The sequence below is a fragment of the Neomonachus schauinslandi genome, chromosome 11, assembly GCF_002201575.2.
Source record: "Neomonachus schauinslandi chromosome 11, ASM220157v2, whole genome shotgun sequence".
Classification (NCBI taxonomy): domain Eukaryota; kingdom Metazoa; phylum Chordata; class Mammalia; order Carnivora; family Phocidae; genus Neomonachus; species Neomonachus schauinslandi.
This window is the reverse complement of record NC_058413.1, coordinates 81,346,248-81,489,403: the sequence shown is the minus strand read 5'-3', so window position 1 is coordinate 81,489,403 and position 143,156 is coordinate 81,346,248. Positions and strand designations below refer to the sequence as shown.

Genomic DNA, 143,156 nt, shown 5'->3' with positions numbered 1-143,156 from the left:
GGGGGGATGTCTCAGGCCAGGGAACAACTGCAGTCTTGCCTGGTTGCCTTTCTGATGGGTCAGGATCCTTCCCGTCCCTGATTTCCCACAGTGAAGAAGCTGATGAGTTTCGAGTGTAAACTGGACCTCCTCCCCAGGTTGCTAAGCAAAATGTGGGGTCGCATGTTAGCTGTGTCCACACAGAGACCCCTGGGAGGGACGACCCAGAAGGCAGTGGGGAAGAGCTGCCTCCTGGGCAAGGAAGAGTCAGCAGGTGACAAGAGGGGGAGGAGGGCAGTGCTGGGCTCCCCGGACATCCTGGCTCCTCCCACAGAGCTCTGGCCTCCGGGGCTGGACAGGCTCTGTGAGGGACTCCCCCCCTCTAACTTTTCTCAGGGGCATCACGTTAGACCCCCTCAAATCAGTCTCATTCAGCTAGCATTGTTTTTTCTTGACTTTCAAAATTTACTACTTGACTACCCCGCCAGGCCTGGACATGGCTTAGTGAATATGTAAGACACATAGCTGGGGTCCTCTTGCCCTCTGGTCATCTGTCTGCTCCTCAGCCCTTAGTAAATGCAGTTTGCAAATTAGATTCCACCCCCCTTCCCTGAAGCCATGACAGGCTTTCTTGCTTCCTTTGAGTGTCCAGGTAGGACCCAAGTTTTATGAAGTTTATCTGTGATCCCCACAGCCTTGGCCTCTTTCCTTCAAGCACCAAGTGCTTCAAAACCTTCTCTCTTTCTCTTGGATTTAGAGCCTCCCTCAAGTGCTTCCTCATAAAAGTCAGCCTTGGGGTTTTCCCCTTGAGACTGTGACCATAGATGTCAGAGCTCCTAACTCAGCTGCTGTTGTGGTCATCCCTGGGAACAAAACAGGCTGGGACAGAGAACAAGGTTCCCCTAATGTACTGAATTGCAGATGGTCAGACTCTAAATTCAAACCTTTCTCTCTAGCTCACACATTGCCCAAGTGAGCCCAAGCTATATTTTTCCCTAATTTCCTTATGCTTCCTTCTTCTCATGGGAGCAAGGGAAGTAGGTTCATTTTGCCCAGTTTTCTCAACAGGCCCTGCTGGAAAGAGGGATTGTGGAACTGCTCGTGACCTCGGATGATACAGAAAATGTGCTAAAAGGCCACATAAAAGGAGGTACAAATTTAGACTTATTTTAAGGAAGAACTGAGGCCCTTCACCAGCCAGTTTGAATCTTGAACCAAGTATATCTCAGATGTCTACATTGGAATGGGCTCCAGAAACTTGATACTGATAAGGACTCAAGGTCCAAGTGAAGAGCTCACACACCAACCCCAACTCTTTCCCTCAGTCATGTTGTCTTTAAACAGAGCTATAATTGAGATCTTCTGGTCTCAGTACACTTTTCCATCTTTCATAATTTTTCCGTGGGCTAAGAATCTGGATTGGTGCTGGGCATGGCTTAGAATCCCGGTCTTCTCCACCAATGTGGAGAGCCACATGGAGAAACAGAAGATAGACGTGTGTCAGGAAGATGGCCTAGGCCAAGTTCTAGTCCTGGGATCTTATAGCTGGAAACTCACTGTGGACTCTGAGTTCATCCTAGAGGGTGAAGTAACACAACAGTTCAGACCAGAATCATAAGGTGATGATAGTAAGGGAAATGACCATGGTATTATCAGCAGCCATTTGAGTCCGAGGGAGTATTTGTCAGGTAGTCCTCAGTTCAAGACCAGTTACTTCCATATATTGCTGTTTTCCCCTCCTTTTTGGTGGCTCTTCCCCTCACTATTATGGTACAATGGGAAGTGTGCTGAACTTGGGTCAGGAGACTTGTATTCAGTTCCTAGGTCTAATCAAATTGTATGGTCTTGGCCTGTCTACTTCTCTACACAAAATGTGGTTAATTTTAACTGCCCTTCTTATCTTGCATTGTCCTTGCAAGTGTCCAGTGATGTGAGGACTTATATGGCAGCCCTTTGTACTTTGCAAAGTGGAATATAAGTAGTGTCTCATTATCCTTACTAATTAGCACACCTTCCTTCTGTGTGCCAGGGCCTCCAGCTATCCCCTGGTGGCACTGGCACAGTACCTCATGCAGCACCTGTCTCTTCTCTCTATAGTTCTGGCCACCATCAATGTGAACACATTTGAGAAGAGTGCTTTCGAGCAGCTTTCCCTCCTGCAGGTAAGGATGTCTTAGAGATGAAGAGTCTTTGCTCCTTTGCCTGCCCAATCCTCCCTAGCCTGTGCAGCTGGTGTTCAATGAGAACAGGCCTGGCAAGGTAACTCCTGCTTCCCTCCACCCCCCAGGGCCTCAGCTAGGTTCCAAAGCAATTTGGGGAGTTTATGCCTTTTGTCATGGGGAATGAAGAGGAAGTCCTGCTTCCATCACCGCTGTTAGTGAAGCACCTCATGGAGATGACTAGAGGGAAAGTGAGGGGATTATGTGGGGTAAATCAAAGGGAGATGATGTTCCTTTTTCTCTGCAAGGACAGAGCTCAGAAATTGGCTATATACATTGCTGAGAGAGGACTCATAACTAGCTTTGCTGGAGTCAGCCTATTTTAGCCAGACTGCAAATTATGGAAGTGAATAACTGTTGTACATGAATTCATTAACAACCATGGATGGAGTAGTTCCTATTTCCTCTCAGTGGGTTGTCCCTTGTGATAGTTTCAAAGATGGACAAATCATGGTCCATGCCTTTGGGAATTATATCCTTTCTTCACAGAACAGCTAGATTGAGCTCTTAAAGACCAAACTGATTATGGTTTCCTCTGCTTAACACACTTTCCTGGGTCTCCTTTGTGCCCAGGATAATATCCAAAGCTGGTGCCATGGCTGGCGAGGCCTGGTATGACTGATGCAGTCTTCCTTTCCAGGCTCAGCCCGCACTGCTCTTCTCCCTTAGGCAGGAAAGCCTTCTTCAGTACTGCAAAGTAAGGGGTGCACTGCTCACGTGGCCAGAGCCTCCCGAGGTGCTTCCTCTGCCTTACACCCTCCTACGCAAGTTTTAATTAAAGAACAAATTAATCTTATTTCCTCTTCTCACTAATTTCTACACATCTTCTGACCTAGTACATGGAAGGGACTCTGCCAGGGCTGGCTCCATGGCTATCTATTTTTTAATGGCTGTAGTAAGTCTCTTTTTTTTTGTTGTTGGTTCTTTTTCTCTTGTCACTTTAAAAAATTTTTTTAAATTTTAAATTATTATTATTTTTAAATATTTATTTATTTTTATTTTTATTTTTTTAAATTTTATTATGTTATGTTAGTCACCATACAATACATCATTGGTTTTTGATGTGGTGATCCACAATCCATTGTTTTCATATAACACCCAGTGTTCCATGCAGTGCGTGCCCTCCTTAATACCTATCACCAGGCTAACCAATCTGCCCTCCCCTCCCCTCTAAAATCCTGTTCGTTTCTCAGAGTCCATAGTCTCTCATGGCTCATTTCTCCCTCCAATTCCACCCCCCATTTTTCCCTTCCTTCTCCTAATGTCCTCCATGCTATTCCTTATGTTCCACAAATAAGTGAAACCATATGATAATTGACTTTCTCTGCTTGACTTAATTCACTTAGCATAATCTCCTCCAGGCCCATCCATGTTGATGTAAAAGTTGGGTATTCATCTTCTCTGATGGCTGAGTAATATTCCATTGTATATATGGACCACATCTTTATCCATTCATCTGTTGAAGGGCATCTCGGCTCTTTCCACAGTTTGGCTATTGCGGACATTGTTGCTATGAACATTGGGGTGCATATGACCCTTCTTTTCACTACATCTGTGTCTTTGGGGTAAATACCCAGTAGTGCAATTGCTGGGTCATAGGGTAGCTCTATTTTTAAATTTTTGAGGCACCTCCACACTGTTTTCCAAAGTGCTGTACCAACTTGCATTCCCACCAACAGTGTAAGAGGGTTCCCCTTTCTCCACAACCTCTCCAACATTTGTTGTTTCTTGCCTTGTCAATTTTTGCCATTCTAACTGATGTAAGGTGGTATTCCAGTGTGGTTTTGATTTGAATTTCCCTGATGGCTAATGGTGATGAACATTTTTTCATGTGTCTGTTAGCCATTTGTATGTCTTCTTCAGAGAAGTGTCTTTTCATATCTTCTGCCCACTTTTTGACTTATTTGTTTTTTGGGTGTTGGGTTTGAGAAGTTCTTTATAGATCTTGGATACCAGCCCTTTATCTGTAGTTTCATTTGCAAATATCTTCTCCCATTCTGTGGGTTGCCTCTTTGTTTTGTTGACTGTTTCCTTTGCTGTGCAGAAGCTTTTTATCTTGATGAAGTCCCAAAAGTTCATTTTTGCTTTTGTTTCACTAGCTTTTGGAGATGTATCTTGAAAGAAGTTGCTGTGGGTGATGTCAAAGAGGTTACTGCCTATGTTCTCCTCTAGGATTTGGATGGATTCCTGTCTCACATTGAGGTCTTTCATCCACTTTGAGTTTATCTTTGTGAATGGAGTTAGACAATGGTCGAGTTTCATTCTTCTGCATGTGGCTGTCCAATTTTCCCAGCACCATTTACTGAAGAGACTGTCTTTTTTCCATTGCATGTTTTTTCCTGCTTTGTCAAAGATTATTTGACCATAGAGCTGAGGGTCCATATCTGGGCTCTCTATTCTGTTCCATTGGTCTATATGTCTGTTTTTGTGCCAGTACCATGCTGTCTTGGTGATCACAGCTTTGTAATATAGCTTGAAATCAGGCAACGTGATGCCCCCAGCTTTGTTTTTCTTTTTCAACATTTCCTTTGCGATTCAGGGTCTTTTCTGATTCCATACAAATTTTAGGATTGTTTGTTCCAGCACTTTGAAAAATGTCATTGGAATTTTGATCAGGATGGCATTAAAGGTATAGATTGCTCTGGGTGGCATAAGCATTTTAACAATGTTTATTCTTCCGATCCATGAGCATGGAATATTTTTCCATCTTTTTGTGTCCTCTTCAATTTCTTTCATGAGTGTTTTGTAGTTCCTAGAGGATAGATCCTTTACCTCTTTGGTTAGGTTTATTCCGAGGTATCTTATGGTTTTGGGTGCTATTGTAAATGAAATCGTTTCTCTAATTTCTCTTTCTACAGTTGTGTTGTTAGTGTATAAGAAAGCAACTGATTTCTGTGCATTGATTTTGTATCCTGCCACATTACTGAATTGCTGGATGAGTTCTAGTAATTTGGGAGTGGAGTCTTTTGGGTTTTCCACATAAAGTATCGTGTTGTCTGAGAAAAGAGAGAGCTTGACTTCTTCTTTGCCAATTTGAATACCTTTTATTTCTTTTTGTTGTCTGATTGCTGTTGCTAGGACCTCTAGTACTATGTTGAAAAATATTGGCAAGAGTGGGCATCCTTGACGTGTTCCTGATCTTAAGGGAAAGGCTCTCAGCTTTTCCCCATTGAGGATGATATTCACCGGGGGTTTTTCATAGATGGATTTTATGAACTTGAGGAATGTTCCCTCTATCCCTATACTCTGAAGCGTTTTAATCAGGAAAGGATGTTGTATTTTGTCAAATGCTTTTTCTGCATCAATTGAGAGGACCATATGGTTCTTCTCCCTCCTCTTATTAATGTGTTCTATCACACTGATTGATTTGCGAATGTTGAACCACACTTGCATCCCAGGGATAAATCCCACCTGGTCGTGGTGGATAATCCTTTTAATGTATTGTTGGATCCTATTAGCTAGGATTTTGTTGAGGATTTTGGAATCCATATTCATCAGGGATATCAGTCTGAAATTCTCCTTTTTGATGGGGTCTTTGCCTGGTTTGGGGATTAAGGTAATGCTGGCCTCATAGAATGAGTTTGGAAGTTTTCCTTCTGTTTCTATTTTTTGAAACAGCTTCAGTAGAATAGGTATTATTTCTTCTTTGAATGTTTGGTAGAACTCCCCAGGGAATCCATCAGGCCCCCAGACTCTTGTATTTTGGGAGGTTTTTGATCACTGCTTCAACCTTGTTACTGGTTATTGGCCTATTCAGGTTGTCAATTTCTTCCTGTTTCAGTCTTGGCAGCTTATAGGTTTCCAGGAAGGCCTCCATTTCATCCAGATTGCTCAGTTTATTGGCATATAGTTGTTGATAATAATTTCTAATAATTGTTTCTATTTCCTTGGTGTTAGTCGTGATCTATCCTCTTTCATTCATAATTTTATTAACTTGGGTCTTTTCTCTTTTCTTCTGGGTAAGTCTGGCCAGTGGCTTATTGATCTTATTAATTCTTTCAAAGAACCAACTTCTAGTTTTGTTGATCTGATCTACTGTGTTTCTGGTTTCTAATTCATTGATTTCTGCTCTAATTTTAATTATTTCTCTTCTAATGCGTGACTTAGGCATTGTTTGTTGCTTTTTCTCTAGTTCTTTAAGGTGTAGAGTTAGTTGGTGAATTTGGGATTTTTCTATTTTTTTGAGTGAGGCTTGGCTGGCTGTGTATTTCCCCCTTAGGACCGCCTTTGCAGTATCCCATAGGTTTTGGACCGATGTGTTTTTGTTCTCATTGATTTCCATGAATTATTTAAGTTCTTCTTTGATTTCCTCATTGACCCAAACATTCTTGAGCAGAGTGGTCTTTAGCTTCCAAGTGTTTGAATTTCTGCCAAATTTTTTCTTGTGACTGAGTTCCAGTTTTAAAGCATTATGGTCTGAGAATGTGCAGGGAATAATCTCAGTCTTTTGGTATCGGTTGAGACCTGATTTGTCGCCCAGTATGTGGTCTATTCTGGAGAAAGTTCCCCATGTGTGCTCGAGAAGAATGAGTATTCTGTTGTTTTCGGGTGGAATGTTCTGTAAATATCTATGAGGTCTATCTGGTCCAGTGTATCATTCAAAGCTCTTGTTTCCTTGTTGATTTTCTGCTTAGATGATCTGTCCATTGCTGAGAGTGGAGTATTGAGGTCTCCTACAATTAACATATTGTTATCAATATGACTCTTTATTTTGGTTAACAGTTGGCTTATGTAGATGCCTGCTCCCATGTTGGGGGCATAGATATTTACAATTGTTAGATCTTCTTGTTGGACAGACCCTTTAAGAATGATATAGTGTCCTTCTGTGTCTCTAACTACAGTCTTTAGTTTAAAATCTAATTTGTCTGATATAAGAATTGCTACCCCAGCTTTCTTTTGAGGTCCGCTGGCATGGAAGATAGATCTCCATCCCTTCACTTTCAGTCTGGATGTATCTTTAGGTTCAAAATGAGTCTCTTGTAGGCAGCATATGGATGGGTCCTGTCTTTTTATCCAGTCTGCAACCCTGTGCCATTTTATGGGAGCATTTAGGCCATTCACATTGAGAGTGATTATTGAGAGATGTGAATTAATTGTCATGTTGCCTGTGAAGATGTTGTTTTTATAGATTGTCCCTGTAAATTTCTGTTGTATATCACTCTTGGGGTCTTTCTCCTTTTATAGAACCCCCCCCTTAATATTTCTTGCAGGGCCGGTTTAGTGGTCACATATTCTTTCAGTTTCTGCTGGTCGTGGAAGCTCTGCATCTCTCCATCCATTCTAAATGACAGCCTTGCTGGATACGGTATTCTTGGCTGCATCTTCTTCTCATTTAGCACCTTGAATATGTCTTGCCAGGCCTTTCTGGCTTGCCAGGTCTTTGTGGATAGGTCTGACATTATTCTGATGTTCCTCCCTTTGTACGTAAGGAATCTCTTCCCCCTAACTGCCCTTAACATGATTCCATTGGTTCTAAGATTTGCAAGTTTTACTATTACATGCCAGGGTGTTGGCCTGTTTTCCTTGATTTTCCTTGATCTTGGGAGGGGTCCTCTCTGCCTCTAGGACTCGAATGTTTGTTTCATTCCCCAGATTAGGGAAGTTCTCAGCTACGATTTGCTCAAATACATCTTCTAGCCCTCTCTCTCTCTCCACTCCCTCCGGGATTCCAATTATTCTGACATTGGAACGCTTCATGGTGTCACTTATTTCTCTGATTCTATTTTCATGGATTCTGAGATGTTTTTCCTTGGCCTCCTCTTTTCCTTTTTTATCTATTAAATGGTCTTCCAGGTCACTAATTCTTTCTTCTACCTCACTTACGCTAGCTGTTAGATTATCTAGATTAGATTGGATCTCATTGATAGCATTTTTAAGTTCTGCCAGTTCAGCTTTCATGTCTGCCCTTAGAGACTCTATGTTGCCATTAATTGATTTCTCCATTCTAGCCATTGTCTTCACAATTGCTAGCCGAATTCCATCTCCGACATCTTGGTTATATCTGCATCCATTTGTAAATCTGCAGCATAAGTCATGGTCTCTGAGTCTTCTCTATTTTGGGGGTTCCTCCTCCTAGTCATTCTGTTGATGGGTGTTTGAGGTAATGTATAGAGTCCAAATTATTGACCAGAACCCAAGCAAGATACACCTGTTTTCTTGGGACCTTAGGGTTGCTGGCCTCTTTTTTCCCAGCCTGTCTTCTGGGGGACGGGCCTGCCATGCTGTTACTCAGGTAACCCTGTTTGGGGGAGTTGCCCTGCCCCGCTGTGGTGGGGGATGGGCTCAGCAGGAATCAGTTTTTGGGGCTCTTGTTCTCTGGCAGCTTTCCCTGGCTGCTTTCCGCATCTCTTCTGTGAGTCAGAGCAGAAGAGACCGTTTCCAACCCTCTGCCTCAGAGCAGAGAGACCGCAGTCTGTTCTTCAGTGAGCCCTCCAGGTCACATTGTCTCCGTTTCTGTCTGTGCTGCTATAAACTGCAGCATCCTGGGTTGTGTGCCCCTCTGCAGCGCCCCCAGTCCTGCCTCCAGGTCGGGGCACGTCTCTGCCCTTTGTACTTCTAAAACTGCCAGCTGCTCCCAGTTCACATGACCCTGCCACTCCGGGTTTCCGCCCTGGGGGCTGCAGTTCGTAGGCGCGACCCCGCCGCTCCGGGTTTTTGCCCCAGGGGCTGCCCTAGAGTCCTTTCCCCACCGCTACCGGTCTGCGAGTCTGTGCCCCGTCCCCAGCGCACGAGGCTGTCGCTCACCTGCAGTGTAGCATCCCCATGGCCAGGCACCTGCCTGCTGCTGTTTATCCTCCAATATCTGCCCATGGAATCACAGCTCCCCACTTCGTACCTCAAAACCAACCGCCTGGAATATTCTGTTTGTAGAGATCCAGATCTTCTTACATCTCAGGTTGGTTTCGTGGGTACTCAGAGTGATCTGGTAGAGATCCAGCTCAATTCCAGGGACCAGTTGAAATAGGGTCCCCTACTCCTCCACCATCTTTCCTCCTAATCTGGTTTTCTTTTCTTATAATGTCTTTATTTTAGAATCGGTAATGCTGGCCTCATAAAATGAGCTTGGAAGTATTCCCTCCTTTTCTATTTTCTGGAAGAGGTTGTATAGAATCCATAGCATTTCTTACTTAATGTTTGGTAAAATTCACCAGTGAAACCATCTGGACCTGAAATTTTCTTTTTAAAAAGACTTTTATGTAGAATTTAATGTCTCTAATAGATGTAGCATAGTTTAGATTATTTCTTCTTGAGCAAGTTTTGGTAGTTTGTGTCTTTTAAGGATTTATTCTATTCTATTTCATCTAAGTTTATGAATTCATGGGCACAGAGTTGTTTGTAATATATTCTGTTGATATCCTTGTAATGTCTTTGTTGTCAGTGGTGGTGGCCCTTCTTTCATTCCTGATATTGGTAAGTTTGTGTCTTCTCTCTTTTTATCTCAGTCATTGTGACTAGAAGTTTAACAGTTTTATTGATCTTTTCAGAGAATTAGCTTTTTTTTTTTTTTTTGCTTTATTTTCTTCCTGTTCTCTATTTCATTGATTTCTTCTCTGATCTTTAGCATTTTCTATTTTGCTTCCTTTGGACTGAATCGGCTCTACTTTTTCTAGGTTGTTTGTTTGTTTGTTTGGTGGAAGCTTAGATTACTGACTTGAGAATTTTTTCTTTTCTAATATGAGCACTTATGGCTACAAATTTCCCTGAATGCACTGTTTGATATGCTGTATTTTCATTTTCAAAAATGTTTCAAAAAATGTTCAAAATATTTTAAAATTTCCCTTGAGACTTCATCTTATTCTATGTATCAGAAGTATGTTGCTTAATTTTTGAATCCTTGGGGATTTTCCAGGTATTATTCTGTTGTTGATTTCTAGTTTAATACTGTTAAAATCCAAGAATATACTTGGCATGGTTTCTGTTCTTTTACATTTGTTAAGTTTTGTTTTATGACTCATAATATGGTCAGTTTGGTGAATGTTCCATGTATACTTGAGAAGATGTGTATTTTGCATTTGTTTTAAAATTTCCATTAGCTTAAGTTGATTGATGGTACTGTTCAGGTAATCTCTATTCTTACTGATTTTCTACTTACTTATTCTATCAATTATTAAGAGAAGAGTATTGATATCTCTAAATATAATTGTGGATTTATTTATTTGTCCTTTCAGATCTATCCACTTTTGTCTTTGTGTATTTTGAACCACTGTTTTTAGGTATGTACACATTTAGAATTGTTGTATTTTCTTGGAGAATTCACCCCTTTATCATTATGTAATGACCATCTTCCTTGTTTTGAAGTCTACTTTGACTGATATAAATATAGCTATTCAGGCTTTCTTTTGGTTAGTGGTTTGCATGATGTATTTTTCTTTATCCTTTTACTTTTTACCTTTCTTTTCTTTTAAGATTTTATTTATTTATTTGAGAGGGAGAGCACAAGCAGGGCGGAGGGGCACAGGAAGAGGGAGAAGCAGGTTTCCCACTGAGCAGGGAGCCAGACTCGGGGCTTGATCCCAGGACTCTGGGATCCTGACCTGAGCTGTTAACTGACTGAGCCACCGAGGTGCCCCAATTTTTACCTTTCTTTAAGTATTCATATTTAAAGTGGATTTCTTGTAGACCGCATATAATTATGTATTACTTTTTAAAATATTTAATCTGACAGTTTCTGTCTCTTAACTGATGTAGTTAGATAATTCACATTTAAAGTGATTATTGATATAGTTGGATTAAAATCTAGCATCTTGCTAATTCTTTTCTATTTTTCCACTTGTTATGTTTCTTTTTTCTTCTTTTTTTCCCTTCTCTTGAATTAATTGAGCATTTTTTATGATGATATTTTATCTCCTCTATGGACTAAAACCTTTTCTCAGGGTTTAAAGTTTTAGCTGTTGCCCAAGGATTTAAAATATACATGTTAAATTAATCTGAAAGTACTTTCAAATACTGAACTGCTTCACATGTAGTATCTTATGCATATCTTATATGCACTATCTTATATAATAGTATATTCCTAAATCCTCATTTTAAAGATGCTATTCTATTGTGTTGTGTTATTTTGTTGTTGTTGTTTTGTTTTGTTTTGTTTTTTTGGCCTTCATGGTTTCTGTTGATAAGTCTATATTAATTCTTATCTGTGGCTTTTGTAGGTGATTTGTCTTTTTTTCTCTGACTGCCTTTAGAATTTTCTCATTGTCTTTGGTTTTCAGAAGCTTGAGTATAATATACTTAGGTGTGGTTTGTTTCTTAGAGTTTATCCTGCTTGATGTTCTCACAGATTGGATCTATGGTTTGGTGTCTGTAATTAATTTTAGAAAATTCTCAGCCATTACTTATTCAAATATTTCCTCTCTTCTCTCTCTCTTCTTCTGCAGGTCCAATTACATGTACATAAGAACATTTGAAATTGTCTCACACTGCTTGGATGGTGGTTTTTGTTTTGTTTTGTTTTGTTTCCCTACTCTTTTTCTCTTTATTTTTTAGTTTGGTTAACTTCTATTGACTTCTCTTTAAGTACACTGATTTATTTCTCTCCTCCGTTGAGGCTACTGGTGAGCTCAGTGAAAGACTTCTTTATTTCTGTTACTGTGTTCTTGATTTGTAGTTTTTCATTCACTTCCTATAGCTTCCATCTGTCAACTAAAGTTATCCATCTGATTTTGCATGGTGTCCACCTTTTCTATTGCAACCTTTATCATATTAATCATAGTTATTTTAAATTCCGTATTTAATTACAAGATCTGTCTTATCTGAGACTGTTCTTGATTATTGCTTTATCTCTTCAAAATGTGTTTTTTTCCTTCCCATTTTGTAAGCCTCATAGTTTTGTTTTTTTAAATGAAAACTGAACATCTTGTGTGGGACATAGACACTATGTTGGAGGTAAGCATGCCTTTCTTTCTGCTAGCCTTTTAATGTGGGGGGTTTGTGTTAATCTAGTTAGGAGTTGGGCTGAATTTGAGGTTTCTTGTTGCTAAGGTTATCCTCCTTGAACCACAGCCTTCAAATTCCTCTAGAATATCTCATGTCTAGTGTGAGGGCCAGTTTTTCAGAGGTATTTTCTCTATGTCTGGACTCCTCTTGGCTTTGGTTCTTCCCCCCTTTGCATTGCACCCCAAGAGAGTCTGTCTCTCCCAGCTCTCCCAGCTATACTATATGTCATTTATACTCTATACTGGTTAGCATGATGGTGAGGGAGGAAATGCATTCCCTGATGTTATAATTAAGCCTCAGTCTTAGGCAAGCACTGTGTGCCTGGGTCTGAGGGGTAGGCCTTTCAAGTACTCCTGTTTCTTCCCTCGCTGTATTTCCAGGCCCAGCACAGGTTCTTGTTCCTCTCCCAATGGTAGTGTTTTGTTTTGTTGTTTTTTCCCTGCTCTGTTTCTCAGAAGCAGTAGGTTTCTACCAGTGTCCTAAGGTGACAGCTTTTGTTGTTCCTGTCTCTGCAGATTAAGTCTTTTGTTCCCTAGAAGAGAGGAGTATGGGAGATTTGGCAGAGGCTGCCGCTTCCCTTCCCCAGCCAGTATGGGGAAGAAAGCCAAAGTACCTCATGCTTGTTGGCTTAAACAGTATTTATCTTCTCACAGTTCTGGAGGCTAGAATCTGAGATCAAGGTGTCAAAAGGGTTTGTTTCTTCTGAGGCTTCTCTCCTCAACTGACTTCTCTGGACATCTTCACAAGGTTCTCCCTCTGTGTGTGTCTGTATCCTAATCTCTTCTTATAAAGGTACTAGTGATATTGGATTAGGGTCCACCCTAATAATCTCATTTAACCTTAATTAACTGTTTAAATACCCTTTTCCCAAATACAGTCATATTCTGAGATACTGGGGATTAGGACTTCCAGTATAAATGTGGGGGGGGCACAATTCAGCCCATAACTTTCCACCCTCACCCAAATTTAAGTCCTTCTTGAATGCAAAATATATTAACCCCATGCCTGCAACCTCAAAGTCCAACTTTTTTTTTTTTATTCCAGCATCAACTCTGAGTCCAAAGTCTCATCTAATACAGGTAGAGATGAGACTCCAGGTATGATTCATCCTAGGCAAAATGCTTCTTCAGGTATGAACCTGTGAAACCAGGCAACAAGTTATCTGCTTCCAAAATACAATGTAGGATAGACAATCTCATTCAAAAAGGGAGAAATTGGAAAGCAGAAAGGGGTCATGAGTGAAAGGCAAGTCCAAAACCTTATAGGGCAAATTCCCTTAGATTTAAGGCCTCAGAATAATAATTAGACTTTAAGGCTTAATAATAATTCCCTGTTCTCTATGTTTACCAGGGTGGGCTTCCCTTTCAGGCCCACCAGGTGACAGCTCTATAACCTCAGCTCTGGGCATTGGCTGTGACTCCTCTGGAACCTAGAAAAAGACTACACAGCCCCATCTGCTGGGCTTTTGTGCCCACAGTAGTAGTGGTAGCCTGCTGACTTCTCAATCACCTTCAGCGTCATTCCCCTTTTTTCTTGAAGGATAATATATATTTGTAGCCTGATAGCTCTATTGGCCCATCCTGTAGAATCCCAGAAGTCCGACAGCTTTCCTTCATTGTGCCTCAGCTCTGTCCCCTTCTGTCCAAGTCGGTAGCATTTCTGCTAGTATAAAATTTTAAAAAATCTATTGGCCTCCCGTACAATTCATGGGAGCCCAAGCCATTAGACAAGAGGTTCCTCCTTGGAACTTTCCTAGATAGCCCCACCTCTATTCCTGGCCTCTGTTGAGTTGGCTGAATGGATCCATAAGTCACTGACCAACAACCTCTGTAGCAAATGATTGTCCACCCACATCTTTGATGTTCTCTAATTGTGCCTTTTCAATTTTTACAATATAGGTAGGCTGAGAATTTTACAAATCTTCCAGTTCGTGGTCCTTTTTGCTTAACAATTCCTTCTTCAATTTATCTCTTTCCTCTTATATTTCACTATAAGGAACAAGGAGAAACCAGACCATGCCATCAACATTTTCTTAGGAATCTCCTTATCTAAATATTGAGGTTCATCAATTGCAAGTTCTGCTTTCCAAAAACACTAGAACTCAATTCATCCAAGTTCTTTGCCATTTTATAACAAGGATCAACTTCCCCTTCCAGTTTCCAATAACATTTACTGATTTCCACCTGAGATCTCAGCAGAAGCATCTTTAACATTCATATTTCTAACAGCAATCTGTTTATGATGACATCTGTATTCTCTAAGATGATACAAGTTCTCTTTCCAGCTTCCTATTCTTTTTCTGAGCTCTCACTAGAATTGCCTCTAATCCCATATTTCTTTTCTTTTCTTTTTTTTTAAAAGATTTTATTTATTTATTCATGAGAGACAGAGAGAGAGACAGAGGCAGAGCGAGAAGCAGGCTCCCCGCGGAGCAGGGAGCCCGATGCGGGACTCGATCCCAGGACCCTGGGATCATGACCTGAGCCGAAGGCAGACACTTAACCGACTGAGCCACCCAGGCGTCCCTCCCATATTTCTATTAACAGTCCCTTCAAGGAACTCTAGGCTTATTTTTAGCAAGCACTTCAAGGTTCATCCAGCCTTTCCCCATTACCTAGTTCCAAACCCACTTCCTCATCTTTAGGTATTTGTTAATTAATAAAAAATCACTCCAGTACCCCACCAAAATCTGTATTAGTTTCCTTGGGCTGCCGTAACAGAACACCATGGACTGGGTACTTAAACAACAGGCATTTATCTTCTCACAATTTTAGAGGCTTAGACATCCAAGATTCAGGTGCCATCAGGGTTGTTTTTATCTGAGATTCTTTTCTTGGCCTGTAGATGGCCTTCTTCTCCTCCTTATGTCTTCACATGGTCTATGCTTGTCTATGTTCAAATTTCCTCTTTTTATAAGGACACCACTCATTTTGGAGGCCCTGTCGCCACATACAGTCATATTCTGAGGTTCTGGAAATTAGGACCTCAACATATGAATTTTTTTGGTTTGGGGGCGGGGGACCCAATTCACCTGTAATAGAAAGTTACTCAGGATTCTCCCCAGTCTTCCCACAGAACATGTGGTAGGATTTGTGGAGATAAAATCTGCATAAAGGTGTAAGACCCACCACATCCAGCCCCCTGGGGGATTCACATTTTCATGCTAGCCCAATATGTTTTCCTATGTGTTCTTTTTTTTTTTTTTTTAAGATTTTATGTATTTATTTCACAGAGACAGAGATAGCTAGAGCAGGAACACAAGCAGCGGGAGTGGGAGAGGGAGAAACAGGCTTCCCCCCCGAGGAGGGAGCCCGATGTGGGACTTGATCCCAGGACCCTGGGGTCATGACCTGAGCCGAAGGCAGACGCCCAACGACTGAGCCACCCAGGCGCCCTTCCTATGTGTTCTTTCCCACATAATTAAAAAGGCAGTGAGAAATAAATGAAGATACGAGAATAACCCACTCTCAGTATAAAACTATCATTTGCATCTGTTTAGGATTCACTCATTTGGGGTGTTCAGTAGGTTCTTCTCCCCTTCTTCTTTTTCTAAGGTTTTTTTTTTTCCTTTGTGTGGTTTTTTTTAATTGAGGTACAATTGACATATAGCATTATATTAGTTTTAGGTATATAACAGAATGATTTGGTATTTGTATATATTGTGAAGTAATCACCACAATAAGTCTAATAAACATCCATCACCATACTTAAAAACAATATTTTTTCTTGTGATGAGAACTTTTAAGATCTACTCTCAGCAATGCTCAAATATGAATACAGTACTATTAACTATAGTCACCATGCTGTGCATTACATCCCCATAACTTATTTGTTTTATAACTAGAAGTTTGTGCCTTTTGACTCCCTTCACCCATTTCACCCAACCCCCCATCTTCCCTTCTTCCCTCCATCCAGCAACCAGCAGTCTGTTCTGTTTCTCCAAGCTTTGGTTTTTGTTGTTGGTTTTTAAATTTTTTTTTTATGATTCCACATATAAGTGATAACACATGATATTTGTCTTTCTCTGTCTGATTTATTTCACTTCTCATAATGTCCTCAGGTCCACCCATGTTGTCACAAATGGCAAGATTTCATTCTTCTTTATGGCTGAAATATTTAATTTCTCATATATATCACATCTTCTTTATCCATTTATCTATCAATGGACACTTGGTTTGTTTTTATACATTGGCTCTTGTATAATGCTCTAATGAACACGGGGGTGTGTATATCTTTTTGAGTTAGTGCTTCTAATTTTTTTCAGTTAAATACCCAGATGTGGAATTGCTGGATCATATTGTATTTCTATTATTAATGTTTTGAGGAACCTCTACTGTTTTCCATAATGGTTCCACAAATTTACATTCCCACCAACAGTGGGTTCCTTTTTCTCTACATCCTCACCAACACTTGTTATTTCTTGTCTTTTTGATAAGAGTCATTCTTACGGGTGTGAGATGATATATCACTGTAGTTTTGATTCACATTTCCTTGAATTATTGGTGATGTTGAGCATCTTTTCATGTACTTGTTGGCCATCTATATTTCTTCTTTGAAAAATGTCTATTCAGATCTTCTGCCCATTTTTACATCAGGCTATTTGTATTTGTTTTTGTTTTTGTTTTTGTTATTGAGCTGTATGAATTCTTTATGTATTTTGGATATTAACTGGTTATCAGATATATGATTTGCAAATATTTTCTCACATTCAGTAGGTTGCCATTTCATTTTGTTGATGGTTTCCTTTGCTGAACAGGAGCTTTTTAGTTTGATGTAGTCTCAGTTGTTTATTTTTGTGTTTGTTGCCTTTGCTTTTGATGTCAGATCCAAAAATCATTGCCAAGACCAACATCAAGGAGCTTACTGCCTATGTTTTCTTTTAGGGATTCTATGGTTTCAGGTCTTACATTCAAGTATTTAATTTATTTTGAATTAATCTTTATGTAAGGTATAAGATAAGGGTTCAGTTTCATTGTTTCACATGTGGCTGTCCCTGTTCCTAACACCATTTATTGAAGAGACTAAAGTTTCCCCATTTTATATTCTTGGCTCCTTTGTTGTAAATTAATTGACCATATATGTGTGGGTATATTTCTGGGCTCTCAGTTCTGTTCTACATTGTTTGATTTGTGGTTATTAAACCATTCTTGCATTGCAGGGATAAATCCCACTTGTTGATGGTGAATGATTCCTTTAATGTATTGTTGAACTCAGTTTGCTAATATTTTATTGAAGATTTTTGCATATATGTCCATCAAGTATACTGGCTTGATATTTTCTATCTTTGCAGTATGCTTGGTCTGGTTTTGGTATCAGGGTAATTCTGGGTTTGGAAAATGAGGTTAGAAATACTCCCTCCTTCTATTTTTTGGAAGAGTTTGGAAAGGATTAGCATTAGTTCTTCTTTAAATGTTTGGTAGAATCCACCCGTTAATCCATCTGATCCTGGACCTTCACTTATTGGGATGTTTTTGATTCTCTAAAGTTTCATGATTCAGTCTTGGCAGGTTGTATGTTTCTAGAAATTTTTTTTTTATTCTTATGTTAATCCCCATACATTACATCATTAGTTTTAGATGAAGTGTTCCATGATTCATTGTTTGTGCATAACACCCAGTGCTCCATGCAGAATGTGCCCTCCTCAATACCCACCACCAGGCTAACCCATCCTCCCACCTCCCTCCCCTCTAGAACCCTCAGTTTGTTTTTGAGTCCATCGTCTCTCATGGTTCGTCTACCCCTCTGATTTCCCCCCCTTCATTCTTCCCCTCCTGCTATCTTCTTTTTTTTTTCTTAACATATATTGCATTATTTGTTTCAGAGGTACAGATCTGAGATTCAACAGTCTTGCACAATTCACAGCGCTTACCAGAGCACATACCCTCCCGAGTGTCTATCACCGAGTCACCCAATCCTTCCCACCCCACACCCCACTCCAGCAAACCTCAGTTTGTTTCCTGAGATTAAGAATTCCTCATATCAGTGAGATCATATGATACATGTCTTTCTCTGTTTGACTTATTTCACTCAACATAATACCCTCCAGTTCCATCCACGTCGTTGCAAATGGCAAGATCTCATTCCTTTTGATGGCTACATAATATTCCATTGTATATATATACCACCTCTTCTTTATCCATTCATCTGTTGATGGACATCTTGGCTCTTTCCACAGTTTGGCTATTGTGGACATTGCTGCTATAAACATCGGGGTGCACGTACCCCTTCGGATCCCTACTTTTGTATCTTTGGGGTAAATACCCAGTAGTGCAATTGCTGGATCATATGGTAGCTCTATTTTCAACTTTTTGAGGAACCTCCATACAGTTTTCCAGAGTGGCTGCACCAGCTTGCATTCCCACCAACAGTGTAGGAGGGTTCCCCTTTCTCCGCATCCCTGCCAACATCTGTCATTTCCTGACTTGTTAATTTTAGCCATTCTGACTGGTGTGAGGTGGTATCTCATTGAGGTTTTGATTTGGATTTCCCTAATGCTGAGTGATATTGAGCACTTTTTCATGTGTCTGTTGGCCATTTGGATGTCTTCTTTGGAAAAATGTCTGTTCGTGTCTTCTGCCCATTTCTTGATTGGATTCTTTGTTCTTTGGGTGTTGAGTTTGATGAGTTCTTTATAGATTTTGGATACTAGCCCTTTATCTGATATGTCATTTGCAAATATCTTCTCCCATTCTGTCGGTTGTCTTTTGGTTTTGTTGACTGTTTCCTTCGCTTTGCAAAAGCTTTTTATCTTGATGAAGTCCCAATAGTTCATTTTTGCCCTTGCCTCCCTTGCCTTTGGCGATGTTTCTAGGAAGAAGTTGCTGCGGCTGAGGTCAAAGAGGTTGCTGCCTGTGTTCTTCTTTAGGATTTTGATGGACTCCTGTCTCACATTGAGGTCCTTCAACCATTTGGAGTCTATTTTTGTGTGTGGTGTAAGGAAATGGTCCAGTTTCATTCTTCTGCATGTGGCTGTCCAATTTTCCCAGCACCATTTGTTGAAGAGACTGTTTTTTTTCCATTGGACATTCTTTCCTGCTTTGTCAAAGATTAGTTGACCATAGAGTTGAGGGTCCATTTCTGGGCTCTCTATTCTGTTCCATTGATCTATGTGCCTGTTTTTGTGCCAGTACCATGCTGTCTTAACGATGACAGCTTTGTAATAGAGCTGGAAGTCCGGAATTGTGATGCCGCCAGCTTTGCTTTTCTTTTTCAACATGCCTCTGGCTATGCGGGGTCTTTTCTGGTTCCATACAAATTTTAGGATTATTTGTTCCATTTCTTTGAAAAAAGTGGATGGTATTTTGATGGGGATTGCATTGAATGTGTAGATTGCTCTAGGTAGCATTGACATCTTCACAATATTTGTTCTTCCAATCCATGAGCATGGAACGTTTTTCCATTTCTTTGTGTCTTCCTCAATTTCTTTCATGAGTATTTTATAGTTTTCTGAGTACAGATCCTTTGTCTCTTTGGTTAGATTTATTCCTAGGTATCTTATGGTTTTGGGTGCAATTGTAAATGTGATCGACTCCTTAATTTCTCTTTCTTCTGTCTTGTTGTTGGTGTATAGGAATGCCACTGACTTCTGTGCATTGATTTTATATCCTGCCACTTGACTGAATTCCTGTATGAGTTCTAGCAGTTTTGGGGTGGAGTCTTTTGGGTTTTCCACATAAAGTATCATATCATCTGCAAAGAGTGAGAGTTTGACTTCTTCTTTGCTGATTCGGATGCCTTTTATTTCTTTTTGTTGTCTGATTGCTGTGGCTAGGGCTTCTAGTACTGTGTTGAATAGCAGTGGTGATAGTGGACATCCCTGCCATGTTCCTGACTTAGAGGGAAAGCTCTCAGTTTTTCCCCATTGAGAATGATATTCACTGTACGTTTTTCATAGATGGCTTTTATGATACTGAGGTATGTACCCTCTATGCCTATACTCTGAAGAGTTTTGATCAAGAAAGGATGCTGTACTAGGTCAAATGCTTTTTCTGCATCTATTGAGAGGATCATATGATTCTTGTTCTTTCTTTTGTTAATGTATTGTATCACATTGATTGATTTGCAGGTGTTGAACCAACCTTGCAGCCCAGGGATAAATCCCACTTGGTCGTGGTGAATAATCCTTTTAATGTACTGTTGGATCCTATTGGCTAGTATTTTGGTGAGAATTTTTGCATCCATGTTCATCAGGGATATTGGTCTGTAATTCTCCTTTTTGATGGGGTCTTTGGTTTTGGGATCAAGGTAATGCTGGCCTCATAAAATGAGTTTGGAAGTTTTCCTTCCATTTCTATTTTTTGGAACAGTTTCAGAAGAATAGGTATTAATTCTTCTAGAAATGTTTGGTAGAATTCCCCTGGGAAGCCATCTGGCCCTGGGCTTTTGTTTTTTGGGAGATTTTTGATGACTGCTTCAATTTCCTTAGTGGTTATAGGTCTGTTCAGGTTTTCTATTTCATCCTGGTTCAGTTTTGGTAGTTGGTACATCTCTAGGAATGCATCCATTTCTTCCAGGTTATTTAATTTGCTGGCATAGAGTTGCTCATAATATGTTCTTAGAATTGTTTGTATTTCTTTGGTGTTGGTTGTGATCTCTCCTCTTTCATTCATGATTTTGTTGATTTGGGTCATTTCTCTTCTCTTTTTGATAAGTCTGGCCAGGGGTTTATCAATCTTGTTAATTCTTTCAAAGAACCAGCTCCTAGTTTCGTTGATCTGTTCTACTGTTCTTTTAGTTTCTATTTCATTGATTTCTGCTCTGATCTTTATTATTTCTCTTCTCCTGCTGGGTTTAGGCTTTATTTGCTGTTCTTTCTCCAGCTCCTTTAGGTGTAGGGTTAGGTTGTGTACTTGAGACCTTTCTTGCTTCTTGAGAAAGGCTTGTATTGCTATATACTTTCCTCTTAGGACTGCCTTTGCTGCATCCCAAAGATTTTGAATAGTTTTGTTTTCATTTTCATTGGTTTCCATGTATTTTTTTAATTCTTCTTTAATTTCCTGGTTGACCCATTCGTTCTTCAGTAGGATGCTCTTTAGCCTCCATGTATTTGAGTTCTTTCTGACTTTTGTCTTGTGATTGAGCTCTAGTTTCAAAGCATTGTGGTCTGAAAATAGGCAGGGAATGATTCCAATCTTTTGGTACCGGTTGAGACCTGATTTATGACCTAGGATGTGATCTATTCTGGAGAATGTTCCATGGGCACAAGAGAAGAATGTGTATTCTGTTGCTTTGGGGTGGAATGTTCTGAATATGTCTGTAAAGTCCATGTGGTCCAGTGTGTCATTTAAAGTCTTTATTTCCTTGTTGATCTTTTGCTTAGACGATCTGTCCATTTCAGTGAGGGGGGTGTTAAAGTCCCCCACTATTATTGTCTTGTTGTCGATGTGTTTCTTTGCTTTTGTTATTAATTGGCTTATATAATTGGCTGCTCCCATGTTAGGGGCATAGATATTTACAATTGTTAGATCTTCTTGTTGGATAGATCCTTTAAGTAGGATATAGTGTCCTTCCTCATCTCTTATTACAGTCTTTGGTTTAAAATCTAATTTGTCTGATATAAGGATTGCCACCCCAGCTTTCTTTTGGTGTCCATTAGCATGGTCAATGGTTTTCCACCCCCTCATTTTCAATCTGGGGCTGTCTTTGGGTCGAAAATGAGTCTCTTGTAGACAGCATATCGATGGGTCTTGTTTTTTAATCCAGTCTGATAGCCTGTGTCTTTTGATTGGGGCATTGAGCCCATTTACATTCAGGGTAACTATTGAAAGATATGAATTTAGTGCCATTGTATTGCCTGTAAGGTGACTGTTACCGTATATTGTCTGTATTCCTTCCTGTCTATGTTGCTTAGGCTCTCTCTTTGCTTAGAGGACCCCTTTCAAGATTTCCTGTAGGGCTGGTTTTGTGTTTGCAAATTCCTTTAGTTTCTGTTTGTCCTGGAAGCTTTTTATCTCTCCTTCAATTTTTAATGACAGCCTAGCTGGATAGAGTATTCTTGGCTGCATATTTTTCTCATTCAGTGCTCTGAATATATCCTGCCAGTCCTTTCTGGCCTGCCAGGTCTCTGTGGATAGGTCTGTTGCCAATCTAATGTTTCTACCATTGTAGGTTACATATCTCTTCTCCCGAGCTGCTTTCAGGATTTTCTCTTTGTCTATGAGACTCGTAAGTTTTACTATTAGATGTCGGGGCGTTGACCTATTTTTATTGATTTTGAGAGGGGTTCTCTGTGCTTCCTGGATTTTCATGCCTGTTTCCTTCCCCAAATTAGGGAAGTTCTCTGCTATAATTTGCTCCATTATACCTTCTGTCCCTCTCTCTCTTTCTTCTGCTTCTGGGATCCCAATTATTCTAATGTTGTTTTGTCTTATGGTATCGCTTATCTCTCGAATTCTGCCCTCGTGATCCAGTAGTTGTTTATCTCTCTTTTTCTCAGCTTCTTTATTTTCCATCATTTCATCTTCTATATTACTGATTCTCTCTTCTGCCTCATTTATTCTAGCAGTTAGCACCCCCATTTTTGATTGCACCTCATTAATAGCCTTTTTGATTTCTACTTGGTTGGATTTTAGTTCTTTTACTTCTCCAGAAAGGGTTTCTCTAATAACTTCCATATTTTTTTCAAGCCCAGCTAGTATCTTTATAGTGATGATTCTGAACTCTAGATCTGACATCGTACTAATGTCCGTATTGAGTAGGTCCCTGGCAGTCGGTACTACCTCTTGTTCTTTTTGTTGAGGTGATTTTTTCCGTCTTGTCATTTTGTGCAGAGGAGAATAGATTAATGAGAGAACAAAATGCTAGCAGAGTAACAACGTCCCCAGAAAATATACTCTAAACAAATCAGAAAAAACCTGAAGCAGTGGGAAAAGAAAGGGAAAGAGAGAAAAAAGAAAAAGAAAAAAAAGAAAAAGATAAAGATAAAAACAAAAACAAACAAAAGAAAACAACAACAACAAAAAAACCAGAATGTGATCAAATATGATCAGGCTGGTATATAGATCAGTGCCACACACTAGATTTGGGGTGTATTTTGGTCTTTTAGAAGAAAGTGCCTCCCAAAATTTTAAAGAAAGAAAAACTTATATATGTACAAAAATAAGGGTTGATATGATGAAGGGATGGAATATGACTGTAAAGATGGAAAGTATAAAAAACTTTATAAAAGGAATTGATAAGAAGTTGTTTGAAAAAAGAAAGAAGAGGATTTAAAAAAAGAAAAAAAAGGGAGAGGATGTGATCAGGCAGGGGAATAGAAAACACCATATACTAGAGATTTAGGGTACATTTTGATCTGTTAGAAGAAACTATCTCAAAATTTTAAAGAGAGAACAACTTCTATATATAAGCCAAAAATACGGGTAACTACTATGAAGGGATAGAATATGACTCTAAAAATGAAAAATAAAAATGCTTTTTTTTTAAAAAAAAGGGATTGATAAGATGTTGGTTGAAAAAGGGAAAAAGAAAAATTCAAAAAGAAAAAAAGACAGTTAAAAAAAAATTAACTTTGAAAGACTACAGAATCATGGTAAAAAAGCCATGAATTCTATGTGCAGTATTCCCTTAGCGCTGGAGTTCTGCCGTTCTCATTGATCAGTAAACTTGATCTTGGCTGGCTGTTCTTGCTGATCTTCTGGGGAGGGGCCTGTTGCCATGGTTTCCAAATGTCTTTGCCGGAGGCAGAATTGCCCCGCCCTTGCCCCCTCCGGGCTAAGTAATCTGCTCAGGTTTGCTCTCCGGGACTTTTGTTCCCTGCGAGCTTTCCGTACAGCTTTGGAGGCGGAGAGTGAAAATGGCGGCCTCCCAATCTCTGCCGCGGAGGAGCCGAGAACTCGGGGCCCCGCTCCTCAGTGAGCCCCCAGAGAAAAGCCGTCAGTCACTCCCGTCTCCCCGGTCTCCAGCCGCACTCCGTGCTCACCCGGCCTGTGACCGCGCGTTTCCATCTCCAGCACCCGACCCCGGTTGGAGTCTCCAAACCCAGCAGATCCCTGTGGCGCACTCCCGTGCAGCTCCTCCCAGGGGAGGAAGGTGAGTCTCCCCGGATCTGCCGCTTGTTGGGTCCCTGCTGGAGGAGCAGTGGCCCGACTCTGCCGCAGATCACGGTTTATGGCAATCCCGAGCTGAGAGCCCGCGCCTGGGCTCCGCCTCTGCAGCCGGCTTCCCTGCTCTGATACCTGGGAGCTCTGCCACACTCAGGCACCCCCGGTCTTTCTGTGACCCCGAGGGTTGAGACCACACTGTCCCGGAGGGTTCCACCCCCCGCTTAGCCACCAGAGTGACGTCCCACAGCGGCGCAGACTTTTAAAAGTTCCGATTTTGTGCTCCGCGGCTCTATCACTTGCCAGAAGCGGCCGCCGGAGGCCCCTCCCCCGCCGTCTATCCTCCCGAATATCGCCTCGGATTCACTTCTCCGCATGTCCTACCTTCCAGAAAGTGGTCGCTTTTCTGATGAGAGAGTTGTTGCTCTTCTTTTCTTCGATCTCCTGTTGAATTTGTAGGTGTTCAGAATGGTTTGATCCCTATCCAGCTGAATTCCTGAGACCAGAGGAAATCCAGGTCTCCTACTCCTCCGCCATCTTGCTCCGCCCCCCCATGTAAAATCTGTTTGTAGAAATTTAAGTATTTCATCTTGGTTGTCCAATTTTTTAGCATATTCATTGCATGTTCATGGCAGTCTCTTATTTTCCTTATATTAATGTGGTATCAATTGTAACATGTCTTCTTTCATTTCTGATTTTATTTATGTGAATCCTCTATCTTTTTCTTGGTAAGTTTAGCCAACCGTTTGTTTATTTTGTTTATCTTTTCAAAAAACCAGCTCTTGGTTTCATTGATGTTTTCTACTGCGTTTTTAGTCCCTCATTTTTTTCTACTCTGATCTTTATTATTTCCTTTCTTCTATAAACTTTGGGCTTAATTTGTTCTTTTTTTAGTTCCTTGAGATATCAAGGTAGGTTGTTTATTTGAGATCTTTCTTGCTTTTTAATGTAGGCATTTATCACACAAACTTACCTTTTAGAACAGCTTTTGCTGCATCCTTTAGGTTTGGGTATGTAGTTCTATTTTCATTTGCCTCAACATTTCTTGATTTCTCTTTTGATTTCTTTTTTGACCTATTGATTGTTCAGTAGCATGTTTAATCTTTTATATACTTCTGAATTTTCCAGTTTTCTTCTTGTAAATTATTTCTAGTTTTATACTATTAAGGTTGGAAAAGAGCTTGATATGATTTCAATCTTCTTATATTTATTAAGAACTTATTAAATAAATATTTAAAATGTTATATCCTCTTGTTGGATTGACCTCTTTATATTGCTCCCCTATATAATGACCTTCTTTGTCTCTTATTACAGTGTTTGTCTTAAAGTCTATTTTGTGTGATATGAGTATAGCTATCCCAGTTTTCTTTTGGTTTCCATTTACATGGAATATCTTTTCCATCTCTTACTTTCAATCTATGTATGTCCTTACATGTGCAGTAAGTCTTTTGTAGGCAGCTTATAGATGGGTCTTATTTTTTTTTTACCCCTTCCACTATTCTGTGTCTTTTGATTGGACAATTTAGTTCACTTACTTTTATTTATTTTATTTATTTAATTTTGTTTTAATTTATTTATTTGAGAGAGAGAGAGAGAAAGGGAGGGAAAGAGAGAGCACAAGCAGGGGGAGCGGCAGGCAGAGAGAGAAGCAGGCTCCCCACTGAGCAAGGAGCCTGATGCGGGACTTGATCCCAGGACCCTGGTATCATGACCTAAGCCAAAGGCAGATGCTTAACTGACTGAGCCACCCAGGCATCCCTATTTTATTTTATTTTTTTAAAGATTTTATGTATTTATTTGAGAGATTGAGAGAGAGCAAGAGCAGGGGGGAGAGGAGAGGGAGAGGGAGAAGCAGACTTCCCACTGAGCAGGGACCCTGATGGGGCACTCCGTCCCAGGACCCTGGTTATCATGACCTGAGCTGAAGGCACATGCTTAACCGACTGAGCCACCCAGGTGCTCTTCCATTTACTTTTAAAGTAATTATTGATAGTTATGCACTTATTGCTATTTTGTTCATTGTTTTCTGACTGTTTTATAATTCCTTTGTTTCTTTCTTCTTTTCTTGCTCCCTTCTTTTGTGATTTGATGATTTTCTCTAAAGGTATGCTCAGATTCCCTTCCTTTTATCCTTCATATATCTGCCATACGTTTTGCTTTTTGATTACCATGAGGCGTGCATAGAACAACTTAAATTTATAACAGTCTATTTTATGTTGATAACAACTTAGTTCAAACACATTCTAAAATTACATTTTTACTACCCTCCCCCATGTTTTGTGTTTTTGATGTCAGAATTTATTCCTTTTTATCTTGTGTAGCATTACTTTTTATATTAAGGCAAGTTTCAACTGTTGTTGATATTGCCATACCCGATTTCTTTGTTTAATATATAAATAGTATATCATTTTTGTGTCATCATTTTACTTTTAATTTTACTGTAACTTTTAAAAATTTAATTTATTTAAATTTAATTAGCTAGCATGTAGTACATCATTAGTTTCAGATGTAGTGTTCAATAATTCATCAGTTGCATATAAATATAACACCCAGTGCTTATCATATCACGTGCCCTCCTGGATGACCATCACCCAATTCCCCCATACCCCCACCCACCATCCCTCTAGCAACCCTCAATTTTTTTCCTATAGTTAAGAGTCTCCCATGTTTTTTCTCCCTCTCTGATGACTTCCCATTCAGTTTTCCCTCCCTTTCCCTATGATCCTCCCTGCTGTTTCTTATATTCTACATATGAGTGAAACCATATGATAATTGTCTTTCTCTGACTGACTTATTTCACTTAATATAATACCCTCCAGTTCCATCCATGTTGATGTAAATTTTAAGTATTCATCCCTTCTGATGGCTCAGTAATATTCCATTGTATATATATATAAACCACATCTTCTTTATCCATTCATCTGTCGATGGACAATATTTATCATATTTTGCTATTTATTTCTTATATCCCAGATATTCTATTTAGGATTATTTTTCTTCAGATTGAAGTATATCCTTTAGAAATTTCTTTAGGAGCACCTGGGTGGCTCAGTTGGTTAAGCATCTCACTTTGGCTCAGGTCATGATCTCAGGGTCCTGGGATCAAGTCCTGCATTGGGTCCCCACTCAGTGGGAAGTCTGCTTCTCCCTCTCCCTCTGCCTCTCCCTGGCTCGTGCTCTTTCTCTCTCTCAAATAAATAAATAAAATCTTTTAAAAAAAGGGAAATTTCCTTTGTGATATCTGCCTATGGCATAGTCTATTTTTTTCAATTTCTTTTTTTTTATTAGCATATAATGTATTATTTGTTTCAGGGGTATAGGTCTGTGATTCATCAGTCTTACACAATTTACAGAGCTTCACCATAGCACATACCCTCCCCAATGTCCATCACCCAGACACCCCATCCCTCCTAACCCCCTCCACTCCAGCAACCCTCAGTTTGTTTCCTGAGATTAAGAGTTTCTTATGGTTTTTCTCCTTCTCTGGTTTTGTCTTGTTTCATTTTTCCCTCCCTTCCCCTATGATCCTCTGCCTTGTTTCTCAAATTCCACATATCAGTGAGATCATATGATAATTGTCTTTCTATGATTGACTTATTTCACTTAGCATAATACCCTCTAGTTCCATCCACATCGTTGCAAATGGCAAGATTTCATTTTTTCTGATGGCTGCATAATATTCCATTGTATACATATACCACATCTTTATCTATTCATCTGTTGATGGACATCTAGGTTCTTTTCATAGTTTGCCTATTGTGAACATTGCTGCTATAAACATCGGGGTGCACGTGCCCCTTCAGATCACTACATTTATATCTTTGTGGTAAATGCCCAGCAGTGCAATTGCTGGGTCATAGGGTAGCTCTATTTTCAACTTTCTGAGGAACCTCCATACTGTTTTCCAGAATGGCTGCACTAGTTTGCATTCCCACCAACAGTGTAGGAGGCTCATCCTTGCCAACATCTGTCATTTCCTGACTTGTTAATTTTAGCCATTCTGACTGGTGTGAGGTGGTATGTCATTGAGGTTTTGATTTGGATTTCCCTGATGCCAAGTGATGTTGAACACTTTTTCATGTGTCTGTTGGCCATTTGGATGTCTTCTTTGGAAAAATGTCTGTTCATGTCTTCTGCCCATTTCTTGATTGGATTATTTGTTCTTTGTGGGTTGAGTTACATAAGTTCTTTATAGATTTTGGATACTAGCCCTTTATCTGATATGTCATTTGCAAATATCTTCTCCCATTCTGTCGGTTGTCTTTTGGTTTTGTTGACTGTTTGCTTTGCTGTGCAAAAGCTTTTTATCTTGATGAAGTCCCAAGAATTCATTTTTGCCCTTGCTTCCCTTGCCTTTCACAATGTTTCTAGGAAAAAATTGCTGCGGCTGAGGTCGAAGAAGTTGCTGCCTATGCTCTCCTCTAGGATTTTGATGAATTCCTGTCTCACATTTAGGTCTTTTATCCATTTTGAGTCTATTTTTGTGTGTGGTATAAGGAAATGGTCTATTTTTTTTGTAATACCTCAGTCTCTCTCTTTTTTAAAAAAATATTTTTATTTATTTATTTGACAGAGAGAGAGACCGCAAGAGAGGGAACACAAGCAGGGGGAGTGGGAGAGGGAGAAGCAGGCTTCCCGCTGAACAGGGAGCCTGACATGGGGCTTGATCCCAGGACCCTGGGACCATGACCTGAGCTGAAGGCAGATGCTTAATGACTGAGCCAAGCCACCCAGGCGCCCCAATACCTCAGTCTTTCATTGGCTCTGGAATTCTCACTTGGTAGTTGCTTTCTTTCAGCACATAATCTGTTGAATTTATTGTTGCATTTAAAAAGTCCCTGTCAGGCTAACTCCTCTGAAGGTAATTTTTACTCTGTTGTCTTCTATAAAGAATTTTGTCTTTTGGGCACCTGGGTGGCTCAGTTGGTTGAGCCTCCAACTCTTGATTTTGGGTCAGGTCATAATCTCAGGGTTCTGGGATCAAGCCCCATGAGGTTGGGCTCTGTGTTCAGCAGGGAATCTGCTTGCCGATTTCTCTCCCTCGCCCTTGGCCCCTCCCCCCATTTGCACATGCATGCTCTTTCTCTCTAAAATAAATAAATAAATGTTAAAAAGAATTCTGTCCTTGTCTTTGGTGTTTTTTCACTTAGACCGTAACTTAAGTGTGAATGTATTTATTTATTATTTTTTCCAGTTTGTTGAAATTTTTGGACGTGTGTATTCTCAGATAGTATCTCTTCAAATATTGCTCCTGCCCTATTGTCTCACTCCTTTCATTCTGAAATTCCAACTACAGTTATGGTAGACCTCATGTGTGCTTTATATCTGTTTTAGTTTGTGTATTTTTTCTTCTTATGTTTCCTTTTGGATACTTTCTTCTGATCTATCACATTCTAATGTGTACTAATTCTCTTTTGAGCTATATTTAAGATCATCTGTTTTATCCAACATCTTTTTTTGTCCTGAATGAAAAGGTGGGTTCAAGTAATATAGATCATCATTACTGAGATTGAAAGTTTTCTATTATATCTTTTAGTATGTTTCTTGATTTGCTATTTGGTTTATTCTGTTCAGGGACACAAGTTTTGTATAGTGCAAAATTTTTCATCTGTCTTACACGTGTCCTTTGTCCATTTTTCTCTAATCCTTTCTACTTAAGTTCATTTCTATTTAATTTTGTTTACTTTTCACTACTTTTTTGTCCCTCACGGTGTTTATTTACCTTTTAGCTTCTTCCAATTTTGACTTAATATTTTCTATTTTATCTCCTTTTTTGTTTTGTTTTGTTTTGTTTTACTCTACCAGGTTATATTTTAGCTCCTTATGTTTTCTTATCGTGTCCTTTTTGAGTACTTTTAGTTTCGTCCAATGCCTCAATTTATAGAGGTAATTGTTTCATTGAGATTTTTAACTTCACACCAATATTTTTGGGCCACAATTTTGACTTGTTCCATTGCAAGTTTTTGGTGTTTCTCCTCTCTAATTTTGTTTTTTCATTTCTCTCTCTTTTTTTTTTAATGGTAAATTTAAAAAGTAGATTCTGTTCTTATTCCTTTTTTTATTAATACTCTTCTTTGATTAGATGAGTTCTTATTGGCTCAAGTACTTAAGAGAAGTTCCTGTAAGTGTTTGAGTACAGGACTGCATTTCAGGGTAACAATATATCTTAATGGCACATTGTTGTATTCAGGGATGAATTCTTTTCTTTACCTACCTCCTTTTTCCCATTCCTGGCTCTCCCAGGGAGGCAGTTGAAACGGTAAGACTGACGTCAGATACCTCACAAGCAGACTTCTTTCTACTAAATTTTTTATCTGTGATTCTACAATAGTTATTTTCTTTCAAGCTTCTGATACATTGTATTATGCAAATGTATCCTTTTACCAGCTTGTGAACCTCATTCTGTAATTACAAATAAGACATTGTTGATATACTATAGGGTATGCTTTCTACTTGGAAGAAATTTGTGCTGGTACTCTTTCCTAAAATCTTCAACAAAAAGCATTTTCTTTCTACATTTGTCCAACACTTGATAGAACTTCAGGGCTTTGGCACTCTTTCATTTTAACTTATGTTTTGAAGTTTCAGATATCAGTTAGATTCATGGAAGATGTCTGTGTTTCCATTTCTCATTCTTCATTATGATCTTGAGGATTTCCAAGAGAATGTCAAGTGCACCAATGGCACAGTGCTACTTAATACCAGAAATCAGTCTTCCCTCTTTAATACAAATGGTATTTATTTAATAAAAGTTTCCAATGAAAAATAATAACTACCAAAAAAGAAGAAAATGGAAGCCAGGGAATGTACACTTAATTCAGGAAAAAATATATCAAAAACGCTTATTAATATGCATAAAGATATGAATAAAATTTTTTATGCATGAGATAAAAGTAAGATATTAAGAAAAATGGGTACTCAGAGAACCAAAAGAAATCTTTGACATTAAAATCTAATATTTACATTAAAAGTTAAATATGAGTTAGAGGTAAAGTTGAGGAAATTTCCTAGAAACATGGCAAGTCAACAGGATATAAAATATGAGACAACATAAATGTCTCATAAGATCAATTCAGAAGGCCCAACACCTTACTAATAGTTATGAAAAGAGGACAAAGAACACAGAGAAAAGGAAATTACAAAAAACTAACATAAGAAAACTTCCTTTAACTGAAGGATATGTATCTCTAAATTGAAAATGCCCCTCAAATGGTCAACACAATAAATGATTTAAAAAGGGCAGAGGCACCTGGGTAGCTCAGTTGTTAAGTGTCTGACTTTGGCTCAGGTCATGATCCCAGGGTCCTGGGATTGAGTCCCACATCGGGGGGAGCCTGCTAAGTGGGGAGCCTGCTTCTCCCTCTCCCACTCCCCCTGCTCGTGTTCCCTCTCTCGTTATATCTCTCTCTGTCAAATAAATAAATAAAATCTTAAAAAAAAAAAAGACTCACATTGTAAAACTAATGTGGAATGAGGAAAACCATAGGCTTACTATATACCAAGCAATGAGAATCAGGATTTTAAAGAATTGACATTGGCTGATATAAAGCAATGAAATATATGTTTAAAATTCTGAGGATAAATGAATTTCAACTTAGAATTTTATACTCAGTCTAAATATGAAGAAACTATATTGCAGAATAAAAATTTTTAAGGGCTTAGGTTACTTATTTTCTATTCACCCTTTTTATGGAAATGTTTGGAGGATGCAGAAATAAGGGATTAATTAAGATAGAAGAACACATAGGATCTAGAAAACATAGTACTCAACTCCAGGGATCAGCTAAGAATAGGCCTTAGAGGACAGGTCTTCAGCCTTACAGTATGACCATTTTTGATCATGGCAGGATGCTGGAGGACTCCAGGAGTAAAACTGAGAATGCACAATATGAATGCCTGACATATTCCCCAAGAGAAGCCCACCATAATTTTCTATTGTAATATACATGGGACAGTAATTGCCCCTCCTGCTGTGGAGATGTCAACTTTTTAAAAAAGAACCTGCATTTTTCAGTAGCATTGAAAATGTTAGGCTAGAAGTGGAATGCAGGTATCAGACTGAAAGCCTATGGCCTCTGACACCAATAATACGAATTTTAAAAGAGATGCCTATGTTTTTAGGCAAGAGTTAGTTCAGAAGTTTTGAGCAATGGAATTGCTTTGATATGTTCTCCTCTGGTTTTAGGTAATATTCCAGATGCAATATGGTGTAATGGTTAAGAGTGTGGAGTCTGGAGGGATGCCTGGGTGGCTCTGTTGGTTAAGCGGCTGCCTTCGGCTCGGGTCATGATCCCAGGGTCCTGGGATCGAGTCCCGCATCTAGGTCCTTGCTCAGCAGGGAGCCTGCTTCTCCCTCTGCCTGCAGCTCCCCCTGCTTGTACTCTTGCTCACTCTCTCTTACCCTTGCTCTCTCTCTCTCTAGCAACTAAATAAATAAAATCTTAAAAAAAAAAAAAGAGTGTGAAGTCTGGAGCTAGCCTGGCTGAGTTCAAATCCCAGTTCTAGCACTTCCTAGCTGAATGGACTTGGATGGGTTATCTGACCTCATTTTCTTCATTTGTAGAATAAAGACTCGTAATATCTATCTTACAGTTTGTTACACAGAACAAAGTAAGTGAAAAACTTCAAACAGTACTCAGCACATAGTAAAAGTTTGATAATCATTAGTCATTTTAATATGATAATAATTGCTTTATATAAATAAAAGGTACAATCCATAAAGACATAATAACATTTATGAATTGTTATATATAAAATTGTTTATTAACAAATACAAAGTAAGAATTGTTAGAAATAAAAATAAATAAATAAAAATAATTACAATGGATCAACACAGATGAGGTAGAATAAAATTTAAATAAAGATATGGAGAAAATGAATGAAATACTTAATAGGTAGTATAACTTAGTAGCTGATAGTTTGGCTTAGACCTGGATTTGAGTTGTAGCTCTGCCCTTACCAGAAATGGGACCTCTGAGCCTCAGGTTTTTCTTTTTTCAAATTTTTATTTAAATTCTAGTTAGTTAACATATAATGTAATATTGGTTTCAGGAGTAGAATTTAATGATTCATCACTTACATATAATACCCAATGCGCATCATAACAGGTGCCCTCCTTAATACCCATCACCTGTTTAGCCCATCCCCTACCCACCTTCCTTCCATCAACCCTCAGTTTGTTCTCTAACATTAAGAGTCTCTTATGATTTGCTTCCCTCTCTCTCTCTTTTCCCCCCTCCCATATGTTCATCTGTTTTGTTTCTTAAATTCCATATATGACTGAAATCATATGGTTTTTGTCTTTCTCTGACTTACTTATTTCGCTTAGCATAATACACTCTAGCTCCATCCACATTGTTGCAAATGGCAAGATTTCATTCTTTTCGATGGCTGAGTAGTATTCCATTGTATATATATACCACACTTTCTTTATCCATTCATCAGTTGATGGACATTTGGGCTCTTTCCATAATTTGGCTATTGTTGATCATTCTGCTAGGAATATCAGGGTGCATGTACCTCTTCGAATCTGTATTTTTTATCCTTTGGGTAAATACCTAGTAAAGCAATTGCTGGATCATAGGGTAATTCTATTTTTAACTTTTTGTGGAACCTCCTCCATACTGTTTTCCAGAGTGGCTGCACCAGTTTGCATTCCCACCAATAGTGTAAGAGGGTTCCCCTTTCTCCACATCCTCACCAACATTTGTTGTTTCCTGACTTGTTAATTTTAGCCATTCTGACAGGTGTGAGGTGATATCTCATTGTGCTTTTGATTTGTATTTCCCTGATGACAAGTGATGTGGGGCATTTTTTCATGTGTCTATTGGCCATCTGGATGTCTTCTTTGGCAAAATGCCTGTTCATGTCTGCTGCCCATTTCTTAACTGGATTATTTGTTTTTTGGGTGTTGAGTTTGATAAGTTCTTTATAGATTCTGGATACTAACCCTTTATCAGATATTTGAAAATATCTTCTCCCATCCCATAGGCTGCCTTTTAGTTTTGTTGGTTGTTTCCTTTTCTATGCAGAAGCTTTTTATCTTGATGAAGTCCCAATAGTTCATTTTTGCTTTTGTTTCCCTTGCCTCTGGCAACATGTCAGAAGTTGCTACAGCCAAGGTCAAAGAGGTTGCTGCCTGTGTTCTCTAGGATTTTGATGAATTCCTGTCTCACATTTAGGTCTTTCATCTATTTTGAATTTATTTTTTTATATGGTGTAAGACAGTGGTCCACTTTCATTCTTCTGCATGTTGCTGTCCAGTTTTCCCAACACCATCTGTTGAAGGGACTGTCTTTTTTCCATTGGATATCCTTTCCTACTTTGTTGAAGATTAGTTGACCATACAGTTGTGGGTCCATTTCTGGGTTTTCGCTTCTGTTCCCTTGATCTATGTGTCTGTTTTTATGCCAGCACCATACTGTCTTGATGACTACAGCTTTGTAATATAACTTGAAGTCTGGAATGGTGATGTCTCCTGCTTTACTTTTCTTTTTCAGGATTGCTTTGGCTATTCAGGGTCATTTGTTGTTCTATAAAATCTTAGGATTGTTTGTTCTAGCTCTGTGAAAATTGCTGATGGTATTTTGATAGGGATTGCATTGAATATATAGATTGTTTTGGGTAGTATAGATATTTTAACAATGTTTGTTCTTCCACTCCATGAGCATGGAATGTTTTTCCATTTCTTTGTGTCTTTTTCATTTTCTTTCATATGTGTTCTGTAGTTTTTAGAGTACAGATCTTTTACCTCTTTGGTTAGGTTTATTCCTAGTTATCTTGTTGTTTTTGGTGCAATTATAAATGGGATTGGTTCTTTATATTTCTTTCTGCTGCTTCATTATTAGCAAATAGAAATGCAACAGATTTCTGTATGTTGATTACACCTTGTGATTTTGCTGAATTCATGTATTAGTTCTAACAACTTTTTGGTGGAATCTTTTGGGTTTTCTAGGTAGATATCATGTCATCTGCAAATAGTGAAAGTTTGACTTCTTCCTTGCCGATTTGGATGCCTTTTATTTCTTTTTGTTGTCTGATTGCTGAGGCTAGGACTTCCAGTACTATGTTAAATAGTAATAGTGAGAGTGGACATCCCTGTCTTATTCCTGATCATAGAGGAAAAGCTCTCAGTTTTTGAGGATGATATTAGCTGTGGGCCTTTGGTATACGTGAACCTCAGTATCTGTGTCAAGAATTATAGTCAGGTCCTTGTTTATCCAGAACCAGCCTCACATATGACAAGGTTGGAATCATAGATGGTGATATCCAGGTACAGCAGTGAGGCACATAAAGTATAAGGAGTATGGACAGCATGAATGTTTAGGAGAGGTGGAGGAACCAAAACTATGGGTGATGGTAAATGTATGATGGGTGATGGGAGAGGAGGGAGAACGAAGCACTGAATTTTGAAAAAGTGAACAGCATGAGTTCCTTAAATTCTCATCTGTTGTGTTTAGCTTTTCTGGTTTTCTTTTTACATTTTCTCAGACTTGGTATTTGATTTGGTTTGTTTCTAGAGCAATAAGCCCATTATGATCATGGAATTCTGGGTCGGCTGGTTTGACACATGGGGAGGTGAACATATGGTTGGTAATCCTGAGGGTAAGTGTTTTGCAGTGTTGAGCCCCAAGTAGAGGTGGTCCTGAGTCAAGGATCATTCATACATTTCTTTTCTAATTAATTAGCTCATTCAGCCATAACTATTCATTCAATACCTATATGTACTTGGCTAGGTTTGAGTGTATACTGATGACTAAAAATGACCTGGTTCCTACCCCCAGGGAGCTTGTTATTTAGTAGAGTTGACAGATAATTAAGAAGTAAATCAAGGGTTCCACATCTAACAAGTGCTTTGAAGCAAACAAACAGATGCAGTGACAGAAAAGACAGGCACAGGCCTGCAGAGGTGAGGCAAGGTGGTCATGGAAAGGGTCTTGGAAAGGCAACATCTCTGAAGAAGGGGATGCATTTGCTAAAAGTCTTAATAATCTCTGGTAAATGCACAGGCCACTGCTCTGGTGTTGTCAACTAAGTGGTAGTCATTGTCAGTAAACAACATGCAATGATGGTTGAAAGCATGGATCCTGCAGCCAAAGAGATCAGGATTTCAATCTCAGCTCTACTAGTCTGCATGACTAGCTGCATGATCCAAGACAGCTTTCCTTGTCTGCTAAGTCTCAGTGTCCTCATCGAAAACAGGAATTATCATGTAACCTACCTCATAGGGTTGTTGTGAGGATTAAATGTGGTAAACGATTCAGAACAGTGCCTGGCAGATGTTGACTTAATAAAAGTATTTTGCTACTAAATATATTCTGCTGTCGATACTATGAAAATAAGCTCACTTCTACCAGAAGTAAAGCAAACCAATGAAAAATACCAGGTAACTTAGGAAAGCCTGCTTGGGCTGAAACAAAACAAAACCCAACACCAACAAACAAGTTTTTTTATTGCTTTTGTGTCAGGCACTATGGTATGTTTCTTACTTATATTCTTTCATCAGTCCTATGAGGTAGTAGGAATTAGGACTTTCATTTAACAGATAAAGAAGCAGAGGCTCTGAGAGAAAAATAGGCCGTCCAGGTTAATGCAAGTAGTAAAGAGCACAGCCAGAATTGAATCCCATATATGACTACCTTTTAACAAACTCCCTATGATGGCAAGTGGAAAGTTGATCATACCTGTTAAAATCATGGTGAAAAAATAAGAGTTTCTCTGGCTAAAGATTGGGAACAGCTACTTGTGGACTATTGCAGTGGTTTTATATTACCCTAGAAGGGAGTAATGAGATTATACTAATTATTTGTATAATTTCAAAAAATTTAATGAACATTAGATATTTAAGTGACATAAGGGTTTTAGGCTATTATTTAATAGATATAACATGGAGCCAAATTATGTCCATACTCTGGGGAAAATAATTTTAAAAAGGCTCTTGATATTGATAAGACTTGGTTTCCTGGAATAGTTTGGCCAGTTCCACCTATTTTCTGGTTAGAATCTCAGTGGAGGTTGAAACACAAAACAGTTAAGTTGATCATGGGGTGGGGTTGAGAATAAGATTTCATCAGAGACTTCTGTCTTAATTTTTAATTTTCCCTGTGTTCTTGTCTTCCTCCTTTACAGATGTTGAGGAAACTGTGTCCAAATTTATCACATCTGAGATCTCCTTCAATGTATATATGTTCCACGGTGGAACCAACTTTGGTTTCATGAATGGGGCCACATATTTTGGGAGGCACAGAGCTGTTGTCACTAGCTATGGCAAGTGCTTGCTAGTATGGTCACCTCCCAGCATAAGTCGTACTGGAGCTTTACAGAGGAGGCTCCAAAAGCACGTTCTGAACATCACGGAATTCTTGACTTATAACCTATGCTGAGCATTCAGGATATTCCTATCTATTTTCCTTTCTTCTGTGATGTTCATAATGCCCCCAACAGGCTGTCATTGCAGTAGATGGGGTGCCTCAGACCCAGAGCCCTGCTTCACTCATCATATATACTGACCCCTTGACTTGAACCTTCTAAGACACACAGAATACAAATGGTGGTTGCTGGCACTGATAGACATACCTAGGCAATCCAGATTGAGGGAAGAGAAGGGTGTACATTAGAAAGTAAAACAGAAGGATGAGTCCAGTGCTTGGCAGCCTCAGATCCCCAGGAAGGGCTGTGGGGAGTGTCCCCAGAGTGGCATAACACCCCCCCCCCCCAACACACACACATAGCTGGGATGCACTGGTCCAGGGGGTGGGGAAGATGTATCTTCTATCTCCCTCTGGTAGCCTTGGCCCATCTCATGCCAGCAGTGCTGAAACAGGGTCTGTTGTGGATGATTGCCTGGTCAGTGACAACACTCTGGTGTCTTGCAGACTATGATGCTGTGCTGACAGAGGCTGGGGATTACACAGAAAAATATTTCAAGCTTCGAAGACTCTTTAGATCTGTCTTAGGTACTCAGCAATCATTTTAATTTGAGGGATGGCTCTCCTCATGAAGTGGAAGGGTGAGGGAAGGGAAAGTTCCCCCATGGGCAAAAGCTTGGAGCCTTAAGGCCAAGGGCAACCTTAAGTTCAAATCCCAGTTTTCCCACTTAAAAGATGAGTGGCTTTGCTTGAGTGTTTCAAGCCCCTGAAGCCTATTTCTTCACTGAAATATGAAGACAATGATATTCATCTCCTATAGTGACTGTGAAGATTAAGTATGTTACTATTTGTAGAGCTCTTAGTATGATGGCATGGTACCCTCACATACAATAGCAAAAGCCATCCTATTTAGTTTTATTTATTTAAATAAAGTTAATAATCTACTATGTGCTAGAAAGTGAGCATTGTCAGAAGGCACAAGGCAGAGTTCTTGCTCCCTGAGAGCCCTCAGTCCATATGACAAACATTACTTTATAGCTATCCATGCATACAAAACTCGTTCCAATTTAGTTATTTCCAATTTCTTACCACTCTTGGAGAAGTATACACATATGCTAGGATAGAACCCATATCTCTTGTTGGCTCTGGGATATGAGAATTCATGGGTAGGGATGGGGAAATTTGGAGAAGGCAGTAGTTATTTCAGGCACTTTTTGCCCCATGGCTTGTTTTCATTTCAGCAATGCCTCTGCCCGCTTTACCCAAGCTCATTCCCAAGGCTAAGTATCCTTCTGTCAAACCATCCCTTTACTTGCCACTGTGGGATGTCCTACAGTACTTAAATGAGGTGAGTATTATCTGGCACTGGAATGGGGGGTTGGCTATTGGGGGCATGGGGGAGAAGGCTTTAGGCCACAGAGTAGAGATTCCTTCAAGGACTTTTTATTGGGAAGGGTGAAAATAAATCTTTTAGATTTTGTCCAAATTTAGAACTATGGGGTAAGAACCACAAACTTTTTCCCTGGGTAGACTGTAAAGGGGTTTGAACTTGAAGAATGCGTGGGGTGGGGGAAAGCAGGATATTAGAGGATCCTCTTTCCCTGCTCAGATGAACCATCTGGTAGATGATCTTAGGTGGGACTGCATGATCCATATGGGAAAGACTGAGAGCCAGGAACCCATAAAACTGAGCTTCTGACTCTTCTTCACCATCAAATAGGCCAAATCACTGAACTTTTATATGTCCATATTCTCCCTTTAAAATTAGACTACCTGTTCTATTTTGAAGAAAAGGTGAAAATTGTTTGAAAAATGTTGACTCTTGAATTCATATTAGCTTCACCTCTGCTATCACTGTTTTAGATAAATATAGTTATTGGCACATTGTAGATGCTAACTAAATGTTTGCTTTAGTGCATAATTCTTATTTGACTTCAGTTATGTTAAAATACAATTTATTCACTTCATTAATTCTCATGATTACAACAATTGTTCCCTCTACGATGCTCCTGTTATCCCCTGAGTTTCCTGGTCAGTGGAGATGATGCAAATTATCATATAGCACTTGTTTTAGTATTTCTTTTTCTTTCTTTTTTTTTTAAAGATTCCACCCATTTATTTGAGAGAGAGAGAATGAGAGAGAGCACATGAGAGGGGGGGAGGGTCAGAGGGAGAAGCAGACTCCCTGCCGAGCAGGGAGCCCGATGCGGGACTCGATCCCGGGACTCCAGGATCACGACCTGAGCCAAAGGCAGTCACCTAACCAACTGAGCCACCCAGGCGCCCCTGTTTTAGTATTTCTTATCCAAAGAACCGTTGGGGACCATTAGGAGGTACAACAAAAAAATGACAAGGGCCTAAGGAAGAAGGATCCCAATTTCTCATCACTCTGGCTCATGTCTCTCTCATAGCCAGTTATATCTAATACACCAGTCAACATGGAGAACCTCCCTATAAACAGTGGAAATGGCCAGTCCTATGGATTCGTGCTTTATGAGACTTCCATCTGCTCTGGAGGTTCTCTCCACGCTAATGTTCAAGATACAGCACAGGTAGGTGTCAACAGGCTATCTATGAAGGTAAGCAGAACCTGACTCTGTTATTGGGGAGAGTAGTCATTGGTCAACTTTACTATAGGTGGTATTTTCAAGCACCTACTATTTGTGAGGCTTTGGGAATATAAAGTCAAACCAAAGAGACTTGTTTTTGGCTTTATCACAACTTAAGCCTATGAGGTCCTCCCGTTCAGCTTCTAGCCATCTGTGATCACCAAGGCTAGTCTCTTCCTTCAAAATGACCTGCTTCCTAAACCAGAGCCTCTCTTCTTTCTTCAGGTGGGCCTGTAAGTCTGATGCTGGCTCTTCTTTTGCAGGTGTTTTTGAATGAGATAAGTTTAGGACTTCTGGATGATCATACTAAGGAGTTGAATATTCCTAAAATCAAGGTATGTGATTCAAGAGTCTGGGTGCTTCCCTAGACCTCTGACTCAAATGCAAGCATAGCCTGGTCCTGAGATAGACTACCTCCTTCCTCTCTTACTGCCCTTTGGTATTACTTCTCACTTGGGGTTCCATCAACAAGTACTTAGGGCTATAAACGTAACTGCATCTCCCAGGGCCAGGCGTAGCAGAGTTGCAACATACATGCTTCAGTGTAAATGGAACTTTAGGACCCATTAGGCCCTGAGTCAAACATCAGCCCCTGGTTGGGTCTCTGATCAAAGGTGCACAGCTGAGTCTCTCTGCCTTTCCTAAGGCAGACCAGCAAATGAAAGGGAAGATTGCATTTGGAACAGGAACGCAAAGGGTCCTTATGAGAGAGGAGGACTGCTGCACTCTGGAGCCCCCTTTTCTCCCATTTGCTTGTCTTTCCATCTGGGACTCAGAGAAAAGAATGGGTTCTAGCATAAAAACTCTGCGAGGCCATGTAGTCTCTGTGAACTGGTCTATCCCAAGCAGGAATGCCAACTTCCTTCTTTTTTCTTCTTCTTCTTTTTTTTTTTTTTAGGAATGTCGACTTCTCAGGATCCTGGTAGAGAATCAAGGACGAGTCAATTTTTCATGGAAAATTCAAGATCAGCGGAAAGGTAGGAAATAGGCTGTAATCTCTTTTTGTGGTTACTTGGATCCTAAGACTGGGGCAATGTGCAGTTGGGAGGAGAAAATGAGCCCCTTGAGCAGTGGGATACCTAGGTCCCAGGACCAAAGACTCCCTCTCCTTTGTCCTGCCTTCTTCAGGTCTCCTGGGTAGAAAAGCAGAACAGTTAGATTGGGCCCTGGCCTATTGTAGAGCAGGGCCCAGTCTCCCACTGGGAATTTCAGAGAAAGTTCTGAGACTAAGTGGGAAGCTTTCTTAGTAATATGGAACCATACAACAGGAAACTTTTGGTCATAGCAGGTCAGACAACTGTTTGCCCTCCTGGCTGATTCCTTGTCACAGGCATATACAGTCAGCATTTCTTTATCCCAGACACTGGAGAATGTCCAGTCCCTGTCCATATTTTTTCCTACCCTCACCTGCAGGATTAACTGGATCAGTTACCATCAATAACGTTCCCCTAAATGGTTTTGTTATCTATTCTCTGGAAATGACAATGAGCTTCTTTGAAAGGTATGTTCCTCCTTACACCCAATAAGCACTTGGAAGGATCAGGGGGCTTACAGATGTCAAACTCTTTACTTTGCAGATTAAAAGCTAAGATTTGGAGAACTGAAATGATTTACCCAAGATTATAGATGCTTTGGGGTCAGGACTAGAACCCCAGAACAAGTCTTCTGACTCCTGATTTTAATGCTTCTAGTCTAATATATCTCCCTGGATCAGAATCCTAGTCCCTGGGTGGGGAAATCTAGGTGTCGGCACTAGAGTGGAGAAGGGGTCTTTTCTCTTCTTCAAGGCTCTGTTCTTCCTCCAGGCTCCGCTTTGCCACTTGGAGTCCTATCCCAAAGAGCTATTTGGGCCCTGCCTTCTACCTTGGTACCTTGAAGGTTGACTCTTCACCCAAGGACACCTTCCTGAGTCTACTGGTAGGTGAGCTGCCCTCATCTGTTCTGGTGTCCCAACCACTTCTTCTTTTCAAAAGAGTTTTAAAGCAAAGCCATAGCGTTCCTGGCAGGAATGTTTCCCCATTTTCCTTCTTTTTCTCTTCCTCATTTCTAATAAGACTTCCAACATTTCTCAGTCTTCCTAATGTATCATTATTTAAAAAATAATAAATCAAAACACAATGGAAAACCTGAAATAATAAGATAGAGAGAGCAAATGATGGAGTTTCTCCTTCCAACACACCCTCCATTCCAATTCCTTTCTACTTTTCAGAACTAAACACTACCACACTACCCATGTCACTGGACCAAAGTGGCTGCTCCTTGCTGAGTTATAGACAGACTACACCAAATGGAGTTGCCTCACAAGTCATTTATTTATACAAACAAGGAGATTGTGGGGAATAATTTTCAAAGTTCTGTCTCCCTGAAGATGGGAAAGCAGACCCTTTTATTAGGGCTTGGGATGAATATTTAGAAGGGGATTTTAACATCATCATGAGGCTGAGGTCACTTCTGGCACTTTCTGGTTCATCTGCACAGGTGTGGCCCTCAAATGTTTCTTTTTCTATTCTGGCAGTCCATTGGTTCCTTTTTTTTTTTTATTCTTATGTTAATCCCCATACATTACATCATTAGTTTTTTTTTTTTTAAAGATTTATTTATTTATTTATTTATTTGAGAGAGAGAGAGAGCACAAGAGGGGGGAGTGGGAGAAGGAGAAGCAGACTCCCCGCCGAGCAGGGAGCCCGATGCGGGACTCGATTCCGGGACTCCAGGATCATGACCTGAGCCGAAGGCAGTCGCTTAACCGACTGAGCCACCCAGGCGCCCTACATCATTAGTTTTTGATGTAGCATTCCATGATTCGTTGTTTGTGCATAACACCCAGTGCTCCATGCAGAACGTGCCCTCCTCAGTACCCACCACCAGGCTAACCCATCCTCCCACCCCCCTCCCCTCTAGAACCCTGTTTGTTTTTCAGAGTCCATCGTCTCTCATTGTTCGTCTACCCCTCCGATTTCCCCCGCTTCATTCTTCCCCTCCTGCTACCTTCTTCTTCTTCTTCTTTTTTTTCTTAACATATATTGCATTATTTGTTTCAGAGGTACAGATCTGAGATTCAAAAGTCTTGCACAATTCACAGCGCTTACCATTGGTTCCTTTCTAAAAGGTAAAATCAACAGCTAGGCAGAAGCCTCTAGGAGTTTAGTTCCTAAAAGATAACATTGACAGGCAGAAGCTTCTACTAGAAATTTCCTGAATTCAGGGGGTTAGGCTGGTGACACCAACAGTTTGTGGGATTTCATATATAACTTTGCCTAAACATATACACAATTACTTTTTACACTAATGGGTTCACTCCCTAAATTATATTCTGCAACTTGCTTTTTAAAAATACTATACCTCGTATAGCTTTTTATATATAAACACACATAGTGACATACATGCACATAATAAATGCACAATTCAATAAACTATCACAAAGTGAACACCATGTACTTCTTTTGAGATGAAAAAAATAAAATGTTGTCAGCACCCCTCCCAATCACTGTCTCTCCTTGTCCCTAAAAGTGAAACATTATCTTGACTTCTAACACTCCAATTCAGTGCTTCCCCTTTTACTTCATGTAAATTGAATTGTATAGCATCTTTTTTCATGTGGCTTCTTTTTTGCTAAGATTCAACCATTAAGTGATGTTGTGGTGATTTATTCATTTTCACTATTGTATGGGGTTCCATTTCATAAAATACCATACTTTATTCAACCATCCTACTGTTGATAGACATTTGTATTATTTCCAGTGTTTGGCTATTATAAATATTAAGACTTCTTTTGTGTTTGTGTTTGTGACTGAGACATCTTTGTCATGTTTTGGTACCACGTTTTAAGACCCCCATAAATGATTTGGGAAGTAGAGTCTGTGTAAGCCTGGTATTACTTATGTGTTTGGTAGATTTCACTAGTGAAGCCATTTAGGGTTGGCTTTTTCTTTGTGGGAAAGTTTGTAAGTGTGGATTAAATTCCTTCAAAATTAAAGTACTAGTCAGATTTTGTTTCTTTAAAAGTTAATTTTAGGGGGGCGCCTGGGTAGCTCAGTCTGTAAAGCGTCAGCCTTTAGCTCGGGTCATGATCCCAGGGTCCTGGGATTGAGCCCCATGTCTGGCCCCTGCTCAGCGGGGAGCCTGCTTCTCTCTCTCCCTCTGTCCCTCCCCCTTCCCCTCTGCTCGTTCTCTCTCAAATAAATAAATAAAATCTTCAAAAAAAAAAGTTAATTTTAGGGGCGCCTGGGTGGCTCAGTCGGTTAAGTGTCTGCCTTCGGCTCAGGTCATGTTCCCAAGGTCCTGGGATCGAGCGCTGCATCCGGCTCCCTGCTCAGCGGGGAGTCTGCTTCTCTCTCTCCCTCTGCCCCTCTCTCTCCCTCTGCCCCTCCCCCTGATTCGTGCTCTCTCTCTCAAATAAATAAATAAAATCTTTTAAAAAAAGGTTAGTTTTAATAAAATTTATTTTTCTGGGAATTTTTCCATTTCCTTTGAATTTTCAATGTGTTATGTTTATTTGTTTATTTTGTTTTAAAGATTTATTTATTTGAGACAGAGAGAATGAGATACAGAGAGCATGAGAGGGAGGAGGGTCAGAGGGAGAAGCAGACTCCCTGCGGAGCAGGGAGCCCGATGCGGGACTCGATCCCAGGACTCCAGGATCATGACCTGAGCCAAAGGCAGTCGCTTAACCAACTGAGCCACCCAGGCGCCCTGTGTTATGTTTAAATTGTTCATTTTTAATGTTTAGGTCATCTGTAGTAATGTCTCTTTTTGTTTTGATAAGTTTCATCAGAACATTACGAAATTATTAATCTTTCAAAGAATCAATGGTTGGCTGTGACTTTTACCATATTATATAGTTTTTTTCTGTTTCATTTCTGCCACTTCTTTATTATTATTATTCATATTATTTTGGTTTTTTGTGAAATCCTACACTATCTTTGCAAATTTTTTATAGATCTGAAACTATTTTAAAATAAAAATATATTAAACATTTTAGTATGTTTCTAATACATATTATTTTAATTGTTCAACTTTTTTTTAAAGATTTTGTTTATTTGAGAGAGAGAGATAGAGCACAAGTCGGGAGGAGGGTCAGAGGAGAGCGAGAGGGAGAAGCAGAGTCTGCTGATCAGGGAGCCTGACATAGGGCTCAATCCCAGGACCCCAAGATCATGACCTGAGCCGAAGGCAGATGCTTAACTGAATGAGCCACCCAGGTGCCCCACAACTTTTAAATACTAATAATTTCCCCTATCATGTAGTCCTATTATTTTGCATTTTAAAGTTTTTTATTGAAGTATAATTAACATCATGTTATATTAGTTTCAGGTGTACAATATAGTGATTCAGCAATTGTATACATTGGTGCTCATCAATATAAGAGTACTCAGAATCTCTTTTATCTATTTCACCCATCCCTCTACCCACTTCCCTTCTGTCAACCACTAGTTTGTTCTCTGTATGTAAGAGTCTGTTTTATCACTTGTCTCTTTTTTCATTTGTTCATTTGTTTTGTTTCTTAAATTCCACATATGAGTGAAATCATATGGTATTTGTCTTTCTCTGTCTGACTTATTTCACGTGGCACTTAGGTCCTCTAGGTCCATCCGTATTGTTGCAAATGGCAAGGTTTCATTCTTTTTTGTGGTTGAGTAATATTCTATTGTGTGTGTATATATATATATACACACAAACACACACACACACACACCACATCTTCTTTATCCATTCATCTCTCCATGGACACTTGGGTTGCTTCCCTATTTGCTAATATAAATAATGCTGTAATAAACAGAGGTACATATATCTTTTTATTTATTTATTTATTTTTTACATTTTTAAAATTTTATTATGTTAATCACCATACATTACATCATTAGTTTTTGATGTAGTGTTCCATGATTCATTGTTTGCATATAACACCCAGTGCTCCATTCAGTATGTGCCCTCTTTAATACCCATCACCAGGCTAACCCATCCCCCCACCCCCCTCCCCTCTAGAACCCTCAGTTTGTTTCTCAGAGTCCATAGTCTCTCATGGTTCGTCTCCCCCTCTGATTCCCCCCCTTCATTTTTCCCTTCCTGCTATCTTTTTCTTTCTTTTTTTTTTAACATATAATGTATTATTTGTTTCAGAGGTACATATATCTTTTTGAATTAATGTTTTTGTTTTCTTTGGGTATATACACAGTAGTGGAATTATTGGATCATATGGTAATCCTATTTTAAATTTTTGAGGAACCTCCATACTGTTTTCCACAGTAGCTGTGCCAGTTTGCATTCCCACCAACAGCGCATGAGGGTTCCATTTTCTCCACATCCTTGCCAACACTTGCTATATCTTGTTTGTTTGTTTATTTGATACTAGCCACTCTGAAGGTGTATTTTGTTTATTCTACTTTTTATCTTAGGAGTTATCTTCTTTCTTTTTGTAATTTCTTGAGATGGGTGCTTAGATAACTGACTTTTAGTCTTTATTCTTTTTAACATATGAATTTAGGTGATTTTTCATTTAAGTATGAATTTGGTTGTATCCCATAAGTTTAAAACATTTATTGAGGTGAAATTTACATTAACATAAAATTCATCATTTTAAAGTGAACAATCCAGAGGTATTTGGTACATTTACAATGAATGCAACTCTTCCTTATATCTAGTTCCAAAACAGTTTTATAACTCTAACAGGAAACCCTGTACCCATTAAGCACTTACTTCCCATCTTCCCTTCCCCTCAGCCCCTGACAAACAATAATTTTCTTCCTGTGTCTATAGAATTGCCTATTCTGGATATATACTCCATGTTTTTATATGTTTTATTTTCATCACCAATCAATTCAAATATGTTTCAAATTTCCTCATGATTTTTGCTTTGGCCTCTGTGTTATTTAGAAGTGTACATGTTTCTTATTTTCCAAATATTTGGATACTTTATAGTAATTTTTTTTGTTATCAACTTCTTGTTTGACTGCACTGTGGTCTGAGAGCTTTAAAATATAACGCTTGTTTAGTCCAATATAGGATCAAAGTTATAAAGATTATTATGTATACTTGAAAGAATAGGTATATTCTGCATGTATTAGATCAATGTTCTATATATGTCAATGAGTTCAACTTTGTTAATTACCTTATTTTAAATGTTTTATGTCTTTAGTGAATCCTGTTTGCTTTATCTATTAGCTATTGAAACATTGTTTGAAAATTTTCCATTATGGTTTTAAATTTTATTTCTCCTGTTATTTCATCAATTTTGCTTATATATTCTGAATCTATATTTTAGCTTTTTTATATATCATTATCACTCAGAGTAGATTAAGAATTTTATTATCAGGAGATGGTTCCTCTTTATCTCTAATAGTGCTTCTTGCCTTAATGTCAAATTTTTCTGATATTAATAGAGCTATAGTAACTTCCTTTCGCTTAAGGTTTATCTATTTTATCTTTTTCTGTTATTCTTTTATTTTTACAATTCCTTTATATTTCAGAAAGTTTTCTTATAAATATCATATAACTGCTTTATTTACTGTCCAGCAATCTTTGTTTTTTAACTGGAGCATTTCAGAGGCTCCAATTTTATGTTAGAACCATTTTGTTATATCTCCTTTTGTCTCTTCCTGTCTTGTCTGTTTCTCATTCTTCTTTTCTCTGAGCTTAATTTTGAAAACTTTCTTTCCTATTATTCACTTTATTAATTCTATATTTAGCTATATTCTCTATTTAGTTGTATCTAGTCTGCTATTCAAAACATCTGTTAAATTATTAATTTTAATTATTACATTTTTTAATTTTAGAATTTTCATTCTCTAACTTTAGACTTTTTTATAGTTTCCATTTCTCTGTCAAAATTTTAGCTCTTGTCTTTGATCCCTATGAGCATACTAATTTAATAGGCAATTCTTTTAAAGCCTGAGACTTATAAATCCATTATCTGCATCACCTGTGCATCTATTTTTATTGTCTGTTGTTCCTTGTATTTTTTTTATTATATTGTATTCCCCACCCCCATCTGCTTGATTTTTTTGAGTTCCAAAAATTATATATGCAAAATGCTAGAAATAACTTAAAGCCTAAGATGATGTCAGAGAATTTACATCCATCTCTGGAGTTGATTAAGCGCACTAGTAATCACCTTACTACAATTATGAGGATGGAAATGATTTGAATCAAGGCTTCTATACAATGGCCAGACTATTTCTAGTTGACTCTTCTCCTTGGATATAGGCCCTCAGGATCACAACCCACAATGTAAATTATTTAATAAGGTTCCTTGGTATTCAGTTTTTGTTCCCTAAGCTTGTGAGGCTATAAAATGTTCTGCTCAGCTTCTCAGCCATCTCTTCCTAAATAAGCAGATGCCTCTATTGGAAAAACTTTCTCAATGTCTTCTTGTCTCTCAGTTTTCTAGATCTTGGTCCTGTCACTCATCATTGTATTGCAAGCAGATTTTTAAAAATGTATAGCTTTTATAATGGTTCTTAGAATTAGCATTCATCTCTATTACCTAATACTTATCTCTGGAAACAGAACAACTGTTTTTAAAAATCCATAGCATTATATATCATGGGTCAGGAACAACAGTAGCATTAGCATTGAAGGTTTGGTTCATGTTTTTCTGTCATCCCTACACCAGCTACAGCTTAGTAGAGTTTCTAGAATATCCCATTCTAAACTCACTGCCACTTTCAGTGCCACAAAGCATTGAGTCTTGCTCTCACTCCCAAAAGTGCCTTAGGTTTTACCTTGCCAGTGTGAATCTGTTCCTATGTCTTAAGACTCCATTCCTTCCAGACCTGGAATTCTGGATTTGCGTTCATCAATGGACGTAACCTTGGGCGATATTCAATTATTGGACCTCAGGAAACACTTTACCTTCCTGGTGCTTGGCTCCATCCAGAAGACAATGAGGTGAGTCATCCCTACCCCTGCTTTTATGTTTCATAAATGTTGAGATCTGCCTGCATCCCCAGAATTCAATTCAGTGTCGTTCTCATCCTATACTGAATAGGCTTATACTTTCTTACTGTCAACCTTTCTTTTCTCCCTAGATCATCCTGTTTGAGAAAAGGAAGAGTGGTTCATACATACAAACTACAAATGAACCCATGCTGTAAGACTGTGTTATAATACATTTCTAGGATTGTTAGAGTTCATCTACAAGCATTTTTTTTAGTAGGAAGATTTATGTTGAGAATATCAGTGTTGCCTACAATAGCAAAAATGTAAAAATAACCTAAAAAATAAAAAAGGAAATTGTTATGAATATTATAGTATATCCACATGATGCCTATTTTTAGGCTTTAAAAAATCTTCAAAATATTTAATGACTGATTTACCTAAATGCCTAATCCTTAGCATATTCTCATTCTCTAATCAAATGTGCCTTTAGGCAGATATGAATAAAATAATAACAAATTTTATTTCTGACTCTTCATATTCAGTTGGAAGGGAGAAAAGAGTCTCTGGCTTAAGAGAGAGTAAGGATTACTGCTCTCTCTATGCCAGAGAAAGTACCGTATATGCTGATTGGCAAATTCCTAATGTGTGTGTATGTGTGTGTGTGTGTGTGTGTGTGTGTAAAAGGGAGGGAATACAAGGTGCCATGAACAATGTCTTCAGACATTTACCTACAGTCTGCGTGTCTCCCAGGTACCTTTATGGGTCATATGAATCAGAGAAGGTATAGCAATTTGGTTGCTTGTTTCTGACAGGTATGACAGCAAAGCCTGGCATGGAGCACTCTGTGTCTTACTATTCCTCAACTATCTGGATATAGTCAAGGCTCTTACTGATAGTGGACAAATATTAGTCAAATGAACTTCCTCAAATGACACAATTGGAAATGAATCACATTTTTATAATCAAATTATATCACATGACCTAAATTTGAACCATTACACTATAACAAGATCTTATCACCTAGTTAGATATGGTGCCTAGGAGCTTCAACAAATTTAGCAAATAATCTGATGTCGAAAGGGAAGAAGGAAACTTCCTGCTTGGGATGAGGACTAAGGAGTCAGATGATCTTCTCTCCCATAGTCTGAATGTTTGGCTCACTGAAGGAGAATTTTATCATGCACCCACACAATTTCTACATAAAACTTTATTCTCTGGGCCTATAACTCAAACCCATAAAATCTAGGGATAAACTATAGATCAAGGGAGAAAAACAGAAATAATAATCCTGAAGATCATATGTATGTATTATATTTCAGGTAATATATATGTTATTTTTAATCTTAGCAACAATGCAGCTTTTCCACTTTGTAGATGGAGAAACCAAGGTTCAAAGAGATGTTTGAATACATGTCTCTCTGATTTATATCTCTTCTTGTTATTATACCTCAGCTCCATACATGTGTCATTTTTTTATGAATGCAACAATACTATCCAGAAGATGTAATGTTGTTTTCAGTGTGCTTAGAGAAAAGGGCTCACAGCTTAGAACTCTTTACCCAGCAACACTGTCCTTCATGAAAAACAAAGCAAAAGAACACAAAATATAGACCTTACAGATAAACAAGGGCCAAAAGATTTTATATCATCAAAAGATCCATGTGCTAAAGGGAATTCTGAGGCAGCCTTTCTTTTTTTTTTTTTTTTAAAAGATTATTTATTTATTTATTTATTTGAGAGAGAGAGAATGAGAGAGAGCACATGAGAGGGGGGAGGGTCAGAGGGAGAAGCAGACTCCCTGCCGAGCAGGGAGCCCGATGCGGGACTCGATCCAGGGACTCCAGGATCATGACCTGAGCCGAAGGCAGTCGCTTAACCAACTGAGCCACCCAGGCGCCCTGAGGCAGCCTTTCTTAACTGAGATTCTGTAAGATAACACCTTACAGAAAATATTTACAGTGATTAGTTTCTTACTGTAATATTATAGATACATACTAGGAAAGTTATTTCATTACAGACCATGGATGCCTTAGGGCATTACAGCTTAAGTCTCTCAGTAAACTTCAGTGGAGAAAAGATATCCTAAAGAACATATGTCAGCAGAAAAAAAATGACCCCATTAGTAAGGTCTGAGATTCAAGAAAAAATGCGAAACAAAGGAAGGATGTCGACGAATATGCAAATTCATGTGAACAAACATTAATTCAATAAAAAATATATTAATGTCTAATTTGAGGGCAAAATCTGTATAAAATTCTAAGACTGGGAGAAAATATCTATAGAAAGGGCTGTGATAGCAAAAAAAAGGGGGGATCTAAGCTTTCTGTAATTCTCAGATATTAACTTTAGACTTTGTTGAATATGTTAATAAATTTAGCTTAACTGTTTAATGTATATAATGCTTCTAACTTTTTTTTTTTCTTTTTTTTTTTTTTTTTTTTTTTTAAAAGATTTATTTATTTATTTATTTGAGAGAGAGAGAATGAGAGAGAGCAAGCACATGAGAGGGAGGAGGGTCAGAGGGAGAAGCAGACTCCCTGCCGAGCAGGGAGCCCGATGCGGGACTTGATCCAGGGACTCCAGGATCATGACCTGAGCCGAAGGCAGTCGCTTAACCAACTGAGCCACCCAGGCGCCCTAATGCTTCTAACTTTTTGAAAGTTAGAAGAACCCCAAAAAAACCTGAAGGGGACAAATAGAATGAGGAAAAAAAAAAAGCAACTAAAAAACGTAACCAGTAAAAGGTAAAAAGGAGTAGACAATAAAGTAAAAAATAAGTACAAGTAGAAAACACATATTAAGATAATAGAAATAAATAAAAATAGGGGCACCTGGGTGGCTCAGTTGGTTAAGCGACTGCCTTCGGCTCGGGTCATGATCCTGGAGTCCCCGGATGGAGCCCCGCATGGGGCTCCCTGCTCGGCGGGGAGTCTGCTTCTCCCTCTGACCCTCCCCCCTCTCATGTGCTCTCTCTCATTAAAAAAAAAAAAAAAAAAAAAAAAATATATATATATATATATATATATATATATATATATTAGAAACCACAGTAAATTTTGTAAATGTACTAAACCCTCAGATTAAAAGTTAGAAGTTGTCAGACACAATAAAAAATGAAATACATAAGTTTTACAAAAGATACACCTTCAACATAGTACCCAACATGATAGAAAGTTAAGATAAAAAACATACCATGCAAGACACCTGGGTGGCTCAGTCAGTTAAGCGTCTGCCTTCAGCTCAGGTCATGATCCCAGGATTTTGGGATCGAGTCCCCCATCAGGCTCCCTGCTCAGCAGGGAGTCTGCTTCTCCCTCTGCCTGTCCAACCCCCTGCTTGTGCACTCTCTGTCTCTCTTACTTGCTCTTACTCTCGCTCTCTCTCTCTCTCTGGCAAATAAATAATAAAATCTTTTTTAAAAAAATACCATGCATGAATTAGCAGAAAGAAAAATTAAAATGATCCCATTTTCAACTACATCAAAAAGAATAAAATACCAAGAATAAATTTAACTAAGGAAGTGAAAACCCTATACTTTGAAAACTATAAGACATTGATGAAAGAAATTAAAGACAACACAAATAAATGGAAAAATATACCATACTCATGAATTGGAAGAATTAATATTGTCAGATATCCATATTACCCAAAGCAACCTACAAATTCAATGTAATCCTTATCAAAATACCAACAGTGTTTTTCACAGAACTAGAACAAAGAATCCTAAAATTTGTGTTGAACCACAAAAGACCCCAACTAGCCGAAGCAATCTTGAGAAAGAAGAACAAAGAGATATCACAATCCAAGATTTCAAACTATATTACAAAGCTATAGTAATCCAGTATGGAACTGGTACAAAAATAGACATATCGATCAATAGTACAAAATAGAGGGCCCAGAGGTAAACTCATGCCTATATGGTCAATTAGTTTACAACAAAGGTAACAAGAATATACAATGGGGAAAAAACAGTCTCTCTAATAAATGGTGTTGGAAACATTGGACAACTACAAGCAAAAGAATGAAACTGGACCACTTTCTTATATATATATAAGTAAACTTGAAATGGATTAACAACCTAAATGTCACACCTGAAATCATAAAACTCCTAAAAGAAAACATAGGTTGTAAACTCTTGGAAATCAGCCTTAGCAATATTTTTCTAGATATGTCTCCCTAGGTGGGGGAAATAAAAGCAAACATAAACAACTGGGACTATACCAAACTAAAAACTTTTGCACAACGGAGGAAACCACCAAAAAATGGAAAGGCAACCTACTGAATGGGAGAAAGTATTTGCAAATGATACAGCTGATAAAGGAGTTAATTTCCAAGATATATAAATAACTCATACAACTTAACACCAAAAAACCAAATGATCTGATTTAAAAATGGGCAGAGGACCATGAATAAACGTTTTTCCAAAGAAGACATACAGATATGGTCAACAGACACACGAAAAGATGCTCAATGTCACTAATCACAAGGGAAATGCAAATCAAAACCACAATGAGATATCACTTTACACCAGTCAGAATGGTTAGTATCAAAAAAAAAAAGAAATAACAAGTGTCAGCGAGGATGTGGATAAAAGGAACATTTATGCATTGTTGGTGGGAAGGTAAATTTCTTGCAGCCACTATGGGAATCAGTATGGAGGTTTCTTAAAAAATGTAAAATAGAAATACCATATGATCCAGTAATTTCACTACTTGGTATTTACCTGAAAAAAAACAAAAACACTAATTCAAAAAAATATGTGCACGTTTGTGTTTATTGCAGCATTACTTACGATAGCCAGGATATAGAAGCAGTTCAAATATCCATGGATAAATGAATGGATAAAGAAGTTCTGATATATATATATATCACACATAGAAAAAGTATCTCTATATTCAAGTATTACTCAGCCATAAAAAGATTGAAATCTTGCCATTCATGACAACATGGATAGACCTAGAGGGTATTATGCTAAGTGAAATAAGTCAAAGAAAGACTAATACTGTGATTTTTCACTTATATGTGGAATCTAAAAAAACAAATGCACAAACAGAAACAGACTCATAAATACAGAGAACAAACTGATGGTTGCCAGAGGGGATGAGGGTATGGGGTGAGATAGATAAAGGGGATTAAGAGGTACAAACTTGGGGCTCCTAGGTGGCTCAGATGGTTAAGCATCTGCCTTCGGCTCAGGTCACCATCAGATCGAGCCCCACATCGGGCTCCTGGCTCAGCGGAGAGCCTGCTTCTCCCTCTCCCTCTGCCTCTCCCCCTGCTCATTCTCTCTCTCTCTCTATCTCTGTGTCTCAAATGCATAAATAAAATCTTAAAAAAAAAAAGAGGTACAAACTTCCAGTTACAAAATAAATCATATGGATGAAATTACAGCATAGGGAATATAGTCAATAATATTGCAGTAACTTTGTATGGTGATGGATGGTAGCTACACTTATTGTAGTGAGCATTTTGTAATGTATATAATTGTTGAATCACTGTGTTGTCCACCTGAAACTAATATAAAATATGTCAATTATACCTCAATTAAAAATATAAATATATACATACCATGCAAATTCTTATAAAAGAAGCTGGAGTGACCATATTAATATCAGGCAAGTAGACTGAATGATAATAGGTGTTACTAGATATAGAGAATTACTGATAGTGATAAAAGATTCAACTCATGAAAAGATATAATTCTAGAGTTGTATGTTCCTAAACATTTAGCCTCAATATATAAAGCAAATATTTCTTGTTCTATATATAGAAAAAGACAAATAGAAGTACTTTACATTTGAGAAAAGTTTTTGAAATTGAGATATGGTTCATATATGAGAAAATCTACCCTTTTAAAATTTACAATTCAGTAGTTTTTAGTGTAGTATATTCATAAAGTTGTTGTAACCATCTTCTAAATCCAGAACATTTTCATCACTCTGAAAAGAAATCCTGTACCCATTAACAGTCACTCCCCTGCACCCCTCCCCAGCTCCTGGCAACATTAATCTCCTTTTCATCTCTATGTATTCACCTATTCTGGACATTTCATGTAGATGGAATCATACAATATGTGGCCCTTTGTGACTGGCTTCTTTCACTTTGCATAATGTCTTTAAGATTCATTCATGAAGCATACATCAGTACTTCATTCCTTTTTAGGGATGAATTAAAATCTGTTATCTGGATACCACATTTGGTATGGATATTGTGAATATCCATTCATCAATGAGTGGACATTTGAGTTCTTTCTACTTTTTGGCTATTGTGAATAATGCTACTATGAACATTCACACTCAAGTTTATGTGTGAACGTATCTTTTCAGTTCTCTTGGGTATACACTTAGGAGTGAAATTGGTGGGACATATGGTAACTCTATGCTTAATTTTTTGGGGAAACACCAAACTGTTTTCCTAAGTTGCTGCACCACTTTATGTTCCCACCAACAATGAATGAGGGTTCTAATTTGTCCACATCCTCACTAACACTTGCTTTAATCTTTTTTTTTTTTTTTTTACTACTATAGCCATCCTAGTGGGTGTGAAATGCTATCTCATTGTCGCTTTGATTTGCATTCCCCTAAACATGTATCCTTTTAAATACTGAATGTAAAAATGTAGCAATGGAGTAATGTAACTATACTTTGAGATAACAAAAATAATCTCTGAAATTTCATCTGCATTTCAGCTTTCATTTTCTCAGGGTATTAGTATTCCTCAGCAAGTGTTAGGTTAGGATAAATTTTCCTCTCAAAGCATATCAATGTGTTTCTTCTTCAGCAGGTTCAAGAAAATAAATCATTTGCTGTTTGTATGGCCTCCTATGTTGCTATTATTTTCTGTAAAGTATAGTATTAAGGCTTTCTTTTGCTAAAGCTTAATTTTTTTTTTAAACATGCATTAGCTGCTACTCAATCTTTCTGAACATCTTGCATAAAGTAAAAGGACAAGAGAGTTTCAAAATATCTTGGGTGTCAAAGAATTTGTTTTTGGTTGACAAATGCTTACTTTATACTATGCTGAAATTACTTTCTAAATATGGAGCTGAAGGTCATAAATGAAGCTACACATTTGTAATTCCTAAATCATTTATGGCTTTAGCCATGTTTGTCCTTTGCCAATGACAAATACATAGCACCTGTATTTCCTAATTTTTCATTTTATAAATATTTCTTAGTTTGCTGTGCTAGACTTATTTCTTAATCATGGTAACAAAGTAAAGGAGAAGCATAGCTAAATTCATCATTAATTTATTATGCTGTCAAACTTTAAGAAAATTTCTGTTTGTTCCTATATGTCCAGATATCTGATATACAAAATATGGATATTTCATATCACTAACTGGTGCATAGCAAAATATAATTTGGGAAAAAGGTTTTCAGTGACATGTATTGTAGAAGGAACTTCACACCTGGGAACCATAAGTTGGGCAGATTTAAAAAAAATCTTTTGGCAGTTGGAAATGACTGACAATAGCAAAATAGAGCAATTATTTTGAGACTTTATTTTTAGCCTCACTAGACGCAAATCTATAAGAAATTGTCTTCTTAAAATATTATAAGTCTGTCTTTTTGAAGTTTGGTAGTGAGAACAAAGTGTGCCTAATTTTTGTTTAATGCTTTCATCCTTTTTTCACATGTTGTTCATTCTTTGTTCTATCTGGATTGAACATGATTTATCATAGATGGAGCTGTATATCATGTTGTAACTTTTCCTCCTCATGAAATTTCAAGGTGGCAAGAATTCCCAAAGAAGACCTTTTTCCAAGACTCACAGCTGCAATGAAATTATGCGATACAATTAAATTCAGCTTACAAAAAGTATGCTGTTTAATGTTATGAAGGGTAGACATCAAACAGTTCTAAAGTGATAAAATTGCGATATAACAATATTTTTTTTAAAGATTTTATTTATTTGAGAGAGAGAATGAGAGAGAGAGAGCAGGAGAGGGGGGAGGGTCAGAGGGAGAAGCAGACCCCCCGCTGAGCAGGGAGCCCGATGCGGGACTCGATCCCGGGACTCCAGGATCATGACGCGAGCCGAAGGCAGTCACTCAACCAACTGAGCCACCCAGGCACCCCGTGATATAACAATATTGATAGCTCTTAATTATTATGTATATTTTTAATTTTTATGCTATATAAATATATGTCTATCTTCTTTATTTTTTTTAAGGTTTATTTATTTATTTTAGAGAGAGAGAGGAGAGAGAGAGTGCATGTAGGGGGAGGGAAAAGGAAGAGGAAGAGAGGGAATGTTAAGCAGACTCCCTGCTGATCGCGGAGCCCAAGGCAGGGCTCGATCTCATAACCCTGAGATCATGACCTGAGCTGAAACCAAGAGTTGGATGCTTAACTGAATGAGCCACCCAGGCACCCCTATCTTCTTTATTTTTTAAAGATCATCTATTTACATACATTTGTTGGCTCAGAGAAGATATCATATTCTTTCTTAGAACTTATAAAGCTAATGTACTCTCTTAATATTCTTACTGGCTATTAATGTATTTCTCCAGGTGCTTAAGAATTTGAAAGTTCTTAATAATTACTTCTGTACATTATGGACACACATATCCCAGAATATTATTAAGCCACTTGCAACAACATGGATGGACCTTGAGGGCATTATGCTAAGTGAAATAAGTCAGGCAAAAAGACAAATACTGTATGATCTCACTTATATGTGAAATCTAAAAAACAAACAAATACTGAACTCAGCTACAGAGAACAGATTGGTAGTTGCCAGAGGCAGGGAATGGGTGGTGGGTGAAATGGGTGAAGGAGGTCAAAGGTACAAACTTCCAGTTATAAAACAAATATGTCATGGGGATATAATGTACAGCATGTTGACTATAGCTAATAATACTGTATTGTATATTTGAATGTTGCTAAGATAGTAAATCTTAAATGTTCTCATCACAATAAAAACAAATTTGTAACTGTATGTGGTGATAGATATTAACTAGACTTACTGTGGTGATTGTTTTGCAATATATACATACATTTAAGCATTATCTTATACATCTAAAATGAATATAATGTTATATGTCAATTATATCTGAATAAAAAATTATGAACATGCAAAAAAATTACTTCTGTACATTATGGTAATAGTTTTCATAATAATCATTAATCATTATTTTATTTTGCTTAAACTTATCAATAAAATTTTAATGTTTTACTTCATGTCACGTCTGAAATGTATACCTACATTTTAAAGTTAATAATCAGATATTAACAACAAATTCATATGATGAATCCAGTTCTCATTTCTGACAATGTTGCACTGTCTGTATTTGAAATTAACCTAAGTGATCATTCTATCACAGAGAATACAGTGATACTTTAAATGATCCTATATATGCTGACTCGGTCACCAGCCCCTATCCACTTCACCTACTCAAGGATAAAGGATATTGCTCCAGAGATTCTGCAAGGGCTCTGCTACTTCACAGTTTTCACTCTCTTTTGATCATGATCACTATCAGCATACAAGTATGTGGTAGTTTCTATCTAAAATAGAAATGAAGATAGACTACTACCCCTGACTCCGAGTTAAAAACCACCAGCTACTGTTCCAATTATTGATTCCCCTTTCACTCTTAGATTCTTCATCCTCTCTAAACCTATTCCAGTCAGCTTCCCTGACCCTAACTCCCACCTCCACCTAAGCTGCCTGCATCCTAGTCACCAAAACCCTCCATGTACTGAATCCGCTGATTCTTATCAGCCTTTTCTTAACTTGACCTGTCAGCACCATGTAACATAGGTCATTACTGCTTCCTCCTTGGTAACTTCTCTTTCTTGGTGTTCAGGATGCCATCTTTTCTGGGTGTTCTTCCTGCCTCACTGGCAGCTCCTTCTAGCTCAACTTTGCTGGTTTCTCCTCTTTTCTCAGTGTCAGGTGCCTCAGGGCTCATCCTTGGTCCTCTTTCTCTGCCTGCACTTACTTCATTGGTGATCTCACCCAGGCTCATGCCTTTAAATACCAACTATATATCATTGTGTAAATTTATATCTCCATGCCAGACCTCTCTCTTGAACTTCAGGCTTGTGCATTCAATAGCTTACGTGATATTTCTACTAGCACGTTCACAGATATCTCAAACTCAACCAGCCCAAGTTGTGCTTCTGATATGTTGGAGTCATTCTTGAATCCTCCTTATTTCTCTCACCCGACAAATGATCCTGGAATCACGACAATCCGCCAGTCTCTGCTTTCAAACTATTTCCAGAAATCCAACACTTCCCACCACCTCCTTCCTACCACCCATGTGCGGGCCAGCATCATCTCTCACTGGGATTGCTGCCTCAAAGCGGGTCTCCTTTCTCCTGCTCTTGCCCACTTCTGGTGAACCTCAGCACAGCAACCAGAGGAGTCTTTCAAAGCATAATTGATGTCCAAAGCCTGCAATGGCTCCCATTTCATTTGGAGTCAGAGTCCTCCTCTGAAAGGCCTTCCATCATTAGGCCCCTGTACTTCTCTGACCTCACTGTCTGTAGTTCTCCCCCTCCCTTTCACTTCCCATGGGGATCTTGCAGTTCCCAGAACACCCTGTCATGCTCCTGCCTGAGAGCCTTTGCACTGTGGGTTCTCTCTGCTTGCATAGCCCTTCCTCCAGATATTTGCATGCATGGTTAACTCTCACCTCTTTCAGATCTTTGCTCAGTTAACATTGTTTCAGTAGGGCTTCCTCTGTGCACAGCCCTCCCCCCAACGTCACAATCCCCTTCTTTTATCTACTTTCTTTTTGCAGTGCAATTTATTACTTGTGGACATACTCTACAATTTACTTATTCATTTCTTAATTTTTGTTGTCTTTCTTCCTCAGCTAAAGTATAAATTTCAAAGGGAAGGACCCTCATCTGTTTTGTCCCCCACTGATGTACTGTAAGCACCTAAAACTGTTCAGCACATAGTAGTCATTAAACATTTGTTGCTTACTTCTTTTTTTTTTTTTTTTAATTATTTATTTATTTGACAGAGAGAGAGATAGCGAGAGCAGTAACACAAGCAGGGGGAATGGGAGAGGGAGAAGCAGGCTTCTTGCCGAGCAGGGAGCCCGATGTGGGACTCGATCCCAGGACCCTGGGATCATGACCTGAGCCGAAGGCAGACGCTTAACGACTGAGCCACCCAGGCACCCTGTTGCTTACTTCTTAACGAATGAAATATTGAATTAGGTCTTTGGCTTTTCTGCCTTCCAAAGGCTGAGGCTGAAAAGTGATATTTTTGGATTACAAAGGCCAATGATGAAGTTCAGTGCATCCCTCCCCAGTGGATACAGGTCCCTTCCAGTCCCACTGACACATCTCTTGGAGTGAGAAGCCTTGACTACTTATCTTAACTTGGGTCTGCTTCCTATTTCTTTTTCCAAAGCCAAAATCACCTTCCTGGGACTTTCTATTTTCTTTTTGTCTATGGTTGAAATTGCCCTCATTTATTCCCAGAAATTCCCCCATGTTCTTTTTTTTTTTCAAGATTTTATTTATTTATTTGACAGAGAGAGACACAGCGAGAGAGGGAACACAAGCAGGGGGAGTGGGAGAGGGAGAAGCAGGCTCCCCACAGAGCAGGGAGCCCGACGCGGGACTCGATCCCAGGACCCTGGGATCATGACCTGAGCTGAAGGCAGTCGCTTAACCAACTGAGCCACCCAGGCGCCCTCCCCCATGTTCTTAATTTCTTTGCTCAAGACTCTTTTGCAATTTGACATCATAACAGGTCTTGTCACATAACATGGAGCAAAAGAGCTGGAGAGGGTGGGTGGGGAGGGCAGGTCCAGGTGTCTGTCTATAAGGAGGAGGGTGAAGAAGAGCTGGTTGTATCATGGGCCAGGGGCCCAAATAGCTGCTCTACAGAAGCCACATTTTGCACCTTTTTCTCATGACTTTAGGAAAGACTTCATCAAATGTTTTTCTAAAATTCAGACACATTATACTTAAGGCATTAGCACAGTGCACTAAAAAATAAGACGTGAATAAATGAGTAATTGATCTATAAACCTGTTTGCTTCCTATTAAAAATAAAAATAAAACAGCCAATAAGGTTAGTTTGAGATGATTATCTTTCTTGAGAGCCCCCACTGTACTGATTCTGAATGACTGTAGCTTTTATTACCGCCCCCCCCCCCCCCCCAGGGTTCTTTGTATACTATGTGGGAGAGGTGACTTCTCAAAGAAGGAACTGTGCTCTCTGGGTCTGTTGGAGCTCTAACTTAGAGTCGTGGGCTGAGGATGTCAACAGGATTTTATTAAAAAAAAAAAAAAGTTTTGTATGTTTTCTAAACCAAAACCCTGACACCAGAAAGGTAGCCTATGAAGATTGATTCCTGAGCATCAGGGATTTGTTTCCATCCATGAGCCTTGCCAGACCACGTTTTTACATCTCCACCAGGTCAGTTCATTTAACTGTAGCTTCTGTTCCCAGGATTTGAGTATTTCATTGTCTGCTTTGGGTTAAACTCATTACACATTTTGGAAAGGAGTATTTTGAGGGAGTATCTTGCTAATATTTTAAAAACCAAAAATCTTGACTCCTCAGCAAAACACCTCTCAGATTAATGCTATCTTTGTAACACTCTCTGTGGTATCATTAAAGCCAGATAAAGTGAAATTGTTCCCAAATTGTGGGTAGCTGTATCTATAGTTCTGAGCTTCCCAGAAAGTTAAGGGCTAATGATTTTTTTAAAAGAGCTATTTATGTTTTCTTTCATAAATAAAAACGAGGGATACAGGGATGGGCTAAGAATTTCAGAGGTTTTATAGCTCTTGTTAACAGGTTTTTACTAATATCTGAAAAAAATATGGAGATGCTGTTATTGATTATTAATTTCAGGATACCCTCATGTATAATAGATTGTACTACTGCCCAGCAATACACAAGGAGTGAGGGGTGAGTGTTGGGTATGTGCCAGGAATAGGTCTCCAAAGGTAAAAAGGGGGCTAACCTTTGACACTTTCTCCATGTCTCATGGGCTAGCTTTTATCCCAATTATATCAGAATATTTTCATCATAGTCCAAAATACTATGAAGCAATTATATGTCTTTAAAAAAATGGACTGAGGGTTGCTGGAGTGGTGGGGGGTGGGAGGGATGGGGTGGCTGGATATAGACATTGGGGAGGGTATGTGCTATGGTGAGCGCTGTGAATTGTGTAAGACTGTTGAATCACAGACCTGTACCTCTGAAACAAAGTATACATTATATGTTAAAAAGAAGAAGAAGATAGTAGGAAGGGAAAAATGAAGGGGGGGAAATTGGAAGGGAGATGAACCATGAGAGACTATGGACTCTGAGAAACAAACTGAGGATTCTAGAGGGGAGGGAGGTGGGGGGATGGGTTAGCCTGGTGATGGGTATTAAAGAGGGTATGTATTGAATGGAGCACTGGGTGTTATATGCAAACAATAAATCATGGAACACTACATCAAAAACTAATGATGTAATGTATGGTGATTAACATACATAATAAAATTAAATAATTATTAAAAAAATAAATGGCTGCCTAATTACCAAAAAAAAAAAAATGGGGAAAAGGTACTGATTTTGTAGAGTGTGAAAGAGGAGCTACTTCTCTCTCTAAATGTCTCCAGGATTGTTTCTGGCCCTGCTATCCGCCCCCCCCCCCAACTTGTTTGGTTGTTTTTTCCTCTCCTTGGTTTAACTTCTGCTCCATACTAAATATTTGCCTAATGCTAGTCAGAGGACCCTTCACACCAAACTCTGCATGTCTTTGTTCTGAGAAGTAAAATCTCATTTTGTTCCTATCAGCTTTACAAGTTCAAAACTATGTACAAGTGTAGGAAGTGGTTTTGAAACATGCAACAGGGGATATTTTCTAGAAACTTGGAAGCTCTGAAAAAACATTAGCCTTCCTAGAAAATGTTTCAGATTTTTTGCAGTAAAACCTGTATTTTGTTCTTGGGATGAATTGGGTATATGATTTTTAGAAAGCATAAGTTTGCCCAAATATTACACAGTATCCTTTGTGACATAATTCTGTACCCGTAAGAATTGTATTCATCCTTGCATAAAATTTGAGGATTTTATCTGGACTTTTTTTAAAGATAAAAAATTGAAAGTGCTGGGAGTCAGGACCAGAATAAGAAACTAAAGGCAAGAAATATTTTGGTGCTCCTTCTTGGCCACCTCACCACCCCTCATGCTACACTAAGTCATAAAATATGCCTAAAGGAAATTCTACAATGTTCTGACTTTTCATATGATACTTCACTACTTCAAATTTTTTTTTCTTCAAAATCTGAATTGTTTTAAAACATCGTGTTGGCTTTGCAGGCGCCTTTAATACATGCTTGCTAATGTAGCGAGGTGGGGGGTGTGCTCTACGATGCGCAAGGACTGGGCAACACTGGCCCAGTATTTTTGCACCTGTTTGCATATCTCGTGAAGTAAAATAGAAACAGCCAGCGCCTCCCTGAGACTAGGGGCAGGTGGGCGGTGGAGACCCCCAGAGCCACCCGGGAACCTTCCGCGAGCTGGAAAGTGCTCCGGGAGGCAGCCCGCCCCGCCTCCGTTGCAGGCTCCGCCCCCGCATGCGCTAGGCGGTGACGAAGGGGGCGGGGCCGAAGGCCTCAGCCAATGAGCGCCTGCGGGCCGGGCGGGATGCGGTCCGGTCGCCCGGGCGACCAGAGTGCGGCCCCGCCCCCCCCGTCCCGAGCCTCCCGCGCGCGGCTGAGTCCCGGCTACAGTGCGAGCTGCGGTCCCTGCGCGCAGCGCGATCGCGCGATGGGCAAGTGGAGCATCGGGCGAAAGCCGGGCCGCACACTCGGACTCCTGCTGCTGGTGATCTTGAGTTTCCTGGTGCTCTGCAGGTGAGAGATCCCCGCCCGGCACCTGCCGGACTCCAGACACCTCAGCCTTCCACACCCGCAGTTTGCGTCTCCCCTCTCACCTGAGGGAGGCAGCCCCGGGAGTCCGCGTACCGCGAATCGTGATTCCCCACCGGGAATGGGTATCCGGCCTCTTCTTTGTTGGGTCTGGCGTCCCTCTCCACCACTAGGCACTCTGCTTCTTGCCTCGAGATCCAGGCTTCCGGGTGACACTAGGTGCTGTTCTCTCAATCCCTAGCGTCTGTGTCGAGCTTCCCCACTTTCTCGAAGCTTGTGATGCCCGGGCTCTGCTTTCTTCGTGGATACTCCCAGCTCTCTGGGAAGGCCAGCAGAGCTAGCCATCAGGTCTCTTTCAGATGTCCCCCGATCACTGCTCCGCCCCTAGTCCTCCTTGGGGAGCCCGCTTCTCCTGTTCTCCCGGGTCCCCACATTTCCTACCAAGCCTGCTGGGAGGCTTCTTTATTCCTCAGGAGCCAGAGCTCCAGGGCTCACAGCTATGGTCGATCTCACCTGCCCAGCGCAGTCATGAGATCGCTGTCTTTTGGGTCCATCAAGATCCTCAACCCTGGATTTACTAGCCCCACTTTAGGATTGATGTCTTCTCTCTCCACTTGCCCACGTTGGTCAGTCATCAGCTCACTCCTTCCCAACCCCCTTTTACAAAGTGTTATGTTTGACAGGTGGTTGTGTTTAGTGGTAGAAGGACCTACCCACAGCCTGTGTGGGTGCCCTAGCCCAGAACTTTTGTAAACTGTTATCTATTTATAGGATTCTACAGTCCTGACCATGTCTTTCAGATCGATGGCTGGCACTTTCCATATTCAAAACCTCCAGCGTTGCTGGGAAAGCAGACCAGCAGTATCAAATGCTTTGGCACTGAAAGTTAAGTTTGAAGCAGGTGATGTGGGGGCAGACACACCACCCCTTCAGCTTTATCTTTTGCTTCTTCCAATCCCCTGTGTTAGTTTCTCTGACTCTCCTCTGGGAGATAGGGAAGTTTTTGATGGAGATGAATATTTGAATGTTTTTGCTGCCACAGAACACATTCAGAAACTATTTCCACCTTTTTAAGACATGTGTCTTTGTTTTACATCTTCTTGGCTTTGGAGTTGGTGAGGATGTCATAATATTGTTTGAGAGAAAGAAATGGTGCTCTTCTCACTCTGGGGCCCAGAAAACTTAAGAGGCATTTTGTTTTCCGAGTTGTTCCCAAGACTTTTTTCCATCTTGTCAGTGATCTCTAATCCATTCCTCTCTGAAGGCTGATCCTGGCTCTTGTAGGATGCTCAGCCTTCCTCCTGACGCAAGGCTGATGCAAAGCCCAGAGGATTACTCAAAGCAGAGGCAACAGGAGCCTCCAGCATGCAGCAGGGTATCAAGGAGCCCACACCCCAGAGAGAAAGGCCAGAGGTGTGCAAGTAGCATGTGGTTTGCCCATTGTTGGAGGTCAAGGATATGGCAATCCATGCAGGGGCATTGAGGGGCAGCTCTGAGGGGCTTGAGTTGGGCCAGGTAGTGCACCCTAATAGTCCACAGGAAAAGGTGTGGGAAGGAGGCTGGGTGTTTGTTAGTGTCTGGCAGGAAAGAAGATGAGGTGTCAGGTAGCTGACTGGCGGTGAAGAAGCCTGAGCTGCTCATAGGTGAGTTAACCATGTCCCTACCTGGGTTGGAGTGGCCATAGCAGGAGTCAGTCAGGGGCTGATGGAGGTACCTGGGAATAGCTACAACTCAAGCCTGAGGAAATAATTTGAAATGCTTAGTAAAGTCATTGTTATTCCTGATATCCCTCCTTTCTCAGCAGGTAAGACAGAGGCCAGAGAAGCTCTGACCCAAATTCAGGGCCATCTCTTAGGGTCCTTCAGAATATGTCTTTTGGGCATCTTTTTAATTTTATTACCCTCATGGTATTGGGCTTTTTGCCATGGGCTGGACACCAAGGATTACCTCTGGAGGGCAGAGGAGAATACACTCTTTGTTGCTTCCTCTTTTTGCCTTGCTGTAGCTTTGACTGGATCATTAACTGAGTGGGAGGTGGGGACCCCTCCCAGCTGTTGCTGGTAATGTGGATATGGCCAGTGGAATATAGGTCACATGGGAATTGGCTACTCAGCTGGCAGCTTTGTGGAACTGAGCTGTCAGGATCAGCCTTTTCCTGTACCTCAGAAGGCAGGTATTTGGGTAGCGGGTGTCTGCTGGGCTCCAGCTTTTGTTTTTTCCCATGACCTTTACCTTGGGCTGGGTTTCATAGCTGTTTGACTATATCACATCCAAGAAATAGGAGGACCAAGATGACTTTTGAGGATGATTTCAACCTTTGATATTTTTTAGCTTGAATGATGTTCTGAAATTTACCTTTATTGCAGTATAATTTTCATGCAATAAGCTGTACATGTTTAGCTTGTACAGTTTGATAAGTGTTGGTGCACATATCCATCTGTGAAAATACCACCACAATTAAGAGAGTGAAAATATCCATCAGCCCTAGAAATTTCCTTGTGCCCTTGTGCATCTCTCTCTCCTGCCCTTTTCTGCTCCCCCACTCCTAAGGACACTGATCTGTTGCTTTCTGCCACCATATATTAGTTTGCATTTTCTAGAGTTTTATGGAAATGTAGTCCTAAAGTATGCACTCTGTTTTGATTTGGCTTCTTTCACTCAGTATATTATTTGGAAATCTTTGATGCATATCAGTGGGAACCATGTCTGAGTTAGTTGCCTTTCCTTGTCTTTCCTCCTCCCACTCCATGGACGCAAGAATGCCTGCTTGATATGATCAAGGCATGGTTCCCACTCATGACTCTTTTCCTTAATATAAATACATCACTGAGCAATAATACAATGAGCTCTGCATCTCTTATACCTGATATATTAGCTGGCAAAAGTCAGGAGAGGAAATTGGCCAGGTAGGTACCCTGCATCATGCCTTCTTAAAGGCAAGTTCATCTGTTTGCCCAGCTCTACCTCACTCAGTGCTCCTACAGTGGCATTATCTGGATTCTAGACCCCAAACTCTTCCTGAATGAAAGAAGAGGAGCCTATCAAAATCTTTTTAGAGAAGGTGGATGACTTAGCAACATGACCTGGTCACCTTTGATCCAAATCATGGCCAGTCCTGCCTTCCAAGGATGTGTGGGCAAATTGTGCCTCCTTTCCTGGGCTTCTGTGCGGTCACTGATTTTATGAGCTTTGCCTGTTCTAGGACTCTACCCTGTGAAGCCTGAGTCATATTCCCTGGAATGTTGGAACTCTTTGAACACTGTTCCTTTCATCTTCTAATAGTGAAGTTTTCAGCATCTGGGAAGTGTCTCTTTCAGCAGGTAGTCATTTATCTGACACAAGTGGAGAAACATGGCTACCTGGGCAGTGGCTCAGTCAGAGAGAGAGAAAAAGAGAGAGAGAGAGGTAGGATGTCTGAACCACCCTGTTCTGGGAAGATAGAGTTGGCATTGGGATTCTTTCACTGCCATACTAGCCAACTGAAGGGGACCAGAGTGTCTTAGAGCAAGAGCATGGACATTATTACTGTATTTGTGATTAAAGGGACTGGGATACCCAGGAGATTCAGGGAAAAAGCTGCACAGCCTTGGCAGCAGAAGTATCAGAAGGTTGGCCAAAGAGTTCTCTGTACCTTGGGTCAAGGAAGTAGCAAATGAAATAAAAGCACTTAATCTTTGATGAAATGACTCAGAGTTCCATTATATTACCTTGAATGCTCTTCTAATGAAGATTCAGGAGATGCTGGAGTTTAGAGAGGTCTTTTCAGAGCATTTAGCACCTGAAAAAGACTCTGGAGGCCAGCCCCCATCTCCCTGGTCCCTCCCCCATCATCCAGCACAGTTCTTCTGGTATAGGGACATTTGCTGCTTCCTCCCCACTCAGTTTTATTTGTTGCTTAAGTCTTTTGCTCTGGATATTAAAGGCCATGTTGAAAAAGAGTTCCCATTGTGTGAGACTTCTCCTGGGAAAGAAGGGCAAGGGTATTTTTAGAGGCTAATGGTAAGAAGCAAATAACTCTTGACGGGGGTCTACTAGGTAGAGACTCTTAGTTGATGCTGCTTTCATAGTCACACACTCAGCAAGGCAGATAGTGGCATTTTTCCTTTCAAAAACATGTTTTCCTGCAAAGTTTATTTTGCGAGTAAGTAATCTATGTAAAGGATTAAATATTCAAATAATATAAGGAGGAGAATAAAGCCCCCACTCCTGGCCCTTAGGCACCCCTCTCCGCCCCACCAGAGGTGATTACTAATAATGGTTTCTCCCAGGGATATTCTGTGCATATAAGAAGGCAGCTATATGTATTACCCTATTTGTCCGTTAGGGGTATAATTTATTCAAACAGTTCCCTATTGATGGGCATCGATTGTTTGCAATTTTTTAGCTACTGCAAAGTTGCAATGTATGTTAACTACACTGGAATTAAAATAATATAAAGTAAAAACAACAACAACAAAAAACCCCAAATTGCAATGAATATCTGTTGGGTATATTTCTGTCCCTAGCATTGCTGACCATATGAGGTATTCATTTTAAATCCTGGTAGACTTTTTTTTTTTTTTAAGATTTTTATTTATTTATTGGAGAGAGAGAGATAGCTAGAGCCCACGAGTGAGGGGGGAAGGACAGAGGGCGAAGCAGACTCCTCGCTAAGCAGGAAGCCCAATGCAGGGCTTGATCCCAGGACCCTGGATCATGACCTGAGCTGAAGGCAGACACTTAACCGACTGAGCCACCCAGGTGCCCCTAATCCTGATAGACATTTAAAATAAGTAAGCAAAAATAAGTTAAAATAAGTAAAATAGCACATTCTATTTCTGTTGGATCAATGTGAGGGAGATTCTGAGCTCTATAGTCTGAAGGGGAAATTCTGTTTATTCTTCATGTGTATAGGTTCTTTGTATCTTTAAGAACTAGTCCATCTCTTACATATCTATGTACATAAGCCTCATGTGGTGGATTTTAAAAAATATTGCACATATTTATGTTTCCCCTTTTTCACAAATCATTCTTTTCTGATTCCACAAGCATCTCTAAGAGCAGAGTCTTTTTTTTATGTTATGTTAATCACCATACATTACATCATTAGTTTTTGATGTAGTGTTCCATGATTCATTTTTTTGCGTATAACACCCAGTGCTCCATGCAGAACGTGCCCTCTTTAATACCCATCACCAGCCCATCCCCCCACCCCCCTCCCCTCTAGAACCGTCAGTTTGTTTCTCAGAGTCCATAGTCTAAGAGCAGAGTCTTGCTATCAATAGAGTCTTTTAGGTTATCTAACAGAATTTTCACCCCTTTCTAGGTTGGGATATAACCCTTTTTCATTTATGATGCCGTAATGGAAATTTTCCCCCAAATGAAAAATTTCTGTCATATAACATCAGGATACTTTTTATTATTAATATGTGGTTGATTACTATTGTTAATATGTAGTTGAGCAGTTTTGTTGCTTCACCAATGGGTCTCAAGGTTTTGGTCTAATAAGTGTTCATTAAGCTTCCTGCAGTATTTGGTAGACGTTGCCCTCTGAACCAGCAGCATGTCCCTGGATCATGTAGACAGCCACTTGGCCTGACTTGCTGGAGCCTGGGTGCTAGGCCATTTCCTGGCTTACCAAGAAGCCTTTTCAGAGGGAAGGACAGAGGTACTAAGGTTGCAGTAGTGCCGTTGACCTGCAAAATGCTGCAAAATGACCTCGCATCTCTGCAAAATGAGTATACTAGCTTTTGGAATGGAAGGTTCAAGCCCTTTGGAAATATTTAATGCTGTTCCAGCAAAGCAGGAGCCTAAAGCATTGGGCCCAGGCCAAGGATCACATTCAGGAAGCTGGATCAGCTACAAAGACAGAGTTCCATTTTGCTGGGGCTGAAGTCCTTGGGGTTCCAGGATTGATCCAAGAGCCGTTATTCTGGATCAGAGGCATTAAGGGCACTGGCCTGGGCCGCAGAGTGGGCAGCGCCTTCCTTAGGCCCTCAAGCTCCCCTGCTGAGGGAGGAGTGTACAGCTAAAGACTGGTAAGGCCGAAATATCCTCAAGTGGGCAGTTGAAGGGAATGGAATGCCCAAGGCAATGGGACCTCATGGGAACCTGTAACCATATCAGAATCTTGGAGTGATGACTAGAAATTTGTATTTTAGATCCAAGTAAGGAGATTTCTATGCATGATGGTGTCTTTTGGGCAGTTTAACATAACTGCCATCTAAGTAATTGTCTCTGGGCATGACCACTTGAATGAATGAAGAGGTGAGTGTTTTCTTGGTCTTTAATATGATGCATTGGACTCAGATGCAGGTGAACCTCTGCTTAGGGTAGCCCTAGTAGGATCACAGTGCACCTGGAAATTGGATTTGTAAGTTATCTCTCAAGTATACATTATGTATAGTGACAAAATAACCAATCCCTAGGATCAGCAAAGACTTATGCTCTGTGAATTGGAGGACTATTTCTGCAGATTCCTACCTTATGTACTGAGCTTGTCCACACCCTTGGCCAGCCTAAAATTGCATGGACATTGCCTGGTCTCTGCTGGGGGCCAATATGCCTCAGAAGTTGATGATGCTCTCTCTGCCCCATCTGGTTGGGTGGATACTACCTTGTCTGAATCTGGTCAGATTGTGTGGTATGACAGAAGGCTGAAGGAGATGGCTGTGACTCCAAGTGAAGCCTCCCAGTCCTGCTATGGCCCCCATTACTGATCAATATTTGCAGGATTTACAGGTGACACAGGGATGACTTCTGGCATGGCAAGAGCCATTTCAGACCTGCCTTGATCTTTAGCACACTCTGTTCAAGGAGATCGTTCAAGTAGGTGACTGGATCTGGCTCTTCTCCCACCGCACCTGGAAGACCGTCTCTGAGAGCTGAGAATCAATTCAGGAGCCCATTTCACATGAAAGAGGTTGTAAGCTTGTCACCAGCTCATCTGCTTTTTTCCATATTCAAGCATACTAACCCAGCACTTTTGACCATGTCCAGTGACATCCGGCCTGTGTGGAGCCTGCACTGTGTCCTTTGTCATCATGATCCACGACAGTGATAAAGTATAAGAAGGATTCATTCCTCTACCCCCAGCATCCTCCCAGTCACTGCCTGATGGCAACTCCTGACCATAGGGAACTCAGGCCCCAAGTCCTCTGCCTATGGTTTCTGCTGTCACCTGTTGTTGTGTCTCTGGCTTGCACAACCTAATATCACCTGCCGAAAAGGATGGTAGTGACCAGAATACAGAGGTCTTGTTACATGGTGTGAGGCCCTGTCAGAAGTCGTGACACATGTGCCTTCTTCCAGGAACCTCACTGTGGACTGTGGACAGAGTGTGGCTCTGAGCAGAGCAAACCTGAGGACGGGTCAGGTCAGTGACCAAGGCCTGCTCTTCAGTTTATTCTCAGACTGAAAATTTACTTAGCCTACAATGAAGCAAAGATACAAAGGCAACAAAATTTCCAGGAAAAAGTAATATATGCTCCAGCCAGAAAGAAGGCAGATGCCCTGGTCTCAACAAAAAATGTTTCAACAAGGGGCGCCTCGCTGGCTGGTGGAACATGCGACTCTTGATCTCCGGGTTTTGAGTTCGAGTCTCACATTGGGCGGACATTACTAAAAAAAAAAAAAAGCTTTCCACAATCTAAATAAATAAATAAAAGCTTTCCAATTAAAGCTTTCTACAATCTAAAGAAAAAAAGTTTCAACATAAATTGCTTGCTCACTGGGAAAAGCAACAGAAACGAGGGTTTCCTAAGGATTTGGTTATCACAGCTCCTAATTTAGAAGGAAAGTCTCTCTGACCTGGTGTAACCACCTAGTTTCCACTTTCTTTATTTTGTTATTACTGAGTTAATTACTGAGGAAGCATGGGGTTATCATTAATTTATGATCACTAGTACTAATGACTGTTATCAGTATTAACAACTATTTGCATGGTGCTTTCTCATTTATGAAGCTCTAATGTGTAATTATCTCATTTTCTCCCAGTGAATTCCTTGGAGAAACCCCACATTTATCATCCCCATTTTCTCAGTGAATTCATCCTTTTCATTAATATATTAAAAACTCAGTAACCTACCAGAAGATTTTCAGAAAGAAAACAGTTGAATTCTCCAGAATTTAGAATTTGATATGGGCTAGCTTTTGTTGTTTGCAGTGTTAGCTTCATGCTTCTTAATAAGCACTGAGAGGAAATATTTTTTAAAAAATCTAGAAAATAAGAGCACATAAAGACAGTAGCAAATAGAAGCTCTATCCAGGAAGAGATTATATATACATATATCAAAGGACAAGATACAGATTAGTGCTTCTCAAACTTTACCTTGGGTTCCGGTTGAAATGCAGATTCTGATTCAGGTCTCAGTTAAGGCCGGAGTTTCTGCATTTGTAGCAAACTCCAGATGAAGATACTTTGCAGGTGCAGACCACAGCTGGAGACATAAACCCAGAAGGAGGCTTCCTAATGACTAGGTACCTGCTAGGGGACAGATTAGGGAGAGTGTGTTACTAGCAGGGAGTATGTTGGAACAAGGGGTCGCAGAGTGCGCTTCCAACCGTGTTTACACCTCTTCACTGAGTGGGTGTGGAGAGGGAGGCTCTCACAGCATTTGGGAGACACCTTAAACAAAAGCTAAGGTCCGTGATATGAGCTTGGTGAGTTGGAGATTGTTGTTTTGAGGTTCTGGCCAGTGAATAAGGAGTGCTGCCCAGTGGAGTGATTGCTCAATTGTATTTTCCCTGTCTTTAAAAATAATGCGATTTTGTGTGTGCATGTGTGTATTTTTACCACTGGACTGTCAGTATACCCCTGTGTTTAAGAAGAGAATCTGTCCATCAGTTCTTCCTCATTCTAGCCTGGGGCTAGCCTGGAGGGTAGGGTACCTGAGGGAATGCCTGGGGGTGTCAGGTGGGGAGAGTATGTAAAGCCTAGTGAGTCCATGAGGCAAGAAGGCAGAGTGTGTTCTTTGGAGCAGATATGGTGAAAACTAAGGGAGACCAAACTCTCCTGTGCCTGCAGTATGAGAGACTTCAGACACAGCCGGAATACCAGGAGCCTGTGGCCAAAGGAAAGAGTGGGGGTGGGGAGGTGGGGGGGGGTAGTGAGAAGAGCCAGACCAAGGAGGTGTCTAGGAGGCCCCGACAGTGGTCATGGAGGGCCTGAAGCCTCCTTTGAGTATCCCAGGCCTCATCCTTTAGGGCAGGGTTGGCAAAGTTTCCTGTAAAGGGCCACATAGTAAATGTGTTCAGCTTTGCAGTGTCTATCCCAGCAACATCACTGTGCCCCAAAGTAGCCACAGTCAGGACTGAAAGGAGTGGGCATGGAGGGGTGTCAGTAAAACCATTTATGGACATTGAAATGTGAAATGTGAAGTTGATATAATTTTTTGTGCCCCCAAATCTTGTTTTTTGGGTTTCTTTCCAACCACTTAAAAATGTGGAAGACATCCATAGCTTGCTGGCTGCACAAAGACAGGAGGCAGGGTGGCTTTGGCCCACACCTGGGGTTTGCTGGATTGGTTTGACAGCATCCTGGTGGGATAGACCTTTCACTGCAAAATTTTAGAAATTGTAATAAGATGGCACAAAATCTTGCATATAAAATATGATTAGACAATAAATTAAATGGTTAAGAATGGAAAAGTTGGGATGATTCCATATTAAGGACATAAAAAAACCCCACTGAGATTGTTCTTTCTAATATGCAAAACATGCAAAAATAAACTTATTTCAAATAGTGACAAAATTCTTTTATAGCACATTACAGAGTATTCTGTTAATATCTGACCTTCACAGCAGTTAGGACAGGCATGCACCCCATTTCACAGAGGAAGAAACTCATGCCCACAGAGCTAGGGTCACTGACTCAAGGTGGCCGTGCTACAAGGGTGGGGCCGGGATTCATGTCCAGATCCTCCTCTTACAGATACTGTTCTTGTTTTTGCTTCCCCATATAGATGGTCCTTTGGAAGAACTGTATTATTATTATTTTTTAAGTAGGTGCCATGCCCAGTGTGGAGCCCAACACGGGGCTTGAACTCATGACCCTGAGATCTTGATCTCAGGGCCTAACCGACTGAGCCACTCAGGTGCCCCTAGAACTATATTCTGAAATATCCTTTCTGAGTCACTTGGAACATGGAACTTTTCTCTTTAGAGAAAGAAAACAATAATTAGGTCCCCAGGTTATCCACAAATGACCATTTCAACTATACTATAATACAACTACAGTCCGCAGAGCACCAGGAGTTCTGGGTCCTGGGGGCTGTGAGAAGTAGGAAGGAGGGGTCAAATTAATTTTTTTTGCCCATGAGTGGCCATTGACAAAATTTCTAAGCGGTCAGTGATGTCTGTGGCACTTCTGTCTTCTTGGCCTCCTGCTCTCCCATCTCTGGCCATCAGGGTCCCTGATTTGCCCCCAAGCCCTCCTGTAACATCTTCCAGGAGCTCAGTCTCACCCAGATCTGTGGAGGAGCTTGTAAAAACTACCAATCCCTGTGGTCCATCTCCACCGTCATTAATTGGTCAGGGGTGGGGCCTGCACATTCCTTAGTTTTAAGCTTCCCAGGTGATTCACATGGGGGGCCAACTTTGAGAACCACCGTGGTGGCTAAACCCAAACCTCCCTTCTAGTCGTGTAGCCGACTTCAGCCAAGTGCTGGGAAGGCTGCTGATGAAGCAATTTCACACCGTTTTGGTCTCACGCGTCCTGCATCCCATTTGGTTACTAAGCCTGTTAAACCGAACTGGTCAATATGTTTGTCCTCCCAGCTCTGATCACAACTGCCCGAGGCCAGACTGTTGTTTCTGGTCTCGAGCAATATTTCTCAATCTCTCGGTGCTGAAGAATCATTTTCCTTTTCTTCTTTAAAAGTTTTTTTCCCCCCAATGTTACTTTATCAAAGACATTGAAAACGCATTACTAGAAAAAGGAAATGAAGAGATCCACAAAGTACATGCCCCAGTCTTTTATGATGAGCTTCAACAGACATAAAATGACCCTCATTGCTCTAAAATTATCTCCGTTTCTGTACCAGTCGCAGACTAGCAGGTGGTTGGCAGCGGTGCGTGCCCACGCCAGGCCCACGCTGCGGAAGGGCCCCGGGCTGGGGTGCATGCTCACACAGCCTCCTCACCTGTCTGCTTGCCATTCCCTGAGTAGATATGCTTTCACTTTTTAATGCTTTTGCCCCTAGTTCCCTCTGGTTTCTTATATTCTCTGCCTTCAAACCTGTGAATATGTCATCTTCTGGACGAAGCTTTCTCTGACTCCACCTGGATGATACAGATAATTTCTTCATTTGACAATTACGTGTGTGTGTGTGTGTGTGTGTGTGTGTGTGTCTATTTCAGCTACTGTCCTCTGCCATTGCTAGGACTACCTAATTTGTGGAGCCCGGTGCATAATGAAAATGTGGGGCCTTTGTCTAAAAAACATTGAGAATTTCAGGATGGGGATAGTGTGTCTGAAATCATGTGTACAGTGTGTGCTCTGATACATTTATATATCGTAATGTGATTGCCACTGTAACAATAATTTATCACATGACATAATTATAGTACAATATAGTCTATATTCAATATACTGTGGATTAGATCTCTGTGGCTTATTTAACTACTTGTTGCAAGGGAGCCTTCTGAGCTTGGGGCCCTGTGTGGACTGCATGGGTCACATGCCCCAGAGGCCAGCCCTGGCCTTATCTTTGTGCTTGCCTTACAGCACAGCATGACACTGACTTGTAATTATCTGAGTGTGCATGGAGGTGGAGAAGACTGTATGTGTCAGGATGCCTTATAGGGACCGTGAAGTCTGTGGCTTGGAGGAACTTTGGTAGGATGGGAGCCAGCACATCCCTCATGTGCTGAGGAGCATGCACACCTGCAGTGGATTTTCACTAAATGCCATTAAAAATTTTCCCACCAATAGCAGGGCTCTGGCTGCTTTACAGTGTAGGGTATGCACGTTTATGTTCCGAGCTGAAGCACTTGGCACTGTAAGCGGAGGAGAAGCTGGTTGGCCTGTAGGAAAAGGACGCAGCAGGAGGACAGGGCTGTGGCGGAGATGGAGAGAGAGTGGAAGGGATGGCTCATCCCATAAGCATACTAGGAGAGTCAGCAATGGGATGTGCGACATGCATGTGCCCTCTGCCCCCATGATCTCCACTCCTGGACCCCATGGAGGCCAAAGCTCTGTGAAGGAGCTGCCCCTTTGAAGGACACAGAACTGTTGAATCCAGAATCAAGATTGAAGCTCTTCGCCTAATTTTGGCTCCTGCATCTCTGTTTCTTCTAAGAGACGACAGTCCGCCGTCAGTGTGTATCGATATGGATTGCGTGGAGCAATTTGGGCCTTAAGCAGAGAATGTCTCTCAGTGGCACAGTTTTAGCTAGTGTTACAAAATGAATGGAAAGACTGATAGGCAGCAGTTTAGGGAGCTTTCTGATGCAGAAGAGCCCTGAGGGGCAATACGCCCTCTAGTGTCAGGAACTGTAATGAAAAGTGGGTGCGGAAAAGGCACCAACGGAAATTTGCTTTCCCCTCAGACCTACTCACCGTTTTCTGTCTCCAAACTCCTAAATTTTTTGGCTCCCCCAGAGTCTCTTGCTGGGTTTCTCTCATGGTCTTTGGAGACGGGGGAGGAAAGAGAGGGAAGGAATTCTAGTCATGGGGATCAGTTTGAGGGGACTCCTCAAGACCTACTTTTTTAGGGACTAGCACTTTCCAACAGCCCTCCCAGGTGGGGCTCTCTGTTGTGCTGGATTATCTCTTGAACTTGATCTTTAGATAATAATTAATACTTGGAATGTTGGTCAATGAACAGATGCTGTTTCTAACCCAGATACCTCCTTCTAGGTATTTGCATCTCAGGCTGGGCAGCTATGACCATGAGGCGGCTCAGAGGTACTATTTGAAATAGCTGCTTCTTTGATGCTTAGTCAAATGGCCTGGACAAGCTGGCCATTGTAGGAACCTGCCCTAGGCACCCCGCACGCCCCTGGGAATACCCTTTCCATGCTGTGTGCCCCCACCTCGTCCTCTCTCCTGTTAGCACAGTTTTCATGTTGACCTTTGTGTTTGTCTTGTTCCTGACTATGGCCTCAGCTTGCTCTTCCCCTGCAGTGGGATGCAGATGAGTGTACTGAAGAAAGACTCCTTCTAAGGTGTGGCTAAATCGGAGGGTGGGGAACCTTTTCTGAAGGCCTCAGAAGCAGGAGCTCTTAGAAACGCAGAGGGCCTGTGGAGGAGGAGAAAAAGCCTCTCTCCTAAGACTCTGTACCCCTGCTTACTGGTGAGGATGAGCCAAGCTTCTCGGCTGCCTTTTCTCTTTGCAGATTGGATTGGTATAATCTGCTCCCTGCGTGGCTAAGACACCGGCAGTCAGGGCTGCAGGCCAACGGCCAATACTTCATGCTGGAGGACTCAACTTTCTGGATCTTCGGGGGCTCCATGCACTATTTCCGGGTGCCCAAGGAATACTGGAAGGACCGTTTGCTGAAGATGAAAGCTTGTGGCTTGAATACCCTCACCACGTGAGTGCTGGCCCACCCCACCACCAAGCATTGGCATCTGTCGCATCTGTGTCCTGGGCTTCTTCAAGGCACCCCAGACTGTAGGTCTCCATTGTGTCAGGATGGGGGGAGCCCTGCCAGATCCTGCACGTGAGCTGTCCCTGAAGAGAATCTTTAGGCTGACCTTTGTGGGGAAAAATATAGGAAGAGCCCACCCCTCTGCATAAGTCTGCCGGGTTCGACAGCCTTCTTCCCTCACCTGCACAGCACTCCCCATTAGTGCGGATGAGAAGACAGGATGGATGTATAAGCTTTAGAGGAATAGAAAGAGCAATGGCGTACAAAGGAATACAGCGAAGGAGGTGAGTGTAGGTGTAGGAGGTGATTAAATTATCCAATTTTTTTTTTTAAACAAGCACTCCAGCCCCCAATTTATTCAGCAAATGAATGTGATCTTTTTCAAAATAGCTTCCTTGGGAAAGCTGTTTTCAGGCAAAAATATATGATTACAGATCAAGCATGTGGATTTTCTTGAGTGGTTCATGAGCTAGCTTTGAAGACAATTTCTAAGAAGAATTACAAGAATGTTCTGGGCCATCACAGCATAGATGAAACAAATGTATGATTTTCCAGAAGGATTACTTAAAAGGATCCATTTATTTGCATATGTAAGTTCTGGTCCTGGGGGTACATTCACACATCACAAGACTCCTGAAGCTTGTGGGAATATTGCAGGCTAAGCATTTTACCTTATAAAAGCTAGGTAATCTGTATTTTCTTAAACAGGGAACTCCTGAGTCTGAATTGGAAGCAAGCAAACCTCCTCCCCCTTTACCTGTGCACATTCTTTACAGTTGGAGAGGGCTCCACTGGAAGCTAGGGGTGGGTGGGAGTCCAGGAGAGGAGCTGCTGTGTTACCTCTGCCTCTTGAGTTGGGCCCCTTAAAGAACTTATTTTATTTCCTTATCTTCTAAAGAGAAGATAAGGAAAGAATTCTTCGGAATTTTGGTTGCTTCAGTAAAAATAGGACTGACCACTGAAGTTTCCTCTTATCTTACTTTTAACTTTTTCTCTTAAGAAGTTACTTTTTTTTTTCTCTGATGAAGAAAAAGTGGGAGAGATGGGGAGGGAGGGAGGAAGTGGGGGGAGTGCATGCTCAAGCTCACCTGTGGTCACATCTTATGCTTCACCCAAATCTCACTGGCCTTCTCTCCTGTCTCCTAAGGAGATGAGGTATTAGCCCCCCAGGGACCGGCCCTGGATACTCTAAGGTCCCTAAGTCTCTTCACTTAGTTCTTGGTTCCAATCCTGACACCATTAAGACATGTATCTAAGAAATACATCTTCAACCATCATAATGGGTTTTAGGGGTAAAGAAGGTAATCTAGAAGACAAAGTGGAATAAATGAAAGCTCATTCCTGTAATTATCTTCTATTACAGCTATGTTCCATGGAACCTCCATGAGCCAGAAAGAGGCCAGTTTGACTTCTCTGGGAACCTGGACCTGGAGTAAGTGCTCTTGCTGCTTCTATGGCCTGGCCTGGGGTGGGGAGGCAGAGAGGTGGCCCCTTGGGGTTGATCAGGAACCATGGGACCATCTTGGTTCTGCTTTGAGAACCAGAGAGAGGCGGGTCGGGAGCCTTATTCATGGGACGCACATGCTCTCCATGAACCTGTTACTCCTGGGGGTCTGGGTCTGCCTCCTCGGAGCCCAGACCTCTTCACTGCAGCCCAGAGGTGCCTAATCCCCAGTGTCTGCCCTGCTTTGCAGTGTGGGCCAGCCACCTGTGCTGGGACAGGGGTTGCCCCTCTATGGTAGCAAGGCTGTTGGGGTCAGGTTCACTCTTAGGACCCCCCCATACCCTGTTTGATGCCCTTCCTCCTTATGCCCCCAGTGGGGCTGTGCAGAAGGTCCTGGGCTGGGAGCAAGTGCGAACCCAGCTCCCAGGGCCTGTGAAGGGAGGGAGGAGAGGAGCTGGGCAGCTCCACCACCTTGTGATGCTGGGCTTGTCCCCACCGTCCCCTCTGTGTCTTGAGAGCTGCTGACACTGACCTCCCTAGGGCCTTTGTGCTGATGGCTGCGGAGATCGGGTTGTGGGTGATTCTGCGTCCAGGCCCCTACATCTGCAGTGAGATTGACCTCGGGGGCTTGCCCAGGTGAGTGGGGCTGTGAGGGGCTTCAGCTGTGGCTTGAGTTGGACCTCTGTGCTTCTGCAAAACGGTAATCACAAATGGAGGTTTAATTTTGCTACTAAAGTATATTCTTCATTCGTACTGAAATTCCTTTTCAGAGTAAGTGATGCCCAAAGGAGCCCATTTTAAATGATGTCACTTTATTTGATAAAGTATAAGAGAAACAAATTATTGTTTTTGTTTTGTCTTATCTTCAAATCTCAGGCTTTAGTGAATTATGGAGTAGAAATCTGGACGGTAATCACCTGGTACCACATTCATTCCTTGTCCTCATCATTACTGCCATTAATTTTCAGCAAAAAGACTTTCTTTTAATAGGCATAATCTTTCCCATCCTCAGGGTGTTCCAGATGGTTAGATCCACTTTCTCCCTACCCCATGCAGCCCCAAGGGGGGAGAAGGCTGGTCCTGTTTGCCTTGTGGTCTCCTTCGGGAATGGCCTCTCCCCACAGCACAGCCACCAGGCCAGGCCTTGTTTTCTCTCTCGTCTCCAGCGCGACCCATCCCTTCCCTAGGGATCCCAAGCAGGCTCTACCTCCATCTCCTTCGCTCTCTAGGATCACTTCTCTGTCTCTGTGCCCTTGACAAGGCTGTGCACACAGCCAGAGTGCCCTCCCCCTGCACCTAGGGATTAGAAATCTGTGTGTCAGCGATGTCCTCTGGCTCAGCCGGAGCTGCCAGGAGGAGGACAGGATTTAAGTGTTAGCTCAGAAGCAGCGGGAGCTCCAGCACTCAGCCCTCCTCCTGGGCAGCACTATCCATTCAGGTCCTGACACTAGGGCACACCCCAGGGAGGCCCAAACAAGCAGAGGCCCAGTGTTGATGAGAAGCTAGACCCTTTTAGGTGACATGGAGGGTGGAGGTATCTAGAGGAAGCTGCTCTCTCCTTAAACATTTTTACCTAACGTAAACTGATAATTTTCTGACCCTGTTCAGGACTTCCAAATTAGACAAGAAGCATCAGAGCCTTTATAAGAAAATATAAGTGTTTTCTCAGAATTTCAAGTGAGAAGGAAAAGTTCCTGACTCCAGCTCTGGAAGGAATGATCTGTGTACACCTGGGGAATACGATCACAATGGACGGGTTGTGGGAAGCATTCACCTTTTCTTGCTCATCAGCAACTCCCCTGAGCTGAGCTCTGAAGAGCTGAGGAGGCTGATGCTAATGAGCCCCTCGGGTCAGCCTAGAGAGAAGTGGGGAGAAGTGGGATTAGCCTCTCATGGCCTCTGTGTCAGGCCTGGTTTTCTGGGTGACACTGGAAGGTTACATCTGGCCCCAGTGATTCCTTAACCCCTTTGGCTTCACCCCTTTGTAATGAGATGTTAGAATAAATGCTTCAACACTGGGCTTGAGTTCAGTGAAAAGCTTTTCTCACTCTGACTGGCAGCCAGACCGATAGCCACAAAGCTGGAAATAAAATCCCTTGCAGTGCGGGTTGTCTTTTCGTAGGGAAGCAGTGCAGAGTGTGGGGCTGGAGCTGTGGTAGAGTTTGCCTCTGGATCTGTTTGCACAATCTCCTGCCTTCCTGGCTGAGTGGAGGTAGTGGCGTGGGAATGGTCCCGCTCCCCCCAGGACTCTGAAGCTGCTTCTTTTCTCCCCACCATCATCCTGCCCAGGACAAACCCACAAACAGTGCAACTAATTCCCACCCCCCTTTTATTCAAGCTGGTTACTCCAAGACTCTGGCATGAGGCTGAGAACAACTTACAAGGGCTTCACCGAAGCAGTGGACCTTTATTTTGATCACCTGATGTCCAGGGTGGTGCCACTCCAGGTAAAAGCGAGGAGCATCCTCTTTGATCTTCAACTGTCTTCCTACTGGGAGTAAATAGTCCTAGGGGAGCTCTCAGACCAGGGGCTCACAGTTCCTTCCGACACAGGAGTGCATTCTTCCCCACTGCCTGAGATCTGTAATTGGACGGGTTTGTAATAGTTGTCTTTTAAAAGATGTATTTCGGTGTTGTCTTAGGTGGTATAGTGCTGAAAGGATAGACAGGCGCAAGGACCTACGTTTATCCAGTGTCAGAGCTGCCACATGTGGTGTGTTGGTAACTGAAAAACCCACCAACTGGTGTCCCAATAGTGTACTAACCGGCTCAGTCCTACATGGAGAGGAGCGTAAGTGGATGGGCCCTTACCTGTAAGACAGCAGGACTTTTTGTAGTTTTAACAGTTGATGACTTTTCATGGTACATCTTTTGCTACCTACCAAAAAGGGGCTGTGTATGGTATACATTTTATTCAAAACATAGGTGATAAAAATGAATTTTGGGGAGAAAGTATCTTATCATTGCATGTAATATTTGGAAGCAATAAAAAGGCAGGAATAGGAATAATCAATCCAATAGCTTATATAAAAATTAGAAGAGTCATGCAGAGAAATTAGTACATTTAAAAAATTAGTACCTCTATAAAAATTGCTCTTGAGTCAGTGGTTTGGAATGTTCACAGCACACATAGATCAAAGGAATTACTTGACCATTTGTAGGGTAGGCAAATAAAACACAGGGTATTCCGTTAAATTTGAATTTCAGATAAACAAGGAATATGTTTTTTAGTATAAGTATGTCTTAAATATTGCATGGAACATACCTACGTTAAAAATATTCATAATTTATATAAAAATTTATTCATTGTAAATTCAAGGTTTTTTCAGATTTTTTTTTTTAAAGATTTTATTTATTTATTTGAGAGAGAGAATGAGATAGAGAGACAGCATGAGAGGGGGAGGGTCAGAGGGAGAAGCAGACTCCCTGCTGAGCAGGGAGCCTGATGCGGGACTCGATCCTGGGACTCCAGGATCATGACCTGAGCCGAAGGCAGTCGCGTAACCAACTGAGCCACCCAGGCGCCCCCAGATTTTTTTTTATTATTATGTTATGTTAATCACCATACATTACATCATTTGTTTTTGATATAGTGTTCCATGATTCATTGTTTGAGTATAACACGCAGTGCTCCATGCAGTATGTGCCCTCTTTAATACAGATCACCAGACTAACCCATCCCCCCACCACCCTCCCCTCTAGAACCCTCAGTTTGTTTCTCAGAGTCCATAGTCTCTCATGGTTCGTCTCCCCCTCCGATTTCCCCCCTTCATTCTTCCCTTCCTGCTATCTTCTTCTTCTTTTTTTTTTTTAAACATATAATATATACTTTGTTTCAGAGGCACAGGTCTGTGATTCAACAGTCTTACACAATTCACAGCGCTCACCATAGCACATACCCTCCACAATGTCTATCACCCAGCCACCCCATCCCTCCCACCCCCCACCACTCCAGCAACCCTCAGTTTGTTTCCTGAGATTAAGAATTCCTCATATCAGTGAGGTCATATGATACATGTCTTTCTCTGATTGACTTATTTTGCTCAGCATAATACCCTCCGGTTCCATCCACGTCGTTGCAAAGGGCAAGATTTCATTCCTTTTGATGGCTGCATAATATTCCATTGTATATATATACCACCTCTTCTTTATCCATTCATCTGTTGATGGACATCTTGGCTCTTTCCACAGTTTGGCTATTGTGGACATTGCTGCTATAAACACTGGGGTGCACGTACCCCTTCGGATCCCTACATTTGTATCTTTGGGGTAAATACCCAGTAGTGCAATTGCTGGATTGTATGGTAGCTCTATTTTCAACTTTTTGAGGAACCTCCATACTGTTTTCCAGAATGGCTGCACCAGCTTGCATTCCCACCAACAGTGTAGGAGGGTTCCTCTTTCTCCATATCCGCGCAATAGCTGTCATTTCCTGACTTGTTAATTTTAGCCATTCTGACTGGTGTGAGGTGGTGTCTCATTGAGGTTTTGATTTGGATTTCCCTGATGCCAAGTGATGTTGAACACTTTTTCATGTGTCTGTTGGCCATTTGGATGTCTTCTTTGGAAAAATGTCTGTTCTTGTCTTCTGCCCATTTCTTGATTGGATTCTTTGTTCTTTGGGTGTTGAGTTTAAGAAGTTCTTTATAGATTTTGGATACTAGCCCTTTATCTGATATGTCATTTGCAAATATCTTCTCCCATTCTGTCGGTTGTCTTTTGGTTTTGTTGACTGTTTCTTTTGCTGTGCCAAAGCTTTTAGTCTTGCTGAAGTCCCAATAGGTCATTTTTGCCCTTGCTTCTATTGCCTTTGGTGATGTTTCTAGGAAGAAGTTGCTGTGGTTGAGGTCGAAGAGGTTGCTGCCTGTGTTCTCCTTTAGGATTTTGATGGACTCCTGTCTCACGTTGAGGTCTTTCACCCATTGGGAGTCTATTTTTGTGTGTGGTGTAAGGAAATGGTCCAGTTTCATTCTTCTGCATGTGGCTGTCCAATTTTCCCAACACCATTTGTTGAAGAGACTGTCTTTTTTCCATTGGACATTCTTTCCAGCTTTGTCGAAGATTAGTTGACCATAGAGTTGAGGGTCCATTTCTGGGCTTTCTATTCTGTTCTGTTGATCTATGTGTCTGTTTTTGTGCCAGTACCATACTGTCTTGATGATGACAGCTTTGTAATAGAGCTGGAAGTCCGGAATTGTGATGTCGCCAGCTTTGCTTTTCTCTTTCAACATTCCTCTGGCTATTTGGGGTCTTCTCTGGTTCCATACAAATTTTAGGATTATTTGTTCCATTTCTTTGAAAAAAGTAGATGGTATTTTGATAGGGATTGCATTGAATGTGTAGATTGCTCTAGGTGGCATTGACATCTTCACAATATTTGTTCTTCCAATCCATGAGCATGGAACGTTTTTCCATTTCTTTGTGTCTTCCTCAATTTCTTTCATGAGTATTTTATAGTTTTCTGCATACAGATTCTTTGCCTCTTTGGTTAGATTTATTCCTGGATATCTTATGGTTTGGGGTGCAATTGTAAATGGGATCGACTCCATAATTTCTCTTTCTTCTGTCTTGTTGTTGGTGTATAGGAATGCCACTGATTTCTGTGCATTGATTTTATATCCTGCCACTTGACTGAATTCCTGTATGAGTTCTAGCAGTTTTGGGGTGGAGTCTTTTGGGTTTTCCACATAAAGTATCATATCAACTGCAAAGAGTGAGAGTTTGACTTCTTCCTTGCCGATTTGGATGCCTTTTATTTCTTTTTGTTGTCTGATTGCTGTGGCTAAGACTTCTAATACTGTGTTGAATAGCAGTGGTGATAGTGGACATCCCTGCCGCGTTCCTGACCTTAGGGGGAAAGCTTTCAGTTTTTCCCCATTGATAATGATATTCGCTGTGGGTTTTTCATAGATGACTTTTATAATATTTAGGTATGTACCCTCTATCCCTATACTCTGAAAAGTTTTGATCAAGAAAGGATGCTGTACTTTGTCAAAAGCTTTTTCTGCATCAATTGAGAGGATCATATGGTTCTTGTTCTTTCTTTTATTAATGTATTGTATCACACTGATTGATTTGTGGATGTTGAACCAAACTTGCAGCCCAGGGATAAATCCCACTTGGTCATGGTGAATAATCCTTTTAATGTACTGTTGGATCCTATTGGCTAGTATTTTGGTGAGAATTTTTGCATCCGTGTTCATCAAGGATATTGGTCTGTCATTCTCCTTTTTGATGGGGTCTTTGTCTGGTTTGGGGATCAAGCTAATGGTGGCCTCATAAAACGAGTTTGGAAGTTTTCCTTCCATTTCTATTTTTTCGAAGAGTTTCAGAAGAATAGGTATAAATTCTTCTTTAAACATTTGGTAGAATGCCCCTGGGAAGCCATCTGGCCCTGGGCTTTTGTTTGTTGGGAGATTTTTGGTGACTGCTTCAATTTCCTTAGTGGTTATAGGTTTGTTCAGGTTTTCTATTTCTTCCTGGTTCAGTTTTGGTGGTTGATACATCTTTAGGAATGCATCCATTTCTTCCAGATTATCTAATTTGGTGGTATATAGTTGCTCATAATATGTTCTTCTAATTGTTTGTATTTCTTTGGTGTTGGTTGTGATCTCTCCTCTTTCATTTGTGATTTTATTTATTTGCATCATTTCTCTTTTCTTTTTGATAAGTCTGGCCAGGGGTTTATCAATCTTGTTAATTCTTTCAAAGAACCAGCTCCTAGTTTCGTTGATCTGTTCTACTGTTCTTTTGGTTTCTATTTCATTGATTTCTGCTCTGATCTTTATTATTTCTCTTCTCCTGCTGGGTTTCGGCTTTATTTGCTGTTCTCTCTCGAGCTCCTTTAGGTGTAGGGTTAGGTTGTGTATTTGAGACCTTTCTTGTTTCTTGAGAAAGGCTTGTATTGCTATATACTTTTCTCTTAGGACTGCCTTTGCTGCATCCCAAAGATTTTGAACAGTTGTGTTTTCATTTTCATTTGTTCCCATGAATTTTTTTAATTCTTCTTTAATTTCCTGGTTGGCCCATTCATTCTTTAGTAGGATGCTCTTTAGCTTCCATGTATTTGAGTTCTTTCCGACTTTCCTCTTGTGATTGAGTTCTAGTTTCAAAGCACTGTGGTCTGAAAATATGCAGGGAATGATCCCAGTCTTTTGGTACCTGTTGAGACCTGATTTGTGACCTAGGATGTGATCTATTCTGGAGAATGTTCCATGGGCACAAGAGAAGAATGTGTATTCTGTTGCTTTGGGATGGAATGTTCTGAGTATATCTGTGAAGTCTATTTGGTCCAGTGTGTCATTTAAGGTCTTTATTTCCTTGTTGATCATTTGCTTAGATGATATGTCCATTTCAGTGAGGGGTGTGTTAAAGTCCCCCAATATTATTGTATTGCTGTCGATGTGTTTCTTTGCTTTTGTTATTAGTTGGCTTATATGATTGGCTGCTCCCATGTTAGGGACATAGATATTTACGATTGATAGACCTTCTCGTTGGATAGACCCTTTAAGTAGGATATAGTGTCCTTTCTCAACTCTTATTACAGTCTTTGGTTTAAAATCTAATTTGTCTGATATAGGGATTGCCACCCCAGCTTTCTTTTGGTGTTCACTAGCATGGTAAATGGTTTTCCACCCCCTCACTTTCAATCTGGGGGTTTCTTTGAGTCTAAAATGAGTCTCTTGCAGACAGCATATTGATGGGTCTTGTTTTTTAATCCAATCTGATAGCCTGTGTCTTTTGATTGGGACATTTAGCCCATTTACATTGAGGGTTACTATTGAAAGATATGAATTTAGTGCCATTGTATTGCCTGTAAGGTGACTGTTACTGTATATTGTCTGTGTTCCTTTCTGGTCTATGTTGCTTTTAGGCTCTCTCTTTGCTTAGAGGACCGCTTTCAAGATTTCTTGTAGGGCTGGTTTTGTGTTTGCAAATTCCTTTAGTTTTTGTTTGTCCTGGAAGCTTTTTATCTCTCCTTCTATTTTCAATGACAGCCTAGCTGGATATAGTATTCTTGGCTGCGTATTTTTCTCATTTAGTGCTCTGAATATATCATGCCAGTCCTTTTTGGCCTGCCAGGTCTCTGTGGATAGGTCTGTTGCCAATCTAATGTTTCTACCATTGTAGGTTACAGATCTCTTGTCCCGAGCTGCTTTCAGGATTTTCTCTTTGTCTCTGAGACTCGTAAGTTTTACTATTAGATGTCGGGGCGTTGACCTATTTTTATTGATTTTGAGAGGGGTTCTCTGTGCCTCCTGGATTTTGATGCCTGTTTCCTTCCCCAAATTAGGGAAGTTCTCTGCTATAATTTGCTCCAATATACCTTCTACCCCTCTCTCTTTTTCTTCTTCTTCTGGGATCCCAATTATTCTAATATTGTTTCATCTTATGGTATCACTTATCTCTCGAATTCTGTCCTCATGATCCAGTAGTTGTTTATCTCTTTTTTTCTCAGATTCTTTATTTTCCATCATTTGGTCTTGTATATCACTAATTCTCTCTTCTGCCTCATTTATCCTAGCAATTAGAGCCTCCATTTTTTTTTTTAAGATTTTATTTATTTATTTGAGAGAGAGAATGAGACAGAGAGAGAGAGCATGAGATGGGGGAGGGTCAGAGGGAGAAGCAGGCTCCCCGCCGAGCAGGGAGCCCAATGTGGGACTCGATCCCAGGACTCCAGGATCATGACCTGAGCCGAAGGCAGTCACTTAATCAACTGAGCCACCCAGGCGCCCGAGCCTCCATTTTTTATTGCACCTCATTAATAGCCTTTTTGATTTTGACTTGGTTAGATTTAGTTCTTTTATTTCTCCAGAAAGCGTTTCTCTAATAACTTCCATGCTTTTTTCAAGCCCAGCTAGTATCTTTAAAATCATCATTCTGAACTCTAGTTCCGACATCTTACTAATGTCCGTATTGATTAGGTCCCTGGCAGTCGGTACTGCCTCTTGTTCTTTTTGTTGAGGTGATTTTTTCCATCTTTTCATTTTGTCCAGAGGAGAATAGATGAATGAGAGAACAAAATGCTAACAGGGTAACAATGTCCCCAGAAAATATACACTAAACAAATCAGAAGAGACCTTCCAGAAAGTGGTCGCTTTTCTGTTCAGAGAGTTGTTGCTATTCTTTTCTTCAATCTCTTGTTGAATTCGTAGGTGTTCACAATGGTTTGATCCCTATCTAGCTGAATTCCTGGGACCAGATGAAATTTAGGTCTCCTACTGCTCCACCATCTTGCTCCTCCACCTGGTAAATTCAAGTTTAATTGGCTATCTTTTATTTTTATTTCTTAAGCCTAGAAGCCCTAATCATGAAAGAAGTAAGAAGCCACGAAATTATTAGCCTAGATTTTTGTAAGGAAACTGGAATTACTGAGATGATCCAGCAGGTTGTAGTAGATTGGGTGCTGGAGGTAGAGGCGGGGTTGTAGGGATGGTCATGCCAGGAATATGGCTCAGAAGCATTCTTAAATATTTAAAAAAAATCTGGGTATAACATAATTATTTTGTTTTTCGTTGTGGCAAAATATACATAACATAAAATTTACTACTCTTACCATTTTTAAGTGTAGATTTCACTGGCCTTACATCCATTCACATCATTGTGCAAACATTACTACCATCCATTTCCTGAACTTTTTCATCTTCCCAAACTGAAACTCTATATCTATTAAACATTAACTTCTTATCTCCCCTCTCCATAACCTCTGGCCACCACCATTCTACTTTCTGTTGCTATGAAATAGACCATTTTAGGTACTTCATATAAGTAGAATCATACAGTATTTGTCCTGTTATGACTGGCTTCTTTCACTTAGCATGTCTTCAAGGTTCATCCGCATTGTAGCACGTGTAGCAGGTGTCAGAATTTCCTTCCTTTCTAAGACTGAATAATAATCCTTTGTATGTATCATATTTTGTTCATCCATTCATTCATCAAGGACACCTAGGTTGCTTCTGCCTGTTGTGAATAATGCTGCTATGCTAATTAATCTTACTAAAGGTTTGTCAATTTTGTTAATCTTTCCAAAGAACTAACTCTTGGTTTTGTTGCTTTTTCTCTATTTTTTTATTATCTCTTTTTATCTCCGTTCTAATCTTTAATATTTCCTTCCTTCTGCTACCCTTCAGTTTAGTTTGTTTCTTTTTTCTAGTTCCCTAAGGTGAAAAGTTAGGTGTTGACTTAAGACCTTTCTTCCTTTTTAATGTGTTTACAGCTATAAATTTCCGTCTTAGCATTGCTTTTGCTGCATCCCATAAGTTTATGTTGAATTTTTATTTTCATTTGTCTCAAGATATTTCCTGATTTCCCTGTTATTTCTTCTTTTAATCATTAGTTGTTTTTAAGAGTGTGTTAATTTTCACATATTTCTGGAATTTGAAATGTGAATTTTTCAGTGTTCTTTCTGCTGTTGGTTTCTAGTTTATTCTATTGTGATTGGAAAAGATACATTGTATGATTTCAGTCTTTAAAATTATTAAAATTTGTGTTATGGCTTAACATATGATCTGTCCTGGAGAATATTCCATGTGTATACATTTGAGAAAAATGTGTATTGTGTTATTGGATGGACTGTTCTATATATATTTGTTAGGTTCATTTGATCTATAGTGTTGTTCACTTCTAAATCTAGGTCTTTTCATTGGGGAGTTTAATCCATTTACATTTAAAGGAATTACTGATGGGGAAACATTTACTTTGGTCATTTTGTTATTTTCTCTATGTTTTGTAGCTTTTTTCTCCCATATTTCCTCCGTTACTATTTTCCTTTGTATTTAGTTGATTTTTTATAGTGACAAGTTTTAATTCCCTTTTCATTTTTTTTGTGTGTATATTCTATAAATATTTTCATTGTGGTTACCATGGAGATTACAAATACTGTCCTAAAGTTATGACATTCTATTTTATATTGGTGCCAACTAAACTTCAATCACACACAAAAACTACTCCTTTATAGCTCCACCTCTCTGTATGTTATTGATGTCACAAGTCAAATCTTTATATGTTGTGTCCTCATTAATATAGATTAGTAATTATTTTCATGCATTTGTCTTTTGAGTCCTGTAAAAAAGAAGTAGATTTATAAATTAAAATTAGAATAATACTGGTTTTTATATTTTTAAAAAAGATTTTACTTATTAATTTGACAGAGAAATAGAGCCAGAGAACACAAGTGGAGGGAATGGCAGAGGGAGAGGGAGAAGCAGGCTCCCCACTGAGCAGGGAGCCTACATGGGGCTCGATCCCAGGACTCTGGGATCACGACCTGAGCCGAAGGCAGACACTCAACCATCTGAGCCACCCAGGCACCCCTACAATTTTCTTTTTTTTTTTAAATTAGTTTCAAGAGGTAGTATTTAATGATTCATCACTTGCATATAACACCCAGTGCTCATTACATCAAGTGTCCTCCTTAATGCCCATCACCCAATTACCCCTTCCCCCCACCCACCTCCCCTCCAGCAACTCTCACTTTGTTTCCTAGAGTACAGCATCTCTTATGGTTTGCTTCCCTCTCAATTTTCATCTTATTTTATTTTTCCTTCCCTTTCCCTATGTTCATTTGTTTTGTTTCTTAAATACCACATATCAGTGAATCATATGGTATTTGTCTTTCTCTGACTGACTTATTTTGCTCAGCATAATACCCTCTAGTTATATCCACATTGTTGAGAATGGCAAGATTTCATTCTTTTTGACATTTATCTTTACTGGAGAACTTTGTATTTTCCTATGGTTTCAAGTCACTGTCTAGCATCTTTTCATTTTAACTTGAGGGACTCCATGTAGTATTTCTCATAAGTCAAGTCTAGTGGTATCAAACTCCCTCAACTTTTATTTGTCTGAGAATGTCTTAATTTCTCCCTCATTTTTTGAAGGACAGTTATGCTGGATGTAGAATTCTTGGTTGATAGTTCGTTTTGTTTTTTTTTTTTTCCTTCAGCACTTTGAATGTATCATCCTTCTGTCACTGCCCTGCAAATTCCTGGTGAGATAGCCACTGATGGTCTTATTGGGGATCATTCATACATGTCAAGTTGCTTTTCTCTTGCTCCTGTCAAGAATCTCTTTTTGTCTCTGGCTCTGACAGTTTGATTGTAATGTGTCTTGGTTTAGGCTCTTGGTTAATGCTACTTGGAGTTCACTGAAGATTCTTGGATTTGTATATCCATGTCTCCTCAAATTTGAGAGGTTTCCAGCCAATTAATTCTTCAAATAATCTCTCTGCCCCTTTTCTTTCTTCTTTTTGGGATTTCTGCAATGAGTGTATTTGTCTGCTTACTGATGTTATGTATGTCCCTCAGGTTCTATTCACTTTTCCCCATTCTCTGTCTCTTTTTGCTCTACAGACTGAATAATTAAAATGACTTGTCTTCAAGTTATCCCATTCTTTCTTCTTTCTGTTTGAATCTGCTGTTGATCTTCTATGGTGAATTTTTCTCTTCAGATATTATATTTTTCAGCTCCAGAAATCCTGTTTAGTTTTTTTATACTTTCTATTTATTGATATTTTCACTTTGCTGATATAGCCTCTTCCTGATTTCTTTGTCCATGTTTTCTTTAGCTCTTTGAGCATATATATGGCAGTTGTTTTAAAATCTTTGTCTAGTAAATCCAGCATGTGTTCTTTAGAGACTTTTTCTAGAGATTTAGTTTATCCTTTTGAATGAGCTGTGTTACCCTGTTTCTTTGCCTTGTGTTTGTTGTTGTTGTTGTTGAAAATTGGGCATTTGAAACAACAGTCACCTCTCTCAGTCTTTGCAGACTGGTGGGGAACACCTTCATTATTTGGTGGGCACCTAAGCATTAAGATCAGCATGGGGTGATGGCTTTAGATCTTCTCAGATGTTTTCTGGGCACACATCTAGTCTGTCCTGTGTGTGCGCCACCTTTTTTTCCCTCCCAACTTTCCCTGGCTGGTTTTACATGTCTTAATTTCTGAAAGAGTCTCACGCCAGCTTCTTTTTGTGGCCTTAGATGTTCTATCATATTCCTCTGCCTATAATCCCTTGCACCCTGGCATACATGGGTCTGTAGACCCCCTGAAATTTTCACATGCTGTGATCTTCATTGCCTTATGTAGCTTCCAACCTGAGGTCCAAGCTAGGCCATTTCCTGTCTGAGCTCCAAGTCAGATGAGACTGAAACTAGTCTACTGGGCAGCCTACAGACAGCCCAGAATATTGCAAACAAGTTCCATTTTGCTCCTTCTGTCTTGAGGGAGGGAACTGGGAATTGGGTTGCTTTTTTCTGACTATGCCATGCTATGCCGGGGAGGGGGTAGGGCGAGAGTGAACAAAGACACCATGAGATTTCTTATCATTTTTTTATTTTATTTAATTTTTTTTTAAGATTTTATTTATTTGCGAGAGAGAGAATGAGAGACAGAGAGCATGAGAGGGAGGAGGGTCAGAGGGAGAAGCAGACTCCCTGCTGAGCAGGGAGCCCGATGTGGGACTCGATCCTGGGACTCCAGGATCATGACCTGAGCCGAAGGCAGTTGCTTAACCAACTGAGCCACCCAGGCGCCTGATTTCTCTTTCCGCAGTACAAGCACGGAGGCCCCATCATTGCTGTGCAGGTGGAGAATGAATATGGTTCCTATAACAGAGACCCGGCCTATATGCCTTACATCAAGAAAGTAAGAGTCAGCTTGGTTTATTTCTTCATATTCCTTCCTCTGAAATGTAGTATGGGCTATGATGTGACATGTTGGCCTAATTCTTTTCTCATATTAATACCACATTTCCTAGCACCATTTATTAATTAGTGAATCCTTTCACCATACTTTTTTTTCAGTGGGGTCATCACTTATTTACCCTCTATAGATTGAGTCTAATTGGGGGTTGCAGTACATACATGGAATTGCAATGGCTGAGAATAAAGGGATGGGCTTCATTGAGTGTGATGATTAGTGAAGTCTCTCTGTAGAGGCTGCTCTCATTCTAGCATCTAAAGCAAGGGTTCCCAGCTTCATCTGAACATACACTTTAAAAATCCCTATGCCCAGGCCATATACCATACTAATCAAATAAGAATCACTGGGGTGGTCCTCAGACATCTGATTCCAATGTGTAGGTTAGTTTGAGAACCACTGATTGAATGTATGGCAGACCAGTATATGGCAGGGCTAGATGATACTTAAAAAAACAGGCCTGTTTTTTTAGATCTGGTTTCTATCCTTTTGTAGCTAAGTCCTTGAGCAAATGCCTTAATTTTTCTAAACCTCCATTTTCTCTTCTTTGAAGTGGGACTAGTGAGAGAATTTGCCTCTCTGAATTGTGCATGTGTGTGAGATCACTTGGCTCAGGACTGTTCTAGGCATGTAGTAAGTAGTGAATAAATAACACTTTGATAGATTATTGGCAGTGGTTTTAGGGTACTTAGAAGGACGGGCCATGGTGTGGGTTGAGGAAATGTTAAGTGGCCTCAGGGAATCCACCTAATTAAAGCTGCTTTAGCTTTGGCCCTTGATGTCAGCATCTCTTCTGCTGTCATAGGCAGATTCATTTTCCATCTGGAAATTACTTCATTCCCTGCACACAGGCAGACCAAGCTCAAGCACTCTAGCTTATAGGTTCTTATCTACTCTTGCCCCTTTCTTATCACCTGCAGAAAGCCCTGTGTAGGGAATAAGCCTGTATCTAGGAAGAGGCATTCCCAGGCATCCTGATAGTCAAGCCCAACTGCAGCCTGTTTAGACCATACCTCCAGCTCCATCTTTGCCTTTGAATTAGCTAGAAAGATCCCAGCCAGGGCTCATGATAGGAGAGCTTCTCCCACTATAACTCCTTCCCTTGGACTGTCTCTCTGGTGCTTCTCCAGCAGGTGTTTACTGAGTCCTGAGCTGTAGAGAAGGAGAGTTCTGCTAATGGGTGGGGAGGAGAGGGCAACCCCTTTAAGGGGCTTCTCCAGCTCAGTCAACACTTCCTTTGTGTCTGGGAAAGGTATCCATATGTGAGACAGATGGACAAAGGGAAGCTGCAGCACCCACCTGCTGTCATCCTGACCTCTTGGGAGGATCCCCTCTTAAGCTGTCTTGCAGCTTGTCCTGGGTGTTGCAGACATATGGACACCATCAGCACAGGATGACCTTGGGTAAATCACCTCACCTTTTTGAGCCTTAGCTTCATCATGTGCTCAATGGAGACAGGAATGCCTTTCTCTAAGGCTGCTCTGGGAATGAAGTGAGATTATAGACACAAGACCCCTAACTCTGCTTGGCAGATCGCTGGTGCTCAGGAAATAGTAATTACCCCTTCCAGTGTGCAGTCAATAAATTAATGCCTGTAAAAAGTCAAGTGTAATAGTACAGCTGTAAAAGAAGCTTACACCCTCCCAACCCCCACGATGTTATATGCATAAGGTAGGAACTGAGGCAAAGCCTGTTATGTATCGGCGAATGACTGGCTGGAGAGTTGCGAGGTGCTGGGTCCAGGGCTTTTAATAAACATTTCACCTTGCTTAATGGATTGAACTTCTGCAGCTTCTGTTGTCTCTGAGAATTAGGGCCCCCTCTGCTCTTTCCTTACTGGCATCAGGCTTTAGACATGAACATTATGTACCCACTGGATTCTCTCTCTGTCTCACCTATTTCCCAAAGAATTTGGTTGAAATAAGCAGTCTTGTCAAAATATCTGCAGGGAAAATTAGAGGAGAGTCCCCCTTGCCAGGGTTTCTGATCCTTTAGAGCCCACAGCCCCAGAGCAGACTTTCCAAGGTGGACAGACTCTTGATTCAGGTCCATACTATCTAATTTGCTCTGTATCCCTTAACCCTTTATCCAACCTCTCTGACACTCTTCCTCTGTACAGTTATTGTGAAGAGTGAATAGGACAGTCTATGTAAAGTGTTTAGCAGAAGGCCTAGCATGATTGTAAGTGGTTCATAAATGGTAGCAGTTATTCTGAGTAGTAAAATGGTTATTGCCTCTTAGCACAGTGTGTGCTCCTTCCACTTCTTCATTTGACAACTTTCAAGGAGCTCTTCCTGTTCTACTGGGCACGTGCAGTGTGTCATGGGCATGTGACTGTGTTGGACAGAGCCCTCCCTGGCCCAGTGTGGGGGAAGGATGGGCAGCTTGCTTCTGGCGCAGGGGGAGCTGGAGGGTCAGGAGGGCCTGGCCTGCTCGTGGAGACCCTGCAAGCCGGCCTGAGTGGGGCTGTCTAAGAATAGCGCACGCACTAGCCAGATCTGGCACCTCACCACATCTGAGGCAGCCAAGGGATGCCAGAGTCTGACAGCCCTACCCCTGCCACAGCTGGACTTCAGCTGATAAGAGCTTTGTTGACCATGTTTGGCACAGACAGGATAGGTTTCTGTTCACTTTTTGCGGGGAAGTAAATGCTTTATTTTGAATCTTTCCTTCTTTCTCTTCTAGCTGCCACCTTCCCAGCTCTGAGGAACGACAGATTGACTTGTTTTCTTTTCCCCCATAGGCCTTGGAGGACCGAGGTATTGTGGAATTGCTCTTGACTTCAGACAACAAGGACGGCCTGCAAAAGGGAGTCATGGATGGAGGTGCCTGCCTGGACGCTGTGCGGGGGCGGGGGGAGGGGGGGAGGCGGCACCCTGGCCTCACTCTGCATGCTTCCCCAAATGGCCTGGGTCGCAAGTGGAGTTTCCCTGATGTCTGGGCTTCTCCCATTTGCATGGCATTGGGCCCGAAGCTCTGGGCCTCAGAGGGTTGGAGGATCTGTGGCAGATGGATCTCTGGTCTCCCACTTGGGCTGAGCACTCACTCAGGACACTAATAGTGCTCTGCAGACTGCAGGACAGGAATGGTGAGTTGGTCATCCTAGACGGAAGTTCTCTGAATGTCTGCAGAGAGGGCAGAGCAGATGAAGCGTTATGGGGTGTCCTGGGAGGGTGGCTTACTCAAACGCTGCCAAAATCATGGAGATGGGTGACCACCACCCAGGGGGTATGTAGCCCCTGTGGTGATGGCAGCTGGCTGGGCAGCAAGTGAACAGAAGATCACCGTGGCGGCCCTCCATCAGCGCCATCTGTTTCCCTTACTCTGCGTCTCTTCCTGTTACCGTAGAGGCTCTGGCCAGCTTCACCCTTGCGCACCAAGCCCCTTGTCCCTCAGCTACTCAAGGGCATTGCTCCAGCAACTCCTGCTTCTGCCCTGGGTCATCAGATTTTCTCTAATGGGTCATTCCCATCGGCATGTAAACAGGTTGTTATTTCTCGCTTGTAAAACAAATCTCTTGATTCATTTCCCTATCCAGAGGCTGCTGTGTTTCTCTGCTCCCCTTCAAGAAATCTCCCCATGTCCATGCTCAATGGCCGCCCCAGTCCATTTCCTCTCCATCTCTCTCAAACCATCGGGGTCACGTTACCACCCTCACCATTCCACTGCCACTGCTCTTTTCAGGGTTGCCAGTGACCTCCATGCTACAAATTTAAATGCTCGTCCTTGTCGCCTCTGACCTCTCAGATTTTGTCAGCAACCATCAATCTCTTTCGTCCCTTGGTGTCTGAGACCCAATTTCCTGTTTTTTCTCTGACCTCACAGGCTGCTCCTACTTGGTATCTCCTGCTGGTCACTTCTCTGTTCCTGAGTTCTGATGTTTAAATTCTTTACTTCTCACTGCTTGGAATGAATGTTCCTCTCCACACACGCACCACCCTGGTGATGTCATCCAGGTGCCTTTAGGTCTGACCTGTGTGTTGATGAGTGTGAGGTGCCCGTCTCCATGAGCGACCTTCCTGAACTCCTGCCTCACATGTGCATCTGCCTACTGGGCGCAGCACTCCGGGAAGGCTGCCGATCTCAGTGGAACCCGCGGGGAACTGAACTTGTCTGTGTCCCTCCCAGAGCCTGTCCCACCTTCCGTCTTCTTTTTCTCAGTAAATTGCAACTCCATTTCCCCCAGTTGCCCAGACCTAAACTTTGTAGGCACTTTCAGGCCTCTCCTTGTGTATGCCTGACACACAGCAAATCCTTTTTATCTTTAGCTTTATCTTCAAATTTATCCAGATCCAAGTAAGTTTTACCCTGTCCGCTATTACCATCATTCTTATGTGGGCTGTTGCAGCAGCCCTGAACTGATCTCCTTTCTTCACTGCTGACTCCGACACAACTTTTTCTCAACATAGCAGCATTTGCAAATGTCATTTGGATTGCCTCAGGCCTCACCTTAACTCCAGGTACACCCAGCCTTCCTCACACTGAAGCACAAGTTATGAGAAAGGGCCTCCTTTGACCTGTGACCTCTGTGACCTGGCTAGGTGTCTCCTGGCCCCCCTCCCCCTGCCATCCTGTTCCACCCTCCTCCTGGCCTCCTATCTGTTTCTGGAACATACTGGACACCCCCAGCCTTCCTGCAGAGACTTCTCCTCCCACTTTTCTCCCAGGTCACCTCGAAGTGAGGCTTCCTCTGAGCACCCATTTGAAATGCAGCTCCTTCTGGAGCTCCCCCAGCCCTTGGGCCCTGCTTTATTTTTGCCTTCTAACATTCTGGGTAGTTTCTTTGTTTTATTCACCTGTTTGCAGCGGTAAGATCCACCAGGGCCTGGGTTCCGTCTTGCTTGGCGGTGCCCCTGTGCCTGGACACGGTTCATGCTCCGCAAGGATGATGGTCGTTGAAGGGCCTCCTATCAGCTGCCAGATACTTCCTAAGGGCTCCCACCACCTGCTTGCCTCTGCGGCAGCACGCCGGGCTTCCCGTTCCTTCTGCGTCGCCCTCCCCTCTACTAGACAACAGATAGGGCCTTTCATCTCCGCAGCCCTAGGCCAGCGCCGGCCTGCGGGGGGCACTCGGGGGTGTCTCGTTGGATGAATGGGCAAGAGAAGGCCCTTTCCCCAGACCCACTGAGCTCAAGGACCAGCCGCGATTCCCGCTCCTTCCACGCGATGGCACTGTCTTCTTGTGGCTGCTTCCAAGGCCTCCGCCGGCCCATCACTTCCGGTGGGGCCTGGGAGGGGCTGTGGCCAGTGCCCGCAGGCAAGACCCTTTGGAGGCGGGTGCACAGGTTTAGCGCGTGAGCACCGCGCTGAGCAACGCCTCCGACGCACGGAGGGAGTCGACGAGGCCGGCTGCGGGACTCCAGGCCTTCCTCCACGGCCTGCTCCGCCCCTCTCCATACCCCCGCCCCGCCCCGCCGTGCCCCTCTCCCACGCCGTCGTCCCCTGTGCCCCCCTCCCTATCCCCTCCTCTCTGCCCCCGCCTCCGCGCCGCCCCCCGTGCCGCCCCTCCCGGTGCCCTGCACTCCAACCCTTACCTCCGGAGCTCTGCCTGCTGTCGGAAGGACTTTTCGCCATTACTTAAAAGTGTAACTAGAGTTAAGGCATCCACAGGTGTAGAATAAGATCACAGAAATGCTGCTGCCTCCTCCCCGTCCCTAGACGTGACCCTGGCCCGCGGCATCCCGGCGGCGTAGCTCCTCCGTGATTCTGACCGGCTTTATGGGCCGGCCTTATCCGCGTGGAGATGCCTCTCCTGCCCGCTGCCGTGCCCTACGAGCGGTATTCGGGGCGCTGTTGGTGAACTGACTCGCTTTCGCTGGGCTTAGTTTTCTTCACTTTCAGTGTAGCTATCCCGTTTCCTTTCCTTTTCTTTCAGTTCTCTTTTCTCTCCCCTTTCTCTTTTCATCGTTATTTTTTGTTTAAATTTGACTTGACACACACATGGTTGACACACGTTACGTTAGTTTAAGGTGTCCCCCCCTTCTCTTTTAAACAAACGCTTTACCAAAGATTTTCCAAACTCCTGTCACGTGTGTTTCAAATACCTGTACATATCAGACTCTATGTCAAGTCCGATGGGTCTGAGACCCCACCGCCCCTGACCTGACGGAAGCCGGCTACCCGGCTTTACCCGAGGCTGAACTCTGGGTCTCCTGCCCAATCCCCCCTTCTCTGCGCTGTGCCCAGATTTTCTAGCACCCACCGTCACTGCTGAGGTACAAGGACACTCTGGTTCCTGATCCTTTTATATGTTCTTCCTGGTGTTTTTCCTTCCCATTTCTAGAAAATTACAGGATTTTCCCTTTGTCCTCGGTATTCTGGTATTTCACAATGATGTTCTTTGGTGTGGGATTTTTTTCCTTTTGTGGAACTTTCGGGCGTCATTTGAATTGAAACAGTGGAACATCCAGTCAGTGGATTTTTTTTTTTTTTATATGCTTTCCTTTTTTCTGATCTTTTGGTCACTCCTGTTATTTGTAGGTTGGACTCTCATATCTATTCTCTAAGTTGCTTATCTTCTTGATGTATCTCTGCCCTTTAATTCCACTTTCTGGGTGACTTCCTCAATTTGTCTTGTAATCCTCATATTTCCTGGGTCTTGTTTTCTTGAATATATTTCTTTTCTCATGGCATACTTTTTAAATGGACACTATCTTTCTTACTTTGCTCTGAGGATATTTTACTTTTTTTTTTTTTTAAGATTTACCAGTTCTGCTCAATCTTCATGTGAGGGGATTTCCTCAATTGTTTGGCTCTGGAATGAGCAGTTTAAAGAGGACTGAGCAGTTTAGAGAGGAGGCACTAAACGGCCAGTTGGGAGCTGAGTGCCAGGAGGGGCTGGGGCAGGTGTGCTCCCCTGTAGGGTGATTGGGCTGGGGTGTGCTATTTCCAGGAGGGAAGCCCAAATGTCGGTGTTTGGAGATACTGTCTTTAGCTCTATTAAGTGTTTCCAGAGACGAATCCTTTGGTCTGTTGCTGCAGATATCCTGGGAGCAGACAGGAGGAATGGGCAGGAATCCTTTGGCTGAGATGGCCCTTACTGACCAGCTGCAGATCTCTTACTTCACAGTCTGCTGCGCTGATCCCTCCCAGCCTGGAGACACTCAGCTTACCTAGAGAATGTGGTCCTCCAGGGTGGGGCACCAGTGGGGAAGAGGCTTGAGGAGTGTGTGAGGCAGGGGACGGAAGTGTGTTCCCCGCTGCACAGTGCCTGGGACGTGAGAGAAGGACTGGCGCTGGAGGGTGGGGAGTCGGTTGAAGCTTCTTCCACTCTTCTAGGCTGTTTACTGACCCACTGCCCTTTGCAGCCTCCTGAGATTTTCTTGAAACTTCCTCTCTGTTTTGTCTACTCTAGGTCTTGTTCTTTATGGACTTCCACCTTTGGATTCCTTTATTTTTATATTAGTGAGGAGTCAGGAAGGCTAGGAATAGATGCCATGTTTTTAGCCATTCTAATCCTGTTCACTTCTGAGATTTCTACCTGCTCAGTTTCAGACAGGCATCCTGTCTTCAAGGTTTCTCCTTTAGGTAAGGAGGTGTCTGGATGTGTAGGGTCTTATCCAGTGGCTTGCTAGGGAATGGTGACATCACAGGACAATGGGTCAGTGTCCGATGGGCCTGGGTTGCAGCACTACTCTGCTGCTCACCAGTTGTGTGACCTTGAGGCAAGTTATTTAACCTCCTAGAGCCTCAGCTATTGTTTATTTTTAATCACTGGTAATCAGTGGCTTATGTCTCCCAGGAGAGTGTCAGGGTGGCCAGCTTGGCGGGCTGGTTGGTCTCTGTCATGCATTCCCAGACCTGTGGGAGCTCAGGCCAAGGCCAGTGCATATGAGGCCTACTGTCCAAGCAGACAACAGGCAGGCAAGGAGCCTCAGAGCCAAGTTCTGCAGCTGGGGTAGGCTAAAAGGTCCATGACCATATAGGCCAAATGTAGCACATTTTTCTTGGGCATACTTTTCACTGATGCCATTTAAAATATAATTTTAAACTAAAAAATGGACACATTATGGAATGAAATAGAAAATTAGCCCTCATTTAAGAAATAAAAGGGAAGTCTTCATTTAGATCATTACTTTGCACTAAATGCTTGAGGTGCAAAACAAAGATCAGACTCTGGGCTCCTATGAAAGAATAATTACCAGAAATGTACACTCTGCTTGTAAAAATTACATTAATCAAGAACAGATGCCTAGTGAGTGATTGCCCTGTAAGCTCTGAGCTGAGTGGTGGAGTTTCTGAGAGGAACAAGATAAATCTCCTGACATCAGAGCAACTAAACTCTAATTGGAGGTGGGAAACAATGTCAAGATTAATTTATTTTGCTGGAAAATTGGGAAAGGTCTGGGTTAGTTCAGAAAGTCTCCCTGGCTTTTAAAACAATGCTTTGTTTCTCTTTCTCTTTTTCATTCACAGTGCTGGCCACCATCAACCTGCAGTCACAACATGAGCTGCAGTTATTAACCAACTTTCTCTTAAGTGTGCAGGTAAGTCTGGCCCAGGGGCAGCTTCCCTCTCTGCTTGGTGTGAGTGTCGAAAGTCCTAGAGTCAAGTGGAGCCTCTGTCAGGAAGTGTGAACTACTGTGAGGTACCTGCAGCTCTGCCCAGGGCTCCAGGATGGGGAGAGGACGACTCTGGGCTCGCTCAGCCTTTCACCTCCCAGCCATCCTTCTGCTGTTCACAGAGGCTCTGGACTAGAATTCTGTGGACTCCATTAGCCCCAGATATGCCCATCTTGGGATTGAGAGGAGTAATGCTTTCCTGACCTGTACTGTGTGTCTGACTTTAACCCGTAAGGTCCCTCTGGGCCTAGAAAGATTATTGTCGTCAGCAAGATGGGAAGCCTGGGCCATCCCTGGTCAGAGGAGGGAGGAGAGGAGTTTCCGAGTATAAGTTCACATCCTTCAGGTTGATGGGAATTTACAGTTAAATCCTATTCTGATTGATTCTTTTCTCTTGAGTTCACATGCCTCTCCTAAGGAGGCAGATGGGATCTGGCCACGGTAGTGGCAGCCCATTCACAGAGCTGGGGCCCCATCCCTCACCGTGTCCTGCTGAAGGGTGTGAATGCCCCAGACTGTCACCACCTATTAGGTGTAGGCATTGATTCCCCGGGCCTAGTGGGGAGCCGCTGGAACATTAGTATCCCCCGTGAGTACATGCATTCAGAGATGTGGGGGCTGTTCTCCATTCCACCTGTTCATTTCTGAGAGCAGAAGTAGGTCCAAAGGCACATCCATATGAAGTCACCAGGGGAGTGTGAAGCTGTGGAGGATGAGGGCCACCTGTGTGTATGATGTGGCTACTATCTGAGTTTAGAGGGACAGGCGGAATGCTCAGGGAAGGTGACCAGGAAGAAATGGGGCAGGATGGGACCTGACACCAGGCAGACTTTGTTAGGCCGAGCAGGGGAGAGACAGTGGGTCCCGGTGGGCCCAGGTCCAGCCCCTTTCTCCCTTCCTTCCTTCCAGTGTTGACTGAGTGCCTGCTCTGTGTGTGGAATGTGGCTAGGCCCTGTTACCCTGTGGTGACTAAGATGGCAGGTCTTTGCCTTATGGGTTTGTGACCAACCTGGGGAATAAACAAAAATAAACAATAGCCCAGCAACTAAAGAGGATTGTACCTGAGTACTGTCTAAGGCAGGTATAGGATATTGTGAGCTGTCTCTCTGCCCACTCGGTAGTGTGACCCCTCTGCTTCTCTTTCCTCTCCTGTGAAGTGGGGATAATGATAGTACCTGCTCAGGGGGTTGTTTGAAGATCAAATGAAGTAATATTTGGAAAGCACCCAGGAAAGCAAGGCTTCATGTTGGCTCCTTTATGGTCATCCTTAGATAGGGGCCCCACAGCTGTGCACCCAGGCGGGGTCATCCTGCTGACAGACTGGCACCGTTAATGGCCTTTCTGTCCGCAGTTCTGTTCAGTGATGTTTTCCTCAAGGAAGGGGACTTAGATCAGAGTCTGCTTTGAATGCTCAAACAGGACAGGCCCAGCTCTGCTCAACTTTGGGCTGTCCAACAGCACCCTGCTGGGCCCTCATGTGCATGTCCAGTGATGAAGATAATTAACGTGGGTGTTTCTTGAGCACTTCCCAAGTGCTAGGCACCGTGTGTGAAAGGCATTATGTGCATTATCTCATTTAATTCTCCCAGTAACCAGGTCAGCTGGCTACCGTGGTTACTGTTGTACAGTCAAGGAGACCGATTGGAGAACAAATAGAGCACCCAGTAAGTGGCGGGTGAGGGGGTACGGCACCGTCTGACTGAGGCAGAGCTCCAGCTTTTACCCACATCGTGCGGCGCAGTGACCTGGGCCACTGGTGGGCATCCCTGTACCTTGGCCCTGGCGCCCTTAAGTCAGGGAGCCCCCTCCTAGCCCTGGAGACTATTGACATGTGGCACATAGAATCTACTTCACCCTTAGTGACTTAAACATGGCACAGTGTATCCCCTTCTTGGGAGGTGGACAGGTGTAAAAAAAAAACAAAAACCAAGCCACAAGTCTTGCTAAAAAAATTATTGTGACTACTTTGGCTTTTCCTCTGGCGTGGTTGGTATCTTCTATTCAATAGATAATAAATCTGTCCCATCACTGTGGACTAGATTTGGTTGCTCTGTATGTGTTGCCCTCTAAATGTAAGGCCACCGCTAACAGAGAAAGTACTTCATGAATGAGGACGGCTCTCTGGTGTGGAACCTGAAACACCAGCGTGTTAGTCCTTCTATCTCCCCTCGATGCTCTGGTGCTTCTGCAAACACAGCACAGTAGAACGTGGTTCTGGGAATGGTTTCTGCATCCCTGGGGCAATCCCACACCAAAGTCAGCATTCTGAAGTAATATTAAAGACTTAATTGTTATCGAACGTCCTAGCCAAGGTATGAAGCCAGATACTGCGGCTGCAGGGCCTGCACTGGAATAGCTGTGCTAAATAACTCCCTGATTTTCTCGTCCAGTTTTGTAAACTAATGTTTAAACTAGACCTCAAAGAGGGGCCTACTCTACAGCCCTCTGACTCTTGCAGCTAAAGGGAAACAGCAACTGAGGGGTCTGCAACCATGGGGTGCCCATCAGAAATGGAATTATCCTGATAGAACATTCTCCTTCCCTGAGAGGGGATAGGCAAAGCTTGGCTTGACCTAGAAAGCAAACCCACATAGGAAAAGACTCCCAGAGCACATGCTGCCTTCTGATGCAGACTGACTTTGAACACATCCCTGTGTTTTCTTGCTAGCTCCGTATGCAACATTAAAGCCACGTTAAGGCATCAGGGTCTCCTGCATCAGCTTTGGTGGTTCATTCCACTTTCTACCTGCAGGGGGAGGCACATGTGGAGGATAAGCTGGTGCAGGTGCATTTGGTCCTCACCTGCGCTCTGCTTTTGATGGCCCTTACAGCAAGGAGTGTGTGGCCAGGGAGGAGTTGGGAGGGTAGAAGGGCTGGGATTTCCCTGAAAGAAGAACTCCTCTCTGCCTCTTTTGGCCAGCTAACTTCTCATTTTGTGGTGCCCAGAGGGTTCAGCCCAAGATGGTGATGGAGTACTGGACAGGGTGGTTTGACTCGTGGGGAGGCCCACACAACATCCTGGATTCTTCTGGTAAGTGCTTTGCAGTACCTACACCCAGCATGTGTATTGACCTATGAAGTAAAAATCAGTTCCAAATAATGTGCTAATTGATGTAAATGAGCTGTAGGGTGCAAGGCTCCTGGGATTATCTGCATGTCATAGTCAGCTCTTGATATTCCAGACTCATGTGTCTTGACATTTGAAGTGAATGGTAGGACTCTTAACACTGCTTTATTATGTTTTGATAATTATATAGGCAATGCACACCTATTGCAAACATCCAGCAAATACAGAAAATGTAGGAAGAAGAAATAAAAACACCAGAGCCCGGAGAAAACACATACAGTTGACTTTTGAACAGTGCAGCAGTTAGGGGTGCTGACCCCCCTGCACGCTTGAAGTCTGGGTATAACTTTTGACTCCCCCCAAACTTAACAATTAATAGTCTACTATTGACCAGAAACCTACTGATAACATGCAACTGGTTAACACATATTCTGTATATTGTCTGTGTCATATACTGTATTATTATGATAAAACCAGCTAGAGAAAAGACAATGTTATGAAGAAAACTGTAAGGAGGAGAAAATACTTTACAGCACTGCACTGTAAGAAATCATGTGTAAATGGAGCCGTGCAGCTCAAACCCATGTCATTCGAGGGTCAGCTGTATATTGTGCAGGCAGTTCTGTGTCTGTCTGCAGCCCTGCATGCACACAGAGATATTGATGCTCATAGTCATGGCTGCTCTTTGTTACCTGCCTGTGCCCTGATTGACACAAATGAACAGCCTTCTATACTATTAGAGATTCCATCACTGTTTTAAAGAGTGCAAAGAACCCTGTTGTATTGGTGATTAAACCACAATTTATTTAGCCACTCTCTTACTGATGAACAATTGGATGTTTCCAGTGGTTTTTGTTAATTGAACACCATTGCAGTGAACATTCTTGAACATCCAGTTTTGCAAATCTGGCATATTATGTTCCTAGGATAAGTTCCTAGCAATAGAATTGCTACATTAATTCAATTTTGATATATATGTACTAAACTGCTCTCTGGGAAGATTATAACAATTCTTCTTATTATTAAATGAGAATACCTACTTTCCATAGATTCATCAACACTGAGTATTAAAATAATTTTTAATATTTGTCAATCTGATTGCCAATATATATGTATGTGTGTATATGTATTAATACTTTATATTTCTCTTTTGATGTTATCTTTTCACATCTTTGGCTAATTCTTTAATAGAGGTGGGACTGGGGAGGTGGTCAGAAATTACATCTCCAATTAGGAGTCCAGTGACTCTTTGCATCTTACCAAGTGTGAGTAAGTGTTGAGAACAGTGGAGGTGGAAGGCTGCCATCGTTCAGATCATAGTCATTGGAGACTTGGCCGTGATGGAACCAACAGCTGGAAGACTGCAGCTCCGGGGCTGTGGTGCTGGCCCTTTTCTCTTCATACACCTCATCTTCTGTGATTGCAGTTCTAGTGGAAGCTGAAGGGCAGAGCTATGGAGTTGAATTTGATGGGATTGGGGGGGTGGTCAGGAAAGCTGAGAGGCCAACAAGGTTGTGACTTGTCCCAAACTCTGACTCGCTCTGCACATCCCCTTTCTCCCCTCCTCCTGCAGAAGTTCTAAAAACAGTGTCTGCCATCCTCGATGCTGGCTCCTCCATCAACCTCTACATGTTCCATGGAGGTACCAACTTTGGCTTCATAAATGGAGCCATGCATTTTCATGAATATAAATCTGATGTCACCAGCTACGGCAAGTATTCCCCAACACTGACCCTCCCTGGAACATCCCACATTAGCATGTCTGTGGCTTTTTATGCAGGGGCAGTGTTTGGCACCGTTAATGCATTTGGTTCTAGAGTGCCTGGGGAAGGGATGGTTTTGCCCAGATTATTACTTTTAAACTTTTAGAGCAGTAGGAGACTGAAGCCCACTCACATGCCTGTGAGTCTTTGGAAGTCTTTGGAGGAAGTGAGAGGTACAGCCAGGATGAGGGAAGGTCCTTTGATGAGGGCAGCCTCTCCTCCCTACTCAGGTCCTTGAGATGTGTGACTCCTGAACCCTTTAGGTTGAGAGTCCCCTGAAGGTAGGCAAGATGCAGGAAATTGAGGGTCATGCCATGGCCATGGCACTTTTGGTGGAACTTTATAGTATTTAGTATTTATTGTATTCTGATTGATGGCTCATACCAGAAGTGTTCTGCCTCCCAAATTGCTGGGATGAGGACCTTGTTGCCATACCCCAGCTTCTCCCTTCTCTTTTTGCTGCTGTGGACACTGTCCTGTGACACAGGTGACCAATGACAGCATCCTGGTGTCTTGCAGACTATGACGCTGTGCTGACAGAGGCTGGGGATTACACAGCCAAGTACTTCAAGCTCCGAGGTTTCTTTGGCTCTATCTCAGGTACCTGACAGACAGCCGACTCAAGCACCAACTTGGGCCCTTGCTTTTGCTCTGAGACCCCTGAAGAATGACTTCTTCACTACCCCATCTCAACCCCAGTTGACCTATGTACAAGAATGTCCCTAGACAAGGACAGGCAAGTTTGGGAGACTGTTTTCATCATGGTTTGTGTGTCATCAGCTTTGCCTTTCTATGGGCATTAAGACTCCTGAAGATATGAGAAAGTAAAGTCCCCTGCACCCCCCCGCCCCCATGTTGCCTTCCTAGCAGGGCCAGGCAGTCTAAGAATGTTTCCCTCTTGGCTCTAGGATAAAGGAGCACATTGGGCCGTGGACAGGAGCCAGGGGCTGGGGAGGCTGGAGGTGGCAGTGACTTTTTGGGTCCTCTTGGGTTGGCCCTGTTGTCTGTGTTGCAGGTGTCCCTCTTCCTCCCCAACCTGACCTCCTTCCCAAGACTGCATATGAGCCCTTGAGACCGAATTTATACCTGTCACTGTGGGACGCCCTGCAGTACATGGAGGAGGTGAGTGCCTTGGGGCAGGGAAGCTGGAGCAGTAGCTAGGTGGGCCAGTGGGGCTGTAGAGGGAGAAAAACCAACGCTTGATAGCTTTGAGGTCCATTCCCTGACTTTAGAGCTCAGAGGAAAGAGCATAAACTTGTGCTAGAGTATGAACTGGGAAGGAACAAAAAGAATTTGAGGAAAAACTGGTTAACACAGTAGGTAGTCTCTCTCTCCAGCCTTGGTGGACAGGGAGGAAGGTGAAGAGGCACGTGAATGGGATGTATCCCCCCTCTGAGAAGAGGGTGCACCCCTGGAGCTGACCTAGTGGGGTGCCGTGATGCAGAAATGATGGTCGATTGAAAGTCTACAGGTCTGGTACATCTCTGGGCTTCATTCCATTGTTATCACACATCTGCCCTCCCTGTGACCCTGGACAGCATAGGGCTAATAAGATGAGAAGTCAAAATCAGAATTTTGGAGCTTGAAGAGCCAATCAGCCGGATTGGCTCCCTATGTTTGTATAGTGAGAAGTCAAACTAGAAGAAAAGGTTAGAGGGCCTCTTCCCCCAAATCCCCAGTCCCAGGTGGGGATCTGTCTGCTACCTTGCACTCCCCCAGAAGGCTCAAGATGAGGTTGCTGCCTGTTTTCTCCTCTCCTAGCCTATATCTCCCCCTACTCTTCTCTATACAGCCAGTCAATTCTGAAAAACCACTCAATATGGAGAACCTGCCAATAAACAATGGAAATGGACAGTCCTTTGGGTACACTCTGTATGAGACCACCATTGCTTCATCGGGCATCCTCAGTGGTCTTGTGCGTGACCGGGGACAGGTAGGGGTGATTTCTCTTTTTTATAAAAATTCTTTATTTAAATTCAAATTAATTAACATATACTATATTATTAGTTTCAGAGGTAGAATTTAGTGATTCATTAGTTGCATATAACACCCAGTACTCACTACATCAAGTGCCCTCCTTTATGCCCATCACCCAATTATCCCTCCCCCACCCCCACCCCCCGCCTCCCCTCCAGCAGCCCTCAGTTTGTTCAGCATCTCTTTTGGTTTGTCTCCCTCTCTGTTTTCATCTTACTTTATTTTTCTTTCCCTTCCCTTCCCTTCCCTTATGTTCATGTTTTGTTTCTTAAATTCCACATATGAGTGAAATCATATGGTATTTGTCTTACTCTAACTTGTTTTGCTTAGCATAATACACTCCAGCTCCATCCATGTCATTGCAAATGGCAAGTTGACGGCTGAGTAATATTCCATTGTACATATATACCACATCTTTATCCACTCATCTGCTGATGGACATCTGGGCTCTTTTCATAGGCTATTGTGGACATTGCTGCTATAAACATTGGGGTGCATGTGCCCCTTCAGATCACTACATTTGTATCTTTGGAAAATACCTAGTAGTGCAATTGCTGAGTCATAGGGTAGCTCTATTTTTAACTTTTTGAAGACCCTCCATACTGTTTTCCAGAGTGGCTGCACCAGTTTGCATTCCCACCAACAGTGTAGGAGGGTTCCCCTTTCTCTGTATCCCCGCCAACATCTGTTGTTTCCTGAGTTGTTAATTTTAGCCATTCTGACCAGTGTGAGGTGGTGTCTCGTTGTGGTTTTGATCTGTATTTCCCTGATGTTGAGCATTTTTTCATGAGTCTGTTGGCCACTTGTATGTCTTCTTTGGAGAAATGTCTGTTCATGTCTTCTGCCCATTTCTTGACCAGATTTTTTTGTTTTTTGGGTGTTGAATTTGATAAATTCTTTATAGATTTTGGATACTAGCCCTTTATCTGATAAGACATTTGCAAATATCTTCTCCCATTTCATAGTTGCCTTTTAGTTTTGTTGACTGTTTGCTGTCCAAGAGCTTTTTATTATGATGAAGTCCCAATAGTTCATTTTTGGTTTTGTTTCTTTTGCTTTTGGGGATGTGTCTAGCAAGAAGTTGCTGTGGCCAAGGTCAGGAGGTTGCTGCCTGCATTCATCTCTAGGGTTTTGATGGATTCCTGTCTTACATTAAGTCTTTTATCCATTTTGAGTTTATTTTTGTGTATGGTGTAAGAAAGTGGTCCTGTTTCATTCTTCTGCATGTGGTTGTCGAATTTTCCCAACCCCATTTATTGAAGAGACTGTCTTTTTTTTCCATTGAATATTCTTTCCTGCTTTGTCAAAGATTAGTTGGCCTTAGAGTTCAGAGTCCATTTCTGGGTTCTCTATTCTGTTCCGTTGATCTGTGTGTCTGTTTTTGTGCCAGTACCATACTGTCTTGATGATGACAGCTTTGTAATACAGCTTGAAGTCTGGAATTGTGATGTCACCAGCTTTGGTTTTCTTCTTCAACATTACTTTGGTTATTTGGGGTCTTTTCTGGTTCCATACAAATTTTAGGATTATTTGTTCCAGCTCTGTGAAAAATGTTGATGGTGTTTTGATAGGAATTATATTGCTTTGGGTAGCATATACATTTTAACAATATTTGTTCTTCCAAGCCATGAGCATGGAATGTTTTTCCATTTTTTTTGTGTCTTCCTCAATTTCTTTCATAAGTGTTCTATAGTTTTCAGAGTATAGATCCTGCATCTCTTTGGTTAGGTTTATTCCTAGATATCTTATTGTTTTTGGTGTAATTGTAAATGGGATCAATTCTTTGATTTCTCTTTCTTGTGCTTCATTGTTAGTATATAGAAATGCAACTGACTTCTGTGCATTTATTTTATATCCTGTCACTTTGCCGAATTCCTGTATCAGTTCTAGCAATTTTGGGGTGGAGTCTTTTGCGTTCTTTACATAGAATATCATGTCATCTGTGAAGAGTGAAAGTTTGACTTCTTTGCCGATTGGATGCCTTTTCTTTCTTTTTGTTGTCTGATTGCTGAGGCTAGGACTTCCAGTACTATGTTGAATAATAGTGGTGATAGTGGACATCCCTGTCATGTTCCTAACCTTAGGAGAAAAGCTCTCAGTTTTTCCCCATTGAGGATGATATTCACTGTGGGTTTTTCGTATATGGCTTTTTGATATTCGGTATGTTCCCTCTATCCCTACACTGTGGAGCATTTTAATCAAGAAAGGATGCTTTATTTTGTCAAATGCTTTTTCTGCATCAGTTGAGAGGATCATATGATTGTTGTCCTTTCTTTTATTAATGCTGTGTATCACATTGATTGATTTGTGGATGTTGAACCAACCTTGCAGCCCAGGAATAAATCCCACTTGGTCGTGGTGAATAATCCTTTGAATATACTGTTGGATCCTATTAGCTAGTATCTTGGTGAAAATTTTTTTATCCATGTTCATCAGGGATATTGGTCTGTAATTTCCTTTTTTTTGTGGGATCTTTGTCTGGTTTTGGAAACAAGGTAATGCTGGCCTCAGAGAATTGAGTCTGGAAATTTTCATTCCATTTCTATTTTTGGAACAGTTTCAGAAGAATAGGTATTCATTCTTCTTTAAATGTTTGGTAGAATTCCACTGGGAGGCCATCCGGCCCTGGACTCTTGTTTGTTGGGAGATTTTTGATTACTGATTCAATATCTTTGCTGGTTATGGGTCTGTTCAGGTTTTCTATTTCTTCCCGTTTCAGTTTTGGTAGTTTATATGTTTCTAGGAATGCATCCATTTCTTCCAGATTCCTTAATTTGTTGGCATATAATGGCTCATAATATGTCTTAGAATTGTGTGTATTTCTTCAGTGTTGGTTGTGATCTTTTCTCTTTCATTCATGATTTTATTTATTTGGGTCCTTTCTCTTTTATTTTTGATAAATCTGGCTAGGGGTTTATTGATCTTACTGATTCTTTCAACAAACCAGCTCCTATTTTCCTTGATCTGTTCTACTATGTTTTTGATTTCTATACCATTGATTTGTGCTCTAATCTTGGGGCATCTTATTTCCTGTGACCTTGTGGTCATCAGGCCCTACCATATGCATCTGGCTCTCTCTCCTCAGTGCTCACATATCTGCCTGTTACCAGTGTGTAGAAATGGCCCATCACCATCAGCTCTGCTGTCCTTTTCAGCTACAGTCATGGGCATTCATTTTTCCTCTATGCCTGGCTAACCCCCATTTTCACTGCACACACATAATGTTATCCCTTTCTTTGCTTATGAGAGATCCCTCTTATGCCTCCCTCCTGTCGACCCATGGATGCTTTCTGTCTGTTCATTTGGCAGGTATTTGTGAACACAGTGTCTGTAGGATTCTTGGACTATGAAAGGAAGAAGATTGTTATTCCCTTGATCCAGGTTTGTTATCCTGGGGAGCTGGGTGATGGCTAGCACCAAGCTGCTTCCTGAGCAGGTTTGGTGGGAGTCAAAGAGGAAGACCTGGAAGACAGGAAGCTCCTTAACCACAGAGCTGCTGATGGGAAGAGGGGCAAAACATTGCTATCTGATCAGTGGGTACTCTTTCACCCCTATTCTCAGAGTTCAGGGAAGAACTGGGGTTCCACAAAGAAACTCTGAGGTGCAGCTGTGATCTTATGGCTGGGGAATCAGGTGGTCATCATCGACCACTATGTTCCTGGCAGGGTTACACCAGGCTGAGGATCTTGGTGGAGAATCGCGGGCGAGTCAACTACGGGGATAACATTGATGACCAGCGCAAAGGTGGGTCATAGCATGTGCTGAGAGAAGAGCTTCTAGTGCTCAGCAATGCCTGGCTATTTTTTCTTCAAATCAGCGCACCAGCTGGTCATGGAGGCTGACTATAGTGAGGTGGAGTCATGGTGGCCCATTGGAGGGAGTTGGGTTGTGGGAACCCATTGAAGGGAGGTGGGTCATGGAGGCCCACTGGGAGGTGGTTTGTGGAGGCCCATTGGAGGGAGGTGGGTAATGGAAACCCATTGGAGGGAGGTAGGTAATGGAGGCCCACTGGAGAGTGATGGATTGCAGAGGCCCATTGGAGGGAGCTAATTCATGGAAGCCTATTGAAGAGAGGTGGAAGTGGGCCTTCCTGAAAGGCCCATGTGGGTTCTGACCTCTTTCTTATGCATGTTGTCCACATGGCCATGGTGAACACATAGGGAACACTGAGCCAGCCTCTCCAGATCTCCCTGGGTTGTAGTCTGCTTTAGTAGGGGACTATCTGCTGGGGCTGGGCTGGGGTGGTGAGGCTTAAGGAAGGGGATTCCCAGGAAGCCAAAAAGGGCATACATAGGACCCCTGCCTTCTTGGGTCTCCACACTGAAGTTTTCTTTTCTTTTCTTTTTTTCAGAGTTTTTATTTATTTATTTTAGAGGGGGAGAGAGAAAGAGAGCATGTACACATGTGAGTAGGGGGAGGGGCAGAAAGGGAGAGAATCATGAGCAGACTATGCGCTGAGCATGGAGCCTGACACAGGGCTTGATCTCACAACCCTGAGATTATGACATGAGCCGAAACCAAGAGTTAGACACATAACTGACTGAGCCACCCCGGTGTCCCAGAATTTCTTTTCTTGATCCACTGTGGAAACCCACTGATGATCTCAGTTGTGGTGGGGAGGAAGAGGTAGTACCTGCAGTAAACAAAATGCTCTTGATGGAATGCTCCCCTAGGAATATCCCACCAACTCATTTTATTTTTCCTGGCCTTCTAAAACTTCTCTGCTTAAATTTGCCTCTTCCTTTTCATCTATCAAAATGTCGGTGGTTTCATGTAAGTTATAACATAAGAATTCAGACAAATAAATCCTACTATGGTAAGGGATACTGGTGACCTCCCAACTCTCTCATGGGTGTTTGCCTTTGTAATGAGGAAATTTGTGCATCCCTTCCTTTCCTGCCTGGGCAACGCTGTAGCCCAGCCATTGGGGGTTTCTTGGGTCTTGGGGTTTGGCCCTCTCCAGATGGGCCTCATGGTAGCTTCTAGTACTGTCCAGGCTTATCTTCCTTTTCTCCTAAAGAATCCCCCAGTGTTCCTCTCTGGATATTGGCTTCTTCCCCTAGGAGCTCCATCTCCAGGCCCATCTTCACTTCCTTTGCTCTCTTGTGGGCAGGAAGGGATTGCCAGGCTCACCCCATTCTCAGTCTTTGCCTCCCCAGGTTCCTGAGTAAGATGTGCCCTGGACTCTCACTGTGGAGTACTTATCCCCTAGAACAGTTCAGTGTTTATAAGTCAAAGAGCTCCCCCCGCCCCACAGCTGTACCTGTAATTTAAGAGTCTGTAGGCTCTATGAAACCTGTTTGCACTTCCCAGCCTATTCAGATTCCCTCTCTAGCAATTCAGCAGCTCCATGATTGTGAGGACCATGGGAGCTGCTCCAGGACTAACATTGCTGGCCCTTCCCCAAGGCACTAGCTAATCACTATGCAAGTGCGTGTGGGTCCTCAGACTTGGATACCCAAGTCATATTGCCATCTGTTCACAATTTAAATACTTAATATATCTTTATTCCTAGGTCATGTAGAAGATTTCTGGCTGAATTATTAGGTCTGTTCAGTCTGGGACCCTACTGAATCTGATCTTGAAGCTAAGTTAGAACTGCTGTGACCTCTTGATTATCTGCCCTTTGGAACTCATTTTAGGCCCGAAAATGTAGCTTCCCCTTCAGAGAAAGGCCAGAGATTGTTCTCACCCAATGCAAATCCTAGGGAGGTCCTGGCAAACACTGCTGTTACTAATTCTTTTCTCCTTTGGGATTTCTAGAGAAGGTTTTATGTCATATGAAGAGCTCTGTAGGGAGTATATACTTCTGGAGGAATCCTCACTGAAACTTTTCAGAAATTCTCCATGTATGTGCAGGGCCTTAGCTGGGTCAGCTCTGCCCCTGCCTCTGATCTCATTCATGTTTCCTTGACTCCTTCCCACAGGTTTAATTGGAAATATCTATCTGAATGATTCTCCCCTGAAAAAATTCAGAATCTACAGCCTGGATATGAAAAAGAGCTTCTTTCAGAGGTGAGTCCCCACCACATGAAGTGTTTGAACCCATGGATAAGGTGCAGTAAGAGGCAGGAAGGCCCAGAGAACTGCTCTGCCCTAGCCCCTCCCACTCTAGTGTAAACAGACCCAGAACCCAGAGAAACTTGCCCAAGGTAGGGGCAGTACCAGCACTAGAGACTAGGGAATTTCCATGATACCCTGGTTAACAGGTGGGGGTGGGTGAGGGTATTTGGAATGCCTTTGTAATTAGATTCAGGACAGGTCCAAATCTGAGAAAGTGCCCTCCTTTCTTTCTTGTCTTCCATTCTGTTCGTAGGTTCAGCGTCGACAAATGGAGCCCTATCCCTGAAGTACCTACGTTCCCTGCTTTCTTTTTGGGTGCCTTGTCTATTTCCCTTTCCCCTTTTGACACCTTCATGAAGCTGGAGGTTTGTAGTCCCCTCCTTGCCTGGGCTCTCCGGTCTTCCCTCAGAGAGCTCTGAGCCCAAGCCCTGTACCTGTCCTTGCTGGAGCCCTCTATACCACTTGCACCCAGAGATTCTCTGTTTTGCCCTCTCTGAAGGGCACCTGGGGCCTCCCTGGGGTGGGGGAGTGGATTCAGATCAGAAGAACCACCTGGTGGTAATTCTCAGGGTCCAGGTCTGCTCTTGGGTACCTTGCTGGGGAGCTCAGAGCTAGTGGATTCAGGAGATAGAACACCCTTGTGTTAACCTCATGGCTGTTGAAATACTCATTCACACTGGTATCTTGGAAGCTGAGAGAAGCACTCATGGCATGTGTCTGTCTTTGTCTTCCCATGTGACTTTATATTCGGTGGCTGTCATGGTCAACTAATCCTTTTCCCACTCTGCTTAAAGGGCTGGGAGAAGGGGGTTGTATTCATCAATGGCCAAAACCTTGGACGCTACTGGAACATTGGACCCCAGGAGACCCTCTATCTCCCAGGTGCCTGGTTGGACCAAGGCATCAACCAGGTGGGAGCACTTGCAGCTTCTTCCCTCGACTCAGCCCTCCCTGGTATCACAATGTTTTCCTGGGGGCGGGGTTCAGGTAACAGTCTATTTAGGCTCATTACGGTAGGAGATGCGGCAGAAGGTTTAGCCAGCCCCTTCTGCATTCCTCCTTGGTGATGAGGAGTTGTGGGTCCCTGTTCCTTCCAGTGTGGCTCTCAATCCCTTCCCCTAAGGCACCCTCATCTGGCTCCAAGACAAACCTTTGCTGCTGTCATACACCAGCCCTTCTCTCCCCCAGGTTATTGTTTTCGAGGAGAAGATGGCAGGCCCTGTGATACAGTTCACTGAAACACCCCACCTAGGCAGGAGCCAGTACCTTGATTGAGCAGCACCGCCCCGCACCCCCTGGTGGCGGGAAGCAGGAGAGCACCACTGTCCCCCTCAGCTGACCGGAGCCTGGTTCTCTGCTCCCTCACACCCTCCCCACGCAGGAGAATTTCCTTAAGTAGCATCCTCAGGCAGCCATGTGGCTACAGCAAGGCCCACTCGTTCAGTTCAAGACACTAAACTTGGAAGAACTGAAGAAGAAAAGTGGGATAGGAGGGTGGGACCCCCTCCTTACCTAAGTGGCTTTAAAAAAAAAAAAAATTATTGTTATGTTAATCACCATACATCATTAGTTTTTGATGTTCTAAGTGGCTTCTTGACTGGGCTTTGTTGCTGGCACCTGTCCTACTTCCCTTCTCTTCTGGGAGAGGACAGAGGGATGCCTCTCTAGGGTAGGAATGTCTAATCAGATGTCCACGTGATGATGCCTGGGGCCCTCAGTTGGGCATAACTTCTAGACATAGGTTTGCTCCTATGATGTTCTCGCCTGTGCTCAACCACGCCCCTCCTGGCCCCTTTTCATCTGAAATAGAAGGTTTGTTACCATTTGTAGAGGATAGGGAAGCAGGTGGGTGTCTCACCTGAATCATCTTTGTTCTTCTCAACCCTCTCCAAGCCTTCTCTGGGATTCTGGAAGAAACTCTGAGAGACACACACATTTTCTCCTTCTCATTTTCCACTCTAATTGCATCTGACAGGATGACAACCCAAGCTTAGGAGAAACAGAAATACTCAGCTACTTACTTTCCTGAATTAGAGAGTATTCCCAGTTTAACTCAATGAGAAGAAGCATCAGCTGAGGAGGGAATGCAGACCCTTGTAAGAACCACACCCTGGTCTGAAGGCCCAGCTCTGGGGGCATGGGCAGGTAGTCTCCCCGGAATGTTGGTGTAGCCACGGGGCCCACAGGCCTAGTCCAGATCTTGCCTCCAGCTCAGTCTCTCTCCCTCAACTCCCTGTAACTAAGCAGCAGGGAGGAGAAGCAGCCTTCCTTTGCAGTTGTCTGTCCAAATTTGAGGCGCTTGTTCTGGGGATTGAATCCACTGGGTTAGCTCTGGTTCCCTGTCCTGAATTGCAATAAAGCAACAGAGTTGAATCAAACCCTTTTTGGTGATACTTTCCTGGTCCCGTCTGTGCCCCTGTTTATCACAGGCAAAGGCATCGTGGGGTCAGGTACCCATTTAGCCCATCCGGCACTCAGAGTCTAGACAGACTTGACCCAGTTAGTGGATGATCCAGCCCGTCTCCTTACCACCTCCCTCCCGACCTTCATTCTGCCTGAAATGTCATCGTGAATCGGCAGTGCCCTTGGGGAGGAGAAGTCCTATACAGATCCATTCTGGTGCTGGTAGGCAGGTGGTAAGAATCTGCTGGACAGCCAGGAGCTCTCCATGTGAGGTAGCGGGTGAGTTTTCCTCAATGTAACATCTGGATTGCACTGCCACAGACTCTCTTCAGTAGTAATCGAAGTTAGATAGCCAACACCTCCTCGGAACACTGCCTGTGCTAGGAGCAGACCTTTGGGGAATAGCAGGCCTTGGAGGCTCCCAGCAGCCCCATGGCTCCCATCTTGGGCCTGCCTAAGGAAGGGGGCGTTTGTAGTGTGTGGCCACTGGGCCCAAGAGCTGAGCCTGGGTCAAGGACAGACAGCTGGGCCCAAGGGTCCACTAGGGGCAGAGAAATGGAGCTTAGGAAAGTGAATTTCATGGATGGGGGCTGGGGAGCCAGATACAGGAAGTCCCCAGTCTTGCTCAAACTCCTCTGCTGTTCCTGAATTGCCTTGGGACAGAAAGCACACAGCTGACAGCCGGATGAGACCAGGGCTCGGGCATGGCCGGCACTGGGGAGTGTGTCATCACACCTTACTTTACACCTGAGCATGATTTTACAAAGGTGTACGTAAAAGCTGGCTTCTGTTGGAAAATGTGATAGGGAACTGGTGTTTAAATGAATCTTATGGTGATCCTTTTGCAAAGTGAAGAATCCCCTTGAATTGCTTTCATCCACATCTGTGCAGGGCTGCATTGGTCCTCTTGCACCAACTCACTGTTCTTGACCTCCTTATCTGCCAGCTGACCCTGCAGCTTCCGTCAAAGCCCCTTGGCAGAGCTCGTCTTCCAGAGTTTATTCATGGTTTGTCCAGACCTTCCTACTGGATGGCCTCATCACAGAGTCTTTAGAAGACTCCTCACAACCCTTACCTCTAAACGCTGAAAGTCTCCAGGCCTGCTCCTTGGGCCTTTTCTTCCCTCTGTCCACACTCACTGTGGGGGGGGGGGGCTCACTGACTGGGGGGTTTGTAAATAGCCTCAACATTCATGCTCTCTGATGTTTTTCTCCATCCAAGCTCCAGGCCCACTCACAGTCCACTCACCTTCTCTCCTGCGTGTGACACCAAACTCCGATGACTCCCCCGTGATCCCTCCTGCACTCCGCCCTGTAGCACAAAATGGCAGTTCTATTCTGTGTCTCAGATTCGTTTTGGCTCCTCTTTTTCATATTGCATAGCCACTCCATCAGGTGATTCTCCTGGCTGTACCTCGGACACGTCCAGAACCTGACCACTTCTCTCTGCCCCAAGGTTTGCTCTTCTGACTCACTGTCCTCTGCCTGGATCATGGCAGGAGCGGCCTCCCCTAGCCTACCCTGCCCTCTGTTTATCGTCAGCACAGGAAGGGGAGTGATTTCTTTACAGGCCAGTTAGATCGTGTTGGTCCTTTGCTCCAAACCCTCCCATGGTTCCAATTCCCTTTTTCCTCGGGGGAGAAGCCGAAAGCTTTGCCCTGCTTCCCAGGGCCAACGTATTCCGCACCCTCCACCAACTGCGTCCATCCCCCCTCCCATCCTACCCCCTCCCATCTTGCCAGTCACTTGCAGGCACACTGGCCTTTTTGCTGATCTTTAAACATGCTAAGTACTCTCTGCATGGGAGCGAGTTCTTTTCTGGAAAGCTCTGACCAAAGTAACTGCTGCATTACTCTGTCCCCTTATCAGGGAGGCTCTTCTTACGGCCCTGGGGCAGGGATCAGCTCCTCCTCAGCTCCACTCTGACACCCACATCCAGCTTCATACTTCTCCTTAGACCAGATCGCATCTGAAATACTGTAGATTTGCCTAGTGTCCGTGTGTCTCGTTTCCCAAGGAGGGAAGCTCCATGAAGCCAGTGCTCTGGTTTTTTGCTGCTCTGTCCTCGCTCCTAGAATCATGCCTGCCAAATAACTACTTGTTGGATGGTTAAAACAGTATATGAGAATAAGGCATGGCTACGGAGGGTTAGGGCTGTTAAAAACCATGTCTGACTTTTAATTTTGGAAACAAATTAAATACAGTTAAATTAAAACCAACCAGATGGTGCAGCTCCTTCGGCTCTGTTCTTGGGGCTCTGAGCCCCCAGCCTCACTCCTTTGCGGTGGGGGGCAGGAACAGACTGGGTCTGGGAAACAGCTTGTAGTCATGGACCCAATTCTGATTTGGAAAAAACTCTTTCCCAACAAAGATGAAAGCTGCAGTCCACCAGGGTTATAATTATAAATAAATACACATGCAGCTAAGAGAGGCTATTAGGTGAAAACAACGGAAATAGCATCCGCCAAAAAAACAAAAACAAAAACAGAGAGAGGGAGGATATCCCATTTTGTTGTTCATTATCGATTTCCTGAAAAATGAGCCCTGGGTTTTTGGCTAAGAAGGTGGCCTAAGACCAGCCAGGCTGACCTGAGCATTCAGGGCTGGTTTTGGTGAGTGAGGCAGTGCCGTGCCTGGGCATAAATTCACTCGTTTGGGGGGTGCCCTGTGCACACCTCCTCCCTCCCCTCCCACGCCACCCCACTTGGTTCTGAGGGGTTGATTCCAGAGCCACCATTGAAAGTGTAAGAGGCTGGGGAACGTCCTGCAAGGTGGCTTAGGGTTCTCAGGGATGCGATCCCATCAGGTGGTTTCACGAATGCCGTGGGAAGTTAAATCCATTTCAAAATTGGCAGCCAATGCTATTTTTTGAATGTTAGGTTGCTGGACTGAATCCTACCCACCCACCCAGGAATGGGTTCTGAGCGGTCCTCAGACCGGTCCTGTGAGTTTAAACGGAGTGGGGGCTGTTAGCGTTAAAAAATAAACACCTCTTCAGTAGGCTCAGGCCTTTCCTTTTCCTCCACTTGGGAGGGAAATTGTGCTTCCAACTTTCAGGAGCATGAGTGAGAGAATCAGAAGAGGGCTGTCTCTGTCAGTGGCCTGTCCTGGTGCGGGAAGCAGTACATGCACACTGTTCTTTCTCTGGGGGGGCGGAGGGGGAGAGGGGACAAGCAGCAGCCTTGTTCCTCGTGCTCCCAACTCAGGGACAACCGAGGTTTTCATTCCCATTTTATGTTTAAAATAGAATGATTTCCAAAGTAGTGTGTGCTCAAGTCTCCTTTCCCCTCAGGGTCCAAATGATCTCTGCCCCTTTTCCACAAATCCCTCTGTTAACCCAAAGCCCCCATCCCCCGCAACCAGGGGCAGAAAGGAGTATGGAACTGCCCCTGCCTCCCTCCTCTTTCCACCTTGCCCCCCCGGGCTCACTTCAGCCCCTGAGGTCTGTGGTTCTCGAGCTCTGGAAAGAGGGCTCCTGGCCGCCCCAGTCCCAGCCCAGGCAAAGGGCCCTGGGGCCCAGTGGGCAGGGGGGAGGCAGTGTGTAGACTGGGGCCTGCATGGTCTTAGTCCAGGTCAGTCCATGACCTGTGCTGGCTCGAGGGCCCACCTCCTTCTCTGTGCTGGAAGGAGCAGGTTTGAGGGATGTGTGGCCAGAGTAAGGGGCTCTACTCCTACCACAGCCTGGGGTATGGGGGAGCCTGATGGCAGGCCCAGGCTCCCCTCATGCAGGGTGGTCGCCTGTTGGGATCAAAGACAGCCTTATGCTCTGGAAATAGGAACCAGAGGAAAGCCAGAGAGGTATGTCTACTTGAGAACAGCTCTCTGAGGAGGGGAGGGGATGTTCCTGATGCCTGGGCAGGGGGCTGCTCTCTGGTCTTCAGAATTCCCTGGCCGGATGGCCTGTGCGGTCATGCTGGGCCCCAGGAGCAGGGAGCCAGGGAAGGCCACACTGCACTGGACATCCGGGGTCTTTTCACCTCTCTCCCAGCCTGGCATCACTCCAGGGCTTCGGTGCCCACTGCGTCTGCTCCCGCAAGCCCTGTCAGCGTGGGAAGCTCTGGGGAGGCATGCTGGGGCACCGGCTTGCTGGCTGGCATGGCTCGACTAGCAGCTGGGCCCCTGGTCGTGCTGGATGGAAGAGAACAACAGGTCTGGGATTTCTGTGCTTTAGGTTCTCCGTCCTTTGTCCTGGCATCAAGCTGGGCTCTCTCTGAAGCCCTCAGAATAGAAAGGAGGGTGATGGTGATTCCTTAGGAGTTTGCCTCGGAGGGACCATCAGCCATGGGAAGAGGATGGAAGGCCAGGAACAGGGTCTGAGAAGGAGGCTCCTGTGAAGGGGAGAGGAGGAATATGGGTGAGGCATGAAGAGGGGAGGCAGGTGAGGGGCAGCCAGTCTGGCCAAACTGCCCAATCCTGAGCCCCCATCAGAGTTCACCCAGGAGCTCCGCAGAGCCCAACTCCTAGGGTCCTCTGTGGATCCCTTATTGCGAGGCGGCTGGGTTCTTCCAGTGACCAGGTGAGGAGGCAGGGAACGGGGCTCTGTACTGGTGCATTTTCAGCAGCACTGGTCAAGCTGATTTTCTGGTTCAGGGCACAAAGCAGGCCGACGGACACCCTGTGGTCTCCTGTGGGCAGGGCAGTGGCAAACATGATAGGAACGCTGAAGCTTAACTCTGGCGCCGGAGGACAGATATGTATTCCACTGTCTGAGCTCCCACCTCTGTGAGGACATCATAGAAAAGCCCATAGACAATTCCTGACTTGGAAAACCAGCTGGCACAATTCACTTTGTTTAGCTTTTCTGAACACCATTTCTTTATCTCTAAAATGTAGATAGGTCCTGTGGCCTACTTCAATAGAAAGTTTTATTTATTTAGTTATTTAGTTATTTATTTTTTATTATGTTATGTTAATCACCATACAGTACGTCATTAGTTTTTGATGTAGTGATCCATGATTCATTGTTTGCGTATGAATCATGGAACACTACAAAAGTTTTTATTAAAGACTCAATTAAAAATAGCAACACTTATATAAGACTCCTTGTGTACCAAAGATTGTTCCTGGTGCCCCCAACAGCCCGTTTTACAGACCAAGAAACTGAGACCTAGAGGAAGAAAGTAAAGTCAAGGGTGAAAAGTGGTAGGCCTGGAGGCTGAACTAGGCTCTGGGGTCCGTGCTTTCACCCCTGCACTACACGGTTACAACTAAGAGACACATGGACGTGCTTGATGAGGTAGAAGCAGTGAGTGAGGGGTCCCTGTCACAGCAGCATGGCAGAAGACCACAGGGGAAGACAGAGCCTAGGAGAAAGCATGCACATGGCAATGCCTTGCAACAGGACCAGTGTCATGGCCAAGATAATAGCAGTAATGACAGGAGGTTGTCATGAGGCCATGTCTAGAAGGTGAGGCCTTCAAAGTTGCTGGTGGCAGAAGGACCCAGCTATGTGGGGCAAGTTGGCTCCCGTTAACTTCCAGGTGGCACAATGGGATGGGGACTTCAGCTATGCCCTTTCCGCTCTTGCCCCCCTTTGCCCTGACCTCCCACAATTAAAACCCAAGAGGAAAAGCCTCAGCAGACTTATTCTGCATCCCAACTTGATGTGCCCTTGCCTTGTGTGTGGTTTACCCTCATCCCTGCCATACCTGTATCCTGGAGCTCAGATCTCCACAGTGGGGTCAGTGAAGCCTTTCTTCCCCTCATTCACCAGCACCGGCTTCTCCGTCCGGGTGTGCCAGACCAGGATCTGTGTGTCCAGAGACATGAAACAACATGGGGCAGGCCCCCCTGACCTCAGCCTGCCACCTCCCTGTTCACTCCCATGCTCCACAAGTACTTTTCCTGCCCCTCCTGTTCTGTCCTTGTTCCAACAAGATTTTCTCCATTGTTCTTTATTTTTACCTACCCCCCCTCATTCTTGCTGTTTATACATAAATGATGCATTCAAAATATCTGTTGGAAACAAAAAGTGCGTGGCTACAGAAGATAGCCAAGTCAGTTCCAAGATCTCCTCTTGCTTTTCGTCTTCCCCTGTTTCTTCATAGGTCTCTCTAGAGAGGGAGGAATTTTCAGGAGGCTTTGGCTCAGCCAAGTGATAATTCAGACCCTAGCTGGAGAAATCCAAACTAGAAGCAGTGTGTGTGTGTCTGCGTGCATGCATGCATGTGTGTGCCCGGGTGTGTGTGCATGCACCCAGGCAAGCATGTGTTTGTACATACGTGAACACTTGTCTGGCAGGGCGGTCGTGGAGCCTAGCTCTTTTGAGGTTTGGGAGGGAAGGCAACCCTTGGCCCTGCTCACTGACCACCACCCTCTGTATTTCCCTGCTTGACTTTAGTGTGACGGCCTCTGACAGGATAAACTACCTTCCTGAGGAAGGCATGGCTCTAGGCTGGTCCTTTGCAGGGCTGTTTTGAGGTCTTTATTTCCTTCCCTCTGATTTGTAGGAGGGTTTGGATGGGCTGGAAAAAGGTTGCATTATAGTCAGTTCTGGGAGGGCTTACCTTGGTGCAGTTCGCTGCCTTGGGCTCCAGGTCATTGAGGGTAACAAGTTCTCGGAGGAGGCTGCTTTCCTGGTAGCCTCCTTTCACGCCACGCAGCTTGAAGTAGGCCTGGCTACGCTGTAGAATGAGCCTCAGGTTGACGGCAAATCCAGCCATGTCTATTGCAAATGGTCGGTGTGGGTCGAACACTGTCTTCCAGCCGACCACCTTCCCTGCCCCGTTGACCCGTGGGGCTTCGTACCGAAGGCCACCAACGAAGGCAACGGGCCACACAGACACCCTCCTGGTGCTGCGCATCTACAAGAGGGGATCCAGAGTCAGGACACGTGGGACTGCTGATGGGGAATGGAGCCTGGCCCCAGAGAAGGGGAAATCGATGAGCTCTATGCAGACAGGCCATCTGAAGCCGTACCAGGGGATCCAGCCCAGCCCTGTCTCCAGATGCATTCTCCAGGGTGGGCATCTACAGGGTAACCTGCCTCACTGTGGACAAGGCCTGACCTCTCACCCAGCTGACATGCTGCTTCTCCACAAGACTTGGCAGCCCAGCTTTCTCTCCTGCAAAACCTCCATCTTCCTAATTTAGAGTCTAAAATGACTCCTTCCCCTGCCCCAGACTCCCATGACTCACAAACCCCAAGAACGGAGAAAGCGTGTTCTACATAGAATCTAGACCCCCTCGAGGCCTTCGCTGAGACAATACCTCTTAAGGCAAAGACTTTGGTCTAAGAGCTCCACCACCCACTTTCTTCCCTTTAACCAGGGATGACTGCTGAAACTTGCAGCGAGTTCTTTTCCATCCCTTTCCTGGTTCCCTGCAGTCTACACTGACCCCAGTTGGCACCCCCCCCCCCCCCCCCCCCCCATGGTTTCTCTATGTGCCCATTCCAATGGGCCCCACACCAGAGGCCCTGCGCCGGCATCCTCCCGCCCCTTCCCCGCCTTCTGCCTGGTCCCACACCTCCTCAAAGAGCTCCAGACTGTAGGTGTTGTCGTCGTCGGCGAAGTACACCACGCCGGGTTGGCTGGAGTTGCGCGGGAAAGTCTCGCGCAGCCAGCGCAGGGCCAGGTTGCGCTGCATGGTGCCCCGCGGGATGCGCGGGTCGCGGGCGTCGCCGCGCAGCTTGTAGTTGCGGGGCGTCTCCACGTGCAGATGCGTGTAGTTGAGGCCGGTGTCGCGCAGCAGGCGCGCGGTGAGCAGCGTCCGGCGCGGCGCGTCCTCCACCACCAGCCAGTGCAGGTTGGGCACGTGCAGCAGCGTGTTGGCCATGCGCGTCAGCTCGGCCTTCTGCACCGGGCGGCTGTAGGTGGGCGTCACCACGTGGATGGTGGGCAGCGTGTCCGACCACGGCGGGGGCCGCGTGTACACGTACTCCGTGCGCACCACCTCCACGATGTCGCGGTCCGACATGCAGTACTCCCTGGGGTCGGCGCCCGGGGGCGCATCGCGCCGGGGGTCGCTGCCGTCATCTGTGGGGTTGGGAGACACACGGTGTGGGGACCGGCCGCGCACGCCCGGCTCTGGCCTCAGGTACTGGGCCGGAGGCCACCCACCCTGCTAAGACGAACCTCTCCGCTCCTTCTGCGGGATTGTCATGGGGAACCTGCCTGGGGCTCTAGCTTGTAAGCTCACCCAGAAAGCCGCATCTCTGGAATGCTCTCGGGCATTTTCCTAGTTCTGACTCCCGAAATGACACAGAAATAACCTCTCCCTCCTTCTCACATTTGACAGCTCTGTAGCTATTTGAGTGTGGCTGGCCAAGTTCCAAGGCTGCCTTCTCACTTCCTAAATGTGTTGGGTTTTATATGACAAAGTGTCCTGACGCTTCCCACCCTAGAGCCCTCCCCATCTGCCTGCACTTGCCACCCCCGCGGCCCCCGCCCGGGTCTGGGGTTGCCCAGCACCACGCACTGCCACCCATACTGGTGTAGATGCCACAGGGCCCGAGCGCAGTGTTGGGGCTTTCCCAGATGTGGCACACTGTGCACCCGATGAGCCTGAGGGTGGCTCAGCTCGATTTTTCACAAGTTTCTACTTAAGTGGGGCCTCTCCCTTCCTGGTCTTAGGAGTCTTGGTGCAGAATTTCATACTTAATTATCACGTTTTCTTCCAGGGTCATGCCTATAGTTGTCAAGGTAATTTTGAATCCTGAACCCATTGTTTGTACTTTTAGATGTTCCTAAATTTTAGCCTACACAAGAAGACAGAGCAGGAACCTGTTTTAGCTCTTCTGTTGCTTCGATGTCAATCTCCTGATCTGTACTTTTGGACTCATCCAGCCATCTGGGAGACTAACTCGACCACTGACCCCAACTGTGCTAACATCCAGCTAGTGTTTATGCATTACTCCCCAAGACACCATGAGGGACGGTGTGTGGGACATTGTGGAGTTCTGGCCTCTGGTGAAACACTCACAGTCCTGGGGAACCCATTCCTCCCTGAGGGCAACCTGTTTCGGTTGGGGCAGCTCTAACCAAGCTTTTTCTAGATCCTGGACATCTTTCTCATTACTGACGCTAGTAGTTCTGTCAAGAGGAGAAATCAGCAGCATTGGTATTCTTGTTTTTAATGAGCCCCTCCTCTTCAAGTTCTGTCTTTCTGTTTGAACAACTCTGTGGCCCTCACTGCTCTTACAGCATCTCAGCAGGAGGTGGTACAGGTCAGAGGCCATACCTAGGAATGTGAGTGCCCAGGCTCAGACCCTGTCCAGTTCTATCACTTACTATTGCCCTTGGGCAGGTCACTTAGCTTCTGGTGCCTCAATGTTAGCAACTGCAATATGGAGCCAATAATAGAATTAACTTTATTGAGTTACTCTATGGATTGAGTCAATAGATGTAAAGGACCCAGAACACTGCTAGGGAAGACAGTTGCCAGCCCTCCATCTGCATGGCTTCATGCAGCCAGAGAAGAGCATTCTCACCATTGGGTAGAAGTATGGTTCCAGGGAGGATGCTGGGAATCAGCCATTCTGTCACCTCCCTTCCTTCCCATCGCTGTTCTTTGCAGATGGGGTGTGTGTGTGTGTGTGTGTGTGTGTGTGTGTGTGTGGTGTTCGTATCAGGTGTGCCGCCGGGCTCTGGGAGGAGGTACAGATGAACCCAGAAGACCGGCTCTGGGCTCTTGGGGAGTTCACATAGGCCAATGGCACAGTAAGACATATAGTGATAGTGAGGAGTCTGCACCACAGAGGGAGACACACTGCTCCCAGGAGTGTGAATGCTCAGCCTCTGTTGATCAAGGTGACTTTTTGGAGGGGTTTTGGGGTCAAACTGGGAAAACATAACAGAGTTGACGAAAGAGAGGTGGATGATGGGGGTTCTGACCAAGATATATATAAGGGTTTATTTATCCTGCAGTCAGTGAAACTGAGGCCTGGGAAGAAAGATTCAGAGCCATCTTCCCAAACTTTCTTCCATTCAAGTCCTCCCAAACAGGCGGGTCTGGGCCCTGGGAACGTTCCATGCCTTCTGACCTGGCCACAGCGTGAGCTTAGCTCTTTGTGCTGGCTCCAGGGCTTCTGCAACCTTTGAGTCACAAAGGCCTCCTGGCCACCCTGACATGATTTCACTGCAGCTTTCCTTCAGCCCTCTTGGCATACTCTGAGGAGACAGAACGCCAGCTCCCATCCTCAGGCACTAGCATCAGTGCTTAGTAAAACATTCTGACACCTCTGACCCTAGAGCTCTGCCAAGAATGGAATCCACATGATACTATGTCACTTGGTATATGGTAGCTTTAACCCTTCTGGAATGATGTAGTTGTAGGATAACAATTCCAAAATGAAGAGCACCAAAGAGAGAAGTTAGAGGATAAATGTCAGGAGAGGCTCTAAGTGCCCAGCACTGGACAGTGGGAATTCCTTGATCTTCAGCCTGGAAAATCTTCCTCATGGAAGCTTCAGGGAACTGCTGGGGCTGAGCAGGACCCACTGCATAACTGGGGAGCAGCCTGCCTTCCGACTATGATTCTTGACTACTGCCGGCATCCAAATCACTCGGGGTTATGAGCTACATGTGGATTTGCAGGCCCTACTCCAGACCCATCCTCTCTTTCTCTGGGATGGGCCTGGGTGCTTTTGTATTTTATCCTGTAATATGATGCACGTTTCAATAGGAGAATTGCTGCCTTAGAGTACTGAGTCTGGGCGTGCATGGAGTACATTGGAGGGCAGAAGAGTGTGAGATGAGAGCCCAAAGAATTGAGGGGGTAGGCCATATATGGGGCACATGGAAGGGGCCAGGGTATGGGGAGCCCCGTGTAAGAAGGAAAGGCAGCCTGGTGGAGGGGTCCACCTGGCTCCAGCCTGTTCATCCACGAGTGCTTTGTGGGACTTTTTCTCTAGCCGGGCCTATTTTCACTAGGTAGGACTGACTAGGTTAGGGTTGCCTAAACAGGAAAAAGGAGCAAACAATATGCTCTCCCTGAATGGTTTTAAAACACAGGCCAGAAACCCTGTCCATCCTTATCCTTCACTACCCACAGCTTAGAGCAAACAGTCCTCACACATCCTGAGACTGGATGCAGAGTTGTGCATGTGTGTGTCTCTGTGCATACATGTGTGTGGTGGCTCTCACCAGATTCCCGAAAGCACCAAGACCTCCATAAAGGTAAGGTCATTGGCCTGGACCATCCTATGGCTCCTCTCAGCTGCCTCATAAATGAAAATATGAACTCCATCAGTGTTGGTGTGGTCATTCTTATGACAGAAGCCTGGCCGGGGCTGGGGGCCGGAGGTTGGGGGGCTCACCCTTGTGCGTGGTGAGCAGAGGCGCAACGGTGCTCTGGTGCCACACGGTGACTAGCAGCGTCCAGGGCAGTACGATGAGGACGATCGCAAGGATGTCCCGTCTTTTCGGCATCTCCAAGGCTGGCTGGGCCCACAGCTCCTCGTTACCTGAGCGGTGGCAAGGTCAGGAGAAGGGCGGCCCCAGGGGCGACGGCGGCAGACAGTGGCGAGCACAGGGGAGAAAAGAACAGGAATGGGCCGGGCAGGCCAGGCACAGGGAGAGCAGAGAAGCCGAATGTTGGCTAGCAGATCTTACCAGCACTCACAACCCACCCATTGCGGAAGCAGGTTTGCAGAGTCTGGCCAGACCGGAGACCGAGAAGGGGTGGCCGTCCAAGGGCATGATCAGGAACCCTGTGAAGTGGACACCTGCAAGAGAGAGCAGAGCAGGATGGCCAGAGACCTGGGGCCTTGCTGTGGGGCTCACAGCACTGGGGTTTTCACAGCAGAGCCTGGACTGCCATCTCTCTGAGGACTGCTCCGGCTTGCCTGCCTGAATGAAACGAGCCTCTGTTCCCCACAGGCTTGGGGACGTGGCGCTGCCCAGTTACGTGATTCAGCAGGGCACAGAAGTTAAGGGCACGACCTTCAGACACACGTGTCTTGTTTTAAACCCCAACTCTGCCACCAACAAGCCATATGCCCTTTACCAAGTTATGGCTGCTCTCTGTGCCTCTGTTTTCTCATCTGCGAAATGGGGTACGATCACTACCTACTTCACAAGATTTTGAGAATTAAATCAGTTCATACCAACAAAGGCCATAGAATGGTGCCTGGCATGTATGTATGTGTGTGTATCTCAAGACATGTTGGCTAGTTGTCCACATGTGTCCAGATGGTTTCTTTCAAAGCCGAGATAAAGGGGTCAACACTGGGGTGGGGGTCAACACTGGGGTGAGGGCCAACAAGACATGTTTTGAGGGATAGGCCCTGGGAGGAAATGCAGCAAGTGCCTTCCCTTTGTCAATCGGGAATTTTTGTGAATTTTACATGGCTTGGGCATCAGCAAGGTGAAGAGGTGCCCCTGTGGGGGCTGCCATATGCTGAGGAGACGGCACCCACAGTGGCAACAGGGGCTCCAGGAGAGATGCCCCTTCTGTGAGTAGCGTGAGCCTGCTAGAATTTCTCCTCAGAAATGCCTGCAGAGGGTGTGTCAGCAGCATCCTTCTCTGGGCCTTGTCATCTTGTGCACTCATGACCACCATGGAAACGGTCGCATCCTGTTCTCTGCCTCCCTTTCCCTTCTGTGCTGAGCCCTGTGTAAGATGCAGGATCCGGGCAGCCCCTGGCTGGTCCTGGTGTGCTCACCACCTCTGGTGGCCAGCACTGTGCAGTGACATGCCTCAGGGAGGCCAGCCGCCCCGTCCAGACCAGGGAGCACATGCTCGTCACCTCTGGCAGTGTCAAGAGCCAAGGTCAAGGAGAACTTCTGCTCCCCCCCCCCCCCCCAGCTTAGGAAACAGTGTGTTTTCCTCTCCTTGTCTGGTCCTCTCTCCAGATAGTTTTGTCACCTTGTGGAAGAGCCAGGTGTGTCTTCTAGTAAGGTGCACCATGGTTCCCAGGGTCGGCCAGCATGCCCCAGCCAGCCACCTACCTAGCAGAGGCCTGCTCGGCCTCCACCATCTCCTTGTAGGCAGGTGATAAACAGGCTGCCCCGCTTTCCTCAGGGAAATGGAAGGTCCAGCAGGCTGCAGTGTTACAGGCAGGGACAAATGATGTGGGCACCGAGCAGGGAGAGTAAGTCTACAAACTCCTCTTTTATGCCCCCCTCCCCCCAGGTGACAGTACCCAGTGTCCTGCCCCAGGAGCCCTGTCTGGTTCTTGTGTGTGCAGTATGATGAAGCGGAGTGGCCTCTCGCCACCCCCAGCCCCAGCCCGATCCCCCCACTCCAAGGCCACTGACAAGGCTACAAAGGGCTGAGTCAAGGCCTTGGTTTGGCTGGGTGATCTTAGGCCACATTTGATGGAGGACAGGGGAGCTTCTAGGAGGCCTGGCTGTGAGATCTCTTTTGGATTCTCAGTGACTCAAAAAAGGAGCTTTTCCAAATGTCCTTCATCTTGGGGAGGGTTAATTCCAGGGTGGAGAAAGCACCGAGAGGCAAGCTCCAGGGCAATTTGCTGCATGCACGTCCAGCCTGCTCACTCTGCACTTGCCTGCTTTTACACCTTTTTCCTCTGGGCAGCCTCTTATCCCAAGCCTCCTACCTCTGGCACCTGCTCAACCTCCCGCTTGTCTGTTTGGACTGTCATTAGTAAAAACAAGCTGTTAGGCAGCACTGGGTGATGCTCAGAAATGATGCTCAACTCTTCGGTCAATCTTCAAGACGCCTCTGGCCACAGGTGCCATTGTAACCCCACTTCACGAGGAAGCCATTGAGGCTAGAGAGGATCAGTGCTCGTCCAAAGCTGCAATCAGGTCTCGGTGGAGCCAGACAGAAGTCCTGACCATTTGGCTCTATGTGGTCCGCGGAAGCGTGGGAGGAGAGGTTCCAGGTCCCGGAGCCTCGAACCTGGCTCAGGTGCAGAGTGAGCACAGGTCTACACAGACCGTGGCCTAGCACTGCTTCAGAGCCAACCCTCTTCATGAAAGCTGCCTCCACTGTGGGGTCCCAGCGCCTCCCTGAAGGTGGGAGCAGGAAGCGGGTTCTGGGGGAGGAAGGATGCAGGCAAGGGTGCAAGGGGGCTCTGGAGAGAGAGTTCTGGGCCCATCTAGTCTTCTTGGTCAAAACATCTATGAAAGGAAAGGGAGAAGGGGATGAGGGAGAAAAGCTCTAAAAATAAACTTAGCAATAAACCCAGTTGTGCATTAATTACTCTGGAAGCCATTACGGCTTGAAAACCCCATAACTTTAATGGAGGCTATTATAAGCATAGTAGCAAAATTGTGGAGCTAATTACCAGGCAGTTATTAAACAGCACAGAGAGAGCACCCAGCCTTGGAGAAAGTTGGCTGGCCAGCAGGGGGCAGGTTTGTGGGAAATGGGACCTGGGGCAGGGGAGGGTCCTGGGAGCTGCAAGCCCCTCCCCACCCCCAGACCTGGGCTCGTGTGCAAGATGGGAGCGCAAGGATGCCCACCTGGCCACGGCCTGCACCTTGGAGGGAGGGCAGTGGCTTGCCTGTGCCCGCGGCTCAGGCCCCAGAATTACTCGGGCCCTCACTGGCTAGGGCAGAAGGATCAACACAAAGATGGAGCAGGGGATTGGCCATACCCTGAGGCCAACAGAGGGGAGGAGGCCAGGTCAGGAAGAATGGGATGTTTGAGGAAGCCATGAGGGGTGGCTGACAGCAAAGTGCAGGGGCCTGCTGGGGCCACGACTCCCCACCTGAACCTCGTCACTCGTGTCTGTGACCAGCCTCCACTGTCCATTGTCCCCCAGTAAGGGCAGACATGAGGAGGCCCTTCCAACCCCCTGGTGCTCCAAGAAGCCTCCACGGGACACAGACAAAGGCTGTGCTGTGGGTAGAGGGTGTGGGGCCAAGGGGGGTGGGGACAGTCATTTGGCGACAGGAGCAGGGTGCTGGGCAGCTGTGGTAGGGAGACAGGGCAGCAGTGGCCTGGACAGTGTTCTGGGTTGTGGACAGTGTCCCCCTTCACTGGGGGACCAGGTCCCATTGCCTGCCCTCCTCCTTGGGCTCCACCTTCATCTTAAAATACAGAGTCTGGGTTGGGAGAGTGCTAATGAATTTTCAGTTCTGCCATTTTAAGCAACCTAAGGTTGAGACGTTTAGGCCTCTGTGACGATGAAGAAATGTCCTGTGTGAGAAAAGTGGGGTCAGGTGGGCATCCAAGGCAGGAAGCCAAACTAACAACTTTGCATGGAACTTAGTCATGATTTAAGGACCAATTAGCTACGGAGACTGGCCATGTCTGCCAAGACCTATTTATAGGAATCTGCCTTTGGGTTTAAGGGTGTCTTGGTCTGTGTGTGAGAACCAGGGGGCATCCTGAAGGAAGTGCCCAAGAATGTGGCAGAGACTATCAGGCTGGACAAGAGATGCTGGGCCTGGGGAGGCAGAGCTGGATGCCAGACTGGTTTCAAGGCTGGATGATTCCAAATGCATGGAAAGGCTTCCTCCTGAGCCTACAGGTGTTCCAACGGAAACCTCATCAATGCCCCTAGTCCCCGAAAAGGAGGGTTATTTAATTACATTTAACAAATATTAACTCAGCATCTGTAGTGGGCAGGCACTGTGTTAAGTTCTATGGGCAATGCAGCAGCATGGGAGAGGGAGGCAATGGCTTCCTTCCAGCATCTCGCAGCCCAGAGGGAGGGAGGGACTTCACACAGGTGTCTGTGAGGCCCCCACATCAGCACTCAGCGTGATGTGTGATGAGTACTCTTGTTGTAGAGAGCGCACGTGTGTGTGTGTGTGTGTGTGTGTGTGTGTGTGATGGAGGTTAGTTACTAACAAGCTCAGAAACCATCCAAGCCCCTTGTTTCTGGAGGATGATAAAGCCATGTTACCCAGTAAGTTTGGGAACAGGAGTTGGCTAGTCAAAGGAATCCATTAAAGTGAAGAGTCCTTCAAAATGTACACATATGATACATGTTTCAACTAAAGTAGCTTTTAAAGAGCCAAGAGCTCAATAGGTGCTGTTTTTCCAGGACTGCACCATATGTGGTCATTTTCCCCAAATCCAAACCACTGAGCACTGGCTAGCTTGTAGCGCTTCTGCTGTTTTGACACAGGGCCTCAGCCTTTCCTAGGGCCGACAGACAGCTGAGGCGAGTTCCATGTTGCCTTGCCGACATCATCCACACCCCAGCGCACTGCCTGTGGCCTCCAGGGCTGATTTCTTCGAAGTGCTCCAGGACCTGAAGGACACCTGGTAAGCAATTCAAGTGCTGCATCCTTTAAGATTTTTTATGACATTTCCCACCCATCTTCACCTAATTTGGAGAACTTTTTCCCTAGACTCATCTTAGGGAGTCTTTTGAGAGTATTCAACTTCGTTTTCATAGAGACAACACATTTCTTTCTTTCCAGCTCATGTTTCATGGTCCCTGTAATATCCCATGATGGTGATAGCAAGCACGACCATTGTAAGCAGGCTGGAAGCAAACATTCTGGCCTCTCCGCAAGCACGTGGCTCAGCTGGTACAAGTGGTAGGGGGCCACCAGAGGGGAGGTCCAGCAGCAGGCTTGCACAGGCAGCTGGTAGTGTGCTTTACAGATGGGGTGAACATCAGTCGTGCGCTCAGTCAGTCGAGGAAAGGTTGGTTAAGAGAGCTTCTGCTTGTACGTGGGAAGGGAAAAAGCTGTCCTCTGTCACCTGGGAGCCTGAGACCCCTGGGGCTGATGAGGCAGATGCTGAAGCCTCCTCAGGCAGAAGCATAAGCAGCTGCAGTGGTTCGGGCCCAGAAGGAGGGGTGGGTGGGTGGAGAGAGCTGGGGCAGCCAGAGTGGCTAGGGAAGGCACCAGGCCTTTGAGCATGGGAGCAGGGATGTGGCAACAGGAGGCAGAAAGAGGGGAAATTTTAACAGAAGAGAGTGGGAGGGATGCTGGTCAAGGTTCCAGCTTTACCTTTAGCCCCAGACAGCGCCCCTCTCAAAGAGAGGCACAGATTTGTCCCAGAGACCCGCGGGAGCCCCTAATGGGATCAAGGGATTAGTACTGATTCTGCTGCTGCTGCTCAGGAAAAGCCCACTGCCAGAGCTAATCAGCGCCTGGGCCAGTCAATCCGTACTTCATTAACCCAGCCCCAGTCTTCGGCCACCTGGCCCCCCCCGACCCTCCACTCCCCCCAAGCTGGCCCTGGCTTCCAGCCACCAGCTCCTGCTGGGATGGCAGCAACAGGCACGGGCCTCTCTCTGCCCACCGTTCCCCAGGACACTCATGGGGGAGTGTCCAAGGAGCTGCACTGCCCAGGCTTCCTGCTCCTCTTTGTCCTCCCTTGCCCCCATGACCTCAGAAGAAGTAAAGTGAGGTCCTGTGGGACACCTGGCTGGGACTGTAAGCCTTCCCTGTAACAGCGCAATGCTGGGCCAACAGGATTCATCTTCCTTTGATCTTCACAACAGCCCTGCAAGGCAGGCAGGAAAACCGTACCCCCTTTTTATCTTCAAAGGAACTACGGCTTAGATGGGCTGTGTGACTGGCCCAGGGCCCAGAGTCGGCCACTGACAGAGTGCATGCTCAGGCCTTTGGACTCCGAATCAGCGTGCCCCCCATGCCCATGCTGCTTCCCTCGCTTCAGACTGGTGCTTGCTTCCTGCCTCCCCCAGTGGGCACTTCTGCCCCAGGGACACGGCTTCCTGAGCTGGCTGGGGCCCACCACTGGCCTGCTCTCCTGGTGGTCAGGCCGAGGGCCCCAGGGAGGGGCTCTCTCACCCTGTCTTCACAGTGCAGCGCTGAGGAGAGGAAGACCTGGGCCCTGCGGAGAGGTCTGCCTCCTGCCTTGGGGCCTGGCCAACGCTGGCTTTCGCTCCTGGGTACTTCTGATAGGAAGGATGACATGGATTCCCGATCTTCCACCATCTTGTTCCTTTCTAGCTAGGAAAACCCATCCAAGGGCTTGGGCTGAAAGAAGTGTTCCTTCAGTTCAGGCTTGGCGTAAAACATACTCTTAGGCTTTGGTTTTCTTCCAGCCCAACAGTATCAGAAAATGCAACTCATGGTTTGTTTGTTTTAGGTAGCTCCTTTGTTTTTTTTCTTTTTGGTTTTTCTGAAACAGCCTTTGGATTCAATTTGGATTAGGATTCAGTAAGAAATGAAAACTGGGGTTTGGTTTTGTGTGGTACTCTGCAAGGCAAAGTCCATTCTGGTTCACTGTAGGAATTTAAACAGAACAAGAGATGGGCCCCAGCTGGTTTCACTGAAGTTCCTTGAATCATGTAGCTTGTGGGCTTCAGGCAGACAGGCAGCCACTCATTCCAGAGCCTCCAGGCAGGAGGCCCTTAGAGAAAAAACCCAATGTTTCATTTTGTGGGGACATAGGTTGCTACGCTCAGTTGGGGCCTGCAGAGGCTGGAGCCCAAGCACACAGATGACCACAGCTCAGGAGGGCGCAGTGGCCAGGGAGACAGCAAGCTGAAGGACACAGGCCTGATGGAGGTTGTGGAGAGCTGGGCAGCGGCCCACCAGGCCCACGGGGCAGCCCTGTGCAGGGCTAGCATGCAGCGGGTGGGGAGGGCTGACTGCGGAGGGCTGGGTGGGCAAGATGGTCAGCAGTGACATGCTGATCACCGGCAGGATAGTGGAGAGTCCCAGGGAGGGCACATGGCCACTCAGCCCTTGCCTGCATGCTGGGGGAAAGCAGTGAGGGTCACGCCTAGCTGTGGAGTTTACAGACGGGGGAGCAGTCCCTGCAAAGAGCCGTGCAACCCAGTTTCTGGCACAGCCTTTGGCATTCGGCTGGGGCCTTGGGGCCAGGGGAGGGCTCTGGGCCTGCAAAGTGCCACCGCCATCACCTCCTTTGCCCTCGTCCTTGCTATCTGTCCACCTTCACCCCAAGCCCATTCTGGCAGCCATGCCGACTTTTCGAAAGGAAGGTCACTGCTCCTGAGAGGAGCGCCTTCGTTTTCTGCTGCTATCTAACAAGCTATCACACACTTAGCCACCTAAAATACACTCGTCTATTCTCTTCAGTTTCTGCGGCTCGGGAGCCCAGGCATGGCCCAGGGGCTCACAAGTGTACTCTGGCTGAGCTGCACTCTCCTCTGGAGGGCTCACCGTGGAGGAACCTGCTTCCAAGCTCAGGCTGTTGGCAGAGTCCTCTGCCTTTCGGGCATAGGACCGAGGGCTGCTCTTCCTACTGGCTGTTGTCTGGGGGCTGCCCTCAGCTCCTAGAAGCTGCTCGAAGTTTCTTGCCGCATAGGTTTCTCCAATAGAGCTACTTACTCCATCAAGCCAGCAAGGGGAGGATCTAGAGCAAGTCTGCTAACAAGACAGAGTCCTATATAACATAATGATGGGAGTTATAGCCCATCACTTCTGCCTCATTCTACTGGTGAGAGGCTGGTCACAGGTGCCATACACACCAAAGGGGAGGAAGCTATCCAAAGGCATGAACAGCAGAGTCAGAAGTCATGGGAGGACACCTTAGAGTCTGTCCACCCAAACAAGGAGGCCAGGTCCCCTCCTGACCCTCAGCTCCTGTCTGGCCCCCAAAGCTGCTGAAGGTGACAACAGGGTCTAACCACAGTCACGGTCTTCTGTTCCCTCCCTTCATCTTTGTCTGTTCTCCTCTGCCCCGAAAAGTGGCACACAGGTGGATAGTGAAGTAGTGGAGGGCCTGTGCCCTCGAGTCCGAGGGCCCTGGGCACAATACTAGAGCCCCTCCTCCTCGGCTGTGTGACTTAGGCAAAGTAACCTCTCTGGGCCTTGGTTTTCCCACCTGTAAAATGGGAATAAAAATAGTGCTTCCCTCACTAGGGTTGACAGGGTGATTAGGCAAAATCAGTATAAACTATCTGACACATGGTTGGTGCCAATAAGAGCAGCTGTTACAACTGCCAACCTTGCAGCCCTGGAAAGGGCCGGAGATGGGTCTGCTTGGCCTTGCTTCCCTCCAACTCCCTCCAACTGAACTCCTAGCTGCTGGAAGGCAGGGTGGAAGCCACAGAGCCTGAAAGCCCCGATCACCCCCGAAGGAGGAGGAAGTGAGGATGGGTGGCTGGGCTAGACAGATGGGACAACTCCCTGTCTCAAGGGCTGACCTTGGCCTTTTACAGTGTGAGGCCATTGATAAGTACCTTTGATTTCTCCAGCCTCAGGTTCCCCATCTCCAGCTGTTTTGCCTCTTTTATTGTCTGGCATATCCCACTGTGACCTTAAATACAACATGACTAAGATTTGAGTATCATCTTTCCTCCTAGACTAGCTTCCCATCCCTCCTTTCCTTCTGTCATTCAACTTCAGCCTGTCCCAGGAATGCCCTAGATCCCTCCGCCTCTTTGCATCAGCTGGACCTCAGCACCTATGGCCTGGCCTGCCCCTAGGCCTTGGCCTGCATCCCTCTGACAGGTCCGGGTCATATCTCTCCTCCCCCAGCCACCCACTGTGATCTTTCTTCAGATTCTAGCTCACTGCCTGGCCCCTCCCCCCTTACTGATTTGCTCCCACTGAAAACCTTTCGTATCTCCTGGTAACTGCAACTTACTTAGCTCGGCATTCAAGGCTGTTTACCATGTGGCCCAGTCCACTGCTCTAACTGCACCCTCTTCTGTTTCCTATCTACCTCCTGCCCATGGCAGTCTCTGATCTCTACCATCCAGAGCCTTCTCCTCTCCCTGCAGCACTTGGAAAAGCTCTGGAAGCAGGTAGACCTGCTTGGTTTATTTAGATGGTAACTGCCCATTCCTACCTAGGGCCAGCATCTGGGCCAGGCCCAGGGGCAGAGGTCTCAATTTAGAGTCAAGATGTCCTAAGACCAAGCCAGGCCTGGCCCTCGCAAACTAGCATCCCCCCTATTTCCTTCCATCTGCAACCTTGCTTCTTCACCTTGGCCTCTGACCCGTTGTCCCTCTTTGCTAGACCTCTGCCATCACCCCACATGGTGGGAGAGGGTGGTATATACCCACACCTGCTGGCTGTTACAGGTCCTTGCCCTGTGGAGATCTGAGTATCAGATTGGCGTTTGTGGCCCTCTTGCCTCTTACTCACCACCCTCTCTACACTGATTGGGAAAGGTGACTGAAGCACCCTGCTTCACACTCCCCTGGCTATGGAATTTGTCATTTCACTCAGGAGAACGGCCAGGCTGAGTCTTCCATTCTAACCAGTCCCAAGGCTGTGCCGGCAAACTCCAGAGCCCCCCTTCAGAGCGATTCCACAGGGCAGCAGCTCACTTCACACGCATGTGCACGCAGTTCCGTGTTCATGGCCAGCACCCCATCTGAACGGGTACACGCGTGTTCACTGGCACATGCAAGCACGCCCCTGGCTGGTTTGGTTATTGCCTCTGAGCCCTGCTGGAGAATCCCATGATTGGGTCTCTGTTCAAATGAAGGATTACCTCATGTGCCCTTGGCCTCCAATGGCCTCAGATCCTAGAACACAGATCTAGACAGGCCAATTCGCTTTCTCTGTGGTGCTGTGGGGAGTGGGCAGCCTCCCCTAGAAACTACTGAGAGCACAACTCACACTCAATAGTGATTTGCAACTTCCCAAATGATTTCACATTGGTCATCTCATTTAATCAATAAACCCTTGTAATTCCAAAGCTTTATTGATGCTTCGCAGATGAAGAAATTAAGGCACAAAGGGGTTGAGTGTCCAGGCATCCTGGGTCCAGTCAGACAGCGGCCTCACCCCTGCCCGAGACCTGCTCTCTGGGTGGCAGTGGCCCTTCCAGGGGTCCTGGAAGTGCGGCCCTTCTCTCTCCTGGTCCAAGCTCCCTGCAGGCTGCCTCTGGGGGGCAGTCTCCCACCTCTGTGCTGGGCTGGGTGGAAACTAGGGCTCCTCCTCCTGGCCTTGGAGCCCATACTGGGCATCTGTGCTTAAGTCACCCCCCTTGGCCCTGTCCATCAGAGTGCGTGTGACCATATATTTATTATCCAAACCAGGGCCCTCCAGACTGTGCTGAGGTAAGAAAACAAGAGGAGTCAATGCATCAGCCATAGGCACGCTCAGGGGCTGGTCTGGGCACAGGGGGCAGCGGTCCCCTTAACTGGAGCCCACTGTCACCCAGTATGTGGCACCCAGTTATGGGAATGAATGCCAAGTGTAGACCGAGTGCTTCTCCCCTCTGCCTACTTCCAAAACTGGTCTTCATTCCTGCAAAGGCTGCCCAAAGCACAAATCAACACACTTGGCTTGTGCTGTGAGCAAATCCAGAACAGCTCCTCTGCCCTCTGCATTATGAGCTCTGGGAGCACTGGGGTTCTCACTGCTGCTAGGAACACCTCCCCATATCCTCTGCCCGCCCTGGCCTCGCCGCAACCCCCTGGAGACAGGGGAGCAGAACTGGCAATGTGTATTACCCTAGCACAGGTCAAGGCCACACCAGGATATTGTCCTGCCTTGGATTCCACGTGTGGCTTTAGCAAAATGCTCTTTAGCCTTTCAGCTCAGCTTGCTGCAATACTTGCTCTGGGAGAGGTATGGGGCAGCTCAGGATGCAAGGTGGGGCCTTGCCTTCAAGCGGCACACTCCCGTGGGGTCAAGCCGCCAGGGGCACCTAGCTGGCTGAGTGGAAGTGAGGGGAGTAGAGTGGAGGGCTCAGCAGATTCTGATACAAGACGAACAGCAGGGGCTAGTGGGGCAGGACAAGCGAATCGACAGTTGCTCGTGGAACAGTGGTGTCAAGAGACATGCAGGCGGCTGTACGACCCCCCTTTTCTGCCAGGCTGCCTAGCAAGAGCAGTGCGGGGAGCCTGCTACCCGCTGAGGCTGAGGTCAGGGCACACTCCAGAACCCAGAAGACTGTAGTACCCTAGCGTCCTGGGCTCTGGTTGCCGGGAGGGCACAGCCCTCATCTCTTGGGCCCTTGACTACAGAGGAAGCCCAGGGAGGATGAGACAAGTCCAATGCTGGGCTAGTGGGGGCCAAGCACGGGTCGCAATGAGGGTCCATAGCATGGAGCTGGGAACAGGTCATGACTGACTTGGCCCCCACTAGACCCCTGCAGACTGGTGGGCAGGGCATGTGACCAGGGCCTGGGGACTGGAACCAAGCAGGCCAGGTAATCCTGTGGGTCTGGCCCAGGGACTGAGGGTCCATGGCGAGGGTTGGCAGGGATAGCCAAGCAGAGCCTCTCAGACTGTGGGTGAGGCTGGGATTCAGACATCTTGTGGAGAGGGTGTGAGTAGCCAATGCTAATCTGTCCCCATAGTACTGTCCTTCCTGCCCTCATATTGTCCAGGCCACTCTCTGCCTCAGGTTCCCTTAGTGCTGATGTCTGTGCAGTTCTGGGTGAGGGTACTGACTAGGTGAGGCCATCCTGAGCCCTATGCCCTCAGCCTGCCCTTCCTGCTTTGAAGCCTTTCGTGGCCATGCTCTTCCCCAGGCCTGAGCACTCAGTGTCCATGAAGCCAAGGTCCAGCCCGGGAACCTTCTGTGTGCTTGTTGGTTTTTATGTTTGTCTCCAGCTCCTGGGCCATGGGTTCCTCTGGGGGCACCAGGCCTTACTTACCTCTGGAACCGACCACAGGGTCCAGGCCCTGAGACAAAGCAGAAGCTGCACCGATATCCCTGTGACTCAGTTTCCTTATCTGTAACTCTTACTGGGCTCTTTTGGGATCAAATGAGGGAATCCATGGAAAACATCTAGCATGGGGCCTGCAAACAGTGAGTACTAAAAATGTTAGATAATGTAAAGTAAAATAGTAATTACAATCACCACCACCACCACCACCACCACCACCTTGTTCTAAGATTCAGCTGAATCGGAGTGCCTGGGTGGCTCAGTCATTAAGCATCTGCCTTCAGCTCAGGTCATGATCCCAGGGTCCTGGGATCGAGTCCCACATTGGGCTCCTTGCCCAGTGGGGAGCCTGCTTCTCCCTCTGCCTGCCACTCCCCCTGCTCGTGCTCTCTCTCTCTGACAAGTAAATAAAATCTTAAAAAAAAAAAAAAGATTCAGCTGAATCCAAGTGTCTGAAAGAGAAAGGGAGAGAGAGGGAGCATCTCAGTTCGTTCCTTCCAGGTCAGCATGGACCAGCCTCTGGGGCAGCTTTTCTAGCAGATTCCTTCCTTCAAGGATGAGGCTGTGTTGAGACTGGACCTCATGTAAAGCGGGCAGATCAGCACGCAGCAGGGTGATAAACAGAGGTGCCTACATGCCAGGGCCTGGGGAAGGCAGACTTGCCACAGCGGGGAGGCCATGCCTAGGAAACCTGGCACTCTGGCCCTGGTTCCCCAGCCCTGCTCTGACCTCCAGGCTGGGCTCACCCCTCTCGCGGGCACTTCGTAGTTTAGCAAGCTCTTTCACATACAGTTGCCCACCACTGCCTCTCAGCACAGCTCCCTTGGGAAGGCACTGCTTTCCTGTTCCTCTTTTACAGATTGAGAAGCTGAGCGCAGAGCTGAAAGGCTGTGCTATGGGTAGACAGCCGGGCCTGCCCTGGTGTTGGGACACTCAGCCCATGTCTCTGCCCAACCCTCTGAGACACGCACTCAGGAAAGGACTGGGTATTTCAAGAAGCTCTGGTGCCCCCCTTTTCTCTCCTGCCTCCAGAGCTGTCAGAACACCGAGACTCTTGCAGCCTTGGGGCTGAGAGTTGGCCATCAGCAGGGGGCTAGTGCCGTTGACCCGAGCCCTGTCATTCCCCGCCCTTTCTCCCCTGGAAGCAGGCCAGGTTCCTGGAAAGCTTCATCTCCACCCTTGGAGGCTGTCCAACTTCCTCTCTTACTTCTGCCTTATTCCTTAGATCCCTCTTGGCATCAGCTCACCCTATTGTCTGGATGAGGAATAGTTAAGGGAAGATGTTGAAGGGGTTTGTGTGTGTGTGTGGTGGGGCGAGTCCAGCCTCAGCAGGCCTGGGAGTCTAGAGTAGGCAATGTGTGCTCCCCCTGTGAGCAGGCAGGCATGAATGTGATGAATGGAGGATCCCTAAATCTCAGTCCCCCAGATGTTAGATTATGCTGACACTATCTCTATGTTTTACAGGCTGTGTATTCTACAGCTAGCGCAGCACGGTGGCTACAGACGATGAAGAAGGAGCCTGCACAATGCAAAGGCCTGTGCTAAGGCAGGCTGCCACACACACAGGGGCTCTCTGGGGTCACCGAGGGCTCCTGCCCCTGGGGAAGAGCTCTGGGAGTATGGGGCAGATTCTTTCTCAGGGTCCTGAGAAGGTGGCAGGTAGGGAGGGATCTGGGACAGGATGCTGGCATCACTTCACTGGCAGGTATCTCTGCCTGGAATGTTTTTCTCCTCACTGTTCTAAATGTGCTGAGCTCCTGCTTGACCTTCAAGGACTGGGCCAGGTACACTTCTAGGGAATGCCATACAGGGGCTGGGCACTGAGGATGCTCAGTCAGCACTGGGCAGTGAAGGGAGCAACCAGAGGTCCAAAATAGAACACCATTCTCGTCAAATAAAATGGGGCTCCCTCCTCTCTGCTCCTAAGATGCCTGTCATGTAGGTGAACTCAGAGCACAGAGGTCTCTGCTGGGCCCTTATATTGAGACACCCCCTGAATGGGAAGGAGGGTCAAGTGGGGAGAACCACCATTATCAAGCACTTTTTGCTCCATTGCCTGGCACCAAAGAACCTGTCAACTGGCTGACCACATAAACACACGTATACATACACGGGAGTATTATTTGGCCTGAGAAAGGAAGGAAATCCTGAGCGATGCTGTAATATGGATGAGCCCTGAGGACACCACGCTAAGTGAAAGAGGCCAGTCACAAAAGGACCAATACTGTATGATACCATTTACATGAGATATCTAAAGTAGTCAAACTCAGAAACAGAAGGTAGGAGAGTGGTCACCCGGGGCTGAGGGAAGGAGAAGTGGAGAGCTGTTGTTTAATGAATATACTTTCCAATTTGCAAGATGAAAAAGTTGTGGAGATAGACGGTTGCATGACAACATGAATGTACTTAATACCACTGAACACTGAGAAATGTTAAGATGGTAAATTTTATGTTATGTGTGTTTTGTTTTGTTTTACTCCACACACCAAAAAGAACTGGTTGTCCAGAAGGTCTGGTTAGATCTGCCAATAATGACACCTCCCTTAGGGCCTGCACACTAGGCAGGGTGAGGGGATGGAGGGTCAGAGGGCTTTCCTGGCAGCAGGGCTGCAGTGGGCGGGCCCCTGTGTGTAGGCCCAAGTGGGGCTGCTGGGTGCACCTGGGGGAGTGTTGCCGTGAGGAAACGTGCACAGAGCACCCTGCAGAGGTTCCAGGTGTACTGCTAGGAGTGAGCAAGATGTGGCGGAGGAGTGTGTGCACACATGATTGCACACACACACTCAACACACGCACGCACACACGCACACGGCAGCCTGCTGTGTCGCCCCGTCATGGGGTCTGGAGAGGGACAGAGACGGAGAAGCTGGGGCATTTGTTTCCAGAGAGAGATCTATGAGTGGGAGAAGAAGTTAGTATTGACAAGTGATGAGTTAGGCTAGTAATACTTCAGCTTAAGTTCAGAAGCTCTGATGGAAAAAGAAAATAACATGCCCAGAGGTTGCACGTCAACCTAAGCAGGCTGGGGCATGAGCAACCTGCTGCCGAGGAGCGGGGATCCTGGAGCCCTGGGTGGGGGGTCGGTGCCGGCCAGCCACTCCTTTGGAGCACGGGGTTGTCCTTCCTGGTCTGTGCTCCGTGCATGAAGGGGATAGAGGAGAAGAGAGCACGAGGTACTGAGTGGGAAAAATATATATACGCCCAGGATGGCCACAGGGAAGAGGCATCTCCTCAAAGACCCTCGTGTGGCCTGCTCACCTGGGCTGCATTATTCTATTAACTACACCTTCCAGGGGACAGGGTGCTGACATCTCTAGGAGTCAGCACTTACCTGTCTTAGGGCATTAGGATG

At 44.1% G+C, this 143,156-nt stretch overlaps 3 protein-coding genes across 3 annotated transcripts in view; 2 read left to right on the top strand and 1 right to left on the bottom strand.

Moving 5' to 3' along the window:
• Positions 1 to 49,240, top strand: part of GLB1L3 (galactosidase beta 1 like 3) — a 62,063-nt gene extending 12,823 nt beyond the window's left edge. The window contains exons 8-21 of the mRNA XM_044919781.1: positions 1,048 to 1,129; positions 2,077 to 2,093; positions 15,878 to 15,925; positions 35,692 to 35,776; positions 37,301 to 37,438; positions 38,047 to 38,127; positions 38,781 to 38,887; positions 39,951 to 40,091; positions 40,412 to 40,483; positions 41,047 to 41,125; positions 41,562 to 41,649; positions 41,954 to 42,065; positions 48,918 to 49,034; positions 49,175 to 49,240. Of these exons, the coding sequence (XP_044775716.1) occupies positions 1,048 to 1,129; positions 2,077 to 2,093; positions 15,878 to 15,925; positions 35,692 to 35,776; positions 37,301 to 37,438; positions 38,047 to 38,127; positions 38,781 to 38,887; positions 39,951 to 40,091; positions 40,412 to 40,483; positions 41,047 to 41,125; positions 41,562 to 41,649; positions 41,954 to 42,065; positions 48,918 to 49,034; positions 49,175 to 49,240 (1,233 nt within the window). The remainder of the gene's footprint in view (positions 1 to 1,047; positions 1,130 to 2,076; positions 2,094 to 15,877; positions 15,926 to 35,691; positions 35,777 to 37,300; positions 37,439 to 38,046; positions 38,128 to 38,780; positions 38,888 to 39,950; positions 40,092 to 40,411; positions 40,484 to 41,046; positions 41,126 to 41,561; positions 41,650 to 41,953; positions 42,066 to 48,917; positions 49,035 to 49,174) is intronic.
• A 14,533-nt stretch (positions 49,241 to 63,773) lies between these two features.
• On the top strand, positions 63,774 to 115,295 carry LOC110586098 (beta-galactosidase-1-like protein 2). Its single transcript, XM_021696241.1, has 20 exons — positions 63,774 to 63,859; positions 76,713 to 76,760; positions 77,192 to 77,389; positions 78,810 to 78,878; positions 79,431 to 79,526; positions 81,229 to 81,337; positions 92,443 to 92,535; positions 95,333 to 95,414; positions 101,005 to 101,075; positions 104,097 to 104,181; positions 105,791 to 105,928; positions 106,500 to 106,580; positions 106,996 to 107,102; positions 107,773 to 107,913; positions 111,267 to 111,338; positions 111,623 to 111,701; positions 113,885 to 113,972; positions 114,274 to 114,385; positions 114,815 to 114,931; positions 115,209 to 115,295. The coding sequence occupies exons 1-20, from the start codon at positions 63,774 to 63,776 to the stop codon at positions 115,293 to 115,295; spliced, it is 1,959 nt and encodes a 652-aa protein (XP_021551916.1).
• Positions 115,296 to 122,084: 6,789 nt separating this feature from the next.
• B3GAT1 (beta-1,3-glucuronyltransferase 1) lies at positions 122,085 to 127,821 on the bottom strand. Its single transcript, XM_021696478.1, has 4 exons — positions 127,680 to 127,821; positions 123,890 to 124,398; positions 122,929 to 123,225; positions 122,085 to 122,171 (listed from the first exon to the last, which is right to left on the bottom strand). Exons 1-4 carry the CDS (start codon positions 127,789 to 127,791, stop codon positions 122,085 to 122,087), a joined length of 1,005 nt encoding a protein of 334 aa, XP_021552153.1. The 5' UTR covers positions 127,792 to 127,821.
• Between the last annotated feature and the right edge of the window lie 15,335 nt (positions 127,822 to 143,156).

Coding starts and splice junctions, on each gene's coding strand:
- B3GAT1 (XM_021696478.1), bottom strand. CDS start 127,791: ATGCCGAAAAGACGGGACATCCTTGCGATCGTCCTCATCGTACTGCCC. Junction 124,399..127,679: donor TCTGCTCACCACGCACAAGG/GTGAGCCCCCCA, acceptor CCAACCCCACAG/ATGACGGCAGCGACCCCCGG. Junction 123,226..123,889: donor GTCTGGAGCTCTTTGAGGAG/GTGTGGGACCAG, acceptor CCCCTCTTGTAG/ATGCGCAGCACCAGGAGGGT.
- LOC110586098 (XM_021696241.1), top strand. CDS start 63,774: ATGGGCAAGTGGAGCATCGGGCGAAAGCCGGGCCGCACACTCGGACTC. Junction 92,536..95,332: donor ATATGCCTTACATCAAGAAA/GTAAGAGTCAGC, acceptor TTTCCCCCATAG/GCCTTGGAGGACCGAGGTAT. Junction 95,415..101,004: donor AAAGGGAGTCATGGATGGAG/GTGCCTGCCTGG, acceptor TTTCATTCACAG/TGCTGGCCACCATCAACCTG.